Source organism: Mustela erminea, chromosome X, assembly GCF_009829155.1.
Source record: "Mustela erminea isolate mMusErm1 chromosome X, mMusErm1.Pri, whole genome shotgun sequence".
NCBI classification, from domain to species: domain Eukaryota; kingdom Metazoa; phylum Chordata; class Mammalia; order Carnivora; family Mustelidae; genus Mustela; species Mustela erminea.
In genome coordinates, this window is record NC_045635.1 from 55,316,296 (window position 1) to 55,460,474 (window position 144,179).

A 144,179-nucleotide genomic window follows, 5' to 3' on the forward strand; every position below is an offset into this window, starting at 1 on the left:
AATGGAGAAAGTGAGAAGACTAGAAGATATAGTTGAATAAATTCTGGATGAAAATTTCCCTAGTCTGGGGAATAGAACAAGTTTTTGTGTCCTAGAAACAGAAAGGGTGCTTCCCTAAGATCAATGAAAGACCTTATGACACATAATTATAAAATTCACAAATCAGGGGGGAGGAGTCAAGATGGCGGAGAAGTAGCAGGCTGAGACTGCTTCAGCTACCCGGAGATCAGCTACATAGCTTATCTAAAGATTGCAAACACCTGAAAATCCATCGGCAGATCAAAGAGAAGAAGAACAGCAATTCTGGAAACAGAAAAACAACCACTTTCTGAAAGGTAGGACTGGCGGAGAAGTGAATCCAAAGCGACGGGAAGATAGACCCCGGGGGGAGGGGCCGGCTCCCGGCAAGCGGCGGAGCAACGGCGCACAAAATCAGGACTTTTAAAAGTCTGTTCCGCTGAGGGACATCGCTCCAGAGGCTAAACCGGGGCGAAGCCCACGTCGGTTCAGCGTGGCCTCAGGTCCCGCAGGGTCACAGAATGATAAGGGGTGTCTGAGTGTCGCAGACCTTGCGGGTATTGAACGGGAAAGCCGGCTACAGAGACAGAGCCGACAGTAAGCTCACAGCTCGGTGTGACCTTGAACCAGTCGCAGGCTCGGTGAGCTCGGAGCGCGGCCAGAGGTCAGGCAGACAGGAGTAACTGGGCGCTGTTCTCTGAGGGCGCACTGAGGAGTGCGGCCCTGGGCTCTCGGCTCCTCCGGGCTGGAGACCAGGAGGCCGCCATTTGTATTCCCGTCCTCCAGAACTCTACGGAAAGCGCTCAGGGAACAAAAGCTCCTGAAAGCAAACCCGAGAGGATTACTCACCCCGGCCCCGGGTAAGGGCGGTGTAATTCCGCCTGGGGCAAAGACACTTGAGAATCACTACAACAGGCCCCTCCCCCAGAAGATCAACAAGAAATCCAGCCGAGACCAAGTTCACCTACCAAGGAGTGCGGTTTCAATACTAAGGAGAGCAGCAGAATTCCAGAGGAGGAGAAAGCAAAGCACGGAACTCATGGCTTTTTCCCTGTGATTTTTTTTTTGTCTTGCAGTTAATTTAATTTTTTTCTTTTTCATTTTTTGTTTTTTTTTTTTCTTTTTTTTTTTCTCGCCTTCGGGTAAATTTTTTTTTTTTAACTGTTACCTTTTTCTTTTTTAACGATTTTTTACTAGTTTATCTAATATATATATTTTTTCTTTTTTACATTTTTCTTAGGTGTTTTCCTTTTTTTTTTAATTCTTTTCTTTTCTTTTTTTTTTTTTTCTTTTTTCTTTTTTTATCTTTCTTCCTTTTTGAACCTCTTTTTATCCCCTTTCTCCCCCCTCACGATTTGGGATCTCTTCTAATTTGGTTAAAGCATTTTTTCCTGGGGTTGTTGCCACCCTTTTAGTATTTTACTTGCCCCTTCATATACTCTTATCTGGACAAAATGACAAGACGGAAAAATTCAACACAAAAAAAAGAACAAGAGGCAGTACCGAAGGCTAGGGACCTAATCAATACAGACATTGGTAATATGTCAGATCTAGAGTTCAGAATGACAATTCTCAAGGTTCTAGCTGGGCTCGAAAAAGGCATGGAAGATATTAGAGAAACCCTCTCGAGAGATATAAAAGCCCTTTCTGGAGAAATAAAAGAACTAAAATCTAACCAAGTTGAAATCAAAAAAGCTATTCATGAGGTGCAATCAAAAATGGAGGCTCTCACTGCTAGGATAAATGAGGCAGAAGAAAGAATTAGTGATATAGAAGTCCAAATGACAGAGAATAAAGAAGCTGAGCAAAAGAGGGACAAACAGCTACTGGACCACGAGGGGAGAATTCGAGAGATAAGTGACACCATAAGATGAAACAACATTAGAATAATTGGAATTCCAGAAGAAGAAGAAAGAGAGAGGGGAGCAGAAGGTATACTGGAGAGAATTATTGGGGAGAATTTCCCCAATATGGCAAAGGGAACGAGCATCAAAATTCAGGAGGTTCAGAGAACGCCCCTCAAAATCAATAAGAATAGGCCCACACCCCGTCACCTAACAGTAAAATTTACAAGTCTCAGTGACAAAGAGAAAATCCTGAAAGCAGCCCGGGAAAAGAAGTCTGTAACATACAATGGTAAAAATATTAGATTGGCAGCTGACTTATCCACAGAGACGTGGCAGGCCAGAAAGAGCTAGCATGATATTTTCAGAGCACTAAAGGAGAAAAACATGCAGCCAAGAATACTATATCCAGCTAGGCTATCATTGAAAATAGAAGGAGAGATTAAAAGCTTCCAGGACAAACAAAAACTGAAAGAATTTGCAAATACTAAACCAGCTCTACAGGAAATATTGAAAGGGGTCCTCTAAGCAAAGAGAGAGCCTACAAGTGGTAGATCAGAAAGGAACAGAGACCATATACAGTAACAGTCACCTTACAGGCAATACAATGGCACTAAATTCATATCTCTCAATAGTTACCCTGAATGTTAATGGGCTAAATGCCCCTGTCAAAAGACACAGGGTATCAGAATGGATAAAAAAACAAAACCCATCTATATGTTGCCTCCAAGAAACTCATTTTAAGCCCGAAGACACCTCCAGATTTAAAGTGAGGGGGTGGAAAAGAATTTACCATGCTAATGGACATCAGAAGAAAGCAGGAGTGGCAATCCTTATATCAGATCTATTAGATTTTAAGCCAAAGACTATAATAAGAGATGAGGAAGGACACTATATCATACTCAAAGGGTCTGTCCAACAAGAAGATTTAACAATTTTAAATATCTATGCCCCCAACGTGGGAGCAGCCAACTATATAAACCAATTAATAACAAAATCAAAGAAACACATCAACAATAATACAATAATAGTAGGGGACTTTAACACTCCCCTCACTGAAATGGACAGATCATCCAAGCAAAAGATCAGCAAGGAAATAAAGGCCTTAAACGACACACTGGACCAGATGGACATCACAGATATATTCAGAATATTTCATCCCAAAGCAACAGAATACACATTCTTCTCTAGTGCACATGGAACATTCTCCAGAATAGATCACATCCTCGGTCCTAAATCAGGACTCAACCGGTATCAAAAGATTGGGATCATTCCCTGCATATTTTCAGACCACAATGCTCTAAAGCTAGAACTCAACCACAAAAGGAAGTTTGGAAAGAACCCAAATACATGGAGACTAAACAGCATCCTTCTAAAGAATGAATGGGTCAACCGGGAAATTAAAGAAGAATTGAAAAAAATCATGGAAACAAATGATAATGAAAATACAACGGTTCAAAATCTGTGGGACACAACAAAGGCAGTCCTGAGAGGAAAATATATAGCGGTACAAGCCTTTCTCAAGAAACAAGAAAGGTCTCAGGTACACAACCTAACCCTACACCTAAAGGAGCTGGAGAAAGAACAAGAAAGAAACCCTAAGCCCAGCAGGAGGAGAGAAATCATAAAGATCAGAGCAGAAATCAATGAAATAGAAACCAAAAAAACAATAGAACAAATCAACGAAACTCGGAGCTGGTTCTTTGAAAGAATTAATAAAATTGATAAACCCCTGGCCCGACTTATCAAAAAGAAAAGAGAAAGGACCCAAATAAATAAAATCATGAATGAAAGAGGAGAGATCACAACTAACACCAAAGAAATACAAACTATTATAAGAACATACTATGAGCAACTCTACGCCAACAAATTTGACAATCTGGAAGAAATGGATGCATTCCTAGAAACATATAAACTACCACAACTGAACCAGGAAGAAATAGAAAGCCTGAACAGACCCATAACCAGTAAGGAGATTGAAACAGTCATTAAAAATCTCCAAACAAACAAAAGCCCAGGGCCAGACGGCTTCCCGGGAGAATTCTACCAAACATTTAAAGAAGAACTAATTCCTATTCTCCTGAAACTCTTCCAAAAAATAGAAATGGAAGGAAAACTTCCAAACTCATTTTATGAGGCCAGCATCACCTTGATCCCAAAACCAGACAAGGATCCCACCAAAAAAGAGAGCCATAGACCGATATCCTTGATGAACACAGATGCGAAAATACTCAACAAAATAGTAGCCAATAGGATTCAACAGTACATTAAAAAGATTATTCACCACGACCAAGTGGGATTTATTCCAGGGCTGCAAGGTTGGTTCAACATCCGCAAATCAGTCAATGTGATACAACACATCAATAAAAGAAAGAACAAGAACCATATGATACTCTCAATAGATGCTGAAAAAGCATTTGACAAAGTACAGCATCCCTTCCTGATCAAAACTCTTCAAAGTGTAGGGATAGAGTGCACATACCTCAATATCATCAAAGCCATCTATGAAAAACCCACCACAAATATCATTCTCAATGGAGAAAAACTGAAAGCTTTTCCGCTAAGGTCAGGAACACGGCAGGGATGTCCATTATCACTACTGCTATTCAACATAGTACTAGAGGTCCTAGCCTCAGCAATCAGACAACAAAAGGAAATTAAAGGCATCCAAATCGGCAAAGAAGAAGTCAAATTATCACTCTTCACAGATGATATGATACTATATGTGGAAAACCCAAAAGACTCCACTCCAAAACTGCTAGAACTTATACAGGAATTCAGTAAAGTGTCAGGATATAAAATCAATGCACAGAAATCAGTTGCATTTCTCTACACCAACAGCAAGACAGAAGAAAGAGAAATTAAGGAGTCCATCCCATTTACAATTGCACCCAAAACCATAAGATATCTAGGAATAAACCTAACCAAAGAGACACAGAATCTATACTCAGAAAACTATAAAGTACTCATGAAAGAAACTGAGGAAGACACAAAGAAATGGAAAAATGTTCCATGCTCCTGGATTGGAAGAATAAATATTGTGAAAATCTCTATGCCACCTAAAGCAATCTACACATTTAATGCAATTCCTATCAAAGTACCATCCATCTTTTTCAAAGAAATGGAACAAATAATGCTAAAATTTATATGGAACCAGAAAAGACCTCGAATAGCCAAAGGGATATTGAAAAAGAAAGCCAACGTTGGTGGCATCACAATTCAGGACTTCAAGCTCTATTACAAAGCTGTCGTCATCAAGACAGCATGGTACTGGCACAAAAACAGACACATAGATCAATGGAACAGAATAGAGAGCCCAGAAATAGACCCTCAACTCTATGGTCAACTAATCTTCGACAAAGCAGGAAAGAATGTCCAATGGAAAAAAGACAGCCTCTTCAATAAATGGTGCTGGGAAAATTGGACAGCCACATGCAGAAAAATGAAATTGGACCATTTCCTTACACCACACACAAAAATAGACTCAAAATGGATGAAGGACCTCAATGTGGGAAAGGAATCCATCAAAATCCTTGAGGAGAACACAGGCAGCAACCTCTTTGACCTCTGCCGCAGCAACATCTTCCTAGGAACAACGCCAAAGGCAAGGGAAGCAAGGGCAAAAATGAACTATTGGGATTTCATCAAGATCAAAAGCTTTTGCACAGCAAAGGAAACAGTTAACAAAATCAAAAGACAACTGACAGAATGGGAGAAGATATTTGCCAACGACATATCAGATAAAGGACTAGTGTCCAGAATCTATAAAGAACTTAGCAAACTCAACACCCAAAGAACAAATAATCCAATCAAGAAATGGGCAGAGGACATGAACAGACATTTCTGCAAAGAAGACATCCAGATGGCCAACAAACACATGAAAAAGTGCTCCATATCACTCGGCATCAGGGAAATACAAATCAAAACCACAATGAGATATCACCTCACACCAGTCAGAATGGCTAAAATAAACAAGTCAGGAAATGACAGATGCTGGCGATGATGCGGAGAAAGGGGAACCCTCCTACACTGTTGGTGGGAATGCAAGCTGGTGCAGCCACTCTGGAAAACAGCATGGAGGTTCCTCAAAATGTTGAAAATAGAACTGCCCTATGACCCAGCAATTGCACTATTGGGTATTTACCCTAAGGCTACAAACGTAGTGATCCAAAGGGGCACATGCACCCGAATGTTTATAGCAGCAATGTCCACAATAGCCAAACTATGGAAAGAACCTAGATGTCCATCAACAGATGAATGGATCAAGAAGATGTGGTATATATACACAATGGAATACTATGCAGCCATCAAAAGAAATGAAATCTTGCCATTTGCGACAACATGGATGGAACTAGAGCGTATCATGCTTAGCAAAATAAGTCAAGCAGAGAAAGACAACTTTCATATGATCTCCCTGATATGAGGAAGTGGTGATGCAACATGGGGGCTTAAGTGGGTAGGAGAAGAATCAATGAAACAAGATGGGATTGGGAGGGAGACAAACCATAAGTGACTTTTAATCTCACAAAACAAACTGAGGGTTGCTGGGGGGAGGGGGTTTGGGAGAAGGGGGTGTGATTATGGACATTGGGGAGGGTATGTGCTTTGGTGAGTGCTGTGAAGTGTGTAAACCTGGTGATTCACAGACCTGTACCCCTGGGGATAGAGTATTATGCCTCCATCAGAAAGGATGAATACCCAACTTTTGTAGCAACATGGATGGGACTGGAAGAGATTATGCTGAGTGAAATAAGTCAAGCAGAGAGAGTCAATTATCATATGGTTTCACTTATTTGTGGAGCATAACAAATAGCATGGAGGACATGGGGACTTAGAGTGGAGAAGGGAGTTGGGGGAAATTGGAAGGGGAGGTGAACCATGAGAGACTATGGACTCTGAAAAACAATCTGAGGGTTTTGAAGGGATGGGGGGTGGGAGGTTGGGGTACCAGGTGGTGGGTATTATAGAGGGCACGGATTGCATGGAGCACGGGGTGTGGTGCAAAAATAATGAATACTGTTATGCTGGAAATAAATAAATAAATAAATAAATAAATAAATAAATAAATTCACAAATCATAATTTTAGACAAGAGGTCCTAAGGACAGCTAGGGGGAAGAGATTCTTTTTTTTTTTTTATTTTAATTAATTTATTTTTTTCAGCATAACAGTATTCATTGTTTTTGCACCACACCCAGTGCTCCATGCAAACTGTGCCCTCTCTAATACCCACCACCTGGTTCCCCCAACCTCCCACTCCCCGCCCCTTCAAAACCCTCAGATTGTTTTTCAGAGTCCATAGTCTTTTGTGATTCACCTCCCCTTCCAATTTCCCTCAACTCCCTTCTCCTCTCCATCTCCCCTTGTCCTCCATGCTATTTGCTATGCTCCACAAATAAGTGAAACCATATGACAATTGACTCTCTCTGCTTGACTTACTTCATTCAGCATAATCTCTTCCAGTCCCATCCATGTTGCTACAAAAGTTGGGTATTCATCCTTTCTGATGGAAGATGTGGTACATACACACTATGGAGTATTATGCCTCCATCAGAAAGAAATTCTTACGTATAGAGGAACGTTCATCAGAAGAACGTCAGACCTGTCCACAGAAACCTGGCAAGGCAAAAAGGGCTGGCAAGACATATTCAGGACACTAAGAAGAACGTGCAGCCAAGAAGACATTATCCAGCAAGGCTGACATTTAAAATGGGTGGAGAGATAAAGAGCTTCCAAGACTGGCAAGGTTTAAAAAAGTATGTGACCAGCAAGATGGCATCACAAAAATTATTTTTTTTCTACTATAAGAAATATTAAATGGGGATCTATGAAGAAAAAAAAACAAGAGTGATATAGAACAGAAATTTAAAGAGACAATCTACAGAAACAAAGACTTCACAGGTTACACGATGTCAATAAAAAGTTACCTTTCAATAATCACTCTCAACGTGAACAGCTTAAATGCTCCCATAAAATGGCAGAGGGTTGTAGACTGGATAAAATGACAAGATGCATCCATATTCTATCTCAAGAGACACATTTGGAACCTAAAGATACACCCAGACTGAAAGTGAAGGGATGGAGAAGCATCTTTCATGCCAATGGGCCTCAAAAGAAAGCTGGGGTAGCAATTCCCATGTCAGATAAATTAGATTTTAAGCTAAAGACTGTAGTCAGAGATACAGATGGACACTACATCATTCTTAAAGGGTCTATCCACCAGGAAGAACTAAGAATTGTAAATATTTATGCCCCCAATATAGGAGAAGCCAACTACCTAAGTCAGCTGTTAATCAAAATGAAGTCATGTTGATATGAATACATTAATTGTAGGGGATCTTAACATGCCACCCTCAGTAACAGACATATCATGTGAGCAGAAAATCAAAAAGAAACAAGAGCTTTGAATGACACTTTGGACCAGATGGACCTCACAGATAAACCCAGGGATTCCATCAAGTCCTGGGCTCTTGTTTTTTTTGGGAGGTTTTTGATCACTTCTTCAATCTCATTACTAGATATTGGTCTATTCAGGTTGTCAATTTCTTTCTGTTTCAGTCTTGGAAGTTATAGGTTTCCAGGAATGCATCCATTTCTTCTAGGTTGCTTAACTTATTGGCATATAACTGTTGATAATAATTTCTGATGGTTGTTTCTATTTCCTTGGTGTTAGTCATGATCTTTCCTCTTTCATTCATAAAATTATTAATTTCTTCATTGAAGAAATGAAGCTATTCTCCTTAAGCTGCTTCAAAAAATAGAAACAGAAGGAAAACTTCCAGACTCTTTCTATGAAACCAGCATTATCCTGATCCCCAAACCAGGCAAAGATCCCATCCAAAAGGGGAATTTCAGACCAATATCCCTGATGAATATGGATGCTAAGATTCTCAACAAGATCCTAGTTAATAGGATCCAAAAGGACATTAAAAAGACTATCCACCATGACCAGATGGAATTTATCCCTGGGATGCAAGGGTGGTTCGACATTCTCAAATCAATCATTGAGATAGAACAAATCAATAAGAGAAGAGAGAAGAACCACATGGTACTCTCAATGGATGCAGAAAAAGCATTTGACAAAATACAGCATCCATTCCTGATTGGAACTCTTCAAAGTATAGGGATAGAGGGAACATTCCTCAGCTTCATATAATCTATTTATGAAAAACTCACAGCAGGGTGCCTGGGTGGCTCAGTGGATAAACCCTCTGCCCCTGCCTTTCTGCCTGTTTGTGATTTCTCTCTCTGTGTGTCTAATAGATAAAATCTTTAAAAAAAAGAAAAGAAAAGAAAAACTCACAGCGAATATCATTCTGAATAGGGAAAAGCTAACAGACTTTCCTTTAAGATCAAGAACATTACAAGGATGCCCACTCTTGCCACTGCTGTTCAACATAGTACTAGAAGTCCTAGCAACAGCAATCAGACAACAAAAAGAAATAGAAGTTATTCAAATTGGTAATAAAGAAGTCAAACTCTCTCTCTTCCCAGATGACATGATACTTTATAAGGAAAACCCAAAAGAATCCACCCCAAAACTACTAGAACTCATACAGCAACTCAGTAATGTGGCAGGATACAAAATCAATGCACAGAAATCAGTTGCTTTCTTGAGGTACCTGGATGGCTCAGTGGGTTAAGCCTCTGCCTTTGGTTTAGGTCACGGTCTCGGGGTCTTGGAGTCAAGCCCTGCATTAGGCTCTCTGCTCCACAGGGGCCCTGCTTCCCCTGTCTCTCTCTGCCTGCCTCTCTGACTACTTGTGGTCTCTCTGTCAAATAAATAAATAAAATCTTAAAAAAAAAAGAAATCAGTTGCTTTCTTATACACTAACGGTGAAAATATCGAAAGGAAAATTAAATAATCAGTTTGATTTACTATAGCACCAAGAATCATAAGATAACTTGGAATAAACCTAACCAAAAAGGTAAAGAATCTGTACTAGAGGAAATACAGAACACTCATGAAAGAAATTGAAAAAGATGCAAAAAGATGGAAAAACATTCCATGCTCATGGATCAGAAGGATAAATTTTGTTAAAATGTCTATACTGCCCAGAGCAATCTATACTTTCAATGTCATCCTGATCAAAATTCCATTGGCATTTTTCAAAGTGCTCGAACAAATAATCTTAAAATTTGTATGGAACCAGAAAAGATCTGGAATTGCTCAGGAAATGCTAAAAAAGAAAAAGCTGGAGACATCACATTGCCCGATTTTAAGCTTTATTACAAAACTGTGGTCACCAAGACAGCATGGTACCAGCACTAAAACAAACACATAGATCAGTAACAGAGTAAAGAGCTCAGATATGGACCCAGAACTCTATGGTCAAATGATCTTTGAGAAAGCAGGAAAAAATATTCAGTGGGAAAAAAGATAGTCTCTTCAATGAGTGGTGCTGGGAAAATTGGACAGCTATGTATAGAAGAATGAAACCTGACCATTATCTTACACCATACACAAAGATAAACTGAAAATGGATAAAAGACCTCAATGTGAGATAGAAATCTATCAAAATCATAGAGGAGAACATAGGCAATAACCTCTTTGACATCAGCCACAGCAACTTCTTTCAAGACGTGTCAGGGCACCTGGGTGGCTCAGTGGGTTAAAGCCTCTGCCTTCGGCTTAGGTCATGATTCCAGGGTCCTGGGATGGAGCCCCAGATCAGGCTCTCTGCTCAGCAGGGAGCCTGCTTCTTCCTCTCTCTCTTCCTCCCTCACTGCCTACTTGTGATCTCTGTCAAATAAATAAATAAAATCTTTAAAAAAATATATGTCTCCAAAGGCAAAGGAAACAAAAGCAAAAATGAACTTTTGGGACTTCACAAGATCAAAAGCTCAAGCACAGCAAAGGAAACAGTCAATAAAACAAAGAGTCAACCCACGGAATAGAAGATATTTGCAAATGACACTACAAAGGGCTGATATCCAAGATCTATATAGAACTCCTCAAGCTCAACACTCAAAAAACAGATAATCACATCAAAAAATGGGCAGAAGGGGCACCTGGTTGCCTCAATGGGTTAAAGCCTCTGCCTTTGGCTCAGGTCGTGATCCCATGGTCCTGGGATTGAGTCCCGCGTTGGGCTCTCTGCTCAGTGGAGGGCCTGCTTCTCCCTCTCTCTCTGCCTGCCTCTCTGCCTACTTGTGATCTCTGTCTGTCAACTGAATAAATACATCCTTTAAAAAATGGGAAGAAAACATGAACATATACACCTCCAAAGAAGACATACAAATAGCTAACAAACACAAGAAAAAATGTTCAACTTCATTAGCCATCAGGGAGATTCATATCAGAACCACGTTGAGATACCACCTTACACCAGGTAGAATGGCCAAAATTAACAAGACAGTAAACAACATGTGTTGTAGAGGATGTGGGGAAAGAGGAACCCTCTTATACTGTTGGTGGGAATGCAAGTTGGTATAGCCACTTTGAAAAACAGTGTGGAGATTCCTTAAGAAATTAAAAATAGAGTTTCCCTATGACCCTGCAATTGCACTACTGGGTATTTACCCCAAAGATACAGATGTAGTGAAAAGAAGGGCCATCTGTACCCCTATGTTCATAGCAGCAATGGCCACAGTCACCAAACTGTGGAAAGAACCAAGATGCCCTTCACAGACCAATGGATGAAGAAGATATGGTACATATATACAATGGGATATTATACCTCCATCAAAAAAAAATGAATACCCAACTTTTGTATCAACCTGGATGGGACTGCAGGAGATTGTGCTGAGAGAAATAAGTCAAGCAAAGAGAGTCAATTATCATATAGTTTCACTTACTTGTGGAGCATAAGGAATAACATGGAGGACATTAGGAGAAGGAAAGGAAAAGTAAATTGGGGGAAATAGGAGACGAGAAGGAAAGGGAAAGGAAATTGGGGGAAATAGGAGATGAGATGAACCATGAGAGACTGTGGTTTCTGAGAAACAAACTGAGCATTTTGGAGGGGAGGGGGTCAGGTGGTTAGGTGAGCCTGGTGGTGGGTAGTAAAGAGGGCATGTATTGCATGGATCACTGGGTGTGGTGCATTAACAACCAATCTTGGAACACTGAGGAAAATAAAATTAAATTAGAAAAAAAAATTAAATTAACATTTGGGACTTTCTGCACAGCAAAGGAAACAATCAACACTCAATGCTCATTACATCAAGTGCCCTATTAATACCTCTCACCAAGTTATCCTTTCTCCCCACTCACCTCCCCTGCAGCAACTCTCAGTTTCTTTCCTAGAGTTCAGCATGTCATGGTTTGTCTCCCTCTCAATTTTCATCTTATTTTATTTTTCCTTCCCTAACACTGTGTTCATCTGTTTCATTTCCTAAATTTCACATGAGTGAAATCATATGGTATTTGTCTTTCTGACTGATTTATTCACTTAGTATAATATCCTCTTGTTCCATCCACATTGCTGCAAATGGCAAGATTTTATTTTTTATAGTTGAGTAATATTCCATTGTATGTACGTACATATGTATGTATGTATTCATGTATCTTCTTTATGCATTCACCTTCTTTACCCATTCATCTATTGAAGCACACCTGGGCTCTTTCCATATTTGAATAATGTGGACATTGCTGCTAAAAACATTGGGATGCACAAACCCATTTGAACCATTGTGTTTTTATCCTTTGGATAAATACCTGATGGTGCAATTTATGGAACAAAAAGTAGCTCTATTTTTAACTTTTTGAGGAGCCTCCATACTGTTTTCCACAGTGTCTGCACCAGTTAGCATTGCCACCAGCAATGTAAGAGGGTTTCCATTTCTCTGCATTCTCACCAACATTTATTGTTTCCTGTCTTGTTAATTTTAGCTATTCTGACTGGTGTGAGGTGGTATCTCATTACGGTTTTGATTTGTATTTCCCTCATGATAAGTGATGTTGAGCATTTTTTATGTGTCTCTATGTCTTCTTTGGAGAAATGTCTATTCATGTTTTCTGCCCATTTCTTGACTATTTTTTGTTTGTTTGTTTGGTGTTGAGTTTGAGAAGTTTTTTTTATAGATTTTGGATACTAGCCCTTTAACTAATAAGACATTCACACTACCTTCTCCCATTCCATAGGTTGCCTTTTAGTTTTGCTAGCTGCTTCCTTTGCTTTACAAAACCTTTTTATATTGTTGATGTTCCAATAGTTCATGCTGTACAAAACCTTTTTATATTGTTGATATTCCAATAGTTCATTTTTTTGCTTCTAAAAAACCTAGCACAAACGTGTCTGTAAGTATTTTTATAAGATAGAGTATAACAAATATGTACATACATAGATAAATACATAAATAAGATAGTTAATGTTATCTTTATTATTACTCCTTAATAAAAGTAACAAACATTATATTTTGCTAGCACAGTGAGTCTCAAACTTCTTGGGGACATCTGAGCAGTTGAGGGTATTTGTCAAATAGGCAGATTCTTGGCCCATTTTGACCTGGACCATCAAGGCATGTCACCTCTAACATCAGATGAATCCCCAGCTCTCATTGCCCATCTGTATTCTCTTCAGAATAATATGAAGAAATAAGGACGATACAAAAGATTGACCTTGGTTCCATTTAGACAAGCTAAGGTGGAGGTGGGGAAGAATCATCTTGGAGATGGGCTCATCATGAAAACTGATATTTAAATTAACTACTACTTGGCAAGGAATTTCTCATACTTCCAGTCTGTCATCTATTATGAGGAATAGACAGACTGGAAGAATTGGTTCATCATCTACAGAGAATTGCAAGAGTTCAGAGAATGAAGAAGCCTCAGTAGTCATCTTTTCCCTTGTACAGGTGGGGAAATTGAGGCACCAAATAAACAAGGAATTGTCACATAGTAATGAAGTGGTAAGGCTGGTACTAAAGACCAGGATTATTAACCTCTATACTAACTATAATTTCTACTAGCAAGTGATGAGTCTAATTGTGAATTCTTATGTACTGTAACATATTAATAAGGGAAATCTTTTAAGATGATGAGTAGGATATACTTTCTGATACCTCTCAAATCACATCACACAGGAAGAAGTCTACTTTCACAGAAGTGGCCTACCATAGTGGAAATAGTCTAGGCATTGGAACAGAGAGATCCAAGTTCAAATATTGTGTCTACTACTTACTAGCTATGTAAATGTGGATGTGTTACTTAATATCTTCAAGCCTTGGTTTCTTAATTTATGAAATGGTTCTAATAATAACTTTCTCTTGGTATTAAAGTAAAGATTAAGTAAGAATATTTATAAAGCACCTAGCATACTTCCTCACACATTTTATGTACTCAACAAATGGTAGCTATTATTGTTATGTCCCGGAGATGGTTTATTCTGCTACATAAATCAAATAGGAGTTTTGGTATGGTGGAATCCTGGTTAGTGGGAAAAAATGACAACTTTTTTCTCCACCACTGTATTCTGCTTAGGAAGAGAAAAACAAGCCAAGTTACTCTTAGGCCAACCCACAGTTCATCTTTCTGCTACTAAAGAACATATCTCCTCCTCAGAGAACTGGAAAAACTGAAGAGTTGGTATTAAGTCTCTGGGATTAAAAATATTTTTAATCCCTTGATTTACACTGAGGAAGAGGTCAAGAGTGACATTGTAACAGCATATCAGTATATATATTGATATAGATATCAATATCTATATCTATATATATACTGATATATATCTAGGAGGCAGTGATATGCTCTTCACCAAGTCAGCTGGAATGGGAAAAGTCAGTAAGGACAGTGCAAAGAACAGAATAATAAACTGGTTCAGAAAACCTTGATTCAAGACTGGAAGCCATCAATTATAAGATGTGTAGTTTTTGGTAAGTTACTTTATATCCAAAATAACCTCAATTAGCTCATTATTTGAATGTGTGAAGCTGGACAACATAGCGATAATAATCAATGACATCTGTGTAGTACTTTACTGCAAAGCTTCCAATATAATACTAAGACCTCCTTCTAGTTCTAACTTTCTATGACCCTCAAAAGTAAATGACACTAAATGAGAGTAGGAGGAATTGAGACATAAGCAAGGAAGGTATCCAAAGTGTGGAGGTTTGCATTTCCCTGACAATGAGTGATGATAACCATCTTTTTATGTGTATATTGACCATCTGGATGTATTCTTTGGTGAAGTGTCTGTTCATTTCTCTTCAAATATTTAACTGGATTATTTATTTTTGAGGGTAAACTGTATAAATTCTTTAAATGTTTTGGACACTAATCCTTTATTGAATATATAATTTACAAGTATCTTTTCCCATTCCATAGTTTGCCTTTTAGTTTTGTTGATTGCTTCCTTCATTGTGCACAACCTTTTTATTTTTATGTAATCCCAAAAGTTCATTTTTGCTTTTATTTCCTTTGCCTCGGAGACATAGTTATAAAAATATTGCTACAGCCACAGCCAATTCTTATGTCCTTAATGCATTTTTAGTTTATTTTTGTGTATGGTGTAAGAATGTGGTCTAGTTTCATTCTTTTTTCATGTTGCTGTCCAGGTTTCCCAACACAATTTATTGAAGAGACTGTTTTTTCCCATTGGATATTCTTTCCTACTTTATCTAAGATTAATTGGCTGTATAGTTGTGGGTTCATTTTTGGGTTTTCTATTCTGTTCTATTGATCTATGTGTCTATTTTTGTGCCAGAACCATACTGTTCTGATCTCCTCAGCTTTGTAATATAACTTGAAGTCTAGAATTGTGATACCTTCAGTTTTGTTTTTCTTTTTCAAGATTGCTTTGGCTATTTGGGGTCTTTTGTAGCTCCATGCATATTTCATGATGGTTTGTTTTAGTTCTATGAAAAATGCTATTGATATTTTGATAGGGATTGCATTAAAAGTGTGGATTGCTTTGGGTAGTACAGACATTTTAACAATGTTTGCTTTTCCAATCCATAAGCATAGAATGTCTTTCTACTTCTTTGTGTCTTCAATTTTACAATCAGTATTTTATAGTTTTCAGAGTGCGGGTCTTTCATCTATTTTGTTAGGTTTATTCTTAGGTATCTTACTATCCTAAGTGGGATTGTTTTCTTAATTTATCTTTCTGCTGCTTCATTAACAGTGTATAGAAATGCAATAGATTTCTACATATTGATTTTGTATCCTGCACCTTCATTGAATTCATTTACCAGTTCTAGTAGATTTGAGTGTTGTTAGTAATTTCTATATAAAGAATCATATCATCTGAAATACTGAAAATTTTATTTCTTCCTTATCAAATTGGATGCTCTTCATTTCTTTTTGTTGTATAATTTTATTGAGTTAATCAGACATGCTTGTGGAATACCTTTCCCAAACATCTTTGCTATCAGATGAATGTAAGTCTAAAGAGTCAAGTGGAATCATGCTCTGAAATAAGGGGTAGAAAAATGAGTCTAGCATTTTTTTCTATATTTTTCTATATTTTTAACTCTGTGATTCCAAAATTCTCCTCAAAGTTTAAGGTACTAAGGCCCAGGGACTGAGAGACAAGTGATGGCCCAGAGTGAGAAGTCCTTTTGCCTTTGACTTAAGGCAAATAAGCAAGATGACTTGAGACATGTCATTTCCTAAATAATCTATTCCATCATCCACAGAGGCCTGGCCACCACCAGAGAAAATTGCAGCAAGACACTGACCCTCAGACCTTCCCCAAAAGGTAATAGGAGATGCTATCTCAACAGACATGAACTCAGTTCCCTTAAGATTCATGATATATTCTGAACAAGCTTCCCCTCATGCACCCTTTTGTCTTTCTCAACCTTTCATTCTCTGAATGATGCAGGGCTTGAGGAATGAGAAACAGCAGCCGAATTAGCCAGCAGACTTGAGCATCAGAACTAGGCCATGTCTCAGAGGACTGTTGCAGGAGACCCTTTTCATCCATCTATAACTGGACTTGGAGGGCACACTGGGCATTAGTGGGACTAGGAACCCAAAATATAATCCAAAATCTAGGCCACATTTTCTCTTTCCCTGATTAATTTGATTTCTTTCCACTCATTTGTTTGTGGTTCTATGGAGAAGCCCAGAGCAGCATGAAAAGATGTGTTCATGTTGGGTTCAGAATTCCTAGAAATGCTTTCAGCAAGGTATGCCAGAAAGGCATTACAGAGCAGCAACCCAAACCTAACATGAAAGTCTAGAGAGGAAAAAGGGAGCCAAATCAAACTTGGGTATGTGTCACTCCCCTACTTTCTCATTCTAAGTGTACTTACAAGTCCCAAAATTTCAGCATTTGTAGAAGGATTCAATAAAACAAATGCAAATGAAATTCTTACCCCGGTGCATGGTAAGGACTCAACAAATGCTTATTCTCTCTCCTAGCCATGGAACCTAGATAAACATTCTGCATACCTTCCATGAAAACAAAAGAAAGTGGTATATTTGCTAGAGCACCAGCGCTAGAGTCAGAAGATCTTGGAATCATGCCTATAATAATACCTGATACCTAATAGGTGTTCAGTAAGTATATGTGGGTTAAATGACTGACTTAAGTTCTGCTATTAACATATTTTGTGACCGTGAGCAAGTCACTTACCTTTTCTGAGCCTCAAATTTCCTATCCGTAAAATGATGACAATAATCCATGCCAAACCTACCCCACAAAACTGTTGAGGACTACATGATAAAATGATACAGAAATGTAGCTGTTAGAGGTAATTATTGTTGTATATAGAATCTAGGTCATAGAAATTCCCCAAAATTCCCTTAAAAAATAGTATAAACTTCAAAATCTACTAGCATAGCTAAGGTTATGTGAAGGGAGAGTAGGAGGAAGGAAAGGCCAGGAAAAGCTAGTCAATGACAATCTGAAGTTCTCAGTTTATCAGTTTTATTCAAAAGATGATGAAGGAGACCTAGACCCTATTAAGGACTAAAAGTACCCCAAAACAAAGGTGTGTCATCTTCCTGCCTCCTGAAGGGTTTTACTCAAATCTGAGAATCAGTGTAGCACAGTGGCAATGGCACATATTCTGGAATCAGACATCCTAATTTAAATCTAGGTTCTGTCACATAATGTATGTGTGACCCTGAACAAGTCACCTGAACTCTCTGTAGCTTAGTTTCTTTATCTGAGAGTGAAAGTGATAGAAAAAGTACTTACCCCATAGACTATTACAATGTTTAAAAGAGTGAAGGTATGGAAATATGTTAAGACTTGTGTCTGTCATAGAGTAAACACTATAGAAATTTAGTGCTGGCTATTATTGGTATTATATAAGCAGTGTCATCATTTCAAGGAGTGTGTTATAGGAATTCTGACACTTTTCTTGGCTTCTACTTTACTGACCCCTTGAAATCCAGCCCCTTCAATGAGTACTACTCCACAAAGTCCAAGTCTTCCAACTCTGCAATAGTTTTCTACACCATTGCTTCTTTGTAGCTATAAAACAACAACAAAAAAAACAAAATAAAAAACAACTAAACCATCAACTCTTTCCCTACTTTCCCCTTCTCTTCTTACATGAATTAATATTAAAGTTAGTATTCAATGCAACTACCAAGGCAAACTTGGCAGGCTCTGAAACACCAACCATTTTATTGATTGATTGATTGATTGATTGATTGATTGCAGTTTATTTATTTATTTATTTATTTTCAGTGTAACAGAATTCATGGTTTATGCACCACACCCAGTGCTCCATGCAATGCGTGCCCTCCATAATATCCACCACCTGGCTCCCCCAACCTCCCACCCCCCCCATCCCTTCAAAACCCTCAGATTGTTTTTCAGAGTCCATAGTCTCTCATGGATCATTTCCCCTTCCAATTACCCTCAACTCCCTTCTCCTCTCCATCTCCCCATGTCCTCCATGTTATTTGTTATGCTCCACAAATAAGTGAAACCATATGATAATTGACTCTCTGCTTGACTTATTTCACTCAGCATAATCTCTTCCAGTCCCGTCCATGTTGATACAAAAGTTGGGTATTCATCCTTTCCAATGGAGGCATAATACTCCATAGTATATATGGACCACATCTTCCTTATCCATTCGTCCATTGAAGGGCGTCTTGGTTCTTTCCACAGTTCGGCGACTGTGGCCATTGCTGCTATAAACGTTGAGGTACAGATGGCCCTTCTTTTCACGACATCTGTATCTGTGGGGTAAATGCCCAGTAGTGCAATTGCAGGGTCATAGGGAAGCTCTATTTTTAATTTCTTAAGGAATCTTCACATTGTTTTCAAAAGTGGCTGTACCAACTTGCATTGCCACCAACAGTGTAAGAGGGTTCCCCTTTCTCCACATCCTCTGCAATACACATTGTTTGTTTCCTGTCTTGCTAATTTTGGCCATTCTAACTGGTGTAAGGTGGTATCTCAATGTGGTTTTTTGTTTGTTTGTTTGTTTGTTTTATTAATTTATTTATTTTCAGCATAACAGTATTCATTATTTTTTCACCACACCCAGTGCTCCATGCAATCTGTGCCCTCTATAATACCCACCACCTGGTACCCCAACCTCCCACCCCCCACCCCTTCAAAACCCTCAGATTGTTTTTCAGAGTCCATAGTCTCTCATAATTCACCTCCCCTTCCAATTTAGCCCAACTCCCTTCTCCTCTCTAACACCTCTTACACCGTACACAAAGATAAACTCAAAATGGATAAAAGATCTCAACGTGAAACAGGAATCCATCAGAATTCTAGAGGAGAACATAGGCAGTAATCTCTTCGATATCAGCCACAGCAACTTCTTTCAAGATATGTCTCCAAAGGCAAAGGAAACAAAGCCAAAATAAACTTTTGGGACTTCATCACAATCAAAAGCTTCTGCACAGCCAAGGAAACAGTAAAAAAAAAAAAAACAAAACAAAGAGGCAACCCACGGAATGGGAGAAGATATTTGCAAATGACAGTACAGACAAAAGGTTGATATCCAGGATCTATAATGAACTCCTCAAACTCAACACACACAAAACAGGCAATCATATCAGAAAATGGGCAGAAGATATGAACAGACAGTTCTCCAATCAAGACATACAAATGGCTATCAGATATATGAACAAATGTTCATCATCACTAGCCTTCAGGGAGATTCAAATTAAAACCACATTGAGATACCACCTTACACCAGTTAGAATGGCCAAAATTAGCAAGACAGGAAACAACATGTGTTGGAGGGGATGTGGAGAAAGGAGAACCCTCTTTCATTGTTGGTGGGAATGCAAGTTGGTGCAGCCTCTTTGGAGAGCAGTGTGGAGATTCCTCAAGAAATTAAAAATAGAACTTCCCTATGACCCTGCAATTGTGCAATTGCACTACTGGGTATTTACCCCAAAGATACAGATGTTGTGAAAAGAAGGGCCATCTGTACCCCAATGTTTATAGCAGCAATGGCCACGGTCGCCAAACTATAGAGAGAACCAAGATGTCTTTCAACGGACGAATGGATAAGGAAGATGTGGTTCATATACACTATGGAGTATTATGCCTTCATCAGAAAGGACGAATACCCACTTTTGTAGCAACATGATGGGACTGGAAGAGATTATGCTGAGTGAAATAAGTCAAGCAGAGAGAGTCAATTATCATATGGTTTCAAACATTTTATTTTTAAAAATTACTAAAATTGCAATCAAGACCACATTAAAGAAAACATTCACCTTCTTGCCAATTTTATTGTTCTTTTTTCCTAACTGGAGAAGCTCTCTTTTTCGCTTCTTCTAAAAAAAGTCAAAGATGGAAAATTCAACAAGCATGTCAAATGTTTTAATGCATACTAAAGTGTGATATCCACTGCCTTAAGAATGTAGTTCCCGCTACCTTTCCCAAGGAGTGATTATGAAGATCAAGTGGAAGTTCAATAATTTATTGATGTATGTAATATTTACTAATGATATAATCTTTGTCAGATTAAGAAGACATAGTTTCACTCTCAGGGGGCTGTGGTCTAAGTGAGTGAGGGAAATAATGACTGTATAGTGTGATAAGTGGGACAGAGGTTTTCACAAAGACAAAAGTGATCTAACCCTACTTAGAAGGGGGATAGGTAATGATTCCCAGAGGAAGATGTCTCAGATTCTCCTGAAGAATGAGTAGAAGAGACACAAGACATATAGAAAAAAAGTGTTCTAGGCAGAGGGATTAGCTGTAAATTTCTAAAAATGTTATTAGGAGTGGTCAGATAATGCACTGTGCCTAGAACATACATCAGCAAATGGTAGCAATTATTACTATTGTTCCTACTATTGCCATATTGCCAGTGGCAGAAAGAGCAGTAGCCATCACTATCCAAATGGTAATTATTCTGTAAGATGTAGCTATTGGCAGCATGGAGGAGAACTAAATTACCGTGCCTCTCAACTATGTTAACTCATGCTGTCTGTATGCATTCTTGCTCTAATTTTGAGGTATTCTCTATCTCAAGACAATTTTGCCCTAATATCCTTTTAATAAGCATTTCAGGAACATTTCCTTAAATTCCACATGCTCTGACTATCTCCCACTTCAATTTCATCACCTACAATAAAGAATTACTGAGAGAACAGTACTGTTTGGAGAAAATAGAAATGGATTCCCAATATTTGACGAGAGATAAGGAATCATAATTCTAATTCTGGCACTTCTGGGAAAATCCCTTATCCTCCTAGGGCCCATTTCCCCATCCATAAATGGGGATTGGGGTCTACCACACAATGTCTTATATTCTTTACAGCACTACCATTTAGTGAGGGTCCCTCTTCTTCCCCTAGTATAATGAATGACCAAGAGTAATGACTGCAAGTACAGAAGGGTTAGATATATGTATCTGTGATGATTAAGAATTTTATCAGTCCCAGATAGGGCTGTGCTTAGAACTCTCCAGTGACTCCAAGGATGTTTGGCACTGATGATTCAGTGACCTTCATACCACACAGAGCTTCCTACAGCAAGCCTAGAGAAGGGAAGGAGATAGGATGCTTATCTCTGAGCAGATCCTCCAGCTTCTAGCCCACTAGAAGACAGGTGCTTGGGCCTAACAGAAAACCCCAAAGCGAATCCACAAGTCAGTACACCAGTCTTGACTGTGCACGCCAGAAATGCAAAAGCACAGAGAAATGAATACTACTAAATATTTGATTCTCACTCTTTGCTAAGTTATTTAAAGATACTCAAGTATTATTACCCTGACTCATAGATCAGACTTAGGAGAGATGAATTTGTTTGCTTATTCAACAGATATTTATGCAACATCTGCTATGATCCAGGCATGTTTTGAATACTAAAATATCACAGTGAACCTGAAAGAAATGTAACACTCTATGTAAACTATACTGGAATTAAAATATAAAAACTTAATGCAAAATAAATAATAAATAATAATTTAAAAAAAAAAAAAAACAAGGAATAACTCAGAAAAGTCCCTGTAGTCACAAACATATAGCAGAAACAGAAAATAAATAACTAAACATAAGCAAGTGGCAAAATGTCAAATAGCAATAAATGCTATGGAAAAAACAATGGAGTAAAGACTAAAATGTAATTGGATAGAGGCCACAGGTAGGTTGGATAGTTTTTTAGGAAAGGCTTCTCTATGGAGAGGATGTTGAAGCTGAGACCTGAAAATAGAAGACAAAACCAGTCACATTAAAGAATTCCAGAAAAGGGGAATTTTAAATGCAAAGACCCTAATATTAGAAAGAACTCATATTTAAAGAACAGAAAGAGCAACAGTGTCTAGAGTTATCACAAAGCAGAGGGTGTTACAAAATGAAGTCAGAGAGGCCTAGTCCACATAAGACTTTGTAGGCTAGTATAAAGACCATAGATTTTATTCTGAAAACAATGGGGGAAAGATGCTTTTAAACACAGAAGTGTTAGGTTCTGAATTCTACTTATGAGAATTCACACAGAAAGTAAGTAGAAGAGCCTAGAGTTCAAACTTTTATCTGTCTGTATTTAAACATTCCCAGGCCCTATCTCACAAAGCTATTGCACAACCCAAACCATGCCCCCACTGGAGGGCCTCATGCAGAATAATTTGTAGACAAAGATTGGAGCAACAAACAGACTCTTCAGCCACCTATACGTGGAAGACTTCTCGGACTGTGCATGTATGTGTTTGTGTATCAAGGGGGTGGGGGAGGAATGTAAAGAGGTTATTAACTTTCAAAAAGTTTAAAAAACTAAGATGGACATAAAGGCCAGTCTGAGAGGGCATAATCAGGCTTCAAATTCCAGCTCTATCAATCATTAACTATATGACCTTGAGCAGGTCCCTTGCCCTCTCTGAACTTCAACTCAGTTTTATCAGCAGTTAAATGGAAATAATAATGCCTATCTCTATGTCAAAGTGTTCTGAGGGAGATAAGAAAATATTTTATAAATAATCTCAGTCAGAATTTTGCACACAATAGTTATGTAGTGGTATTACTTTTATTAGATTGAAATGTTACAGAAAGAAGAAAAACAGGTGATTAAAAGAGAAGCAATAGATCAGTGAGTGTGCTTTCATTCTCAGAGCCAATCAGGTCAAGCCTCTCGCTTGTAAGCCATGGGACAAGATTTTTCAACATTAATCTTCCTATGATAGCTGATGCACTAGGATAGGGTATTGAGGTCTCTTGCATTGGGTAATATTTCCTCCCAGACCATTTTTCTGCACATTACAAGTCTTGCACAGCAGTATCTTTACTTAGCCTTTAAGGAAAAAGATACAGATACTGAGTTGGATCCAAATACTTGGATTACAATGCAGGTTATAGTGACCTCAGGAAATAAGAGTTACCATTTCCTGGACATTTACTCCAACCCAAGTGCTTTACATCCATTGTTACTAGCACATTTAATTCTTATAAATACCTTTAGAGGAGATAAGGCAATTGTTCCCATTCAACATATAAAAAAGCCGAACAGAAAAGTGACTTGTCTAAGGTCACTCATCTAGCAGGTAGCATGGCTAGAATTTGAACTCTGTTAGCCATTTGTATGTCTTCATTGGAGAAGTGTCTGTTAATATCTTCTGCCCATTTTTTATATTATTGTCTGTTTTGTCTGTGTTGAGTTTGAGGAGTTCTTTATAGATCCTGGATATCAACCTTTTGTCTGTACTGTCATTTTCAAATATCTTCTCCCATTCCGTGGGTTGTCTCTTTGTTTTGTTCACTGCTTCCTTTGCTGTGCAGATGCTTTTGATCTTGATGAAGTCCCAAAAGTTAATTTTCACTTTTTTTTCCTTTGCCTTTGGAGACATATCTTGAAAGAAGTTGCTGTGGCTGATATCAAAGAGGTTACTGCCTATGTTCTCCTCTAGGATTCTGATGGATTCCTGTCTCACATTGAGGTCTTTTATTCATTTTGAGTTTATCTTGTGTATGGTGTAAGAGAATGGTCAAGTTTCATTCTTCTACATATAGCTGCCCAGTTTTCCCAGCACCATTTATTGAAGAGACTGTCTTTTTTCCACTGTATATTTTTTCCCGTTTTGTCGAAGATTATTTGCCCATAGAGCTGAGGGTCTATATCTGGACTCTCATCATTACTAGCCATCAGGGAGATTCAAATTAAAATCACATTGAGATACCACCTTACACCAGTTAGAATGGCTAAAATTAGCAAGACAGGAAACAACATGTGTTGGAGAGGATGTGGACAAAGGGGAACCCTCTTCCACTGTTGGTGGGAATGCAAGTTGGTGCAGCCACTTTGGAGAACATTGTGGAAATTCCTCAAGAAATTAAAAATAGAACTTCCCTATGACCCTGCCATTGCACTACTGGGTATTTACCCCAAAGATACAGATGTCGTGAAAAGAAGGGCCATCTGTACCCCAATGTTTATAGCAGCAATGGCCACGGTCGCCAAACTATGGAAAGAACCAAAATGCCCTTCAATGGATGAATGGATAAGGAAGATGTGGTCCATATACACTATGGAGTATTATGTCTCCATCAGAAAGGACGAATACCCAACTTTTGTAGCAACATGGACAGGACTGGAAGAGATTATGCTGAGTGAAATAAGTCAAGCAGAGAGACTCAATTATCATATAGTTTCACTTATTTGTGGAGCATAACAAATAACATGGAGGACATGGGGAGATGGAGAGGAGAAGGGAGTTGAGGGAGATTGGAAGGGGAGGTGAACCATGAGAGACTATGGACTCTGAAAAACAATCCGAGTGTTTTGAAGGGGCAAGGGGTGGGAGGTTGGGGGAACCAGGTGGTGGGTATTAGGGAGGGAACATATTGCATGGAGCACTGGGTGTGGTGCAAAAACAATGAATACTGTTACGCTGAAAATAAATAAAAAATTAAAAAAAAAGAATTTGAATGCTGTGTAGTTCCAAAACCCATATTTTTGTTTTTATTTGGGCCATACTGCAATCTTTCCTCTCTTTGGGCTTCTAAGTGTGTGGCCTTAGACAAGTAACTCTACTTCTCTAAATATCGATTCCCTAACTTCAAAACTAGGCATAGTAATTTATAGCTCACAGTATTATGAAGACTGGCAAGAATATGCATGAAGTGTTTCAGTACAGTAAATACTTAGAAAATTTTTACCTAATATCATTAGCTTACTGCCAAATTTTAATGATATGGTTTGAACAGCCATGGTCATAGTTTCAGTTCTCCACTTACTACGCCAGATAGGAGACCTACCAGAATCTTCTAATCCCCACACTTCTTTCTGGATAAGAAATTTCTAGGTTATCTCAGCAGCAATTCCTGGAAAATCCAGAGTTGTAACAGAGAAAAAGCCAGTACCCCACCTAGCAAAGTAGGTCACAAGGCTGAGAAGGATAGGCCTGGGTGTGGCCTGCAACCTGGCTGCTGACTGCCTTGTCACATGACGATTACCCTTATGATTCAAGCTTCCTGGCAGCATACAGTTAACAGAAAGAAAAATGAGCTTTCTCCCAAATTCATCAAAGGATTTCTGGAAGGACAAGTGAGAGGCAGAGGGTGAGGATCCATTTAGTGATTGCCTATTATCAGCCAATGCATAAACAACCTAGACTACATGACCTTCCTCTGGGATGAACAGGCCTACTATCTGGAAGAAACTGTGGTTTGCTCTGATTCTACTTTACTGCACTACTAAAGAAATAATGTGAGAAGCAAGTGATAACTGAAGAGAAGGAAAACAGAGAACAGGGGGACTCTAAAAGAGATATTCAAAATCACCTAGGCTGGGGCACCTGGGTAACTCTGTCAGTTAAGTGTCTGCCTTTGGCTCAGGTCATGATTCCAGGGTCCTGGGAACTAGCACCGCCTTGGGCTCCCTGCTGAGCAGGAGTCTGCTTCTCCCTCTCTTCCCAGTTTGTTCTTGCTCATGCTCATTCATGCTCGCTTTCACTATTTTTTTCTCTTTCTCAAACAAAATATATATATATATATATTTTAAAAAATCACTTAGGTCGAGGTCCCCCAAACCTGACTGCACAAGAATAAGGGGGTCCACTCAAGACCACAGACATGGGAACTGGAGTTTCCTGAAAGCAAACCCATTGATTTGGATAATCAGTCAGGTTTGGGAGCCACTTAGGTAATGCTGAAGCTTTCACTAGCACCCCCCAAAATTAGAGATAAAACACTTTCTTCTAATGAACTTTCCTTTTAGTAACCTCATAAAATGAATTTTCCCTGATGTTTCTACATGCATTCAATTATTTTTCTCTATCTTTCAGTAAAATTTGTGGTTTTCTCCACTTGGATTTTTTTAAAGATTTTATTTTATTTATTTATTTGACAGAGAGAGACACAGCAAGAGAAGGAACTCAAGCAGGGGGAGTGGGAGAGGGAGAAGAAGGCTTCCCGCCAAGCAGAGAGCCTGATGTGAGGCTCAATCCCAGGACCCTGGGATCATGACCCAAGCCAAAGGCAGACACTTGACAACTGAGCCACCCAGGTGCCCCTCTTCACTTAGATTTAACACCAACCTTGTAAAGGTTATTCCTTGGTATCTTCTATTTTTCCCCAGTTTCACTGAGGTATATTTGACAAATAAAAGTTGTATATATTTAAGGTGTATATACAGTTTTGATATGCATATACAAAGTGAATTGATTAAAACAATCAAGGTAATTAAAATATCCATCACCTCACATAGTTATGATTTTTTGTGTGTATGCATGGTGAAAAGACTTGAGATCAACTCCCTAAGCAAGTATCAAATATGCATTACAGTGTTAACTATAATCACCACAAAGTACATTAGATCTTTAGAATTAGATAACTTTTTGTACCTTTTGATATCAACTTCTTCCCATTTCTTCCATTCCCCAGTCCCTGTCAACTACACCATTCTACTTTCTGTTTTTATGAGTTTGACTTTTTTTAGGTTCCATATATAAGTGAGATCATGCAGTATTTCTGTCTGTGTCTGGCTTATTGCACTTATCATAGTACCCCCCAGGTTCAACCTTATTGTCTCAAATGACAACCCAATAGCAAATCAATCAACCAATCAATAACCTAATTAAAGTGAAATGAGTGCATGAATACAAATTTCCCAAAAGAGGTCATACAGATGGCCAACAGGTATATGAAAGGTGCTCAACCTCACTCAGTAATCATCAGAGAAATGTAAACCCAAATCACAATTAAATGTTAACTGCTATCTTTTGGGATGACTATTATAAAATAAAGTTTTAAAAAGCAACAAGAAACAAACTGAAGGTTCCTGGAGTTGAAGTGGATGGGGGATGGGGTAACTGGGGAATGGGCATTAAGGAGGGCACTTGATGTAATGAACACTGGGTGCTACATGCAACTGATAAATCTCTAAATTCTACTTCTGAAACTAATAATACACTACATGTTAATTAAATTAAATTTTAAATAATTCTTTAAAAACAACAAGAGATAACAAATTTTGGCAAGGATGTGAAGAAAATGGAAACTTTAGGCACAGAGAATGTAAGTTGGTACAGCCACTATGGAAAACAGTGTGAAGGTTCCTAAAAAATTAAAAACAGAAATGCCATCTGATCCAGAAATACCATTTTTGGATATATATTCAAAGGAAATGAAATCAGTTTTTAAGGAGATATCACCTTTTCATGTTTGTTTTAACATTATTCATAAAAGCCAAGATATGAAAGCAATGTTATTAACAGAGAAAAGATTAACATCAATAACAAGCCTAGAAAGTCTAGGAATTACAAAAGAAAAAGTACAAATAGTGGAAAAAAGAAATTCACAGAAGAACAAATACAAATGGCCAATATACACTATGGAGTATTATGCCTCCATCAGAAAGGATGAATATCCAACTTTTGTAGCAACATGGATGGGACTGGAAGAGATTATGCTGAGTGAAATAAGTCAAGCAGAGAGAGTAAACTATCATATGGTTTCACTTATTTGTGGAGCATAACAAATATCATGGAGGACAAGGGGTCTTAGAGAGGAGAAGGGAGTTGGGGTAAATTGGAAGGAGTGGTGAATCATGAGAGACTATGGACTCTGAAAAACAACTGAAGGGTTTGAAGTGGCGGGGGGTGGGAGGTTGGGGTAACAGGTGGTGGGTATTATAGAGGGCACAGATTGCATGGAGCACTGGGTGTGGTGAAAAAATAATGAATACTGTTTTTCTGAAAATAAATAAATTTAATTTTAAAAAAACAAATGACCAATAAATATATGAGAAGAAGCCCGAATGCACTAGTAATCAAGAAAATGCAAATAAAATGAATTATGAGATATCATTTTTAATGCCCCTTACTGGGAAAGATTTTAAAGAATTATATTATCCAGCATTGGTGAAGATATAAGAAAACCCACTGATGAAAGGATGAAAGTATAAATTGATGCAGTTATTCTGGAGTGACTGTTTGGAAGAAAGACAAAATGCAAATGACGATGTCTTGTTATTTTTCCTCTTGAAATCTGTTTCATGGAAGTATTTGCATATGTGCACAAAGATATGTCCTAGGATTTTCCTTGTAATATTGTAATTGCAAAATCTTTCAAGCCACTTAAAAAGCAATCCACTGAGAACTTATTGGGTACATTATGGTACTATTAAATAACGAATATGATGTAGCTTTACATGAGAGTGAAGCTGCTCAATATGCACAAAGGCAACAATTTCTCTGATGAGTAAAGAAGAAAATTGCAGAACAATAGAAAGACTATAAGTCTACTGATATAAAAATACATAAAGCCAGCTTCCCCACTCCCATACCTGGGAGCTCTCCCCCACTCAGTCACCTCCAGTCTTCCTGTGATGCCCAGAATTCTGAGACCATGTTGTCCCAGCTAGGGTTCCACTCCCCAACCCCCTGAATAGCCACCTAAGCAATGTCTCTCACTGGAACAGACTTCCAAAATTCCAATTTTGTGCTCCTCTGCTCTATCATTTGCCAGTAGCCAGTTGGCAAAGGCTCCCTCTCCCCACAGTCTATCTTTCCATATATCACCTTGGATTCACTTATTCTCACCTCCTACCTTGCAGAAAATAGCCACTTCTCTATTTGTAGAGTTGCAGCTATTCTTTTCTTCAATCTCAGATTGAGATCACAGATGTTCAGAATGATTTCATAGCTATCTAGCTGAATTCCTAGGTTCAGACAAAATTAAGTCTCCTACTCTTCCATCATCTTGGACGCTTCTAGGATCCAACAGTATGTTCAAAGTAATATTCATCATGACCAGGTGGGTTTTATTCCCAAAATGCAATGGTGGTTCAACATTCACAAATCAATCAATTTGGTAGATCACATCAATAAAAAAAGAGGCAAGAACCATGTGATCCTTTCAATTGATGCAGAAAAAGCATTTGACAAAATGCAATATCCGTTCCTGATTAAAACTCTTCAAAATATACAGATAGAGGGAACATACCTCAATATCATAAAAGCCATCTATGAAAAGCCCACAGTAAATATAATTCTCAATGGGTAAAAACTGAGAGCTTTTCCCTTAAGGTCAGGAAGATGACTGGGATGACCACTCTCACCATTATATTCAACATGGTACTGGAATCCAAGCCTCAGCAATCAGACAACAACAACAAATAAAAATAAAATAAAATAAAAGGCATTTAAATTGGCAAAGAAGAAGTCAAACTCTCTCTTCCCAGATGACATGATACTCCTTTATGGAAAACCCAAAAGATTCCACCCCCAAATTTCTAGAACTCATACAGCAATTCAGCAACACGGCAGGGTACAAGATCGATGCACAGAAATCAGTTGCATTTCATACACTAACAATGTAACTGAAGAAAGAAAAATTAGGGAATCAATTCCATTTACAATAGCACCCCAAACCATAAGATATTTAAGAATAAACCTAACCAAAGATATAAGTGATTGATACCCTAGAAACTACAGAACATTTATGAAAAAAAAATGGAGGAAGACACAAAGAGATGGAAAAACAGTCCAAGCTCGTGGATTGGAAGAATAAACATTGTGAAAGTGTTCATGTTTCCCAGATCAGTCTACACTTTCAATGCAATTCCTATCAAAAAACCATCAAAATTTTTCACAGAGCTGGAACAAACAATCATAAAATTTGCATGGAACTGGAAAAGACCTAAATCACCAAAGGAATCTTGAAAAATAAAACAGAAGCTGAGGGCATCACAATGCCTGACTTCAAGCTATACTACAAAGCTGTGATCATCAAGAAAGCATGGTACTGGCATAAAAACAGACACATAGATCAGTGGAACAGAACAGAGACCCCAGAAATTGACCCTCAGCTCTATGGTCAATGCATCAAAATCCCAGAGGAAAACATAGGCAATAACCTCTTTGACATTGGCCACAGTGACTTCTTTCAAGGCACACAACTCTAAGGGCATGGGAAACAAAAGCAAAAATGAACTTTTGTGACTTCATCAAGATAAAAAGCTTTTTCACAGCAAAGGAAACAGTCAACAAAACTAAGAGGAAACCCATGGAATGGGAGAGGTTATTTGCAAATGACATTACAGGTAAAGGACTGGTATCCAATATCTTCTCAAACTCAACACCAAAAACCAAATAATCCAGTCAAGAAATTGTTGGAAGACATGAACAGATACTTCTCCAGATAAGACATACAAGTAGCTAATAGACACATGAAAAAAAAAATGTGCAACATCACTAGTCATCAGGGAAATACAAATCAAAACCACAATTAGATACCACCTTACACCAGTTAGAATGGCCAAAATTTACAAGGCAAGAAACAAGTGCTGATAAGACATGGAGAAAGGGGAACCCTTTCACAGTGTTGGTAGGAATGCAAGCTGGTACAGCCATTCTGGAAAATAGTATGTATGTTCCTTAAGACATTAAATATACCTACCTTATGATCCAGAAATTGCACTGCTGGGTATTTACCCCAAAGATACAAATGTAGTGAAAAGAAGGGGAAAATGCACCCCGAATTCCATAGCAGCAATGTCCACAATAGTCAAACTGTGGAAGGAACCAAGATGTCTTTCAACAGATGAATGGGTAAAGAAGATGCGGTTCATATATACAATGGAATATTACTCAGCCATCAGAAAGGATGAATATTCACAATTTGCATAGACCTGGATAGAACTGGAGAGGATTATGCTAAGTGAAATATATCAATGATAAAAAGGCAATTATCATATAGTTTCATTCATATGGAACAAAAGGAATGGCATGGAGGACCACAAGAGAAGGGAGGGAAAACTGAATGGGAAGAAATCAGAGATAGGTACAAACCATGAGTGACTCTGGACCCCAGGAACCAAACTGAGAGTTACAGAAGGAAGGGGTTGGGGGTGGGGTAACTGCGTGCTGGGTATTAAGGAGGACACATGTTGTGATGAGCACTGGGTGTTATACACAACTACTGAATCATTGAACACTACATCAAAAACTAATACAGTATATGTTGGCTAATTCAACATAATAAAAAAATTAAAGTATTAAAAATTAAAAAAAAATTATATACATACATATATCTACACACATATGTATGTATATTATATACACAGGCCTACAAATGAGAAACACATGATTTTTTAATGAATAGAAAAAAGCCTGGAAGGATACAAAACTAATGGAAATTAGTGGTTATCTCAGGGAAAAGGAATGAAATTGCTGCAGAGAAAGGTCAGTGAAGGAGTTTAACAGCTTTTTGCACTTTCTATGTCATATGTGTATGTTTTAAATGTAATATTTATAAAATACCTAAAACAATGTGTAACATTCAAATGAGCACCATATTCATGTATGCTATGATTACTTTTGTTGTTATTCTATATGGGTTGATATTTTTATAGTAACTATACACCACTTAATAATAGAAAACAAAAATCAAAACACAAATTAATAGGGGGAAAGACCAAAAGGGCTCTATTGTGGTTGAAGCCATATTTGAGAGAAGGGTAGGGACAGAGCTACTTGCATTACCTTTCCTTTATACCTTTCCTGTAGCAGTCTTTCTCTTGCAGTCTCTGCTGCAAGACACTCCAGAGAATAGTTTAGAAATCACTATTTTGATTAGACCAGTCCTATTCTTAGGCAGATCAAGGAATCAAAGCCCAGAGAAGGAAGACACTTTCCCCAACATTACATAGTAAATGAGTGGCAAAGCACAGATTCATCCCAATGCTATAATTTGCAAGCATAACATTTATATCCTTATTAGTACAAGCTACAACAACACAACTCCTTCATAGAATTGTAGGGTGAATGAGCTCCTTGTACCTCATTTAGCCTTTAATAGTCCTGTCTGCACAGAAACCCCTTTGCAAGTTCCCTGGCAAAAAATCATCATCATCATCATCATCATCATCATCATCATCATCTTGCCTTTATTATTGTAAGGGAGTTTTGTTATGGTTATTTTGCAACAGTTTTGGACTGAACAAGTTATTTCTTCAGTTTCACAGTTTCAGTTTTACATGAATACCTGTTATTTTGGAGACACTAGAGACACAGTCAATATAGAGTAGAGGAAGACACAAAAAAGTAATTCATTATATTGCAATGTGATTATTTCTATTAACAGTACAGAAGAAGAAGCAACAAATACTTTATGAAACTGAAAGGAGGACAGAAATATCAGCAAAAGTCATAAAGAAAGAGATGTACTTGAAGAGGATCTTGAAGAATGAATAGAAGCTCACCAGGTAGAATTAGAATGGGGAGACAACATTCCAGATGAAGGGGATAGCAACTGCAGAGGCATGCTTAGGGAAAAGCAAGTATTACTGAAAGCCTAGAACATGGGGATGAGGAGAATGGAGCACTGAGTACTGAAAAGGAAATGTCAGGGTGGTCCTGGAAAATTAGCCCAGGGTCAAATTCTACCAAACTTATCTGTTGAAGTAAGCAGTTTTGAGTATATTTTGTAGGCAGGAGCATAAGTTGGTTTTAATAGTATTATTCTCTTGGAAGTACCACCCATGGTCCCAGCTCTGTGGGACATGGTTTCTAGCTTCTTAGCCACCCTACAAGTGATTGGTCTGTATCGTCCTTAGTATGTAAAAGCAGACATCGAACAGTCCCTGGGGAGAGAGGTGATATCTGAGGAATTACCTAGTTTTCCACTTTACTCAAGACTAGCCAGACAGATGATGACCCCTATACTTTCAGATTACAGAAGGAAATTGGCATACTGAGAGATTAAGTTAATTGCCCAAGGTGAAGTGAACCACTTCATTTAACTGCCTTTAGTCAGTGTGTGATGGCATAATTCACAGTCCATTACAGTTGTTTCCATGACTCCTACAAGTTTAAGAGCTACTTGAGGGCAGGGACTATGTCAATTCACTTGTCTCCACACCCCTAACCCAGGATTTTCTCAGGAGATGTTTGGTGGGTAAACAAATTATGGAATGAGCTTTTCAAGTTCAAATCCAAGTTCCAGCCTCTTTCTCAGCCTCATTTTTTTCATGCCTACAGCCATTTCCTTTTGACAACAGAAACCCCTTTCCACTAGTGCTTCTTGTTTCCACTGATATCAATTGTCCTCTTAACTCCAAGTGAGCATTAACTCCTTTGGTGAATAGAACATGTGGATATTCCTCCTTTGCTAGCTTTCTGAGAGAATTTTATTTGGGGGTGAGGTTTAATATAAACTCTCAGTTGTTAAGATAGTAATATGCCCACTCCAAAAAAAAAAAAGCAAGGCTACCTTAAAAGCGGCAGGGTTCTGACATGCATTCCTTCTTGTTAATATCCTTTCCATCCTCCAACTAAGAAATGCTAACCATTACAAGAGGTCATCAAATTGAGTAATAAACGTGAATGGTTAAGATTCTGTGGCTGGGATAATGGAAGGCTGTCTCTGACCATCCCTCTGTCTCAAGTGTGTGTGTGTGTGTGTGTGTGTGTGTGTGTGTTTTAATGCTTCTGTGAATTTTACCAAATGAACTTCATGCTAGATAGGAAAGGACATCTGACAGTAGGGATTAGATTGAGCACTTGGCTATGGAAGGTGGCAGGAAAAGGTTAACACAATTCCATGTCTTAGTCCTAGAATAAAGCCAGAACATTTGATTGAGACAAGAGTCAGGCCCTGACTGAGAATAGGTCTCTGACTCCACTTTCCCCACACAGTTGGTATCTCTGACCCTTTTCCCATTGTAATTTCAGCCTTATCTGGACATTTAGCACCAATTCTGACTTAGAACATAAGGAACATAGCCCCTGTTCTACCCACAAGGACAAGCCATTAGCCACCACCAACCCATTTATTTTAGACTGACCTTGTCCTCTTATACTGTCCTGTTTACTAGCTCTGTCAGGTTCCCTGTGTGTGAATCCCCATTGTAAATGTTCTAGGATGCTAACATCTCTTACCAGTTTCTTTTTTTTTTAATAACATTTAATTTATATAATTTGAAGCTTTCTCAATGCATTTTTAGCCTCAAAGAAAATTTGTAAAAAATATGTACACATTAAATACCACATTTCTTTTTTTTAATTAAATTGATTTATTTATTTTCAGAAAAACAGTATTCATTATTTTTTCACCACACCCAGTGCTCCATGCAACTCGTGCCCTCTATAGTACCCACCACCTGGTACCCCAACCTCCCATTCCCCCGCCACTTCAAACCTCTCAGATTGTTTTTCAGAGTCCATAGTCTCTCATAATTCACCTCCCCTTCCAATTTACCCCAACTCCCTTCTCCTCTCTAACACCCCTTGTCCTCCATGATATTTGTTATGCTCCACAAATAAGTGAAACCATATGATAATTGACTCTCTCTGCTTGACTTATTTCACTCAGCATAATCTCTTCCAGTCCCGTCCATGTTGCTACAAAAGTTGGGTATTCATCCTTTCTGATGGAGGCATAATACTCCATAGTGTATATGGACCACATCTTCCTTATCCATTCGTCCGTTGAAGGACATCTTGGTTCTTTCCATAGTTTGGCGACCGTGGCCATTGCTGCTATAAACATTGGGGTACAGATGGCCCTTCTTTTCACGACATCTGTATCTTTGGGGTAAATACCCAGGAGTGCAATTGCAGGGTCATAGGAAAGTTCTATTTTTAATTTCTTGAGGAATCTCCACACTGTTCTCCAAAGAGGCTGCACCAACTTGCATTCCCACCAACAGTGGAAGAGGGTTCCCCTTTCTCCACATCCCCTCCAACACATGTTTTTTCCTGTCTTGTTAATTTTGGCCATTCTAACTGGTGTAAGGTGATATCTCAATGTGGTTTTAATTTGAATCTCCCTGAGGGCTAGTGATGATGAACATTTTTTCATGTGTCTGATAGCCATTTGTATGTCTTGATTGGAGAAGTGTCTGTTCATATCTTCTTCCCATTTTTTGATATGTTTTCCTGTTTTGTGTGTGTTGAGTTTGAAGAGTTCATTATAGATCCTGGATATCAACCTTACCACTTTCTTTTGAGTCTTACCCTCCCAGATCACTGGACCAAGGCTGGAATTCTGCCTCTTAATGCCAATTGTCAGCCCAAATTTTCAATTATCTTTTAATGTTGGTTGCTCCATAACTATGTTCCATCTACCAACTTTTCAGAACAACTACTGCTGTGTGCCTCTGTTTGAATCACACCTTTCTCAATGGCTTGGTAGACTGAGTACCAGGAAAGAAGTGAGCTTTGGATTTAAAGAAAGCAATTAAATACTGTCTTCTGTTGGGCTCCCCGCCGAGGGGAGGAGGCGCCCGGGCCAGCCGGAGGCCTCTCCTTGGGGCTGAGCGGGATGGCGAGTGTCGCGAACCCGGAACGCACCCACAGAAGACACCGGGCTCGGGAGGTCTGTCGAAGCAGGATCTTGCTTTATTGAGCAGGGCAGCGGCTTATATGGGGTGAGGGAAGGGAAGTGAGGTCAGCAAAGTGGGGGCCAATGGAGATGTGCCGTGTCGGCGGGAGTTGGGAGAGACATGCCCTGCAGGGGGTGGAGACTCGCGGGAAACGAAACTGATGGGAAACCAAAACCGCCACTTTGGCGCCTTTGTGGTCGGCCATGTGGGTTCCCGATCCGGAAGAGAAGGCCACCCGGCACCATCTTAGCCTCTTGGGGCCCAACAGTCTTCAGGAAATCTGTATGTGTCACTAAAATCAAAGCGTAAGAATCTTAAAGAATAAATTTGCCTTATGCCTTATGTTGAACAATTGGACAAGTGTGGGCAGATGGATTGGCTGTGAAAGAATATGAAAAGCTAGCTGCCTGGAATCTAGGAGTAGTGTCTATGCTTTTCCTTCCCTTTCCCTAGCCCATAATGGGATTGGGAAGGCCAAGATCACTGCCAGACCCACTTGTCAGGTTGTCCTGGTTACCTGCACTGATATGTTCTTCGGGAAGTTGAAGTTGAATGTTTACTATAGAAAATTAAAAGGGAAGAGTATTCCAGAAGTCCTCCCTCATTGAAAACTTGTAGATATGCATTCAGCAATGTGGGCATCCAGCCTCTGAAATCATGTCTGTCAGCCACACTGGCCTACATGAAGGTAGGAACTATATCTGTCCCAGTGCCAGGAACCTATTAGATGTAAAATAAACAGTTGTCAATTGAGTGAATGAATGGAGGGAATTATTTTGTTTCCTTGAAGTTAAAGACAGCTAATTTTGTGCACCAATTTGTGGAGGCCGAGTTATGACTGGGGTTCTAGATATTGCAAATGTTCCGAGGATTTTTATGCCATGGCAAAATATAAGGGAAAATCCCCTCAGGTCCTTGTTATACCTTAGTTATGGTTGAAGTTTCTATCATTTTGGCTCACTTGTTCCTTTACAGTTCAGTACTTCTGCAGCTTCAACACCAGCACCATGCTTGGGTAAAGAAAACTTTATGAGGTTGAGAATTCCAGAGCCTCCCTCTTAAACCACTCAAAATTGTTTATTATTCAGAAAAATACCAACCACCTTTCCGTTTCCAGTTGGGAGACTCCTCTCCCTCTTTCACTTACAATTTTCTATCCCTTAAAGTCACACACAATTTCCCTTTCATTAGAGCCGGGCTTGCCAACCTTTTATAAGATAAAACTCTTCATTTTGAAGTAACTATAAGGACATCTGGGTAGCACAGTCAATTAAGTGTCTGACTCTTGGTTTCAGCTCAGGCTGTGATCTTAAGTCATGGGATTCAGCCCATGTTGGTCTCCATTTTCAGTGTGAAGTCTGCTTAAAACTTTCTCCCTCTGCCCCTCTTCCTTGTGGTCTTTTTCTCCCTAAAGTAAATAAATAAATCTTTTTTTTTAAAGAAAGAATTATAAATTTGTAAGAAGCAACAATGACATACAGAGAAGCCCTGCACACTATTCTCCAACTTACCCTCCCTAACAATTTTAGTTTACAAAACAATGCTACAAGGTTAAAATCAGGAAATCAACCTCAGCACAATGTATGTGTATAGTTCTATATCCAGTTTTCACATGTGTGGATTTCTATGAACACTTCTGAATACAAGATTCATAATGTTCCCTTTACCACAAAAACCTTCCCTTTTACAAAAACCTTCTGCCTATACATCTCTGTTTGTCACTACTAATGTTTTCATCTCTGTAATTTTGTAATTTCAAGAAAACAATGCATAAGATTCATCCAAGATGTTACATGTATCAATAGTTTATCTTATTACTGAATAGTTCATCTTAAGGATATATCAGAATTTGATCACCAATCCATGTATTATATTTCAGGGTTTTTTAATGTTTCAAGTTTTTATTTAAATTCTAGGTAGTTAATATATTGTGTAATATTAGTTTCAGGAATCGAATTTAGTGATTGATCATTTACACTCAGTGCTCATCGCAAGTGCCTTCCTTAATACCCATCACATATTTAGCCCACCCCTCTGCTCCCCTCCCCTCCAGTAACACTCAGTTTGTTCTCCATAGTTAAGAGTTTCTTTTATGTTTTGCCTCCCCTTCCTTTTTTCTTTCCACTTTGCTCATCTGTTTTGTTTCCTAAATTTCACATATGAGTGAAATCATATAGTATTTTTCTTTTTCTAACTGACTTCTTTGCCTTAGCATAATATACTAGCTCCATCCATCTCACTGCAAATGGCAAAATTTCATTCTTTTTATGGCTAAGTAATATTTCATTTCACATATATCCTATATACCACATCTTGTTTATCCATTCATCAGTTGATGGACATATGAGCTCTTTCCATACTTTGGCTATTGTTGGTACTGCAGCTAAACAGAAAGACAAACAATTATAAGAGAATATATGAAAAATTATATGCCACAATTGGACAATCTGGAAATAATGGATAAATTCTGACAAACATAAACTACTAAAACTGAAACAGTAAGAAATAGAAAATTTGAAGAGGCCAACAACCCCCCAAAATTGAATCAGTAATCAAAAATCTACAAAGTCCAGAGTCAAATGACTTCCCAGGTGAATTCTCAAAGCATTTAAAGAAAAATTAATACCTATTCTTCTCAAACTCTTTCAAAAATATAAATGCAAGGAAAACTTCCAAACTCATTTCATGAGGTCAGCCTTAATTTGATTCCAAACCCAAAGACCCCACTAAAAAGGAGAAATACAGGTCAATATCCCTGATGAACATGGATTCAAAAATTCTCAACAAGACCAGTAAATTGAATACAATATAGTAAAAGGATTATTCACCACAATCAAGTGGAATTTATTTTGGAACTTCAAAGGTGTTTCAGTATTTGCAAATCAATCAACATGATACACCACATTAATAAAAAAAGGAAAAATATGATCCTCTCAATAGATGCAGACAAAACATTTGACAAAGTACAGCATCCATTCTTGATTAAAACCCTCAATGAAACAGGGAACTCTTAATACTTTTATATAGTACCCTAAATAATTTAGTACTAAAGATTTATTTCAGGCAAACTGATCATATCATGAAAACATTACTTCTTCACATGTTTTTTTTTCCTTTTTTATGTTCAATTTGCGAACATATAGTGCCTTTTCTTTTTTTATATGATTTTAAAATAGTTTTGCTCATAAAAAATAAAAATAGATAGTGTTGTACATATATACAGAAATATAAATTATAACTCTTGTGTTAAATATACATTTGAATTTTAAAGAATTGACGTCCTTACAATATTGAATCCAATCCATGAACATGGTATGCTAGTTCATTTATTTAGATGTTCATTGATTTCTTTCATAAGCATTTTGTATTTTTTGACATATAATGTCTGTACATATTTTATTAGATTTGTACATAAGTAATTCATTTTTGAGTGACTGTAAGTGTCCTTATTTTAGCTTTGTTTTTCACATGTTCATTCTTTTTTTTAAGATTTTAATTATTTATTTGACAGACAGAGAGATCACAAGTAGGCAGAGAGGCAGGCAGAGAGAGAGGGGGGAAGCAGGGAGCATGACATGGGACTCGATCCCAGGACCCTGAGATCATAACCCTAGCCGAAGGCAGAGGCTCAACCCACTGAGCCACCCAGGCACCCTCACATGTTCATTCTTAATATATAAAATATAATTGCTTTTTATATGTCAATATTGTATCCTACAAACTTGTTGAACTCTATTAGTTTTGGGAATTTTTAAATAGATTTCATGTTATTTTATATGCAGGCAACCATATAATCTGTAACTAAGTAGAGATTTCTTTCTCTTTCTTTCTTTTTTTCTTTCAGTCTATATGTCTTTAAAAAAAAATCTTGTCTTAGTGCACTCGCTAGAACTTCCAATAATATGTTCAATTGAAGTACCCAAAGCAGAATTCTTGCCTTGTTCTCAATCTTAGGGACAAAGCATGTAGTCTTTTATTATTAAATATGCTACCTGTGCATTTGCTTCTTCATGTTCATTGTCAAAGTTTCCCTCAATTTCTAGTTCCTAAGAGTTTTTACATGACTGGATGTTGAGTTTTGTCAAACACTTTTTTGGTACCAATTTATATATTCATGATATTTTCTTTTTTTCTTTCAAGACTTTGTTTAAATATTGTTTAAATTCAAGTTAGTTTACATTTAGGGTAGTATTAGTTTTAGGGATAGAATTTAGTGATTCATAAGTTGCATATTACACACACCGCTCACCACATAAAGTGTCTTCCTTAATGCCCATCACCCAATTACACCATCCCCCACCCACATCCCCTCCAGCATCCCTCAGTTTGTTCCATATACTTAAAAGTATCTTATGGTTTGCCTCTCTTTCTGTCTTTGCCTTACTTTACATTTCCTTCCCTATGTTCCTTCCCTATGTTTCCTTACTTATGTTCATCTGTTTTGTTTCTTAAATTCCACATGTGAGTGAAATCATATGGTATTTGTCTTTCTCTGATTGAATTACTTCACTTAGCAGTATACACTCTAGTTCTATCTATGTCATTGCAAATGGCAAGATTTCATTATTTTTGATGACTAAGAAATATTCCATTGTACATATATACCACCTGTTCTTTACCTATTCATTAGCTGATGAAAATTTGGCTCTTACTGTGTTTTAGCAATTGTGGATAGTGCTATAAACATTGAAGTGCATGTGCTCCTTCAAATTACTATTTTTGTATTCTTTGCATAACTATCTAGTAGTACAATTTCTTAGTCATAGGGTAGTTCTATTTTTAAATTTTTGAGGAACCTCCATACTGTTTTCTGGAGTGGTGGCACCAGCTTGCATTCCCAGCAACAGTGTAGAAGGGTTCCCCTCTCTCTGCATCCTCACCAACATCTGTCATTTCCTGACTTGTTAATTTTAGCCATTCTGACTGGTTAGAGGTGGTATCTCACTATGATTTTTATTTGTATTTCCCTGATGGTGAGTGATGTTTAGCATTTTTTTTTTCATTTGTGTGTTAGCCATCTGTATATCTTCTTTGGAGAAATGTCTGCTCATGTCTTCTGCCCATTTCTTTCTTTTTTTTTTTTAATTTTCAGAAAAACAGTATTTATTATTTTTTCACCACACCCAGTGCTCCATGCAATCCATGCCCTCTATAATACCCACCACCTGGTACCCCAACCTCCCACCCCCCCCGCCACTTCAAACCCCTCAGATTGTTTTTCAGAGTCCATAGTCTCATGATTCACCTCCCCTTCCAATTTACCCCAACTCCCTTCTCCTCTCTAAGACCCCTTGTCCTCCATGATATTTTCTTCTGCCCATTTCTTAACTGGATTTTTAAATTTTGGGGTGTTGAGTTTGAGAAGTTCTTTTCAAAACTTGCCCTTTATTCAATATGCCATTTGCAAATATCTTCTCTCATTACATAGATTGCTTTCTTTTCTTTTATTTAAATTCGAGTGTTAATTTTGGGATAGAATTTAGTGATTCATCAGTTGCACATAGTGCTTAGTGCTCATTATATCAAATGCCCTCCTTAATGCCCAGCACCCAGTTACCCTAACACACCCCTCCTCCCTTCCCAGTAACCCTGTTTGTTCTCTACAGTTAAGAGTGTCTTATGGTTTGTCTCCCTATCTGTTTTTATCCTATTGTATTTTTCCTTCCTTTCCTCATGTTCCTCAATTTTGTTTCTTAAATTTGACATATGAATGAAATCATATGGCATTTGTCTTTCTCTGACTTAGTTCCATTAGCATAATACAAATTTCATTCTTCATGATGGTTGAGTAATATTCCATTATATATATAACTTCTTTTTTAAATATTTAAATTCAATTTAAGTAACATATGCTCTATTATTAGTTTTAAAGGTGGAATTCAGTGACTCATCAGTTGCATAAAATACCCAGCGTTCATTTCTTTAAGTGCACTTCTTAATGCCCATCACTGAATTATCCATGTGCCTGTCCAGTTTTCCCAATACCATTTGTTTAAGAGACTGTATATTTTCCATTGCATATTCTTTCCTGCTTTGTTGAAGATTACTTGACGATATAACTCTGGATCCATTTCTGGGTTATCTATTGTGTTCCACTGATCTATGTGTCTGTTTTTGTGCCAGTACATACTGTCTTGATGACTACAGCTTTGTAATATAGTTTGAAGTCTGGAATTGTGATGCTTCCCCCTTTTCTTTTTTAATTTATTAATTTATTATTATTACGTTCAGTTAGCCAACACCAGAGTGGAGCTATGTGCCAGAGACAGAGATGCTTGGTCACAGTATGGGTGAGCTTGGAGCGCAGCTGGAGGCCAGGGAGACAGGAGTAACTGAGCGCTTTTCTCTGAGCAGAGCCAGAGGCTGTGTAAGCTGGAGTGATTGAGCACTTTTCTCTGAGGACCCACTGAGGAGTGGGGCCCCGAGCTCTTGGCTCCTCCAGGCCAGAGAATGTGAAGCTGCCATTTTCATTACCGTCCTCAGGAAGTCTACGGAAAGCATTTAGGAAAAAAGTTTCCAAAAGTGAATCCAAGAAGATTACTTAGCCCAGCCCCTGGTAAGGGTGGTGCAATTCTGCCTCAGGCAAAGACACTTCAGAATCACTACAACAGGCCCCTTTCCCAGAAGATCAACAAGAAATCCAGCCAAGGCCAAGTTCACTTACCAAGGAGAATAGCAGAATTCCAGAGGAGGAGAAAGCAAAGCATGGAATTCATGGCTTTCTCTCCATGATTCTTTAGTCTTGCAAAGTTATTTAATTTTTAAAATTTTATTATTTTTATTCTTCTGCTAATTTCTTAAAACTTTTACCCTTTCCTTTTTTAACATTTTTTTCTTAAAGTTTTTTAACTGGTTTATCTTAACAATATTTTTCATTTAAAAAATATCTTTTTGAACCTTCATTATTATAGTCATATTTTAACCTTCAATGTATCTAACATTTTGTATACACACAGGGTTTTTTCTTCTAAAAAATTTGGGGTACAACTACTTTTAATAAATCAAAATACACCCTAAATCTAGCACTGGGCCTGTTCTATTCTCCAGCCTGAGCAAATTCTCTCCACTTTCTTTTTCTTTATTCTCCCAAAGAACTTACCTTATCAACTCCTTTTTAAAAATTAAAATTTATTTTCATCTTTATAGTCATATTCCATCCCTTCATTGTGTTTACCCTTATATATGTTGGTCATTCTTTAAAATTTTGGGAGGTAGGTTCTTCTAAGTCACCAAAATACACCCCAAATTAAGTGGGTGACCCTGTTCTAGACACCAATCTAGTAAATATATATATTTTTTTCATTATTTGTTTTCCTTTTTAATTTATTTTTCCTTCTGAACTTCTTTTTACATCCTTTCTCCCTCCACCCACAATTTGGGTCTCTTCTGATTTGGTTAAAGCACACTTTTCTGGGGTCTTTGCCACCCTTTTAGAATTTTATTTGCTCCTTCATATATTCCTATCTGGACAAAATGACAAGGCACAAAATCTCACCACAAAAAAAAAGAAAAAGAAAAGAAACAGAGGTGGTACTGAAGGCTAGGGGCCTAATCAATATGGACATTGGTAATATGTCAGATCTAGAGATCAGAATGAAGATTCTCAAGGTGCTAGCTGTGCTTGAAAAAAGCATGTAAGATATTAGAGAAACCCTGCCCAGAGAAATAAAAGCCCTTTCTGGAGAAATAAAAGAACTAAAATCTAACAAAGTTGAAATAAAAAAAATCTATTAATAAAGTGCCATAAAAAATGGAGGCTCTTACTGCTAGGATAAATGAGGCAGAAGAAAGAATTAGTGATATAGAAGACCAAATGACAGAGAATAAAGAAGTTAGTAAAAGAGAGACAAACAACTACTGGACCATGAAGGGAGAATTCGAGAGATAAGTGACACCATAAGACAAAACAACATTAGAATAACTGGGATTCCAGAAGAAGAAGAAAGAGTGAGGGGAACAGAAGGTATATTGGAGAGAATTATTGTAGAGAATTTCTCTAATATGGCTAAGGGAACAAGCATCAAAATCCAGGAGGTGCAGAGAATGCCCCCCAAAATCAATCACAGTTCCACACCCCACCATCTAATAGTAAAATTTACAAGTCTTAGCGACAAATAGAAAATCCTGAAAGCAGCCCAGGAAAAGAAGTCTGTAACATACAAGGATAAAAATATTAGATTGGCAATGGACTATCCACAGAGACCTGGCAGGCCAGAAAGAACTGGCATGATATATTCAGAGCATTAATGAGAAAAACGTGCAACCAAGAATACTATATCCAGGTAGGCTATCATTGCAAATAGAAGGAGAGATAAAAACTTCCAGGACCAAAAAAAAAAAAAAAAAAAAAAAAAAAAACTGAAAGAATTTGTAAACACTAAACCAGCTCTACAGGAAATATTGAAAGGGGTCCTCTAAGCAAAGAGAGAGCCTAAAAGTAGTAGATCAGAAAAGAACAGAGAAAATATACAGTAACAGCCACCTTACAGGCAATACAATGACACTAAATTCATGTCTCTCAATAGTTACCCTGAATGTAAATGGGCTAAATGCCCCAATCAAAAGACACAAGGTATCAGAATGGATAAAAAAAATGAATCAATATGCTGCCTATAAGAAACTCATTTTAGCCCCAAACACACCTACAGATTTAAAGTGAGGGGGTGGAAAACCATTTACCCTGCTAATGGACATCAAAAGAAAGCTTGGGTAGCAATCCTTATATCAGATGAATTAGATTTTAAGCCAAAGATTATAATAAGAGATGGGGAAGGACAGTATATCATACTCAAAGTGTCTGTCCAACAAGAAGATCTAACAATTTTAAGTATCTATGCCCCTAACATGGGAGCAGCCAACTATATAAACCAATTAATAACAAAATCAAAGAAACACATTGACAATAATACAATAATGGTAGGGGACTTTAACACTCCCCTCACTGAAATGGACAGATCATCCAAGCAGAAGATCAACAAGGAAATAAATGGCCTTAAATGACACACTGGGCCAGATGGACATCACAGATATATTAAGAACATTCCATCCCAAATCAACAGAATGCACATTCTTCTCTAGAACATTCTCCAGGACAGATCACATCCAGGGTCATAAATCAGGTCTCAACTGGTATCAAAAGACTGGGATCATTCCCTGCATATTTTCAGACCACAGTGCTCTGAAGCTACAACTCAATCATAGGAGGAAATTTGGAAATAACCCAAATACATGGAGACTAAACAGCATCCTTCTAAAGAATCAATGGGTCAACCAGGAAATTAAAGAAGAATTGAAAAAATTCATGGAAACAAATGATAAGGAAAATACAATGGTTCAAAATCTGTGGGACACAGCAAAGCCAGTCCTGAGAGGAAAGTATATAGCAATACAAACCTTTCTCAAGAAACAAAAAAGGTCTCAAATACACAACCTAACCCTACACCTAAAGGAGCTGGAGAAAGAACAACAAAGAAAGCCTAAACCTAGCAAGAGAATAAAAATCGTAAAGACCAGAGCAGAAATCAATGAAATAGAAACCAAAAAAACACCAACAGAACAAATCAACAAAACTAGGAGCTGGTTCTTTGAAAGAATTAGTAAGATTGGCCAGACTTACGAAAAAGAAGAGAAAGGACCCAAATAAATAAAATCACAAATGAAAGAGGAGAGATCACAACCAACACCAAATAAATACAAACAATTATACAAATATATTATGAGCAAATCTACACCAACAAATTTGACAACCTGGAAGAAATGGACGCATTCCTAGAGACATATATACTACCACAACTGAACCAGGGAGAAATAGAAAACCTGAACAGACCCATAACCAGTAAGGAGATTGAAACAGTCATCAAAAATCTCCAAACAAACAAAAGCCCAGGGCCAGATGGCTTCTCAGGGGAAGTCTACCATGCATTAAAAGATGAATTAATTCCTATCCACCTGAAACTGTTCCAAAAAATAGAAATGGAATAAGACTTCCAAACTCATTTTATGAGGCCAGCATCACCTTGATCCCAAAACAGACAAGGATCCCATCAACAAAGAGAATTACAGACCTATATCCTTGATGAACACAGATGCGAAAATTCTCACCAGAATACTAGCCAACAGGCTTCAATGGTCCATTAAAAGGATTATTCACCATGACCAAGTGGTATTTATTCCAGGGCTGCAAGGTTGGTTCAACATCCACAAATCAATCAATGTGATACAATACATTAATAAAAGAAAGAACAAGAACCATATGATACTCTCCATAGATGCTGAAAAAGCATTTGACAAAGTACAGCATCCCTTCCTGATCAAAACTCTTCAAAGTGTAGGGACAGAGGGCACATACGTCAATATTATCAAAGCCATCTATGAAAAACCCACCGCAAATATCATTCTCAATGGAGAAAAACTGAGAGCTTTTCTGCTAAAGTCAGGAATATGGCAGGGATGTCCATTATCACCACTGCTATTCAACATAGTACTAGAAGTCCTAGCGTCAGCAATCAGACAACAAAAAGAAATTAAAGGCATCAAAATTGGCAAGGAAGAAGTCAAACTATCACTCTTTGCAGATGATATAATACTATATGTGGAAAACCCAAAAGGCTCCACTCCAATACTGCTAGAACTTGTACAGGTATTCAGTAAAGTGTTAGGAAATAAAATCAATGCACATAAATCAGTTGCATTTCTTACACCAACAACAAGACAGAAGAAAGAGAAATTAAGGAGTCAATCCCATTTACAATTGCACCCAAAACCATAAGATACCTAAGAATAAACCTAATCAAAGAGGCAAAGGACCCATACTCAGAAAACTATAAAGTACTCATGAAAGAAATAGAGGAATACACAAAGAAATGGAAAAATGTTCCATGCTCCTGGATTGGAAGAACAAATATTGTGAAAACGTCTACGCTAACTAATGCAATCTACACATTTAATGCAATCCCTATCAAAATCCCATCCTTTTTTTTTTTTCAAAGAAATGGGACAAATTATCCTAAAATTTATATGGAACCAGAAAAGACCTTGAATAGCCAAAGGAGTATTAAAAAAGAAAGCCAAAGTTGGTGTAATCACAATTCCGGACTTCAAGCTCTGTTACAAAGTTGTCATCATTAAGAGAGTATGGTACTGGCACAAAAACAGGCACATAGATCAATGGAACAGAATAGAGAGCCCAGAAATAGACCCTCAACTCTATGGTCAACGAATCTTAGACAAAGCAGGAAAGAATGTTCAATGGAAAAAAGACAGCCTCTTTAACAAATGGTATTGGGAAAAATGGACAGCCACATGCAGAAAAATGAAATTGGACCATTTCCTTACACCACACATGAAAACAGACTCAAAATCGATGAGGACCTCAATGTGAGAAAGGAATCCATCAGAACCCTTGATGGGAATACAGGCAGCAACCTCTTCATCTTCAGCCACAGCAACTTCTTCCTAGGAACATTAACAAAGGTAATGGAAGCAAGGGCAAAAATGAACTATTGAGACTTCATCAAGATCAAATGTTTTTGCACAGCAATGGAAACAGTTAACAAAACCAAAAGACAACTGACAGAATGGGAGAACATATTTGCAGATGACATATCAGATAAAGGGCTAGTATCCAAAAATGTATTAAGAGCTTAGCAAACTCAACACCTAAAGAACAAATAATCCAATCAAGAAATGGGCAGAGGGGGCCCCTGGGTGCTCAGTGGGTTAAAGCCTCTGCCTTCGGCTCAGGTCATGATCCCAGGGTCTTGGGATTGAGCCCCACATCGGGCTCTGTGCTCTGTAGGGAACCTGCTTCCTCCTCTCTCTCTGCCTACCTCTCTGCCTACTTGTGATCTCTGTCTGTCAAATAAATAAATAAAATATTTTAAAAAAAGAAATGGGCAGAGGACATGAACAGACATTTCTGCAAAGAAGACATACAGATGGCCAACAGACACATGAAAAAGTGCTCCACATCACTCGGCATCAGGGAAATAAAAATCAAAACCACAATGAGATACCACCTCACACCAGTCAGAATGGCTAAAATTAACACGTCAGGGAATGACAGATGCTGGTGAGGATATGGAGAAAGGGAAACCCTCCTACACTGTTGGTGGGAATGCAAGCTGGTGCAGGAACTCTGGAAAACAGCATGGAGGTTCATCAAAAAGTTGAAAATTTCTTACTTTTTACTATAACCTCGTGGTTCTCATCCTCATCTCACCTTCTCCCCACTTCACTTGCTGCATGCACTACACTCAAACCAAACTGGCCTTTATTGGTTCATCTCATGCACCATGATACTCATCATAGAAACATAACATGTTTGTTTTATTTGCCTGAAATGTATTTCCTTCCTCTGCTCACACAGATAATTCCTTACAACTTCAGTTTAGTCAGTCTTCTCTAATTCACTTAAAATCCTCCTATTACAGGCTCTCGTATCATTTATTCTTAGTAGTACTTGTATTCCAAGACTTACTTATATCTCTGGATGTTGTAAATGAAAATTATAGAACTAAAAATATAACAAGAAAAAAAAAAAAAACTCAATGGTGGTACGCAACAGAATGGTAATCCAGAGAAAAGAATAGATAAACATGAAGAAACACTGATAGAAATTAGCCTATTTGAACAACAGAGAGAAAATAAACTTAGAAAGGTCAACAGAAATTTAGGGACTTGTGGAGCTACATAAAATATCTAATATTTGTGTTATCAGAGTCTCAAAAGGGGAGGAGAAGTAGAAAGGGATGAAAAGAAGTACATGAAGAAACAATGGCTGAAAGATTCCCCAAAGTACCAAAGTTATATAAATATACAAATGTAAGAAGTTGAGTGAGTTCCAAACAAGTTCAACTCAAAGAAATCCATGACAAGGTATATAACCAAACTTCTTTTTTTTATTATTATTATTTTTTAAAGATTTTTTTTATTTATTTATTTGACAGACAGAGATCACAAGTAGGCAGAGAGGCAGGCAGAGAGAGAGAGAGAGAGAGAGAGAGGGAAGCAGGCTTCTTGCGGAGCAGGGAGCCCGATGCAGGGCTCGATCCCAGGACCCTGAGATCATGACCCGAGCCGAAGGCAGCAGCCCAAACCACTGAGCCACCCAGGCGCCCCTATAACCAAACTTCTAAAGACTAAAGACAAATAAAATAATCTTGAAAAATTTGAGAGAGAAATGACTTACTACTTATGGGGGTAAAACAACTTAAATGGGAAGACATATCATCCCCAAACATAGAGGCCAGGGGGAACCTGGAGGGCCAGTCAGTTGAGCTCTGCCTTCAGCTTAGGTCATTATTTTGGGGTACTGGGATCAAGCCCTGGTCAGGCTCCACTCTCAGCGGGGAGTCTGCTTCTCTCTCTCCTTTTGCCCCTCCTTTCATCTCAAATAAATAAATAAAATCTTAAAAACAAAAACAAAACCATGGAGGTCAGAAGGAAGACACACAACGTTTTTTTTTTTCCCCAAGTGTTGAAGAAAAGAACTATTAACCCAGAATTTTGTATGCAGTGAAATATCTTTAAATATGAAAGGGAAAACTCCTATAAAGGGAAACTAAGAATATTTGTAACCAGTAACCTTGATCTAAAGTCACAGAATAGGAGAAGATAAATGGCACTACGGACAAAGGGCTGATATCCAAGATCTATAAATAACTTCTCATACTCAACACACAAAAAGCAGATAATGAAGTAAAAAAAAGAAGAAGAAGAAGAAGAAGAAGAAGAAGAAGAAGAAGAAGAAGAAGAAGAAGAAGAAGAAGGGCAGAAGACCTGAACAGATACTTCCCCAGTGAAGGCATACAAATGGCTAGCAGATACATGAAAAAATGTTCATCATCATTAGCCATCAGGGAAATTCAAATCAAAACCACATTGAGATACCATCTTACACCTGTTAGAACTGCAAAGATTATCAAGGCAGGAAACAACAAATTTTGGAGAGGATCTGGAGAAAAAGCAATCCTCTTACACTGTTGGTGGGAATGCAAGTAGGTGCAGCCACTTTGGAAAACAGTGTGGAAATTCCTGAAAATATTAAAAATAGAGCTATCCCATGTCCCAGCAATTGCACTATTGGATATTACACCAGAGATACAGATGTGAAAATAAGGGCCATATGTACCCCAATAATCAAAGCAGAAATGTCAACAATCATCAAACTGTGGAAAGAGCCAAGATTCCTTTCATCATATGAATGGATAGAGAAGATGTGGTCCATATATACAATGGAATATACTCAGCCATCAGAAAGTATGAATACCCAACTTCTGCATCAACATGGATGAAACTGGAGGAGATTATGCTGAGTCAAATAAGTCAATCAGAGAAAGTCAATATGGTTTCACTTACTTGTGGAACATAAGTAATAATATGGAGGACACTAGGAGAAGGAAAGGAAAAGTGAATTGGGGGAAATTGGAGGGGGAGGTGAACCATGAGAGACAGTGGACTCTGAGAAATAAACTGAGGGGTTTGGGGGTGTTGGAGGGATGGGTGAGTCTGGTGGTGGCTATTAAGGAGAACTTGTGTTTCATGGATATTGTATGTAAACAATAGGTGCTGGATGTAAACAATGAATCTTGGAACACTGCATCAAAAACTAAAGATGTATTTTATCATGAGTAACATAACTAACTAACTAACTAAATGAATGAATAAATAAATAAAGTACTGGGTTAAGGAAGTTCTCTAAAAAACAAGAAAATAAATGAAGGAATCTTGCAGCATCATGTAGGAAAAAAACTACAAAGGAAAGTGCAAAAATAAGGGTAAATACAATAGACTTTCCTATTCTCAAATGTCTAAATTGTGCTCAAGAATGGAAAGAAAAGCTTTTATACTGTCTGATGTGGTTCTCAGTGTATGTAGAGGAAATACTGGCTGTCTCAGTCAGAAAAGTATGTGACTCTTTGTTTCAGGGTCATGAGTTTGAGCTCCACCCTGGGTATAAAGATCACATAAATAAATAAATAAATAGATAGATAAATAAATAAATAAATAAAGTGGTGGTGTAGAGGGATATACAACAGGGTAAAATTTCTTATTTCACACAAACTGACAAAATGTTGATATCAGTAGACTCCGATATGTTATTTGTATTTTTTTAATTTTTAATTTTTTTATAAACATATAATGTATTATTAGCCCCAGGGGTACAGGTCTGTGAATCGCCCCATTTACATACTTCACAGCACTCACCCTCCGCAATGTCCATAACCCCACCACCCTCTCCCTACCCCACTCCTCCCGGCCACCGTCAGTTTGTTTTGTGACATTAAGAGTCTCTTATGGTTTGTCTCCCTCCCAATCCCATATTGTTTCATTTATTTTTTTCCTACCCCCCAAACACCCCACATTGATTGCATCTCCACTTCCTCATATCAGGGAGATCATATGATAGTTGTCTTTCAACGACTGACTTATTTCGCTAAGCATAATACCTTCTAGTTCCATCCATGTTATCGTAAATAGCAAGATTTCATTTCTTTTGATGGCTGTATAATATATATATACACATATATATATGTATATATATATAATCACTTCTTCTTTATCCATTCATCTGTTGATGGACATCTAGGTACTTTCCATAGTTTGGCTATTGTGAACATTGCTGCTATAAACATTTGGGTGCACATGCCCCTTTGGATCACTATGTTTGTATCTTTAGGGTAAATACCCAGTACTGCAATTGCTAGGTCGTAAGGTAGCTTTGTTTTCAACTTTTTGAGGAACCTCCATGCTGTTTTCCAGAGTTCCTGCACCAGCTTGCATTCCCACCAACAGTGTAGGAGGGTTCCCCTTTCTCCATATCCTCACCAGCATCTGTCATTCCCTGATGTGTTAATTTTAGCCATTCTGACTGGTGTGAGGTGGTATCTCATTGTGGTTTTGATTTTTATTTCCCTGATGCCAAGTGATGTGGAGCACTTTTTCATGTGTCTGTTGGCCATCTGTATGTCTTCTTTGCAGAAATGTCTGTTCATGTCCTCTGCCCATTTCTTGATTGGATTATTTGTTTTTTAGGTGTTGAGTTTGCTAAGCTCTTAATACATTTTTGGATACTAGCCCTTTATCTGATATGTTGTTTGCAAATATCTTCTCCCATTCTGTCAGTTGTCTTTTGGTTTTGTTAACTGTTTCCATTGCTGTGCAAAAGCATTTGATCTTGATGAAGTCTCAATAGTTCATTTCTGCCCTTGCTTCCCTTACCTTTGGTTATGTTTATAGGAAGAAATTGATGCAGCTTAGGTCAAAGAGGTATTTACCCTAAAGATATAAATATAGTGATCTGCAGGGGCATGTGCACCTGAATGTTTATAGCAACAATGTCTACAATAGCCAAACTATGGAAAGAACCTAGATGTCCATCAACAGATGAATGGATAAAGAAGGTGTGATATATATATATATATATATATAGATAGATAGATAGATAGATAGATAGATATTTACACACACAATGAAATACTATGCAGTCATCAAAAGAAATGAAATCTTGCAATTTGCAGTGACATGGATGGAACTAGAGGGTATTCTGCTGAGTGAAATAAGTCTATCAGAGAAAGACAATTATCATATGATCTCCCTGATATGAGGAAGCTGAGAGACAAAGTGGCGGGCTGGAGGGGTAGGGAAGGAAAAAATGACACAAGATGGGATCAGGATGGAGACAAAGTATAAGAGACTCTTAATCTCACAAAACAAACTGAGAGTTGCCGGGGGAGGGGTGTAGGGAGAGGGTGGTTGGGTTATGGACATTGGGGAGGGTATATGCTATGGTGAGTGCTGTGAAGTGTGTAAACCTGGTGATTCACAGACCTATACCCCTGGGGCTAATAGTACATTATATATTAATAAAAATAAAAAATAAATTAAAAGTAAGGAATTGTTTTTTGGGTTTTTTTTTGTTTTTTTTTTTAATCCAGGAAGCTTAAAGGTCTATAAATAATACATGAGAATTTACTCCCAGCAAACCTAAGAAGCATTAAGTATTCCCCAAAGGTTTTCCCTAAACCAAATAATTATTCAAATATGTTGTTCTTCAGAGGGAGTATTTTTTTGAATTCCATTTCTAAAGATCCCTGGCTTACATATCTATTCCAAGGCATGTACATGGTGGATCTCATATTAGGGCCAAGTGTTTTTGCATAGTCTATTCGTTTGTGGGACTTATTGATAATACCTTGTGCAGCTTCCACTACAGAGAAAGGATAAATGAGTTCCTCATCTTAGTCAGAGTTCAGGAATATGTAACAAATGTCTTCAAAATGGTTATTCTCTTTCACCCTATATTTCTACCTTAAAAAATCATTTTAAGAATAGAACAATATACAAAAAATATATACAGTCTTATTTTTTTTGAAAATTTTTTAATTAAATTTATTTATTTTCAGCATAACAGTATTCATTATTTTTTCACCACACCCAGTGCTGCATGCAATCCGTACCCTCTATAATAACCACCACCTGGTACCCCAACCTCTCACCTCCCCGCCACTGCAAACCCCTCAGACTGTTTTTCAGAGTCCATAGTCTCTCATGATTCACCTACCCTTCCAATTTACCCCAAGTCCCTTCTCCTCTCTAACTCCCCATGTCCTCCATGCTATTTGCTATACTCTGCAAATAAGTGAAACCATATGATAATTGACTCTCTCTGCTTGACTTATTTCACTCAGCATAATCTCTTCCAGTCCCGTCCATGTTGCTACAAAAGTTGGGTATTCATCCTTTCTGATGGAGGCATAATACTCCATAGTGTATATGGACCACATTTTCCTTATCCATTCATCCAAAGAGGTAAAGGATCTGTACTTGAGGAACTACAGAACACTCATGAAGGAAATTGAAGAAGACACAAAAAGATGGAAGACCATTCCATGCTCTTGGATCAGAAGAATAAACATTGTTAAAATGTCTATATACAAATCTTATTACACACCATATTATTTATAATACTCAGCATAATTATAATAAAAAATATTTCTTCAACCTGATTAAGAGGATCAGTAGAAAACCTACAACTATCATTATACTTAATGGTGAAAGACTAAAAGCTTCCTTCCACCCCCACCTATCATCAGGAAAAATACAAGGATGTCCACTCTAGGACACTTCTATTCAATTTTATACCAGGAAATCTAGGAATTGGGCAAGGAAAAAAATTTAAAGCCATCAAGATTGAAAAAGAAAATGTAAAATTTCTGTTCACAGACTACTTAATTTTGTATGTTGAAATTCTTTAAAAAGCTAAAAAAATCTATTAGAAGTGTTAAATGATTTCAGCAGAGTTTCAGGATATAAGATCAATATACAATAATCAGGTTTTTTAATGATTTTATTTATTTATTTGAGAAAGACAGAGATAGTGACAGAGAGCATGAGTCAGAAGGAGAGGGAGAAGCAGGCTCCACACTGAGCAGGGAGCCCAATTCAGGACTCAATCACAGGATCATGACCTGAGCCAAAGGCAGACACCCAACTGACTGAACTACCCAGGCACCCAATCAGTTGTATTACTGTCCATAACAATGAACAACCTGCAAATAAAATTAAGAAAATAATTTACAGTAATAAAAATAAAATGCTCTTTGTCTCAGTCCTTGGGGGTAACACTTTGATCTGTTTTTCCCCCAAAATATTAATAGCATCTTTATAGGCCTTTCCCATGTCTTTCTCAATGGCTTTTTCTGAGTCTTTCAAGGGAGACCCAAAAGTCTTTATGCAGGTAGGATTCCTGGTGTCCTTTTTTTAGATGTTTCTGAATTACTCACTTTTACTCCACCATCCCTCATTCTCCTAACCACTACACATACACACCCAGGAAAACCTTTATAGACCTGCAAAGCTTTTAATGGCTGAGATAAAATTAGCTTATATGCCTTATATTTCCACAGGGGACATTGCACTATTAGAAATTTTTTACAGGAATGAATCACTGATGTTGGAAATTTAAGAATTATATTAAGCAAGGCACCTAGGTAGCTCAGTCAGCTAAAAGTCTACCTCTTGGGATCAAGCCTTGAGTCAAACTCCCTGCTCACAGGGAATATGCTTTTCCCTCTTCCCCCTGCTCATGTTCTTTTGTTATCTCTTGTATTTTCTTTTTCTCTCTCTCAAATAAATAAATAAGTTGTTTTAAAAGATTAAAAAGAAAAGAACTATGTTAAGCTAGGGGAGGGCAGGGGCAAAGAAGCAATATGATAATTTAAAAATGCTCATAGATAGCTATCTATTTCATTTTGATATCAAGTTTATCCTTCTCATGGATGTCCATACACTACAAAACCCAGAAGGCAAGTAACCTAATGCAGTGCAGTGAAGATAACTTTGATATGGAAATCAGGTGACATGGACTATACCACCAATGTCCCTGAAATTAGCCTCAGTATAATTTTTAAAAATCCTTGTAGTATCAAAAAAACCTGCATTCAAGTTTCAGCAATCCCACCAGTCACTTTTATTTATCTTGAGAAAGTCATTTTTCTCTGGGCCTCATTTTCCCGTTCTGTAATAGGAAAAGTTGAACTCAATGTATTTCATGTCTATGACAGTGTAAGTATATTAGGTGGTTCTGTTGTGGTCTTACTAAGAAGTTATAGCAATAGCCACAGATGGGGCTCAGTAAGGCATTGTGTAAATGACAATTTTAGTGTCTGCTTAAGGAGGCAGATGAATATATGCATGATCACTGTCTTTAGTCTCCATTTTGGAAAGAAAAAAAAATGATCCATATCCTGTCACTTCCTCTCTAGGTGAAAATCTTCAGAATGAGAGACCCTTAGACACCTGGTCAATATGGTATCTAAAATTATGAAGTGTTTTTGGACACTGGGTGAGCCGTGGTGCCAAATAGATATGGGTTCAAATACTGATTCTCTCACTTACTGACTATATGACTTTGGGAAGCTTATTTCGTGTCTTTTAGCCTCATCTGTAAAATGATGATCAAAATCATGTAGTCCTTGTATTTGGGGGGGGGCTTAATAAATAATGATGTTATATTCCCAGGCATAAACTAGGTAAATAAGGTGTTTATCTTCACCCCTTTTAAAGTTTGCTCTGAGGTATCTTGTTGGTAGCAGAAAACAGATGATCACACTGGAAAGGAGAACCAAATTTAGCCCCATCCACACATGCAGAGTAGCAGTCAATTCTTCCTAAAGGAGTAAAACAGAACTTTTAGTGAAAACTTCTGGTGAAAATTCAGAGGCTTTCCTATGGGACCAGGAGTTCAGATTTTTCTCATGTTTCTCTTCTCCAGGGACCAGTTAGTAACAAATGAAATGAGATATTCTGACTGAGACCTTGGATATGGCCTCTAAAAGAAACCCATGAGGGTTAGTGAATAATGTTTCTCTTGAATAATAGTTCCCTCATCCCACTATACCTTAAGGACTGAAACTCTGGTTCCCAATGCCCAGCAGGCCACTACTTGCTGAAACATGTTTTTACTCTGGAAAACTTCTTTAAGTGTTGAGAAGGAGATCCTTAATGTCCAGGAAATAAACAAGTAGCCCAACAAGGATATAATTCAGGAGCCAGTAATGCGGGATTATGAGACTACAAGACAAGTAATATCAACTACCATGGGATTCCTGGAAACTACAATGAAAGCTCAAGTAGACCACCAAGCCATCAGGCCCCACATAGGTCAAAACCCCTCTATGGCAGCATTATATCCTGAACATAATGAAACCCAATTGTCCTACCTTTATTTCCCATTCACTATAAACCATCATGGAATAAGGAAAGTAGGAAATGGGACCAGCTCATCTTTTTATCAAGCTACAAAGCATGGTGATTCAGTTGCTGAGAGCCCCTTGACTGCAAGGTTCACACTTGTCTTGTATGTCTTTCATAAAGTGAACACTAAATATTCACTGAATGATAGATGAATGAATTAGATGAATGAATGCTGTGCTAGGAAGAACATGGAAGAATCTTTTCCTAAAAGATTAGGAAACCTAGGTTTTAGTTGCCAGTGACCAGCATAGAATGTTGAAAAAGTTGTCTTTCTCTGCTGCTCATTGCCTGTGTGTAACACGAGATTATCTCAATAGGTCTTGTGAATTTAATTCCTCGTTGATTTTTTTGATGCCTTTGGGTATGTTCACCATCCCTGGTTCAGGAGCTTATCACTAGATGCTCCTCTGCCATCTTCCAAGCCTGTTGAGTCATTCGAATGATGTGGGTGGAGAATTTCTTGTGGAGAAAGGCAGAAAGCAAAGTGTGAATAACATGAACTAGCCAGTTCTGCTATTCTAGCTATTCAGCCTTGGATGAGTAAATTCCTCAATTTGTATCAACCTGGTTAATGAAGGGCCAAATTGGAGAGTTCAGCCCAACCATAGGGCATAAGCAACTCTCAATTTTCAATGACAGAAACTTTCATATATGGACAAAGCAGAACAGTCTTTACTAGGAATAGTATAAGGCTTGGGGTTCTGCTATCTAGATAAAGAGGCTGGGGGGCTTTCTTGTCAAAAGATGAGGTTTATGTCTCTAAATGTTGGTTTCTTTCCACTATTCAAAGACAGAAACTCTAATCCATCTAAACTAGAAATACATAAAAAAAGGAAAGATAGGGGCACCTGGGTGGCTCAGTGAGTTAAGCCACTGCCTTCGGCTCAGGTCATGATCTCAGGGTCCTGGGATTGAGTCCCACATCGGGCTCTCTGCTCAGAAGGGGGCCTGCTTTCCTTCTTCTCTCTCTGCCTGCCTCTCTGCCTACTTGTGATCTCTATCAAATAAATAAATAAAATCTTAAAAAAAAGAAAAAGGAAAGATAATACTAATGTTTCTTAAGCAATTACTATGTAATAAATATGGTAAAGCATATCAACATATGCTTTAATTTGAAAAAAATAATGAAAACACAAAAATTAATTATCAAATATAACCCTTAAAATTAAAAATTAAATAAATAGTAAAATAAGTCCTCCTTCATATTGCATTCCACTATCAAAGAATAACCAGTGTTAACAACTTGGTATATGTCATATATCACTTCTTAAATGAAGCTTTCCCTCATCACTCTATTTAAATTTGTTATCCCTTCCACCAGCATTTTTTTTTAATTTTTTATTTGTTATAAACATATATTTTTATCCCCAGGGGTACAGGTATGTGAATCACCAGGTTTAAACACTTCACAGCACTCACCAAAGCACATACCCGCCCCAATGTCCATAATCCCACCCCCTTCTCCCAAACCCCCTCCCCCCAGCAACCCTCAGTTTGTTTTGTGAGATTAAGAGTCACTTATGGTTTGTCTCCCTCCCAATCCCATCTTGTTTCATTGATTCTTCTCCTACCCACTTAAGCCCCCATGTTGCATCACCACTTCCTCATATCAGGGAGATCATATGATAGTTGTCTTTCTCTGCTTGACTTATTTCGCTAAGCATGATACGCTCTAGTTCCATCCATGTTGTCGCAAATGACAAGATTTCATTTCTTTTGATGGCTGCATAGTATTCCATTGTGTATATATACCACATCTTCTTGATCCATTCATCTGTTGACGGACATCTAGGTTCTTTCCATACTTTGGCTATTGTGGACATTGCTGCTATAAACATTCGGATGCATGTGCCCCTTTGGATCACTACGTTTGAATCTTTAGGGTAAATACCCAATAGTGCAATTGCTGGGTCATAGGGCAGTTCTATTTTCAACATTTTGAGGAACCTCCATGCTGTTTTCCAGAGTGGCTGCACCAGCTTGCATTCCCACCAACAGTGTAGGAGGGTTCCCCATTCTCCACATCCTCGCCAGCATCTGTCATTTCCTGACTTGTTTATTGTAGCCATTCTGACTGGTGTGAGGTGATATCTCATTGTGGTTTTGATTTGTATTTCCCTGATGCCGAGTGATATGGAGCACTTTTTCATGTGTCTGTTGGCGATCTGGATGTCTTCTTTGCAGGAATGTCTGTTTATGTCCTCTGCCCATTTCTTGATTGGATTATTTGTTCTTTGGGTGTTGAGTTTGCTAAGTTCTTTATAGATTCTGGACACTAGTCCTTTATCTGATATGTCGTTGGCAAATATCTTCTCCCATTCTGTCAGTTGTCTTTTGATTTTGTTAACTGTTTCCTTTGCTGTGCAAAAGCTTTTGATCTTGATGAAATCCCAATAGTTCATTTTTGCCCTTGCTTCCCTTGCCTTTGGCGTTGTTCCTAGGAAGATGTTGCTGCGGCTGAGGTCGAAGAGGTTGCTGCCTGTGTTCTCCTCAAGGATTTTGATGGATTCCTTTCTCACATTGAGGTCCTTCATCCATTTTGAGTCTATTTTTGTGTGTGGTGTAAGGAAATGGTCCAATTTCATTTTTCTGCATGTGGCTGTCCAATTTTCCCAGCACCATTTATTGAAGAGGCTGTCTTTTTTCCATTGGACATTCTTTCCTGCTTTGTCGAAGATTAGTTGACTGTAGAGTTGAGGGTCTATTTCTGGGCTCTCTATTCTGTTCATTGATCTATGTGTCTGTTTTTGTGCCAGTACCATGCTGTCTTGATGATGACAGCTTTGTAATAGAGCTTGAAGTCTGGAATTGTGATGCCATCAATGTTGGCTTTCTTTTTCAATATCCATTTGGCTATTCGAGGTCTTTTCTGGTTCCATACAAATTTCAGAATTATTTGTTCCATTTCTTTGAAAAAGATGGATGGTACTTTGTAGATCTTTTTTTTTTAAAGACTTTATTTATTTATTTGACAGAGATCACAAGTAGGCAGAGAGGCAGGCAGAGAGAGAGGAGGAAGCAGGCTCCCCGCTGAGCAGAGAGCCCGATGCGGGGCTCAATCCCCGGACCCTGGGATCATGACCTGAGCTGAAGGCAGAGGCTTAACCCACTGAGCCACCCAGGCGCCCCAAGATGGATGGTACTTTGATAGGAATTGCATTAAATGTGTAGATTGCTTTAGGTAGCATAGACATTTTCACAATATTTATTCTTCCAGTCCAGGAGCATGGAACATTTTTCCATTTCTTTGTGTCTTCCTCAATTTCTTTCATGAGTACTTTATAGTTTTCTGAGTATAAATTCTGTGCCTCTTTGGTTAGGTTTATTTCTAGGTATCTTATGGTTTTGGGTGCAATTGTAAATGGGATTGACTCCTTAATTTCTCTTTCTTCTGTCTTGCTGTTGGTTTAGAGAAATGCAACTGACTTCTGTGCATTGATTTTATATCCTGACACTTTACTGAATTCCTGTATAAGTTCTAGCAGTTTTGGAGTGGAGTCTTTTGGGTTTTCCACATATAGTATCATCATCTGCGAAGAGTGATAATTTGACTTCTTCTTTGCCGATTTGGATGCCTTTAATTTCCTTTTGTTGTCTGATTGCTGAGGCTAGGACCTCTAGTACTATGTTGAATAGCAGTGGTGATAATGGACATCCCTGCCGTGTTCCTGACCTTAGCGGAAAAGCTTTCAGTTTTTCTCCATTGAGAATGATATTTGCGGTGGGTTTTTCATAGATGGCTTTGATGATATTGAGGTATGTGCCCTCTATCCCTACACTTTGAAGAGTTTTGATCAGGAAGGGATGCTGTACTTTGTCAAATGCTTTTTCAGCATCTATGGAGAGTATCATATGGTTCTTGTTCTTTCTTTTATTGATGTGTTGTATCACATTGACTGATTTGCGGATGTTGAACCAACCTTGCAGCCCTGGAATAAATCCCACTTGGTCGTGGTGAATAATCCTTTTAATATACTGTTGAATCCTATTGGCTTGTATTTTGTTGAGTATTTTCGCATCTGTGTTCATCAAGGATATAGGTCTATAGCTCTCTTTTTTGATGGGATCCTTGTCTGGTTTTGGGATCAAGGTGATGCTGGTCTCATAAAATGAGTTTGGAAGTTTTCCTTCCATTTATATTTTTTGGAACAGTTTCAGGAGAATAGGAATTAGTTCTTCTTTAAATGTTTGGTAGAATTCCCCCGGGAAGCCGTCTGGCCCTGGGCTTTTGTTTGTTTGGAGATTTTTAATGACTGTTTCAATCTCCTTACTGGTTATGGGTCTGTTCAGGCTTTCTATTTCTTCCTGGTTCAGTTGTGGTAGTTTATATGTTTCTAGGAATGCATCCATTCTACCAGATTGTCCAATTTGTTGGCGTAGAGTTGCTCATAGTATGCTATTATAATAGTTTGTATTTCTTTGGTGTTAGTTGTGATCTCTCCTCTTTCATTCATGATTTTATTTATTTGGGTCCTTTCTCTTTTCTTTTTGATAAGTCTGGCCAGGGGTTTATCAATTTTATTAATTCTTTCAAAGAACCAGCTCCTAGTTTCGTTGTTTGCTCTATTGTCTTTTTGGTTTCTATTTCATTGATTTCTGCTCTGATCTTTATGATTTCTCTTCTCCTGCTGGGCTTAGGGTTTCTTTCTTGTTCTTTCTCCAGCTCCTTTAGGTGTAGGGTTAGGTTGTGTACCTGAGACCTTTCTTGTTTCTTGAGAAAGGCTTGTACCGCTATATATTTTCCTCTCAGGACTGCCTTTGTTGTGTCCCACAGATTTTGAACCGTTGTATTTTCATTATCATTTGTTTCCATGATTTTTTTCAATTCTTCTTTAATTTCCCGGTTGACCCATTCATTCTTTAGAAGGATGCTGTTTAGTCTCCATGTATTTGGGTTCTTTTCAAACTTCATTTTGTGGTTGAGTTCTAGCTTTAGAGCATTGTGGTCTGAAAATATGCAGGGAATGATCCCAATCTTTTGATACCAGTTGAGTCCTGATTTAGGACTGAGGATGTGATCTATTCTGGAGAATGTTCCATGTGCACTAGAGAAGAATGTGTATTCTGTTGCTTTGGGATGAAATGTTCTGAATATATCTGTGATGTCCATCTGGTCCAGTGTGTCATTTAAGGCCTTTATTTCCTTGCTGATCTTTTGCTTGGATGATCTGTCCATTTCAGTGAGGGGAGTGTTAAAGTCCCCTACTGTTATTGTATTATTGTTGATGTGTTTCTTTGATTTTGTTATTAATTGGTTTATATAGTTGGCTGCTCCCACGTTGGGGGCATAGATATTTAAAATTGTTAGATCTTCTTGTTGGACAGACCCTTTGAGTATGATATAGTGTCCTTCCTCATCTCTTATTATAGTCTTTGGCTTAAAATCTAATGGATCTGATATAAGGATTGCCACTCCTGCTTTCTTCTGATGTCCATTAGCATGGTAAATTCTTTTCCACCCCCTCACTTTAAATCTGGAGGTGTCTTCGGGCTTAAAATGAGTTTCTTGGAGGCAACATATAGATGGGTTTTGTTTTTTTATCCATTCTGATACCCTGTGTCTTTTGACAGGGGCATTTAGCCCATTAACATTCAGGGTAACTATTGAGAGATATGAATTTAGTGCCATTGTATTGCCTGTAAGGTGACTGTTACTGTATATGGTCTCTGTTCCTTTCTGATCTACCACTTGTAGGCTCTCTCTTTGCTTAGAGGACCCCTTTCAATATTTCCTGTAGAGCTGGTTTGGTGTTTGCAAATTCTTTCAGTTTTTGTTTCATTTTCTTAAGATATTAGGAGGACAGACAATAAATAAATAAATAAATAAATAAAAATAAATAGTGCAGATGGTGAGGATAAGTGCTATGGAGGAAAAATAAAGAGGAAAGAGGACACCAAAATGCTGGTGGAGGGCAGAGTCAAGATGACGGAGAAGTAGCAGGCTGAGACTACTTCAGCTAGCCGGAGATCAGCTAGATAGCTTATCTAAAGATTGCAAACACCTGAAAATCCATCGGCAGATCGAAGAGAAGAAGAACAGCAATTCTGGAAACAGAAAAACAACCACTTTCTGAAAGGTAGGACCGGCGGAGAAGTGAATCCAAAGCGACGGGAAGATAGACCCCGGGGGGGAGGGGCCGGATCCCGGCAAGCGGTGGAGCAACGGCGCACAAAATCGGGACTTTTAAAAGTCTGTTCCGCTGAGGGACATCGCTCCAGAGGCTAAACCAGGGCGAAGCCCACGCGGGGTCAGCGTGGCCTCAGGTCCCGCAGGGTCACAGAAGGATCGGGGGTGTCTGAGTGTCGCAGAGCTTGCGGGTATTGTAACGGGAAAGCCGGCTACAGAGACAGAGCCGACAGTAAGCTCCACAGCTCGGTGTTACCTTGAACCGGTCGCAGGCTCGGTGAGCTCGGAGCGCGGCCGGAGGTCAGGCAGACGGGAGTAACTGGGCGCTGTTCTCTGAGGGCGCACTGAGGGGGCCCTGGGCTCTCGGCTCCTCTGGGCCGGAGACCAGGAGGCCGCCATTTGTATTCCCATCCTCCGGAAATCTACAGAAAGCGCTCAGGGAACAAAAGCTCCTGAAAGCAACCTGAGCGGATTACTCACCCCGGCCCCTGTTAAGGGCAGTGCAATTCCGCCTGGGGCAAAGACACTTGAGAATCACTACAACAGGCCCCTCCCCCAGAAGATCAACAAGAAATCCAGCCGAGACCAAGTTCACCTACCAAGGAGTGCGGTTTCAATACTAAGGAGAGCAGCAGAATTCCAGAGGAGGAGAAAGCAAAGCACGGAACTCATGGCTTTTTCCCTGTGATTTTTTTTCGTCTTGCAGTAAATTTGATTTTTTTCTTTTTCATTTTTTGTGTTTTTTTTCGCCTTCTGGTAATTTAATTCTTTTCGGCTCACTGCTAAAACCTCTGTGCCTGGGTCTTTGATTAGTATGTATCAGACACTCAATAAATGAACAAATTAGTCCTTCATATTTTTTGTAATTCTATGTAAGTATATCTGTATATCTCAAATTATATGCCCATATATACATATATATGTTTTAAGAAAAAATAACTCATTTATATTCTTTTGAAATTTGTTCTTTCACTTATCTATTTGGTCATTACATTTTATCCTTTTGAAGAATTATGTAGCATTCTCCTTTGTGAATAATTTATTCAACAATTCATCTATTGGTGGATATTTAACCATATAAATATTTTTACTATTATAAACTTACGTGATGACCCTCTTTGTGCAATTATCTGTAAGTATACGTGTTTTAATTTATACAGAATCAAGTTCCAAAAGTAAGATTTTTTGAAGATTTTATTTTTTTATTTGAAAAAGAGAACACAAGGAGGGGAGAGGTTGAGGGAGATGTCTTCTGCTGAGCAGAGAGTCTGATGTGGGACTGGCTAGATCCCAGAACCCTGAGATCATGACCAGAGCCAAAGGCAGAGGCTTAACAGACTGAGTCACCCAGGCGCTTGCAAAGGTAAGATTGATGTGTTAAATAAAAGGGTATGTACATTTTCCAGTGTTTTTTACTTAATGAAATTTGCTCATCTACCCTGAGAGATAGATGTAAATATCATTTTAAGGGTAAAAAAGCTGAGTCTTTGATGATGTAGTGATTTGTTTAAGAATACACACTGGGGGGGGGCGGCACCTGGGTGGCTCAGAGGGTTAAGCCTCTGCCTTCAGCTCAGGTCATGGTCCCAGGGTCCTGGGATCGAGTCCCACATCGGGCTTTCTGCTCAACGGGAGCCTGCTTCTTTCTCTCCCTATGCCTCTCATTTCCTCTGTTTGTGCTCTCTCTCTCTGGCAAATAAATAAATAAAATCTTTAAAAGAAAAAAAAAAGTACACACTGGGTGCGATGCATAAATAATGAATCCTGGAACACTGAAAAAATAAAAGAAAATTTAAATATCCAAAGAAAAAGAAAATAAAAGAATAAGAAGATGTGGTCCATATATATCATGGAATGTTACTCAACCATCAGAAAGGATGAAATTTTGCATCAACATGGATAGGACTGGAGATTATGCTGAGTGAAATATGTCAAGCAGAGAAATTCAAGTATCATATGGTTTCCCTTACTTGTGGAACACAAGGAATAACATGGAGAACATTAGGAGAAGGAAAGGAAAAGAGAAATGGGGCAAATCAGAGGGGGATGTGAACCATGAGAGACTGTGGACTTTGAGAAACAAAGTGAGGGTTTTAAGGGGAAGGGAGTGGAGGATGGGTGAGTATGGTGGTGAGTATTAAGAAGGGGCACATATTGCATGGAACACTGGGTGTTATACATAAACAATGAATCTTGGAACACTACATCAAAAATTAATTATGTATTGTATAGTGACTAACATAACACAACTTAAAAAAAAAAAAAACTTGTCAGTAGTATAGCCAAAGTCTAAAATGTAAGGCCTATCTGGATTCCAGATTTCCCCAGTCTTTCCACTATACCATGTGGCTTTATGAGTGAAGAACAAATGAGACTACAACTGTGACATAGTGGCAGGGGAAATGTCAAAATGTTAAACTCCCTAAAGTTGATTTAGATCCAGAATCTAAATTCAAGTCCTACTTACTCCTTTAATCTAATATTACTAAACAATTGAGGTATGATTAGCGCCACTTCCCAGCTGTGTGAGTATATGCAAATTATTTTACTTCCCTGAACCTCAGATTTTTCATCTATAATGTAAGTATGAGTGATGTCCTGTATTACAAGGTGGCTAATAAGATTCAAGTAAGTTCCTACATGGGAAAGTCCTTTTTAAACTGTAATATGCTTTACAGTTCTTTTTTTTTTTCTTGAAACCTATTTAGAATTGGAAATTCTTCAGCCAGTCTGAGCAATACTGCCTTTGCCAATGCTTGAAATCTTCATAAACCCATGAAATAAGCAGAAATCAATGTTCCCATGTACAAATAAGAACACTAAGTTGCAAAAAGGTAACACAACTTAGAATCATGATTCCAAAGATTGTAATTCCCCAGGAATGATATAGTCCTGTGTTGGGCCCCAAGAGGCTAAGATGGCGCCAGGTGGCCTTCTCTTCCGGATCAGGAACCCACATGGCCGACCACAAAGGCGCCAAAGTGGCGGTTTCGGTTTCCCATCAGTTTCGTTTCCCGCGAGTCTCCACCCCCTGCAGGGCGTGTCTCTCCCAACTCCTGCCAACACGGCACATCCCCATTGGCCCCCACTTTGCTGACCTCACTTCCCTTCCCTCACCCCATATAAGCCGCTGCCCTGCTCAATAAAGCGAGATCCTGCTTCGACAGACCTCCCGAGCCCGGTGTCTTCTGTGGGTGCGTTCTGGGTTCGCGACACTCGCCATCCCGCTCAGTCCCAAGGAGAGGCCTCCGGCTGGCCCGGGCGCCTCCTCCCCTCGGCGGGGAGCCCAACAGTCCTGCAGTTTTTAAACTTGGCTCCTGTGTGCCCAGGGCTCTTTGATTGAAATTTCAAAATTACATTTCAAATACTTTATAAAAAATATGCAAATCCAAATGCGTTCTAGACAAAGTTTTAATATATTTGAAATGCTGACACATAAACCTGGGTCTATGTTTAACTTCATTTTCATGCATACCCCATAATAAACCAACAGTCACTACATATATGAAACTCCTTGCAACTATAGCATTGACTGGGAATGTTGGGAGCCCAGCATTCAGCTCTTTTTGAATTCAGGCCAGTGCTTGTCTGCCCATATCAGATTCTAACAACATATCCTGTATTTATCAGGACATATAAAGATTTTCATAAAATTGTGCAACGAAAGTTGGATGTTATCACTAAGCCTATTTAAAACTGTGCTAGTTAAAATGGTTTGGTTGTTTTATTTGACTTTATAAGTAAATTATATTCATTGAAATATGATCATTTTCAAATATGAATTATATCACATCAGTTCTCTATTCAAAACCCTCCAAAGACTTCCCATCCTACTCAGAACAATGGAAATATTTACTATGACCTACAAATATGTCACCTCTCATTACTTCTCTGACCTCTTCTCCTAGCAATTTCCTCCAAATATAGTGACCTTCTCAATGTTTCTAGAAGGCAAAAGACACATGTCTTTCAAGGTTTAGCTAAAATAAAGTATTTTTTTGCAATTAGACTTTTCCTGATGATTCTATTTAAAATTGAACCATTCTCCCAGAATTTGCCTTTCTCCTTCTCTTCTTATTTTTTTCCCATATCATTTATCACCATTTGAAATAGTATGCATTTTATTTTCAATATCACCCTACCTTAATGTTATTTCCATAAAGGGTGGAATTTTTGTCTTTCTTATTTATCTCTGTATTCCAAACACCCAGAACATTGTCAGGCACACAGTAAGTGTTCAATACATATTTGTTGAATAAATGAAACTATATTTAAAACTAATAAAATACCACTTATATATAAATATACTCAGATTACATGTAAGATTTTATTTCAACAAAGAATAGGCTTGCTAAAAATCACTTAAAGACTATTGATCAAGTCCCAAGTTTTCATACTACATATAAAAAGTAGACCCAGAAGGGAGGAATCTCACAAAGACCCCACAGTGAATTGGGACATGCTTTGTCTCCTGCCTTTTACAAACTTGACTTGTTTCATTTTTACCAGGTTACTCCAAAAACCTCTGTTAAAAAGAAACAAGAAGTCCAGGGCCTGCAGAAGAGGATGGGTTGATCCAGATCAGGGGTAAGAAAGCCAAGAAAGATGCCTCAGGCAACTGGGGCAAAGTCAATAGCAGGGTCTTCAAGAAAGTACTGGGCTTAAGGTTACAGTTGAAGTTGAATATTTAGGGGAAAAGTGAAGTGACAAGTTGGTAGCCAAGGAAATCCCAGAGATACTCAGTAGATGTTCTCATTTGGCAAGGCAGCAGCTATACATGGCCAGCTTCAGGGCAGCTGCAACTGGAACCTGCCTCCAAATCCCTTCTGATAATATGCTGCCTTCTGCAGTTTCTAGAACACTTCTAAAATGTCTTAATGTAATCAAGGACTCACAAGACTAAAGCTCTTGAATGTACCTTCTAAGATCATCTAGTCTCATAATCTCATCTTCTGAAGGATATACTGAGGCCCAATAAATAATACAGCCAGAAAAAGGTAGTGTTGTAGTTGAGTCATGGTTTCTTTTTTCACACCCAAATGTCCCTTCTATAGTATAAGGAAATCTGGACAGGACAATAGTGGGTAATCAAGTCCCTCTCCACCATGACCATATGAAATTTGAATCACAATAAAGGGAGTATCCAACCTCTCTGTGGACCTTTCCAAAAATGTAATTTTGGAGCACCTTCCTGGCTCAGTTGGTGAAGTGTGTAATTCTTGATCTTGGGGTTGCAGGTTTGGGCCCTGCATTGGTGGGCAGAGATCACTTAAAAAAAGTAAAAATATTTAAAAATGGGATTTTATTCCAAAGCAAGGAAGCACATTTTTATACATATAGTTGTGAGAATTAAAAGCTTATTATTTGCCATTATAATGAATTAAAATGCCTGTGGATTCTACCCAGAGTTATCCATTATATCCCTGAGGGCCACAGAGATTCCACCTACTCCTTCTGGTCTAAGACAGCTCTTTAGAGGTCTGAAAACAGGATCAATACTCCATTCTATGCTTCAGTCTAAGAACCTCTACATTTTTAAGTACTTTTACAGGACCTGGGTTTTAGGTCCTTTTCCTATCTTCTCTCTTCTCTCTGGACATTCTTCTATTTCTCTGATGTTACCCTTAAAGTGGAGGAAGAACTTCAGGCTGGGCACAGTCCTTCAAGGGAGTTTGACCAGGACAGGATTTTCTCTGTCTAGGTTCTACATGTTTACTAGCACAGCTCAAGAGCACCTTGGCTTTGGAGGCAGCCAAAACTCACTGTCTGTACCAGATCAATAAGAACCCCTAAATTCCTTCACAAGGATTTGCCTGCATTCTTATTTTCTGTCAAACAGATTAAGAGCTTGGAAATCATCATTTCTATCACACAAGAATAAAAAAGCTGGAAAAATTTGATCAATTAGGGAATTATGTGCCCTGGGAAAGCCTTAAAAATTAGAAATATAGGCTGAAGGATACAGGTAATTATAGCTTACCATAGCAGAGACTCATAAAGAGAAACATCCATAATAACCAATCCCTGGGTAGGAAAACTTAATCTGTAATTGATAAATTAGTGGAAGCTCAGGGAGGAAAACCTTGAGACTTAAAAATTGCAGGGAAGCCAAGTCTTAGGAGGACTTACACTTTCTTAAGTTTTACTTCCAGGAAGCCTACCAGGTTCTCACATCGAAGATCAGAGTGAAAAAAACCTTGGTTCTTCCAACAGTTGAGAGGAAAAGTAGCCATTTTGAAAGAGAGAACTAGAGCATTCTGTTCTTCTTAGCAGGGCCTGTTGTCAAGGGAATTTATTTTACTTGAGCCTACCTGAACTAGAAAAAGGTAATGTCTAAATTCAGCTTACTCTAGCTTTCCATTTCAGGGAAGGGAAATAATGCAACTCAAGCCCCCTCTAGCTTTCCAAGTGAGTCAAAGGAAATATCCCAATCCAACTCCATCTTGCTTTCCTACTTCACCTAAGGGAAAGAATTAGAAGCATTTCTGAAAGTCATGTCTCAGGAGTACAGTTAAAAACAAAACAAAACACTGAAACCTAACGGTAGGACCAAATAATTATTGTTTTCTTTCCCACATTTTTCTACTACATTGATAATAATAATTATCCTATATAATAATGGGTTTAAATCTAAAAGAACTATATTTCTTACATCTTATTTAAGAAGTCTCTAGGGAAACACAAAGATAACAGGGGAGAGAAAAAAACAAGGATATCAGAGGAAATTTTACCCTTTGACACCTACAATTATAGCAAATGGTAAACTAACTTTAGCCAAATAATATAAAGCCTCATACTTAAAGTCCTATTTACTTCAGTTCTTTTTATTAAGTATATCATGCCAAGCTTTCATCAAAAAATCACAAAACATATTAAAAGACTAAAAAAGCACATTTGAAGAGACAAAGCAAAAATTGGAAACAGATTCAAATAGGGCAGGGATATTGGAATTATCAAACTTGTAAATTAAAATAATGATGTTTAATATCCTAAGGGACTTAATAGAAAAATTGGGCAATATGCAAGAACAGAGGGGTAATGTAAACAAAGAGATAGAATCTCTAAGGAAGGGTCAGAAGAAAATGCTGGAAATTTTAAAAACTCTGTTTTGGCTATAACTCTGTTATGGATATAAAGAATGTCTCTGTTATAGATATAAAGAATGTCTCTGATAAAAAGAATGTTATATAAATAAATATATCTAAGAGAAATATCAGAGAGATATTTGTTAGATAATAATTTCTGTTAGATAATAACAGATAATAATTCTGTTAATATTAACAGAATGTTAATTCTGTTTGAGAGATTATGTTGAAAGACTCTGTCTCATTAACAAACTAGACATGGTTGAGGACACGGTCTTATCAATAGCCTAGACATGACTGAGACTACAGTAATAACTATTAATGAGATTAGACATAGTGAACTTGAAGAGATATCATAAAAAAATTCCCAAAAAGTAAAATACAAATAAAAAAATAAATATATCTAATAAAATGTCTAAGCACTGAGTGACAATTATAAAAGGTAACATATATGTAGTAGAAACACAAGGAAATAGATAGGAGAAAAAAAAACAGAGGAAATGTTTGGAATAATAAAGGCTGAGAATCTTCTGAAAAAATTATAGGTACAAAGCCACAGATCCAGGAAACTCAGAGAACACCAAGAAGGATAAGTAACAACAAAAATAAATATACATATCATATTACAACTTCAAAAATTAATAATTTGGGAAACACCAAATAAAATAAAAACAACTATCAGAAATTATTATCAACAGTTTCATGCCATGAGACCTCTGCTCTGTATGGAACAATGTGGTCTGGAGCCCCTCTGTGCAGACTGAGGGTGCCTGGAAGCAGGTCAAGAAAGTCTGCGCCTCGGTTCCCAACTCCTTTTAATTCAATATGGGAATTGAATTCCTCGATTCAATTAGATATGACTGGACATTAATTTTCATTTTCATCAAGACATTTGTCTGCTTCAAGGGACTAGAAGATGCAACTTGATCAGATCATGGTTTAGATATTCAGCTATATATCCCTTCAACCACCTCTCACTAAAATGACTAGGAAGAGGAACACACAACAGAGGAAAAATTCAGAGACTGTGCCCTCTGCCACAGAACTATTGGATATGGACATAAATAGTATGTCAGAAAGGGAATTCAGGGTAACAATTATCCAGGCAATGGCTAGGTTGGAGAAGACCATTAGTGGCAACATAGAAACTCTAAGAGCAGAAGCGAGGGCTGATCGGGCAGTACTAAAGAATGCTATCAGTGAGATCCAATCTAATTCAAATCTATAGAACAAACTTCAGGGCAACTATTCAAAAAGGCAAAAATAAGCATATGCTAAGTGTGAAAATGGAATCAGAGAAAATAATTAAAACCAGAGAAGATAGAAAAAGGGTGAAAGACAAAGATGAATATGATGATGAAAAATAAGATGAGATTTTTAAAAAGGATGAGAGGAAAAATTGTAAAAAGAGCAATACAGTATATATTAATCCAATGATATCATTAATCACTTCAATTGTTAATGGTTTAAATATGCCAATTTTAAACCATATATAGACTGGATAAAAAAACAAAACACACAAAACCAAACAACATGTTGCTGCAAGAAACCCACTTTAAATATAAAGACACAATAGATTTAAAAGTAATTTAGAAAAATATCTAGACATATCTATGAAGAAGTTGCAACTGATGTCAAAAATGTTATTGCCTGTGTTCTTCTCTAGGATTTTATGGTTTCCTATCTCACATTTAGGTCTTTAATATATTTTTAATTTATTTCTGTGTATGGTTGAGAATGTGATACAGTTTCATTCTTTTAAACTATAAACAACTTGATTAGATTAATTAGATTAGATTAGATTTACAACTAATACAAGTTCATTTTCAAATAACACTATATTGACTCATGGATAGTGTAAATACAAAGAATTTCCAGTTTTTCCCTCCTGTCCCTTATCATACCTTCCACTTCTTCTTAAAATAAAATCATTGAATACATTATTACTATTTTTTAATTTACATTTTATTTATTTTCCGCATAACAGTATTCATGATTTTTTCACCACACCCAGAGCTCCATGCAACCCGTGCCCTCTATAATACCCACCACCTGGTACCCCAACCTCCCACCCCCCCCCGCCACCTCAAAACCCTCAGATTGTTTTTCAGAGTCCATAGTCTCTCATGGTTCACCTCCCCTTCCAAATTCCACCAACTCCCTTCTCCTATCTCCCCATGTCCTCCATGCTATTTGCTATACTCCACAAATAAGTGAAACCATATGATAATTGATTCTCTCTGCTCAACTTATTTCACTCAGCATAATCTCTTCCAGTCCCGTCCAAGTTGCTATAAAAGTTGGGTATTCATCCTTTCTGATGGAGGCACAATACTCCATAGTGTATGTGGACCACATCTTCCTTATGCATTCGTCCATTGAAGGGCATCTTGGCTCTTTTCACAGTTTGGAGACCGTGGCCATTGCTGCTATAAACATTGGGGTACAGATGGCCCTTCTTTTCACTACATCTGTATCTTTGGGGTAAACACACAGGAGTGCAAATGCAGGGTCACAGGGAAGTTCCATTTTTAATTTCTTGAGGAATCTCCACACTGTTCTCCAAAGAGGCTGCACCAACATGCATTCCCACCAACAGTGGAAGAGGGTTCCCCTTTCTCCAAATCCTCTCCAACACATGTTGTTTCCTGTCTTGCTAATTTTGGCCATTCTAACTGGTATAAGGTGATATCTCAATGTAGTTTTAATTTGAATCTCCCTGAGGGCTAGTGATGATGAGCATTTTTCAAGTGTCTGATAGCCATTTGTATGTCTTGATTGGATAAGTGTCTGTACATTTCATCTGACCATTTTTTGATTTGATTGTCTGTTTTGTGTGTGTTGAGTTTGAGGAGTTCTTTATAGATCCTGGATATCAACCTTTAGTCTGTACAGTCATTTGCAAATATCTTCTCCCATTCCGTGGGTTGCCTCTTTTTTTGACTGTTTCCTTTGCTGTGCAGAAGCTTTTGATTTTGATGAAGTCCCAAAAGTTCATCTTTGCTTTTGTTTCCTTTGCCTTTGGAGACATATCTTGAAAGAAGTTGCTGTGGCTGATATCGAAGAGATTACTGCCTATGCTCTCCTCTAGGATTCTGATGGATTCCTGTTTCACGTGGAGGTCTTTTATCCATTTGGGGTTTATAACGGTGTAAGAGAATGGTCGAGTTTCATTCTTCTACATATAGCTGCCCAGTTTTCCCAGCACCATTTATTGAAGAGACTGTCTTTTTTCCACTGTATATTTTTTCCTGTTTTGTCGAAGACTATTTGCCCATAGAGTTGAGGGTCCATATATGGGCTCTCTACTCTATTCCACTGGTCTGTGTGTCTGTTTTTATGCCAGTACCATGCTGTCTTCGTGATCACATCTTTGTAGTAAAGCTTGAAATCAGGTAGCATGATGCCCCCCGTTTTATTTTTGTTTTTCAACATTTCCTTAGCGATTCGGGGTCTCTTCTGGTTCCATACAAATTTTTGGATTGTTTGCTCCAGCTCTTTGATGAGTAGCAGTGGAATTTTGATCGGAATGGCATTAAAAGTATAGATTTCTCTAGGCAGAATCGACATTTTAATAATGTTTATTCTTCCGATCCAAGAACATGGAATGGACTTCCATCTTTTTATGTCTTCTTCAATTTCTTTCATGAGTGTTCTGTAGTTCCTCGAGTACAGATCCTTTACATGTTTGGTTAGGTTTATTCCCAGGTATCTTATGGTTCTTGGTGCTATAGTAAATGGAATCGATTCTCTAATTTCCCTTTCTATATTTTCATTGTTAGTGTATAAGAAGGCCACTGATTTCTGTACATTGACTTTGTATCCTGCAACATTGCTGAATTGCTGTATGAGTTCTAGTAGTTTGGGGGTGGAGTCTTTGGGTTTTCCATATAAAGCATCATGTCATCTGGGAAGAGAGAGAGTTTGACTTCTTCATTGCCAATTTGGATACCTTTTATTTCTCTTTGTTGTCTGATTGTTGTGGCTAGGGCTTCTAATACTATGTTGAACAAGAGTGGTGAGAGTGGGCATCCTTGTCGTGTTCCTGATCTCAATGGGAAGGCTGCAAGCTTTTTCCTATTGAGGATTATATTTGCTGTGGGTCTTTCATAGATAGATTTGATGAAGTTCAGTAATGTTCCCTCTATCCCTATACTTTGAAGCATTTTAATTAGGAACGGATGCTGGATTTTGTCAAATGCTTTTTCTGCATCAATTGAGAGGACCATGTGGTTCTTCTCTCTTCTTATATTAATTTGTTGTATCACATTGATTGATTTGTGAATGTTGAACCGCCCTTGTAGCCCAGGGATGAATCCCACCTGGTCATGGTGGATAATCTTTTTAATGTGCTGTTGGATCCTGTGGCTAGGATCTTGTTGAGACTCTTAGCATCCATATTTATCAGTGATATTGGTCTGAAATTCTCCTTTTTGGTAGGGTCTTTGCCTGGTTTGGGGATCAGGGTAATTCTGGCTTCAAAGAAAGAGTCAGGAAGTTTTCCTTCTGCTTCAATTTTTTGAAACAGCTTCAGGAGAATAGGTGTTATTTCTTCTTTGAAAGTTTGGTAGAATTCCCCAGGGAATCCGTCAGGCCCTGGTCTCTTGTTTCTTGGGAGGTTTTTGATCACTGCATCAATCTCGTTACTAGATATCGGTCTATTCAAGTTTTCAATTTCTGCCTGGGTCAGTTTGGGAGTTTATAGTTTTCCAGGAATGCATCCATTCCATCTAGGTTGCTTAACTTATTGGCATATAACTGTTGATAATAACTTCTGATGATTGTTTCTACTTCCTTGTTAGTTGTGATCTCTCCCTTTTCATTCATAATTTTATGCATTTGGTCTTTCTATCTTTTCTTTTGGATTAGTATGGCCAATGGTTTATCTATCTTATTCTTTCAAAAAACCAGCTTCTAGTTTCATTGATACATTCTACTGTATCTCTGGTTTCTACCTCATTGATCTCAGCTCTAATCTTGATTATTTCCCTTCTTATGTGTGTAGTTGGTTTGATTTCTTCTTGATTCTCCAGTTCCTTAAGGTGTAGAGACAGATGCTGGGTTCTGGATTTTTCCATTTCTTTGAGGACGGCTTGGATGGCTATGTATTTCCCCCTTAGGACCGCCTTTGCTGTATCCCATTGGTTTTAGACCGAAGCGTCTTCATTCTCATTGGTTTCCATGAATGGTTTCAGTTCTTCTTTGATCTCCTGGTTGATCCAAGCATTCTTAAGCAAGGTGGTCTTTAGCTTCCAGGTGTTTGAGTTCCTTCTGAACTTTTCATTGTGATTGAGCTCCAGTTTCAAAGCATTGTGATCTGAGAATACACAGGGGTTAATCTCAGTCTTTTGGTATCAGTTGAGTCCTGATTTGTGACCCAGTATGTGGTGTATTCTGGAGAAGGTTCCATGTGCACTTGAGAAGAATGAGTATGCTGTTATTTTAGGGTGGAATGTTCTGTATATATCTATGAGGTCCATCTGGTCCAGTGTGTCATTCAATGCTCTTGTTTCTTTATTGATTTTCTGCTTTGATGATCTGTCTATTTCTGAGAGAGGTGTGCTAAGATCTCCTATTATTAATGTATTCATATCAATATGATTTTTTATCTTGATTAACAATTTTCTTACGTAGTTGGCTGCTCCCATATTGGGGGCATAGATATTTACAATTGTTAGATCATCTTGGTGGATAGTCCCTTTAAGAATGATGTAGTGTCAGGATATAAAATCAATGCACAGAAATCAGTTGCATTTCTCTACACCAACAACAAGACGAAGAAATTAAGGAGTCAATCCCATTTACAATTGCACCCCAAACCATAAGATACCTAGGAATAAACCTAACCAAAGAGGCACAGAATGTATACTCAGAAAACTATAAAGTACTCATGAAAGAAATTGAGGAAGACACAAAGAAATGGAAAAATGTTCCATGCTCCTGGACTGGAAGAATAAATATTGTGAAAATGTCTATGCCACCTAAAGCAATCTACACATTTAATGCAATTCTTATCAAAGTACCATCCATCTTTCTCAAAGAAATTGAACAAATAATTCTAAAATTTATATGGAACCAGAAAAGACCTCGAATAGCCAAAGGGATATTGAAAATGAAAACCAAAGTTGGTGGCATCACAATTCCGGACTTCAAGCTCTATTACAAAGCTGTCATCATCAAGACAGCATGGTACTGGCACAATAACAGACACATAGATCAATAGAACAGAATAGAGAGCCCAGAAATAGACCCTCAACTCTATGGTCAACTAATCTTCGACAAAGCAGGAAAGAATGTCCAATGGAAAAAGACAGCCTCTTCAATAAATGGTGCTGGGAAAATTGGACAGCCACATGCAGAAAAATGAAATTGGACCATTTCCTTACACCACACACAAAAATAGACTCAAAATGGATGAAGGACCTCAATGTGCAAAAGGAATCCATCAAAATCCTTGAGGAGAACACAGGCAGCAACCTCTTCGACCTCAGCCGCAGCGCCATCGTCCTAGGAACATCGCCAAAGGCAAGGGAAGCAAGGGCAAAAATGAACTATTGGGATTTCATCAAGATCAAAAGCTTTTGCACAGCAAAGGAAACAGTTAACAAAATCAAAAGACAACTGACAGAATGGGAGAAGATATTTGCAAACGACATATCAGATAAAGGACTAGTGTCCAGAATCTATAAAGAACTTAGCAAACTCAACACCCAAAGAACAAATAATCCAATCAAGAAATGGGCAGAGGACATGAACAGACATTTCTGCAAAGAAGACATCCAGATGGCCAACAGACACATGAAAAAGTGCTCCATATCACTCGGCATCAGGGAAATACGAATCAAAACCACAATGAGATATCACCACACACCACTCAGAATGGCTAAAATCAACAAGTCAGGAAATGACAGATGCTGGCGAGGATGCAGAGAAAGGGGAACCCTCCTAGACTGTTGGTGGGAATGCAAGCTGGTGCAGCCACTCTGGAAAACAGCATGGAGGTTCCTCAAAATGTTGAAAATAGAACTGCCCTATGACCCAGCAATTGCACTACTGGGTATTTACCCTAAAGATTCAAACGTAGTGATCCAAAGGGGCACATGCACCCGAATGTTTATAGCAGCAATGTCCACAATAGCGAAACTATGGAAAGAACCTAGATGTCCATCAACAGATGAATGGATAAAGAAGAGGTGGTATATATACACAATGGAATACTATGTAGCCATCAAAAGAAATGAAATCTTGTCATTTGCGACAACATGGATGGAACTAGAGCATATCATGCTTAGCGAAATAAGTGAATCAGAAAAAGACAACTATCATATGATCTCCCTGATATGAGGAAGTGGTGATGCAACATGGGGGCTTAAGTGGGTAGGAGAAGAATCAATGAAACAAGATGGGATTGGGAGGGAGACAAACCATAAGTGACTCTTAATCTCATAAAACAAACTGAGGGTTGCTTGGGGGAGGGGGTTTGGGAGAAGGGGGGTGGGGTTATGGACATTGGGGAGGGTATGTGCTTTGGTGAGTGCTGTAAAGTGTGTAAAGCTGCGATTCACAGACCTGTACCCCTGGGGATAAAAATATATGTTTATAAAAAATAAAAAATTTAAAAAAAAAGAATGATGTAGTGTCCTTCTGTATCCCTGACTACAGTCCTTAGTTTAAAGTCTAATTTATCTGATATGAGAATCGCTGCCCCACCCTTCTTTTGAGGCCCATTGGCATGAAAGATGCTTCTCCATCCCTTCACTTTCAGTCTGGGTGTATCTTTAGGTTCAAAATGGGTCTCTTGTAGACAACATATGAATGGTTCCTGTCATTTTATCCAGTCTGCAACCCTATGCCATTTTATGGGCGCATTTAGGCCATTCACATTGAGAGTCATTATTGATACATTTTTATTGACATCATGTTACCTTTGAAGTCTTTCTTTCTGTAGATCATCTCTATATTTCTGTTCAATGCTATTCTTAGGATTTTTTTCTCTTTTATAGAACCCCCCTTAATATTTCCTGCAGTGTCGGCTTGGCAGTTGCATAGTCTTTTAAGCCTTGCCGGTCTTGGAAACTCTTTATCTCTCCATCCATTTTGAATGTCAGTCTTGCCGGATAAAGTATTCTTTGGCTGCATGTTCTTCTCATTTAGTGCCCTGAATATGTCTTGCCAGCCCTTTTTGGCCTTCCAGGTCTCTGTGGACAGCTCTGACGTTATTCTGATGGGCTTTCCTCTGTAAGTAAGGAGCCTCTTTTTCCTAGCGGCTTTCAAGAGATTATACCTACAGTTATGATTCCTCAATTTGACTATCAGGTGCCTTGGTGTTTTTTGGAATATATAATCTTGGGTGGAGACCGTTCAGCCTCTAGTACATGAATGCTGGTTCCATTCGCAAGATTGGGAAAATTTTCATGAAGAACTTGTTCCACTATATCTTCTAGACTTCTTTCTTTCTCCTCCTCTTCAGGGATTCCAATAATTATGACGTTGGAACGTTTCATGGCAACATTTATTTCCCTGATTCTATATTTGTGGTTTCTAAGCTGTTTGTTCCAGGCTTCCTCCTGATCCTTTATCTCTATCTGTTTGTCCTCCAGATCACTAATTCTATCTCTGTCTCAGTTACCCTAGCTTTGAGAGAATTTAGATTAGATTGGAACTCATTGAGAGCATTGTGAAGTTCATCCCTGGTAGCTTTCAGGTCCGCCCTAACATTGTGAACATCCTGTCTTGTCGCTTTCAGTTCAGCCCTAATCAATTCCATTTGGTCATCCTTGGCTGTCTCCAACCTAGCTATTGCTTGGATAATTGTTAGCCTGAATTCTCTTTCCGACATATTGTCTACATTGATAGCTGTTAGCTCTGTTCCAGATGGTCCATCCTCTGTGTTTTTCTTCTGTTGTGCATTCCTCCTCCTAGTCATTTTGGTGAGAGATGACTGAATGGATGTAGCTGGATATATCGACCGTGGTGCAGTCAAGGTTCACCCTGGAACACTTCTGAGCAACCAGGATTCCCCACCCAAATGAGAGACAAAAGAAAAGAAAAAGAAAAAGGGAGAGAGAGAGACAGAGAGAGAGAGGAAAGAAAGGGAAGATGAAAGAGAAGGTTCAGCCCAAATGGGCCCCAATGTAAGATTTATGAAATATAAACAAAAACAGACAAACACAAAGACTGATAAAAGTATATGACACGAGAAAAAATATACAAATATGCAAATGAAGGAAGAACCTCATCAAAAAGAATCCCAAGTATAATATTTATATACTATCAGGACAAACACAAAAACAGAGAAACAGTGGTGGAAGAAAAAGATGGGATAGTGGTTATAAATTCTCAGTGTGGGTGAGGAAGTTTGTTTTGATTCTTCCTGGATGTATCTTGATATCTTTGTTAAAGGACTCAACTCTCCTAAGATAAAGGGGGATTACAAATTGGTTTACCTATAGGGGTAGTATTGATTGGGGAAAGGGGATTACTTTGAAGTTTAACTCTATATGAATATTAGAAGATAAAAATAAAAAGGAATAAACTAGACTAAAACTAAACTAAAATTAAAAAAAAGAAATTCAAAAAATAGAAATGTAAAAGAAAAACAGGTGTATGTATCAAAAAGTTCAGGTTAGAAGGTTATTATGGAATTTGATGTATTGTGATAGTAAATAGGTTAAAAATTATCTATGTAAAAAAAAAATGAACCAGAATAGTGGGAACGAGTTGAAAATAAAAGTTGTCCTATGAAGTAGTGGTGGTTATTCTCTTGCAGTCTTTTTTTTTTCCTTTCTTGGTTTGTTTTCTGAGGGAGGGGCCTGCCATGTGGGTTTTCAGTCAATGATGTTCCTGAATTAAGTCCTCCTGCCCCCCTCAAGGGGGTGGGCTCTGAGGAAACTGGTTTTTTTTTTTTTTTTGGCTTTGTTCTCTGTCGGTTTTTATGTTTGTTCACTTTTTTTTCCTCTCACCTTGACCGCTTTTGATGGTTTTTGTAGTTTTAGAGGAAAACAGACTTCACCCTGACCTTCCTCTCAGAGAGAAGCCTCAGTCTGGCTGCAGAGCCCAGATGAGTTCCACCCTTTGCTGCTGGCAGAGCAGGTTCAGAGTCGTGGTCCCTGGGGACGCAGGATCTTTTGCTTGTACCCAAAACAACAGCAGCGGCAGCAGACTGGGAGCTCCAGACTGCCATAGAGATTCCAAGCAGCGATTGCACACAAATTTTTCCGCTGGCCTGAGCTGGGAGTGCCCGTCTTTCTGGGTCTAAGAGTGCCTGGCTTGCACGCCCATCTTTCAGGGGCGGCTATGGTTCACGAGCGCATCTCAGGCACCGAGAATGGGGCGCAGGTCCGAAAGCACCAGGCTGGGCTTTAGCACACCTCTGTCAGGGGAGAGATTGGGATGCGCTTCTTAGGGTCTGAACAATGGCGCGGGTCAAAGAGCACCGGCTGGGCCTTTGTAACTCTCTCAGGGGAGTATGAGGGTAGTGCGGCGTATCTCAGGCTTTGTAGCAGGGCTCCTGCGTTCTGCCGTCCCCTCACAGGAGGCAGAACCCACGCATTCTCGGGCACGCTGGTGGCTTAGGGACCAAGACCTGGTTTTCTGCTGCACTCTCTCTGGCTCATCGCCAGGGGAGGCTATCCTGGGACCGGGGACTTAAGGCCCTGTCCCTAGCCACCCCGTTCCTACAGTTTCCCCCCCGCGATCCTTTGCTCTTTTTTAGTGCACTCAACCAGTCTCCAAGTTAATGCTGGTCCCCAGACGCAGGGCACTCTCGGATTGGGGTATCACTTTCCAACCGGTCACCTCTGGTGACCCCCTCCCCCCTTTTGTTTATCTTCCAATATTAGTCCACCGTTCCCACTCTGCTTTACCTGTCCACTGGTGTCTTCTGCCCCTGTAGAGATCCAGACATGTATAATTCTGATCTCAGGCTGATTTCATGGGTGATCGGAGTTCTTTGGTAGGTAATCAGCTTACTTTAGGGTATAGGTTGAAAGGGTGCCTCCTCCTACTTCCCTGCCATCTTGTCCCCCCCCCACTATTATTATTTTAAACAAAATGATATCTACTGGATCAGTTAAGAATAGAAAAACAGTACATCATTAGTTTTTGATGTAGTGTTCAATGACTCATTAGTTAAATATAATACCCAGTGCTCATCACAACACATGCCCTCCTTAATACCCATCATCCTGTTACCCCCTTTCCCACCTCCTCTCTTCTGAAACCCTCAGTTTGTTTCCCAGCATCCACAGTCTCTCATCGTTCATCTCCCTTTCTGATTTCTCCCCTTTTGGATTTCCCTCCCCTTCCCTATGGTCCTCCAATGCCATTGCTTACATTCCACATATGAATGAAACCACATGATAATTTTCTTTCTCTGCTTGACTTATTTTACTTAGCATGATCTCCCCCAGTTCCATCCATATTGATGCAAATGGTGGGTATTCATTACCTAAAAAATGAATAGAAAAGTAAAATATTTGATTCTATCTTCATTTATTCCTTTTCAAATGTTATTCCTCTGTGTAGATTCAAGTTTCTGATACATCACTTTACTTCTCCCTTAAAAACTTTTTCTAACATATCTTGCATGGCAGATGTATTGGCAGAAAATTCTCTTGGGTTGTTTTCATCTTAGAAAGTCTTTATTTTTCCTTACTTTTGAGGGATAATTCTATTGGATACAAAATTCTAGAGTTTGGTGGGTTTTGTCTTTCAATACTTCAAATATTTCAATATTTCAGATATTTCACTCCACTCTTCTTTCTTGTATGGTTTCTGAGAAGTCTGATGGAGTTTCTATTCTTGCTTGTAGATAACATATTTTTCCCTCTCTCTTCTTTAAGGACTATTTATCATTGATTTTTGAAGTATTCTTTTAAAATTTATTTTATTTTTTCAGTGTTCCAAGATACATTGTTTATGCACCATATGCAGTGCTCCATGTAATACATGCGCTTCTTAATACCCAACACCAGGCTCACCCATCCCCTGACCCACTCCCTTCCAAAACCCTCAGTTTGTTTCTCAGAGTCCACAGTCTCCCATGGTTTGTCTCCTTCTCCTATTTCCTCCAATTCACTTTTCCTTTCCTTCTGCTAATGTCCTCCATGTCATTCCTTATGCTACCCAAGTAAGTGAAACCATAGGATAATTGACTTTCTCTGTTTGAGGTATTTCACTCAACATAATCCAGTTAAGTCTCCTGCTCGTGGAAGTAATAATAAATATTTTATTTATTTACTTAAGAGAGAGCAAGAGTAAGAGAGCATAAGCTGGGTGAGCAGCAGAAGGAGAGGGATAAACAGGGTCCCCACTGAGGAGAGAGCATGATGTGAGGTTTGATGCTAGGACCCTGGGATCATGACCCAAGCTGAAAGCAGAAGCTTAACCCACTGAGTCACCCAGGAGCCCTACCACATATTTAAAGAAGAGTTATTATCTATTCTTCCAAAAAAGCAAGGAATAAGTACAACTTCCACTATTTGCAGAAGACATGATAGTCTACATAGAAAACTCAAAAGTCTCCACCAAAAACTGCTGGACCTTTGAGGCCACGTTTATTGCTACCAATACCCCTGCATCAGATACAAACCTTTTCCCTGGGGAGAGGGTAATCATACCTTATTCCATAACTCTCATAAGAATCCACTTCTGACTGGCTATGCAGATGAATAAAAAGAACCTGGACCCCTACCCAAGGGGGACTACAGCACTGGATTGGCCCATAACTCTGAACAGGGACCAGAAAAAAATATATGGGAATTTAAACTCACCTTCCTTCTTGGATCAAGTGATGACCAGTATACCGATCTTCCATCTCTTTGCTTATGGCAGGAGATAGTTTAAATAAATAATTTAGGTTGCTCCATGAAATAATGTTATAACTGATAAATTCAGTAGAGTCCCAGGATACAAAATCAATGTACAGAAATATTATGCATTTCCATATACCAGTAATGAAACAGAAGAAATAGAAATAAAGGAATCAGTCCCACATACAATTGCACCAAAAACAATAAGATGCCTAGGAATAAACTTAATCAAAGAGATGAAAGACCTTTACTCTGAAAAATATAAAACACTGATGAAAGACATTGAAGATCAAAACCATATGGTGCTGGCATAAAAATAGACACATAGAACAATAAAGCAGTATATAAAACCTAGAAATAAACCCACAATTATATGACCAATTAATCTTCAACATTGTAGGAAAGAATATCCAATAAAAAGACAGTGTCTTCATGAAAAGTGAACAGCAATACGCAAAAGAATAAACCTGGACCACTTTTTTACACCATATGCAAAAATAAATTCAAAATAGATGACCGACCTAAATGTGAGACAGATAAACATCAAAATCCTAGAGAACACAGACAGTAATCTTTTTTTAAGATTTTTACTTATTTATTTGACAGACAGAGATCACAAGTAGGCAGAGACGCAGGCAGAGAGAGAGGGAGGAGGAAGCAGGCTCCCTGCTGAGCACAGAGCCTGATGCAGGGCTTGATCCCACAACATCAGGATCATGACCTGAGCAGAAGGCAGAGGCTTTACCCCACTGAGCCACCCAGGCGCCCAAGCAGTAATCTTTTGACATCAGCCATAACAACTTCTCACTGGCTATTTCTCCTGAGACAAGGGAAACAAAAGCAAAAATAGACTATTTGGACTTCATCAAAATAAAAGGCTTTGGCACAAATGAAGGAAACAATCAACAAGACTAGACAACAACCTATGGAATGGAAGAAGATATTTCAAAATACATATCTGATAAAGGGTTATTTTCTGAAAAACATAAAGAACTTATAGGACTCAACACCCATGAAATGAATAATCCAATTAAAAATGGGCAGAATATATAAAAATATAGTTCTCTAAAGGAGATATACAGATGGACAACAGATGTGAAATGACTTGAAAGACATCACTTACCATTAAGAAAGTGCAAATCAAGACTACAAAGAGATATCACATTCTTTTAGTAGTGGTCTGATTAAATTATTTTCTAAGTCCAAAATTTCCCAGCACCATTTATATGAGAGACCGGGCTCTTTCCATTGTATATTCTTGGCTCTTTTGCCATAAATTAATTATCCATATATGTGTGGGTTTATTTAGGGGCTTTTAGTTCTGTTCCATTGATCCATGTGTCTGCATTCATGACAATATTATGCTGTTTTGATTACTGTAAGTTTGTAGTATAGTTCAAAGTCAGATAGACTGGTACTTTCAGCTTTGTTCTTCCTTAAGATTGTTTTGGTTAGGGGCTCCTGGGTGGCTAAGTGGGAAAAGCCTCTGCCTTCAGCTCAGGTCATGATCTCAGGGTCCTGGTATTGAGCCCCATATCGGGCTCTCTGCTCAGCAGGGAGCCTGCTTCCCCCAATCTCATTGCCTGCCTCTCTGCCTACTTGTGATCTCTCTCTGTCAAATAAATAAAATCTTTAAAAAAAAAAAAGATCATTTTGGCTATTTGGGATCTTCTGGGGTTCTATACAAATTTTAGCATTATTTGTTCTGGTTTTCTGAAAAATGCCATTGGAATTTTGATAGGGATTGCATTGAATCTATAGATTGCTTTAGATAGCATAGACATTTTAACAGTGTTAATTCTTCCAATTCATTGATATGAAATATATTTCCATTTGCTTGTGCCTTCTTCAATTTCACTTAATAATGTCTTACAGTTTTTAGTGTACAGGTCTTTCATCTCTTTGGTTAAATTTATTTCTAGTTATTTAATTCCTTGTGATATAATGATAAATGTATTTATTTCTTAATTTCTCTTTCTGATAGTTTATTAGTTTATAGAGATACTGCAGATTTCTGCATATTGGTTTTGTCACCTGCAACTTTATTGAGTTTGTGCATTAGTTCAAACATCTTTTGGTGGAGACTAGGATTTTCTTTACATAGTATCATGTCATTTGCAAATAGTGCCAATTTTACTTTTACTTTCTAATTTGGTTGTCATTTATTTATTTTTCTTGCCTTACTGCTGTTGCTAGGATTTCCAATAACGTATTGGGGAAAAGTGGTAATATTGGGCTTTCTTGTCTTGTTTTTGACCTTACAGGAAAAGCCTTCAGTTTTTACCATTGAATATGATGTTAGCTGTGGATTTGTAATGTTTGGACTTTATTATGTTGATGTATATTCCTTCTATACCCAGGTTGTAGAGATTTTTTTATCATAAATTGAGGTCAAATTTTGTCAAATGCTGTCTACACATCTACTATCATGATTATATGGTTTTTATGTTACATTTTGTTAATTTGGTGTTAATTAATTTGCAGATGTTGAGCCATCTTAGCCTCACTGAATACATTCCAATTGATTATGGTATGTGTTTCTTTTAATGCATTGTTGAATTCAGTTTATTAATATTTGATTGAGGTTTTTTAATTTATATTCATCAGAGATATTGCCCTATAATTTTCCTTTTTGTGTGTGTTGTGCTTGTCCAGTTTTGGTAATAGCCTTGTAAAATTATTTTGGAAGCCATCCCTCCACTTTATTTTTTTTAAGAATTTGAGAGGGATAGCTATTAAATCTGTTTTTGAATGCTTGGTAGAATTCACCAATAAAACCACCTGGTTTGGGATTCCATTTGTTAAGAGTTTTTGATTACAGATTTAATCTCCTTACTAGAAACTGATCTATTCAGATATTCTTCTTCTTCTTGATTCAGTATTACAAGATATGTTTCTAGAAACTTAACTACTTCTAAATTGTCCAATTTGTTAGTGTATAATTGTTCATAAGAGTTTCTTATTATCCTTTCTACATCTGTAACATCTCTTTCATCAAATTTTACTTACTTGAGCCTTCTCTCTATTCTTGGTGAATTTAGCTAAAGGGTGGTCAATTTTGCTAATATTTTCTAAAAACCAGCTCTTGTTTTTTTTTATCTTTTCCATTGTCTTTTTGGTCTTTATTTCATTACATCTGCTCTGATCTGGATCATTTTTTTTTCCCTTCTACTAACTTTGTGTTTTGTTCATTCTTTTTCTTTTTTTTCTTTTTTTAATTTATTTTTTATTTTCAGCATAACAGTATTCATTATTTTTGCACCACACCCAGTGCTCCATGCAATCTGTGCCCTCTATAATATCCACCACCTGGTACCCCAACCTCCCACCCCCTGCCCCTTCAAAACCTCAGATTGTTTTTCAGAGTCCATAGTCTCTCATGGTTCACCTCCCCTTCCAATTTCCCCCAACTCTCTTCTCTCTATCTCCCCATGTCCTCCATGCTATTTGTTATGCTCCACAAATAAGTGAAACCTTATGATAATTGACTCTCTCTGCTTGACGGATTTCACTCAGCATAATCTCTTCCAGTCCCGTCCATGTTGCTACAAAAGTTGGGAATTCGTCCTTTCTGATGGAGGCATAATACTCCATCGTGTATATGGACCAGATCTTCCTTATCCATTCGTCCATTGAAGGGCATCTTGGTTCTTTCCACAGTTTGGCGACCATGGCCATTGCTGCTAAAAACATTGGGGTACAGATGGCCCTTCTTTTCACTACATCTGTATCTTTGGGGTAAATACCCAGTAGCACAATGGCAGGGTCATAGAGAAGTTCTATTTTTAATTTCTTGAGGAATCTCCACACTGTTCTCCAAAGAGGCTGCACCAAATTGCATTCCCACCAACAGTGAAAGAGGGTTCCCCTTTCTCCACATCCCCTCCAACACATGTTGTTTCCTGTCTTGTTAATTTTGGCCATTCTAACTGGTGTAAGGTGATATCTCAATGTAGTTTTAATTTGAATCTCCCTGATGGCTAGTGATGATGAACATTTTTTCATGTGTCTGATAGCCATTTGTATGTCTTCATTGGAGAAGGGTCTGTTCATATCTTCTGCCCATGTTTTGATATGATTGTCTGTTTTGTGTGTGTTGAGTTTGAGGAGTTCTTTATAGATCCTGGATATCAACCTTTTGTCTGTACTGTCATTTGCAAATATCTTCTCCCATTCCGTGGGTTGCCTCTTTGTTTTCTTGACTGTTTCCTTTGCTGTGCAGAAGCTTTTGACTCAATATTAACCACAGCACCTTCTTTCAAGATATGTCTCCAAAGGCAAAGGAAATGAAAGTGAAAATGAACTTTTGGGACTTCATCAAAATCATTCTTTTTCTAGTTACCTTAGGTGTGAAGTTATGTTCTTCATTTGAGTTTTTTGTTTTTGTTTTTGTTTTTGAGGCCAGACTTTATTGCTATAAACTTCTAACAAAGGATGATTTTGCTACAACCCATAGGTTTTGATGTCATACTTCTGTTCTCATTTATAGGTGTTTTTAAAAATGTGTTCTTTTATTTTTTTCAATGAAGAAACTTGCAACTTGTTTAGTTGCATGTTGTTTAATCTCCAGATTTTTGTGTTTTTTTTCTACTTGTAATAGCTTTCTAATTTCATACTACTATGGTCAGAAAAGATAGGTGATATGATTTCAGTCTCTTAAATGTGTTGATATTTATTTTATGGCTAACCCATGATCTATCCTATTGTTCCATGTGCACTTGAAAAGAATGTATACTCTGCTATTTTGAATGTAATGTTTTGTATATGTTTTTAAGACTATTTGGTCTAATGTGTTGTTTAAGGATGATGCTTCCTTATCGATTTTCTATCTGGATGCTCTACTCATTGATTTAATAAGGTTCTAAAGTTCCCTACTATTATTGTATCACTGTCAATTTTTCCCATTAGGTTTATTAATATTTGCTTTATACATATTGGTGTTCCTATATTGAGTGCACATATATATTACTGTTTTATTTTCTTGCTGGATTGACCCTTTTATCATTATGTAATACTATTCTTTGTCTTTTATTATAGTCTACGTTTTAAAATCTATTCTGAACAGAGAAGTCAATCAGAGAAAGACAAATATCATATGGTTTTACTTATATGAGGAATATAAGAAACAGCACAGAGGATCATAGGGGAAGGGAGGGAAAATGGAATGGGAAGAAGTCATGGAGAGAGAAAAACCATGAGAAATGCTTAACTATGGGAGAGAAGCTGACTGTTACTAAAGGGGAGGGCAGGGGATGGGGTAACTGGGTGATAGGTATTAAGGAGGACACATGCGATGATGAGGACTGGGTATTATATGCAGCTGATGAATTATTGAACTCTATATCTGACACATGATGTACCACTATATTGTGGCTAATTGAATTTAAATTAAAAAAAAAAGAAAAAAAAAGGTCTACTTTTTTCTGGTATGAAGATGGCCTCACCAAATTCCTTTTTATTTCTATTTCTATGGAATATTTTCTCCATTTCTTTACTTTCAGGTTGTGTGTGTCCTTCCTCTGGTAGGAAGCATATAGATAGATCTTATTTTTTAATACATTTAGCTACTTGATGTCTTTTAATTGGAGAACTTAACCCATTTTCACTTAAAGTAATTATTCATAGCTATGTACTTACTGACTTTTGTTCATTGTTTTTTTATTTTTTCTGTAGTTCCAATCTGCTTGGTTTTTTTGTTTGTTTGTTTTCCCTATTCCCTTGTAGTTTGATAGTCTCCTTTAGTATTATGTTTACATTCCTTTCTCATTTTCTATTGTGTATTTACTGTAAGTTTTTCCTCTGTAGTTACCATGAGGTTTGCATACACTCTATTATGTAATGGTCAGTTTTAAGTTCATAGGAACTTAAATTTGAACACATTCCAAAATAGTACATTTTTACTAGCTCTTTCACATTTTATATTATTGTCATATTTTACATGTTTTTTGACTTATAGATGTAGTATGTAATGGCATCTGTCCTAATTTTATGTATTTTTGAATTTTCTTTTTTTATTATTATATTATGTTAGTCGCCATACAGTACATCATTAGTTTTTGATGTTTTTAATTTGTGTATCTCTTAATTAATAATAATTTAGTTAATTTCACTACTTTTGCCTTTTAACATTTATACTTGGTTTAGTTTATTATTTTTAATAGTTCTCTTTTTTAAAGATTTTATTTATTTATTTGAGAGAGAGAGAGCAGAAAGAGAGGGAAGGGTCAGAGGGAGAAGCAGACTCCCCTCGAAATAGGGAGCCTGATGCTGGGCTTGATCCTGGGACCCCAGGATCATGACCTGAGCTGAAGGCAGCTGTTTAACCAAATGAGTCGCCCAGGCACCCTATACTTGTTTTATTTAAGTGATTCATCCACTATCTTGACTATATATTTATCTCTTCCAGTGAGATTTTTACTCTTGTACTTTTTTGTTATTAATTGATGCCATTATTTTCAGCTTCACAAAGTTCCTTTCACATTTCTTGTAATGCTGCTTTAGTGCTGATGAACTCCTTTAGTGTTTTCTTATCTGAAAAACTCAATCTCTTCTTCAACTTTGCCAGGCAGGGAATACTTGGTTGGATTTTTTTTTCTTTTCAGCATTTTGAATAATAGGTCATGCACTCTCTTCTGGACTGCAAAGTTTGTGGTGAAAAATCTGCTGAGAGCCCTATGGTTTTCCCTTGTATTAACAAGTTGTTGGTGATGGTGGTGGAAGTAGTGGTGTTTTGTTTTGTTTTGTTTTGTTTTGTTTTGTTGCTTTTAAGATGGTCTCTTAATCTTTGACTTTTACCATTCCAATTATAATGTGTGTAGGTGTGGATCTCTTAAGATTTATCATATTTGTAAATCTGTGGGCTTCCTGGACCTGGATGCCTATTTCTTCCCCCAGAGGAAGTAACTTTACAGCCACTATTTCTTTTAAAAAGTTTTCTGGCTCATTTTCTCTTCTCCTTCTGGGACCCTTGTAACATGAATGTTATTTCAGTTGATGTTGTCCCAAAGGTCCTTTAAGGTATCGTCAACTTATTATGTTTTGTTTTGTTTTGTTTTGTTTTTCTTGTTGCAGTTCTGCCTTGGGGAGTTTCATTGTTTTGTTGCCCAGCTCATTGATCTATTCTTCTGCTTCATCCAATATGCTGTTAAGGACTCTGGAGTGTTTTTTTTTTTCTCTTTAGTTATTATATTCTTCAGCTGTATGACTTCTTTTTAGTATTTTCTTTTCTTCTATTTTATATCTCTTTTTGAAGTTCTTACTGTGTTTGTCCATTCTTCCCCCAAGTTTAGTAAGCATCTTTAGGACCATTACCTTGAACTCTTTATCAGGTAGATTGCTTATCTGTGTTTCACTAAGGACTTTTTTGAGATTTTTATCTCATTCTTTCATCTGAAACCTATTCCTCTGTCTCCTCAATTTGCTTGGCTCTTGGTGTTTGTGTGCATTAGAAAATTCAACTATCTCTCCCAGTCTTGAAAGGGCCTTATATATATGACCCATGGGGCTCAGAAAGACTTATCTCCTCCAGTCATTAGAGTCAGGTGCTCAAAAGTCATCATCAATGTGAGCTGCATGTGCCCATCTCCTTTGGTGGAACCATGGTTGTGGTAGAAGGTTGGGTAAGGCTCTTGCCCACCACAACTGTGGTATGTGACATTGGCATGGTGTGGGTGGGGCTTTCACCTTGCCCAGCTGTGGGATATGTTCGCAGTTTGGGCATGAGTGGGTTCTTCCGTGGGGCACACCCTCCATTGCTAACAGGTTAGAGGGAGGGTTACAAAATAGCACCCACTATTGCCAGTATTAGAAAGTAAGAATGAGATCACAAGAATGACACCCACTAATGTCTCTCTCTCTCCAGAGTGAGTCCCAAAATATTTCTGCCTCTCCAACAGGTACTTTTAATATTAATAAACTGGTCTCCTTCACATATGATTCAGGCTGTTTTCAAAGTGGTGATTTGGTCTCAGGGTTTCAGGGTGGGCAAGTCTGTGAGTGAACCCTTTAAAAAAAGATTCTCTATTCCCTACAGTTCAATGGAGTTCCGGGTTATAATCTCCATTAGTTTTCAAAGGCAGATAATCTGGAACAGATGGTTTCTGTAGGATTTATTGATTTGGTGCCTGATGTGAAGCACAGACTTCTTGTTTCTTAGGGAAAAGTTCCATATTTATAAGATTCCTCCCTATCATGGATTGCTATACCTGTGGTGATTTTTTTGTTTGTTGGTTTCTTTGTTTTTGGTGAGAGTATATCTCTACCTCTCCTACCCATTTTGATGCTGTCCTTTTATCCTTTGTTGTTGAGGGCATGTGCATCCATCTTTTCAGGTCTTTTCCAGAAGAAATTATTTCTATGTATTTGTATATTTGTGTTCATGGGAGGAGGTGAGTTCTGTGTCTTCCTTTATTTTATTTTATTTTTTCAGTGTTCCAAGATTCATTGTTAATGTACTACATGCCTTCCTTATGTACTACATGCAATGCATGCCCTCCTTAATACCCACCACCAGGTTCACCCATCTCCCCACCACCTCCCCTCTAAAACCCTCAGTTTGTTTCTCAAAGTCCACAGTCTCTCATGGTTTATCTCCCCCTCCAGTTTCCCCTAATTCACTTCCTTTACTTCTCTTATATCTTTCTATGCTGCCATCTTGAACCACTTCCCACTAGATTCCTAAAGTTTTTAAAATTCTTCAGTTTTGAAAGAAATTTTCATTTTTCCTATGGTAAAATACACATAACACAGAATTTACCATCTTAACCATTTTTAAGTGTATTTTTCAATGTTATTAAGTACATTTACATTGCACAACAAACAATCACCAACATTCAGTTGTAGAATTTTTTTCATCTTGAAGAACTGAAACTCTGCAGTAGTTTCTACTTATTAATAGTTACTACTTATTCCCTCCTCCCCCTGTCCCTGGTAACCTCTACTCTGTTTGTTGCTCCTATGAATATGACTAATCTAGGGACTTTATATAAGTAGAATCATATGGTATTTGTCTTTTTTGGTAACTGACTTATTTATTTAGCATAATGTCATGAATGTTTATCCATGCTGTAGCATTTGTCAATTTTTTCTTCCTTTTTAAAGATTAAATAATGTTCCATTGTATATATATACAACAGTTGTTTTATCCATTTATTCATTCATCCATCAATGGACACTTGTGTTGTTTCCACCTCTTGGCTATTGTGAATAATGCTGTTATTGAAAAGTGTGTGCAAATATCTCCTTAAGACCCTGTTTTTGATTCTTTGGGATATATGTCCAGAATTGGAATTTGTGAATTATATTGTAATTTATTTATTTTTTTGAGAACTGTTTTTGGTAGTAACTGCAACATTCTACAATATCACCAACAGTTGCAAAAGGATTCCAATTTTTCCACATCCTTGCCAACACTTTTTATTTTCTGATTTTTAGAGTACCTATTCTAATGGGTGTGAGATGGTATTTCACTGTGGTTTTGATTTCATTTTCTTAATTATTAATAATGTGCATCTTTTGATGTGCTTATTATTATTAGCCATTTGTATATCTTTGCAGAAATATTTATTCAAATCCTTTGCTCATTTTTAATCAGTTCATTAGTTGCTGATTTATACAAGTTTTTCATATATTCTGGATATTTTTCACATAATATATCCAAATTACTTTGGAATACTCTACATTTGATTCTTTAATGTAAATATTAGGAGGAAGTTAGGGCATGGTTTATAATTGTTCTCAAGGTTATAGGTGACAAAACTAAGTTCAGAGATGAGTAGTGTTGTCCCAACACCACATACAGCCAAGACTAGGAGCAAGGTCTGTTGTCTTAATGTTCCTAGAATTCAGGTCTTGAAGGGCCCTTAAAGATGAATGAATCTGAGTACCTATTCATTGTTAGAGACAAAATATTGAAGCCTAGAGGGCAGGAGTGATTTATACACATTTACACAGTGAGTCAGATGCAGAACATGATATGTAATCTAGCTTCCCTGACTCCCAGTTTGGTAACTTCTCCCAAAAAAAAAAAAAAAAAAAAAAAGAATCTCTAGTAGAGAACATCTTGGCACATTGCATAAAGTTTTATCCACTGCCTGCCTCTTAAGAAACTGCTAATTTTCTTCAATGACCCAGTCTTCTAAGGATGAAGATTGGGTGGTAAGAACTGTGAGGTCCATCTGCATTTCTTTGGATCTAAGAACAAAAGCAGTTTGATTATTAGAAACATTGATTTAAAGGATTTTTAGGTAGTGTCAATAAGGGTAAATAAACACCTGCAGAGTCCAGATTGGCTTCTGCATAGCCACTTGCAGACCTGCCTGACTACCACATTTTGCAACAAACATCCAGGCATCCAAGGATCTTGAAATACCAAGGGGAATTGATCCAGAAGAATTTTAATGTTTTTCAACTGGTACAACCTTCCAGGCTTCAAAAAGCTGTTGTATGTTTTGGTTTATGTGAGTTTCCCAACAAACAGTTCTATGAAGTTGCTTCATTACCACCATTTTAGAGATGAAGAAACTGAGGCATATAGAGGACACATGACTTCCTTGAAATTACATAGCTATGAGGATATACCAAATCAGTCTGACTCTGAGTTCTATGCCCTCATCACTCTCTTCTATGGCCAATGGAGGCAGTAAAGGTAATGTGTGACATCAGCTAACAGAGACTTAAAAGGCCTCAAATATCCAAGTTTCATTAACTGTTTCATCTTAGTGGCCTGAAAGTTTGATATCATAAACCAATCATTAAACAAATGATTTGCCTATAACAGGGGTTCTTAAATTGTGGCTTCATGAACCAGCCGCATTACCTAAGAACTTGTTTAAAATACAAATTTTCTACCCCCACCCAAACCTACTGATCAAAATCTTTGGGAGTATGACCCAGCAATCCGTGTTTAACAAGAAAGTCATATGGCCTCTATTTTCTTCATTTCAAAAATAGAAGTTATAAAGCAGCTTTGCAGGGCTGTTATAAAGCACATGTGAGCCAACCCAGGTAAGAGCTTTTTGAAAACTAGGTTTGCATAAGTAAAAAAATATTTTCAAAGAGTAGCAAAGTTCTTCTGGATCACCTCTCCTTTTTGGTATGCACCTTAGTGAAAGCAGGAATTTCACCTGAATTATCCTGAAAAATTACTCAATTGTCTGCCTCAGTTTGTCAGTATAGACCTAGTCCAGGTGACTTATTACATCCCAGTGTCTCCATCTGTAAAATTAAGTGGCATACTTTATTATATCTTCTTGAATTTATAGTGAAGACGATCAAAGCTTATGTACAATGGTGACAGTATAGAATAAAGAAGCAAACAGATCAGGTGTGACTCCCACCTCTTAACTGTCAGATGCTTGTTTTCTTATCTTAGTTTCTTCACCTGTAAAGAGAACTAGTCATCTTTCACATAGTGCTGTTTTGAAACTCAAAGAAGACAATGAAATTAATATATTGTCTTAAACATTGTGGGTAATTATGTAGTACAGGCAGGAAATAAGTTTCCATTATGTAGACATTCTCCTTATCATCATTGCCACTGGTTGAGATCCAAAGTTCAGAGAATGTATGGCTAAAGGTTATCCAGCAAATAATTAAACCTACTATAGGTTACCTACACAACTGTCCAAAGCAGAGATAACATGGCATTACCTGCACAATCAGTACACATCCACTGCAAAAATTCCTGCTCATATTTGTTCAGTTCTTCAACCCCAGAGCAAAATGTTATGCCAATCCTGTGTTATGCTGCCTGTCTAAACCATATCTCCTTCTAAAATAAACTGTTCCTAAAGCCTAGGTCACCATGCTGTATTCTAGAAGACCCCACCCTGATTGATTCTGACTTGAGACCAATCAATCTTAGGCTGGCCTGGAATTCATGACCTGTTAGGCTTGTCACAAAAAATTAGCTGAGCCAATCAGATTCATTTTGTTGCTCTCTTATTTGAACTAAAAGATATAAGAAAGAAATAACTAGTAGCAGGAGATAGGACCAAAAGTCACCAGGTTAAGTTGGAGCAGGAAAGTTACACAGCACTGTGTTAAAGCTGAAGTTATGAGAGAGCCAATTGATAAGGGAACTAAAACAAAGTAGAGTAGCCGAATTACACTAATGAAGTCTCATTTATGGATTCATTTATGTTTATTTATGTCTTTTAGGTTCATCCCTTCTGTGTTAGGACTTTTATACCCTCTCAATAAACTTCCCTTTAAAGATCTCTAAAACAATCACAAAGCAGTTATTAAGTAGCTCCTTTTTCTCACAGTTCTCCATCCTCTCAACCTGCAGTCCTGGAGGGCATGCAGAATGAACCAAACAGATAGGAGTTTACAACAAAACAGGCCAAAGAGGAAAAAAGAACAACCTTGAATGCCTACTACAAGTAACTAAGTGTGCATACTACATTACCTGCATCATTTCCTTTAATTCCCACAGTAACCTGAAGAGGTAGATATCTCTATTTTACAGATGAGAAAATGAAGGCTCTGAGGAGGAAAGTGATTTGCTCCAGGTCAATATCTGAAATCAGTCTCTCTGGATTTAGAGTTTGGACTTTTTCTACTCTACCTCACTACTTTGTTATACTATATCAGTAGTTTTCAAATTTGGTTGATTATGAGAATGTTCTGGGGATTCTTTCTTAAAATTACAGATGCCCTGCCTAACTCATACTTTCTTTTCCTTTCAATTCTTAACCTCAAGTTCAAGATGGAGTCCAAGCATATGGATTTTTTACAACACTTCCCTGATGATTCTGATCAGACAATATGAAGACCAGTGTGTTTGAAAACCACTGTTTCAGGAAACTATAGTTGGATTTAAAGGAAACATACAACCATTCTTTAACCATCCCATGCTTTCCTTTCTTACATTTATCTGAATAAAATTAGTGATATCTTCTACTAGAGCTACTTGATACAAGGAATTAAAAAATACAAGTCTGGTCACAAAAAGATTTTTCATAATACTGTCAATTTCAAACAACTTTGATGGTTTCATTAAAATAGTTGAACCTGATCTAATTATCCCTGTTTTACAGATGAGAAAACTGAGGTCAGAGAGGTTAAAGGACTTGACAAAGGATGGCCAACAGAGACAAAGTCAAGATCAGAAATAAAGGTCTTATAAGCCCAGTACTCTTATTTGCTCTAAGGCTCTTTTCTCATCTGTAATTACACTATTTATTCCCCCACAGCCTGGTTTCCTTTCAATCTGGCTTTACTTCTTCCCAGTCCAGGACCTGGGAGCCCTATTTATTCTGTATAACATCATCAACATGTAGTTGGCCTGTGGCCCCTGTTCCAACAAAATATGTGGGAAAGGTTGCTGTGCAAACATGCCCTAGCACACCTGGCTCAGCTGAGTAGGGGAAGTGACAGAACCTGAGGGTTCTGGCCCTTCCATAGGAGCACACCATTAGCACATCCTGGGCCAGAATTAACCTAAAATTTGCAGTCAACACAGTTCTCAAAAGTGACAGAGGTTTGTTTTTTCGTTTGTTTGTTTTTGTTTTTTTCTCTCCCATACACATGGTGTTTCCAATCCAGGGAACTGCATTATATAAATTTGTAGTGGTGGCAATAGGAGTCTTAGAATTTACCAACACTGGAAAAATAAGAAAATCATGTAATATCATGTGAAGAACCCTAGCCTGGAGGTCAGCACATCAAGTTTCCAATGTCACCACTTTTTAGGTCTCAGTGTCTGTACCTATAAAAGGAAGAGGTTAGGCTCTGTTTCCAAGTTACTCTTCAGCTTCGACATTTTATCATTCTATGCAATCAACCCTTTACAAAATCCTTTAGATGCCTGCAAGACTTGGCTGAAGAGTCAATCAGACTCCAAGTTTGTGTTGTTAAACTTTGGGCAAAAAAACCTGGGGAATGCGGGCTCTATAGGCAAAGTTTCAAGATTGGTATTTTCCTCCTATTTAAGGTTTTAGGGAAGAGAAAAGTATAAACTGAATTACAAATTATAGTTTTGTTTTGCTTTTTACTAGCAGTAAATTTGGACTCTTCAAATGATCTAATTAACTATCTGAATTATTCTGAGTTGGACTCCATTACGGCCCACCCATGTCTTTCTCTATCCTTATCCATGAGTCCTCTCTTCTTTGTGACAAATGGAAAGACTGGCATATGAAAGATTGAGGTAGAAGTAGGAAGTTACTCTAAGAAAAGATAAATCTTTTGTCCTTGGCAGGGCCAGCTCTGAGAAATATTTATTTAAACATCTATTTAAACAATAAACATTTTCTGAGCATCTACTATATGCCAAAGACTGTTCTAGGCACTTGGAATGTAGAAATGGATGAGGCACACAATAATTCAGAGCAATCATATGAGCTTTCTATTTTCCTTTCCTGAGTTGCACAACTCATGTCTGCCATGGCCAAAATACAGGCCAAGATTCTGACCTTCAAGAGGGGCAGAGAGAAGTAGTGAAAATAAAAATGTTACCCCTTGTATGCCACCAATTGGCTGACAAAGCCTAGATCCCAAAAAGACTAGCAGAACACATCAGCTGTACATCAGCAATACATGTAATACACAAATTCCATATAAAGTAATTCTACCATCTCCTGGATCTTAAGTGACATGGTCTAAAAAATCCAGAGAGTGTATCAATAGCTCTTGATGTGTCCATTCTTCTCTCTTGATGGGTTTACCTACTACCTACCACTACTCCTTTTCCTTGATAAAAGAAAACTTTCTGAAGGACAAAAACCTGGACACTTCCAAGGCTTAAGCTGAGGAATACTCAGGATAAATAACTAAAGTGAAAGACAACTTTCCAGAAGACGTGTTGGAGATGCTTGAACCACTGTCCCTTCCCACCTAATAATCCTCCCTCTGCAAAATTATTTTCTGGTCACTACTGGGAGCAAGTCATGGTGTTTTTATTTAATGAGGCTTGGGACTGAAGGCATTGGAGGAATGTGGACATTTAAGCCTTTTTGTACTTACTTTGCCTAAGGTGAACCATGTGTTTTCTGATCTGGGATCAGGGGTTCAACACTTCTCCATGTGCCATCACTTTAAGCCTGGATGATACTCGGGCTTAAGGTCAGAATCATGATGGATGAGAACTCATCTCACATTATTCAATGGAAGCCAATAAGGCAGATATCCTTCTAAGGAATTTTGGCCAAGCTAATTTATCCACAAATGTCATTCCCATCTTCCAAAACAACAGGGAACTTGGGGGCTTTTAAATAAGTGAAGCCTTCCTAATTGGCCTCAGTGGGATGATCCCTCACTCCATTGATGTACCATTACAGAGAGGATGTCAGAATGATTGGCTTTTCTTGATTGACTAAACTTTTAGTAGGCTTATAAATGAAAGTCTAGACTGAGTAGAAGGATGTCCAAAATATAAGGAAAACTTGAATGCTATAGTTAAAAGACTAGCTTGGGTCTATTCTTTTGTATTATACAACAGTAATTCTTATGGATCCAACCTCTGTGAGGTTAACTTTGCTCTGCACAACCATTCCAAGACACTGAGAATTTTCTGAATTCTGTGCCCAGCTTCAGGCAAAATTCAGCACACAGCTCATTCCTTCCCGCTCCTGGAGCTATAGAGGCGTGTCCAAAGGCAAAGTAGATTGCCAAGTGAGGATTACCCGGCCCACTCAGAAGCCTCCTCCTAAGAAGCAGAATCTGGTTTGCTTGACTCAGATTGCACCAGAGTAAACATTCCCCAATGTGCCATTTTTTAAAACTAACCTGTTAAAGACAGGACATGATTGACAGAGGACATCAAGCAAAGGGTAGGAGGAAAATGTAACTTCTTCCTGCTTTGGGGTTGATCTAAAAGATGTGTGGAGGATTTCTCTTAATCTTTAATTTGCCAAGGTATTATGGTTGTGTGGAAACACCAGTCTAGCCCCTTTAATCTTTCAGTCCAGAACACTTGATCCTTCAGTACCAACCAATTCAACCTCGGGAAAATGACATAGAGCTGGATAAAATATGAGGTTGCTGGATATACAGCTGACAAAGCAGAGGGTAAAAGAGGGCTGAGGTTTTCACTGACTCACCAAAGATTCCCAATACCTATACTTAGACTTATCCAAAGGTAGGGGATCTGTTGTTGCTGCTTTAAGATTTGGCTTATTTGTCATAGACTGTATCTTCTGGTCTATAGAGCCACGTTCCACATGACACACAGTTCTTTTCACCCAAACTCCTCTCCTTTTTAGAAATAAAAGGAGGTAATTTTTACCCCTACTTTGATTCTGGTCTAGATAGCAAAGTTCAAACCTTCCTTACTCCCAAGTCTAGACCAGGTTTCCTATTTCTCTTTCTACCAAACCCCACTTCCCTATACACTCACATATTATCTGGTCCACTTGACATGCTAAGGGCCAAAATTAAGCATTCATTTAAATATGGGGGATTTGGGGGCACCTGGGTGGCTCAGTGGGTTAAGTCTCTACCTTCAGCTCAGGTTATGATCCCAGGGTCCTGGGATTGAGCCCCACATCGGGCTCTCTGTTCAGCAGGGAGCCTGCTTCCCCCTCTTTCTCTGCCTGCCTCTCTGCATACTTGTGATCTCTCTTTGTCCAATAGATAAATAAAATCTTGGAGATGGAAGTTGAGGAAAATTGGAAGGGGAGGTGAACCATGAGAGACAATGGACTCTGAAAAACAATCTGAGGTTTCTGAAGGGGTGGGAGGTGGGAGGTTGGGGGAGTCAGGTGGAGGGTATTAAGGAGGGCACATATTGCATGGAGCACTGGGTGTGGTGCAAAAACAATGGATTCTGTTATGCTGAAAAGAAATAAAAAAATAAATAAAAATAAAATGAAACAATCAGGATTTTTCTAGCATTAAAAAAATAGTCTAAAAATGGGGGATTTAATCAGGATCCCATTGAGAAAGAGCACTGAACTGGACTAAGATCTGAGTTTAGGAGTTGCCTGTTAATAATATGCTGCGATTTTGACAAATCACTTTACTTCTCTGAGGTTCAATTTCTGACTTGTAAACTAAAGACACTTATCTTTGACCATCTCACAGCCTGTTTTGTTTTGTTTTGTTTTGTTTAGATTTTATTTATTCATTTATTTGTCTGTGAAAGAGAGAGTACACACAAGCAGGCAGAGTGGCAGGCAGAGGCAAGGAGAGAAGCAGGTTCCTCACCAAGCAAGGAGCCCAATGCGGGACTTGATCCCAGGACCCTGGGATCATGACCTGAGCCAAAGGCAGTGGCTTAACCAACTGAGCCACCCAGGTCCCCCCCACAGCCTGTTTTTTTTTTTTTTTAAACCTGGATGAGATAATGGAGATGAACAGACTTTGTAAATGGCATAACACTTTGGAAATGAATTATTGTAGGATAAGGTCTAAAAGGTAGATTGGGAACCTCACTTCCTGGATCCTCTAAGAGCTGGATCATCACAGTAATTACCTAACTGAATGCTAAGAGGAGCTGTCTCCACCTTCAGTTAGCTGGAGAATGAGTTGCCAGGAAGGAAATGTGGATATGTGTCCTGGGGTATTTCTTTGGATAAATATCTTAGTGCCAGAATTTAAAAGGCATGCACTTCAGCATCAGCTTTCTACCCAACTCACTACTACAGCCAAGAGAATAATATCAGTTAAAAATAATAGTAGCTACCATTTACCAAGCACTTTTGATAGGGATGTCATGAGCTAAGTGTTGTATTATATGCATTCAATTATTTAATCCTCACACACCTTATGAGAGAGACTATTTTTATCCCTCTCTTATAAATAAGGTAATCCAGACACAGAGGTAATAGAATATAGAATAGCTGGAACATAAACCTTGGACATTTTAACAAAAAGCACATTGTCTTAAGCCTATGTAATATCACCTATCTGCTCTTTGAACCAAAAAGGGCCTGGAAGGGTTCTTAAGGGCTCCTCCAGCTTCAACATTTTGATGTTCTATGCTTCTGTATTTAGAAGAGGGAGAACTAAACACAGTTATAGGAAAGAAATGAGGTAGAACTTCTCTGTGGTTTCCCTACAAAATCGTCCCTTGAGTGGCAGCAATAGTAGATAAGGAAAAGCAACTTTAAAAATGTATTTATTATCAGATACTTACATAGTAATAATTATGTCAGGCACTTTGCTAAGCACCTTACAGATAGCAAATAATTTAATAATTTAATTCTCATAGTAATCATCAAAACTGAGGTACAAGAACCCATAATTACACAAATAGAAAGTGGCAGAGCCAGGATTCAAATACAAATAGTTTAGCTTTATGATATGTGTTCTTAACCACTATGATACACTGTCAGTCTGCTTAGTAGCAATCATATGCCAAGTACTCGGCTAGATGATTTCCATAAGTAGTCTTTAACCATATTATGCTTTTGCAAATTTTTATTCATAGAACCTCCAAACCTGAAAGTGAATTCAGAAAGATTAGGTTCCAATGTTGGCCCTGCTTCAGAGTTGCTGTTACCTTCAGCAATTCCTTTTCCTTTTCCTTCTCTGACCCTGCTTTCTCACCTGCTAAATGGAGATACTTGACCAGGTGGTCTCTGCCTTTCCAGGCTTCTTAGCATGATTGTAGAGCATATATATGCTCTACTATATATATATATATATATGCTGTACATATGTACAGCATATATATATATATATAGACCACCTGGTCAAGTATATATAAAGTTCTTTATATATGTACATATAAAGAACTCTGGAGTTCTTTATATATATAAAGATATACATATATCTTTATATATGTATAAGATATATGTGTGTGTGTATATATATATATGTATATATAAGAGAGAGAGAGAGAGAACTCTGGAGTTCTTTATATATATAAAGATATACATATATCTTTATATATATAAGAGAGGCCTCATGGCCTCTCTTAGAATCTTACCTTTTGGCAGAGGGTGCTCCTTGATTTAAGGGGGCAATTACAACTTAGACAGCCTTCTGTAAACAACCATTTTCCCTACTCATCAGTCCACTTGTGCAGTCACTTCCATCTGTAGTGAATTAGGTCCACTCTCACCTAAGAAACTCTGCTCCCACCATTCCATGCAGTTATTTTCCTAAATCCTTAAACATCTCATTCTTCAAGACCGAGATCAAAAACCACTTACTACAGGAAACCATCATCCCAGACTTGTCAGAATTTGACTCTCAGTCATGTCTTCCCTGATGTGAATTCTCTAAGGTATATCTCTTTTCCTTTAGTTTTATTTAAATTTCAGTTATCTAACATACAGTGTGATATTAGTTTCGATGTATAATATAGTGATTCAGCACTTCCACATAACACCTGGTGCACATCACAGTGAGTGTATTCCTTAATCCCCATCACCCGCTTAACCCATCCTCCCCCCCACCTCCCCTCTGGTAACCATCAGTTTGTTCTCTATAATTAAGGGTCACTTCTTGGTTTGTCTCTCTCTCTTTTTCCCCCCTTTGCTCATTTGCTTTGTTTCTTAAATTCCACATTTTTTATTGAGGTATATTTGGCATACAGGTTATATCAGTTTCAGGTGTACAACACAGTGAATTGGCAATTTTATACATTACACAATGCTCACCACCATAAGTGTATTTACCATTTGTAACCACACAACGTGGCCACAATATTACTGACTGTATTCCCTATGCTGTATTTTTCATACCCCTGACTTATTTATTTTATAACTGGAAATTGGTATTTCTTAATCTTCATTTATTTTGTGCATCTATTCACTCCTCTCTCCTTTAACAACTACCAGTTTGTTCTGTTTTATAAATATGTTTCTGTGTTCTTTTAGTAAATTTTTTTATCCCTACTTTCCCATCAGTGACTATCACAATTCTTGGCAGATGACCAGGTTATTCAGTGAGGATTTATTAAAAAGAACCTCATAGGAGAGACTCTTAACTCTGGGAAAGAAATTGAGGGTTGCTGGAGGGAAGGTAGATGAGGGGATGTGGTAACTAGGTGATAGGCATTAAAGAGGACACATGATGTAATGAGTGCTGGATGTTACATCAACTGGTGAATTACTGAACTTTACATCTGAAACTAATGATGTATTATATGTTGGCTAATTGAATTTAAATTTGAAAATAACAAATAAATAAAAGGAACTTCATAAGAGCCTTCTTAACATTATCTGGCCCCCTCCTCATGGCATGATGGGGTTTCAGGCAAGCAGCATATCCCCTGCCCTCCAATTAATGAGCTCCTCAAGAATCCATTCTTGTTTTATATGGCCTTCTGAGGTGGAAAAACAGATATCTTATGACTTCCCCTACTGAGAATATTTGCATGGCCTAGACTCAAGCAATCAAGCTCATTACATAAATTTGTTTCCCTTCTGCCAGAAAAAGCAATTACATCTGCATTTGGAGCAAGGTTTGTGCCTACAGTGTCTTCAAGGTACTTGGGGCTGGTTTGGAAGCTTCATTCTATCTGGCTAGATTTTCTGTGGCACAGGACTCTGCATTAAGAGTGGTAAAGCTGGATATCAGCCATTTGTCTGTAGTGTCATTTGCAAATATCTTCTCCCATTCCATGGGTTGCCTCTTTGTTTGTTGATTGTTTCCTTTGCTGATAGCCAAGATCTATAAAGAACTTCTCAAACTCAATACCCAAAAAAACAAGTAGTCAAATCAAAAAATGGGCAGAAGACATGAACAGACACTTCTCAAAAGAAGACATATGAATGGTTAATAGACACATAAAAAAAGGTTCATCATTATGAGCCATTAGAGAAATTCAAATCAAAACCACATTGAAACCTTACACCAATTAGAATGGCAAAAAATTGACAAGGCAAGAAACAGCAAATTTTGGAAAGGTTGTGGAGAAAAGGGAATCCTCTTATGCTGTTGGTGGGAATGCAAGTTGCTACAGTAACTTTAGAAAACAGTGTGGAGGTTCCTCAAAAAATTAAAAATAAAGTTACCCTATGACTCATCAATTACACTACTATGTATTTACCCCAAAGATACAAATGTAGTGATGTGAAGTGGCATGTGCACCCCAAAGTTTATATAAGCGATGTCCACAATAGCCAAACTAGGGAAAAGGCTAGATGTCCATCAACAGATGAATGGATAAAGAAGATGTTATGTATATATACAATGGAATACTATGCAGCCATCAAAAAACATGAAATCTTGCCATTTGCAATGACATGGATGGAACTAGAGTGTATTATGCTAAGCAAAATAAGTCAATCAGAGAAAGACAATTATCATATGATCTCACTGATATGAAGAGTTTGAGAAACAAGGCAGAGGACCATAGGGGAAGGAAGGTAAAAATGAAAAAAAGATGAAACCAGAGAAGGAGATAAACCATAAGAGACTCTTAATCTCAGGAAACAAACTGAAGGTTGCTGGATATGAGGGAGGAAGAAGGGATGGAGTGGCTGCGTGATGGACATTGAGGAGAGTATGTGCTATGGTGAGTGCTGTGAATTGTTTAAGACTGATGAATCACAGACTTGTACTCCTGAGACAAATAATAAATTATATGTTAATTTAAAAAAGAAAGAAACCCAGTTGCAATTTTCAAAACAAAACAAAACTGCTGGGACTGCATTAAAATAAAAGGAAGTGAGGGAAATAATCAGTAGGCTAAAAGACAAATTACTGAATGGGGGGGAGATACTTGCAAAAGGCATATCTAATAAACAGTTAGTATCTAAAATATATACTTAAAAACTCAACACCCAAGGCACCTGGGTGGCTCAGTCAGCTAAGAGTCTGCCTTTGTCTCAGGTAATAATCCCAGATTCCTGGGAAGGAGCCCTGCATCAGGCTCCTTGCTCAGCAGGGAGTTTGCTTTTCTCTCTGCCCCTCCTCCAGCTCATGAGCTCTCTCTCTTTCTTTCAAATAAATAAATAAATAAATCCTTTAAAATATAAGAAGATATTAATTAAAAGCAGCATATGTGAAACTGGAGGGAAGACAAACTTGGAGAGGAGAAAGATTCACTCATCGACATTTTAAGAGATATTAGAGAACCAACTGGAGTTTCTTGTAATTTTTTTTTTATTTTAGCCATCCTGCCAGGTGTGAGGTGATATCTCATTATAGTTCTGATTTGCATTTCCTTGATGATAATATGGTGAGCATATTTTCATGTGTCTGTTGGCCATCTGTATATATGTCTTCTATGGAAAAATGTTTGTTCATATCTTCTACCCACTTTTAATTGGATTATTTGTTTTGGGGGGTGTTGAGTTTTTTTGAAAAGAAAGATCTGGGGTCCATCTTACATGGGCCTTCAATAAATTTTATTTTGTTAGAGTTAGCCATTGCTTCAAACCCCTGAGAACTTTGTGGTACATCCTGGTTTTATTACTCAACATGACTGCTGGACCCTCCCAGATATGTGGTATTTACCTAATTTACTGCCCAATGTTACATTTTACCAATTATCAATATTGTGTTTTATTTAGTCACAGAAAAAAAAAGACACAGTTAAAATTAGTGGAGCAAACATTAACTAGATTTTACCGTATTGAGTTTGAATCCTTTTTTAATCCCTTTAGGAATGGTCAAGTGAAAATTTAAAGGCAAGTTTAGTAAAACTCACCATACTGTCCTAGAATATTACATTGAGGATATGAAAGTGGGAGGTACACTTGAATAATCCATCACTGTAAGAGAAGATACTTGTTTCAGCAGAGAAAGGAAGTATAAGGTATATGATAATTATGCCAGGTCCCAATGTGTAACATGTAGTAGGGTTTCAATAAATGCTTGGAAAGATGGGTATATCGATGCTTCCAGTTTGTAAGAATATCATCAAATGACATTCATTTTCTGATTGTACATGGTGTTTGGGCGGTCTTGTGCAAACAAACAAGTAAACAAAGAAGAAACTGCATTCTCTGCATCTACTGAGATAATCATATGATTTTTATTCTCTGTTTTGTTAATGTGGCATATCATGTTAATTGAATGTGAATATTAAGCCATTTGCATCCCTAGAATAAATCCCACTTGATCATGGTCTATAGACCTTTTAATATATTCTCTTTTTTTTTTTAAGATTTTTTTTATTTGACAGAGAGAGAGAGAGATCACAAACAGGCGGAGAGGCAGAAGCAAGCTCCCTGCCAAGCAGAGAGCCTGATGTGGGGCTTGATCCCAGGACCTGAGATCATGACCTGAGCCAAAGGCATGAGGCTTTAACCCCCAGAAACACTCTGGTATCCTCCTTTTAATGTATTCTTAAATTTGATTTTCTCATTTTTTTGAGGATTTCTGTATTTATGTTCATCAGGGATATTGGCCTGTCATTTTTTTTTTTTTTCGTGGTGTTCTGTCTGGTTTTGGTATCAGGGAAATGCTGTCCTTATAAAATGAGTGTGTAAGTGTTTCTTCCTCTTGAATTTTTTTGAATAAATTGAGAAAGACAGGTACTAACTCTTCTTCTTTAAATATTTGATACAATTAACCTGTGAAGCCATCTGGTCCTGAAATTTTGGCAGAAAGCTTTTAAACTACTGATTCAATTTTATTACTTGTAGCTGGTCTATCTATATTATCTACTTCTCCATGATTCAGTCTTGGTAGGTTGTTTGTTTCTAGAAATGTATCCATTTCTTCTATGTTTTTCAATTTGTTGGTGTATAATTTTTCTAGTACCCTTATGATCCTTTGTGTTTCTGTGATACCAGTTTTAACTTTTGTTTCATTTCTGATTTTATTTATTTGGGCCCTCTCTCTATTTTTCTTGATGAGTCTGCCTAGAGGTTTATCAATTTTATTTATTATTTTCAAAGACCCACCTTTCAGATTTATTGATCTTTTCTATTATTTCAGTCTCTATTTCTATTCTGATCTTTATTTCCTCCCTTTTTCTAATTTTGGCTTTGTTTGTTCTTCTTTTTCTAATTCCTTCAGCTGTAAAGTTGTATTCTTTATTTGGGATTTTTCTAGTTCCTTGAGGTAAGCTTGTATTTCTATGAACTTCCTTCTTAGTACTGTTTTTGCTGAGTCCACAGAGTTTGGAAAGTTGTGTTTAAATTTTTATCTGTCTTAAGGTATGTTTTGATTTTCTCTTTTTTTTTTTTTTTTTTTTCAAATGGCCCAAGACAAAGCCAGTTTTATTATCCATAAACATATGAGAGTAGTTGTTTTGTTTTGTTTTGTTGTTTTTAAAGGATAACAGTAGTTACACATGCTAAATCTTATGGCTGGAAAAACAATGATGAATGATAGCAGGCACTGTGTTCCTCCCACTTTGAATAAGTCAGTTACTATTCCTAGGGCTGTTTTCTGATCACTGGACCCCCGGACAATGTTCTCCAGAAACGTGTTCTGCGGGGCCACCAGTCCTCTCCTGCCCCTGGCCATGGTCATCCTCCCGGCAGTTTGGAGTCCTGGGGGCGTCCCGGCGCGGCTTCTCACGGCAGCAGGAAGCTGGGCGCCGGGCCCTCACGCGATCCCAGCTCCAAGCGCCCCATGCGCCCCGCAGGGACCCGGGCGGCCAGGGGCCTGATTTTCTCTTTGATTATTTCATTGACTCACAGATTGTTTAGTAACATGTTATTTAGTCTCCACATGTTAGTGTTTTTTCCAGTTTTCTTCTTGGAATTATTTTTAGTTTCATACACTTGTAGTTGAAAAAACATGTTTCATGTGATTTCAATCCTATCATATTTATTGAAATTTGTCTTATGGTCTAACATATGATCTATCTTGGAAAATGTTCCATGTTCACTTGAAAATAAACTCAACATCCATTTATGATTAAAAAATGTCACAAAGTGTGTATAGAACTTAACCTCAACATGATAAACGCCATATATGACAAGTCTACAGATAACATCATACTCAATGGTGAAAACCTGAAACTTTTTCTTTTAAGATCAAGAACAAGACAAGGAAGCCCACTCTTTTTTTAAATTTTTTATTTTTTATAAGCATATATTTTTATCCCCAGGGGTACAGGTCTGTGAATCGCCAGGTTTACACACTTCACAGCACCCACAAAAGCACATACCCTCCCCAATGTCCATAACCCCACCCCCCTTCTCCCAAACCCCCTCCCCCCAGCAACCCTCAGTTTGTTTGTGAGGTTAAGAGTCACTTATGGTTTGTCTCCCTCCAAATCCCATTTTGTTTCATTGATTCTTCTCCTACCCACTTAAGCCCCCATGTTGCATCACCACTTCTTCGTATCAGGGAGATCATATGATAGTTGTCTTTCTCCGCTTGACTTATTTCGCTAAGCATGATATGCTCTAGTTCCGAAGCCCACTCTTGCTACTTTTACTAAACATGATATTGGAAGTTCCAGCCACAGCAATTAAGCATGAAAAGAAATAGAAGTCATGCATATTAGAAGGGAAGAAATAAAACTCTATTTCCAGATGACATGATACTTCATATAGAAAACACTAAAACTCCACCAAAAAACTATGAGAACTTATAAATGAATTCAGTAAAGTTGTAGGATAAAAATTTAACATAGGGAAATCATTCATGTTCTTATGTACTAAAAACAATCAGAAAGAGAATTTCAGGTTTATTTTTTCTACTGTGAAAAATGCCTTTGGCATTTTGATAAAGATTGCATTAAATCTGTAGATTGCTTTAAGCAATACGGACATTCTAACATTATGTATTCTTCCAATCTGTGACCACAGGCTATCTTTTCAATTTTTTCTGTCTTCAATGTGTTCACTTTATGATTAAATTTACTTGTAAGTATTTTATTTTTATTCTATTTTAAAAGGGATTTCTTTCTTAATTTATTTTTTCAGATAGTTTGCCATTAATATATAGAAATGCAACTGATTTTTCTATGTTGATTTTGCATCCTAAAACTACTGAATTTGTTTGTGAGTCTTAACAATTTTTTTGGTGAAATCTTTAGGATATTCCATGTCAAAAAACACATCATCTGGGGGTTGCCTGTGTGGTTCAGTTGGTTAAGTGTTTGACTCTTGATTTCAGCTCATATCATGACTTCAGGGGCCTGAGATCAAGCCCCTCAATGGCTCTGATCTCAGCATAGAGTCATCTTGTCTCTCTTCCTCTGCTCTTCCCTCCTTCTCTCTCTCTCTCAAAATAAAATCATAAAGAAATATTATCTGCAGAAAGAGAAGTTTACTTCCTCATTTCTGATTTGGATGCCTTTCATACGTTTTTTTTTTTTTTTTTTTTTAATTGCTCTGGCTAGAACTTCCAGTCTGATAGTGAATAGAAGTTAAAAAAAAAAAGACATGAAAAAATATTCATCCTCATTATCCATCAGGGAGATTAAAACCAAAACCACCTTGAGATACCAACTTAAACCAGTTATAATGGCCAAAATTAACAAGACAGTGAACAACATGTGCTGGAGGGGATGTGGAGAAAGGGGAACCCTCTTACACCATTGGTGGGAATGCAAGTTGGTGTAGCTACTTTGGAAAACAGTGTGGAGATTCCTTAAGAAATTAAAAATAGAGCTTCCCTATGACCCTGCAATTGCACTACAGGGTATTTACCCTGAAGATTCTAATGTAGTGAAAAGAAGGGCCATCTGTACCCCAATGTTCATAACAGCAATGGCCACAGTTGCCAAACTCTAGAAAGAACAAACATGCCTTTCAATGGATCAATGGATAAAGAAGATATGGTCCATATATACAATGGAGTGTCATGCCTCCATCAGAAAGGATGATACTCCACTTTTATATCAGCATGGACGGGACTGGAGGAAATCATGCTGAGTGAAATAAGTCAAGCAGAGAAAGTCAATTATCATATGGTTTCACTTACTTGTGGAGCATAAGGAATAACATGGAGGACGTTGGGAGATGGAGAGGAGAAGTGAGTTGGGGAAAATTGGAGGGAGAGACAAACCATGAGAGACTGTGGACTCTGAAAAACAAACTGAGGATTTCAAAGGGGAAGGGGGGGGCTGGGTGAGCCTGGTGGTGAGTATTAAGGAGGGCACATATTGTATGGAGCACTGGGTGGTGGAGCATAAACAATGAATGCTGGAACACTGAAAAGAAATAAAATAAAATGGGAGAACATGGAAGAAAAATTTTAAAAAACTGTCTATCACATTCATTTATTTACAAAGGTTGAACAATCCTTGCATATCTGAGTAAATCCCACTTGATCACGAAAAAAAAAGAACTAAAAAAAAAAGTAAGCATCCTTGTCTTGTTTCTGCTCTTAGAGGAAAAGCTTTCAACTTTTCAGCATTGAGTATAATGTTAAACTGAGGGCTTGTCATATATAGCTTTTACTGTGCTATAGTACATTCTTTTGTAACAATACCATTATTTTATTGCTGTCTATTTATTCTTCATTTCTGTTAATATTTATTTAATATATTTAGGTGCTCTAATATTAGGTACACATTTATAATGGTTATATCTTACTGATGAATAACTATCATTCTATAATGACCATTTTTGTCTCTTGTGAAAATATCTGTTTTAGTCTTTTTTTTTTCTCTAATATAATAGCTACTTCTACTCTTTTTGGTTAACTGTTTCCATATAGTATCTTTTTTTCCTCTCTTCTTTCCTTATTTGTTTTTCCTTCTTTTCACTTTCAACCTATATGTGTCCTTAACTATGAAGTGAGTCTCCTATAAGTAGCATATAGCTGGATTTTATTGGTTTTTAAATTCATTCAGCCACTTTATATATTTTGATTGGGGAATATAATACATTTATATTTAAAGTAATCATTGATAAATAAAGGCTCACAATTGCTATTTTGTTTAAAATTAGAGGTTTATTTTGTATTTACTTTATTCCTTTCTCTTCTGTCATCTTCGTTTTATCTTCTTTTGTGGCTTGATTTTTTTTTCTGTAATGGTATGCACAGATTTAGATTTCTTTATCACTTGTGTACTTACCATAAGTTTTTGCTTTGTGGTTATCATGAAGCTTATGTAAAATATCTTATACTTGGGGTGCCTAGGTGGCTCTGTTGGTTAAGCATTTGCTTTTGGCTCAGGTCATGATCTCAAGGTCCTGGGATCCAGCCCCATGTGTTGTGGTCCCTATTCAGTGGGGAACCTACTTCTCCTTCTTCTTCTGCCACACCCCAGCTCATGTTCTCTCTCTCTCAAATGAATAAATAAAATATTTTAAAAATATATCTTATAAAAGTCTATATTAAGCTGATAACAAATTAACTTATTGCACACAGAAACTACCATTTTACTTCCTCCCAGCCACATTTTTCCCATTAATTGCCAGCATATTATTTTATTTTATTTTTAATTTTTTAAATTTTTTTATTAACATATAATGTATTATTAGTCCCAGGGATACAGGTCTGTGAATTGTCAGGTTTACCCACTTCACAGCACTCACCATAGCACATACCTTCCTCAATGTCCATAACCCAACCACCCTATCCTTAACCCCCTCCCCCTGGCAACTGTCAGTTTGCTTTGTGAGATTAAGATTAAGAATCTCTTATGGTTTGTCTCCCTCCTGACCCCATCTTGTTTCATTTATTCCTTTCCTACCCCCAAAATCCCCACGTTGCCTCTAAACTTCCTCATATCAGGTAGATCATATGATAATTGTCTTTCTCTGATTGACTTATTTCGCTAAGCATAATACCCTCTAGTTCCATCCACATTGTTGCAAATGGCAAGATTTCATTTCTTTTGATGGCTGCATAGTATTCCTTTGTGTATATATACCACTTCTTCTTTATCCATTCATCTGTTTATGAACATCTAGGTTCTTTCCATAGTTTGGCTATTGTGGACATTGCTGCTATAAACATTCAGGTGCATGTGTCCCTTTGGATCACTACATTTGTATCTTCAGGGTAAATACACAGTAGTGCAATTGCTGGGTCATAGGGTAGCTCCATTTTCCACTTTTTGAGGAATCTCCATGCTGTTTTCCAGAGTGGTTGCACCAGCTCGCATTCCTACCAAAACTGTAGGAGGGTTCCCCTTTCTCCACATCCTTGCCAGATATGTCTCTTCCTGACTTGTTAATTTTAGCCATTCTGACTGGTGTGAGGTGGTATCTCATTGTGGTTTTGATTTGTATTTCCCTGATGCCAAGTGATGTGGAGCACTTTTTCATGTGTCTGTTGGCCATCTGGATGTCTTATTTGCAGAAATGTCTGTTCATGTCCTCTGCCCATTTCTTGATTGGATTATTTGTTCTTTGGGTGTTGAGTTTGCTAAGTTCTTTATAGATTTTGGACACTAGTCCTTTATCTGATATGTCGTTTCCAAATATCTTCTCCCATTCTGTCAGTTATCTTTTGGTTTTGTTAACTGTTTCCTTTGCTGTGCAAAAGCTTTTGATCTTGATGAAGTCCCAATAGTTCATTTTTGCCCTTGCTTCTCTTGTCTTTGGCGATGTTCCTAGGAAGAAGTTGCTGTGGCTGAGGTCAAAGAGGTTGCTGCCTGTGTTCTCAAGGATTCTGATGGATTCCTTTCTCACATTGAGGTCCTTCATCCATTTTGAGTCTATTTTCGTGTGTGGTGTAAGGAAATGGTCCAGTTTCATTTTTCTGCATGTGTCCCAGCCACATTTTTGGTGTCACAATTTATATCTTTTTCTATTGTATATTCATTAACAGATTACTATAGCTTAGTTATTTTAATACTTTTGCATTTTCACCTTTACACTATAATTAAAAGTGACTTATATGCCACCATTTCCATAATAGAGTATTCTGAATCTGACTATATACTTATCTTTGTGAATGCGTTTAATACTTCGACATATTTTCATTTTACTAATTAGCATCCTCTCAATTCAACTTGAAGAATACCCGTTAGAATTAATTTCAAGTAAAACAGGTCTAGTTGTGTTGAACTCTTTCAGTTTTTATTTTTCTGGGAGGTTTTTCTTTTTCTTTTTTTTTTCTTGTCTGAAGAAAATAATTTACAGTTTAACTAATATTGTTTTGCTTTTTTTTTCTTTCAGCATTTGAATATATCACCCACTCTCTCCTGACCTTCAGAGTTTCTACTGAGAAATCCCTTATGGGGGTTTCCTTATATATGATATCTCTTTTCTCTTGGTGATTTCAAAATTTTCCTTTCCTTTGATTTTTGGCAATTTGATTATAATATGCCTCAGTGAAGTTCTTTAGATAATTCTGTTTGGTTTTCTTTGAGTTTTATGTAACTATGTGTCCATACCTCTCTAAAGATTTGGTAAGTTTTCAGTCATTATTTCTTTAAATAACCTTTCTGCTTCTTCTCTCTGTGTCTTCTCCCTTCTTGGAGTACCACCATGTGTGTATTAGCTTTTTTGATGGTGTCCAATAAATCCCACACACTTTCTTCATTCCTTTCCATTGTTTTTTATTTTTTTTCTTCTCTGACTAAATAATTAAAATGAACTCTGCTAGTGTTCACAGATTCTTATTTCTGCTTGATCAAGTCTACTGTTAATGTTCTTTGTTATATTTTTATTTTATTCATTCAGTTCCCAAATTTATGTCTGTTTCTCATGATGTCTTTATGCTGAACTTAAAATTTGTCCATGTTTTGTTTTCCTGATTTAATTGAGTTGTCTAACCATGTTCTGTTGTAACTCTCTGAGCTTCTTCAAAACAATTTAAAACAATTACTTTGAATTCTTTGGCAATTTGTAAATCTCCATTTCTCTGGGGGTTAGTTACTGGAAAATTATTGTTTCTTTGGCAAATTCATGTTTCCTTGATTTTTTCCCTATGTTCTTTGAAGTCCTGTGTTACTGTCTTTACATTTGTAGAAGGATTTTTTCCTAGTTATTACAAATTAGCTTTAGGAAAGTAATAGTTTCACTATTCATCATGCGTAGGGATTCTGAGACTCTCTCAGCCATTTTCTGTGCATGTGCCTGCTATACACCTATTTTTTTCCTCTTAGGGAGTAATTTTTGACATTATGTGCTTTCTCTTGATCCTGGAAAGCCAAGCTCTGCCCTGTTACATGTCTGTTTTCCCTAGGGTTGTTTCCTGAAATGCTCAAATGTAAGCTCTGTCCTTTTATGTGTCTGTTTTCCCTAGGGTTGTTCCCTGTAATGTTCAAATGTTCTCCCCATCCAAGAGAGTCAGGATGGTTTCTGTACATGCTGGCAAACTTTTTGCAGAGACTAGTATTTGATGTCTGTGGAGGTGCACACAGAGAACAAAGCCAAGATGGATGGATAAGATGCATGGACCATTGGGGCACACATGGGTTAGTTGGGGGTTTCACAAGTGAGATATCCTAAACATCTAGTGGATGGGTTTCATGATGGGTCAATGAAGCAGTTAGAAGTGATCTGCCACCCTTTGATAAGTTCTGAACCCTGGTTACTATGATCCCATTATCTTTCAACCTCTTTGTCATGCCTATTACCTCACTATTCTCTGTGAGATGAGAAAAAAGTGGATCCTTAGGCAACATTCCATATGGCTGGGGAAGACAATCCCTAACCATGCTATACTTTCTCCCATAGGGAAAATTATAGGTCAAAGGAATTTATCTTATCACTGAGCAATGCCACCTTGAGTGGATGAGAGTAAATTAAAACTGTTATTCTTACCCTCTTCAATACATCTATTCTTGGAATTTTTGCTCCAACATTGTGCTGGAACTTATCCAGTGAAATAATGGACCTCCACAAAGGTACTTTCACAAAGGTGTTGTAAAAATTGATGTTCTATCACAAAATAATGGTTGAAAACTATTCTGCCATCTTGCTAATGTCACTTTGATGCATACCTCAAATTTTAATTGTAATGTAAGATGGAATTTATGAAAATAGAAAATGGAAGCAGAGTAGGAGGATCCTAGGCTCATCTTGTCCTATGAATACAACTAGAAAAGTATAAAATCATCTTAAATATCCCAGAGATCAACCTGAAGACTGACAGAGCAAACATCACAATTAAATGGGGAAAAAATTCCACATCGAAGAAGGTCAGGAAGAGAAGACACATGGTTTAGGGGAGAAATGGATTTTGACTTCTCTAGTAGGGAAGAAACCGTTGTCTCAGAGAAGGGCAAGAGAGAAGAGCACACATGCAGGGGCTCACACAAGGAAAAAATTTCTGGGGCTGAATTTTTCTTGCAACCAACAGGGATTAAGGATGAAGTTTTAAAGGTCATCAGGGTTGGATGGGATAATTCCAGGAGGGCACTGCCTTGTTCTTGGGGAGAAATCAGGCAAACAACCTGGGGCAGACACCATGGAAACAGTGACCTGAAAACTGGTTGAGGCACCCTGGGAGGGGAGATTATTCACTCTTCTTAGAACAAGTCCCTGACAGACAGCATTCCAGGAGACACCCCTCTAGGAACAAAGAAGCTAGCTGCTGCCATTTTTTTCCCCCAATGCTCAGCATTAACACAAAGCCACCTGAGGGAAACAGTTCAACACTACAATGGCTGTCTAACTTGCTCTCACCAAACTCCATGCCTCTGTGACATGGTGGAACTGCCATTCTAAGTCAAGCTTACCTCAATCCCAGTGTGGTAGGCTGATCCCCCAGAAGACCAGCACAAACCCCTGCCCACATCATGTCTCCTAACCACAGAGTTCTGCAGGGCCTCAGTTCTGGCAGAATTGGTCTCAAGTCTCATTTCACAAGCAGACCAGAGCACACCTAATTAAAACTCACCATATTCAGGCCAGGAACAAAACACTGCACAGAGTGGTCAAGGAGAGCCTCTGCAGACAACAGGCATGAAGAATAAATCTGCCACAACATGACAGCAGAGCACACACAGCACAAATCAAAGACATTCCCTGAAGTGCCAGGCCTGGGCATTAAATGACCTCTTCTTCATGAGACCTTTACATTCAGTAGAAGGAGATATAACTGGCTTCTCCAACAGAGAGAAGAAGGCACAGACTTAGGTCAAATGCCTACTTGGAGAAATTTATCCCAAATTAAAAAACAAGATAAGGCCACAGCCAGAGATCTAAGCAAAGTAGATATAAGTAACATACCTGATGAAAAATTTGAAGTAACAATCATAAGGATACTCACTGGCCTTGAGAAAATAATAGAGAAAATCAGGAAGACCCTTACTACAGAGATAAAAGAGCTAAAAAAGAAGAAATCAGAAATGGAGAATGCAATAAATGAGATTGGAAACAGGCTTGATGAAATGAACAGCAGGCTGAAAGAGGTGGTAACATAGGTAGTGACATAGAAGACAAGATAATGGAAACCACTGAAGTTGAACAAGAACATCAAAAAGAATTATAGACCACAAGAATAGACTTAGAGAACACAGTGACTGCATCAAACATAATAACATTTGTATTACAGAAGTCCCAGGAGCACAAGTTTCAGCTCAGGTCATGATCTCAGGGTCATGAGATCTGTGACAGGCTTCATGCTTGGTGTGGAATCTGTTTAAAATTGTGTTTTCTCCCCCCCCCCCCACTCTTACATTCATGCTCTAAATAAATAAATAAATAAATAAATAAATAAAGGGAGTCCCAGAAGAAGAGAAAGGGGGCAGAAAATTTATTTGAAAAACTAATAGCTGAAATTTTCCCTAATTAGGGGAAGGAAACAGACACTGAGATCCAGGAAGTAGAGAGAACTCCCATGAAAATCAGCAAAAGCAGGCAAATGCCAAGATATATTAGTAATTAACTTTGCAAAATATAGTGATAAGAAAAACTCTTGAAGAAAAAAAGTCCATAAATTACAATCTAACTGGAGATTTCTCAACAGAAACTTGGCAAGCCAGAAGAGAGTGGCATGATATATGAAAAGTGCTGGATGGGGAAAAAAAAATTGTGCATGCAAGACTCTATGGTGACTCTATCCAACAGGGCTATAATTCAGAATAATAAAAGAGATAAAGAGTGTACCAGACAAACAAAAACTAAATGAGTTTCTGATCACTATATCAGCCATGCAAAAAATACTAAAGGGGGCCCTTTTACTGCAAAGGGGAGACCAAAAGTAAAAAAGACAAGAAAGGATCAGAGAAAATTTCCAGAAATAATGCAGAACAAGTAGTAAAATGACACTAAATGCATATGTATCAAAATTACTTTGAATATAAATGAGCTAAAGGCAAAAGATATAGGATGTCAGACTGGATATATAAACAAGACCCATCTATATGCTACCTACAGGAGACTCCTTTTAGACATAAAGACACCTGCAAATTAAAAGTAAGTGTGAGGGGAAATATTTATTGTGCAAATGGTTGTCAAAAGAAAGCCAGAATACCAATACTTATATTGGAAAAATTAGACTTTAGAATAAGGACTGTAAAAAGAGCAAAGAAGGGCATTATATAACTGTAAAGGGGAAAGTCCAACAAGAAGGTCAAACAATTGTAAATATTTATGTAACCAACATGGGAGAACCCAAATATATAAAACAATCAATAGCCACCATAAGTGAACTAACTTATAATAACACAATTGTAATAGGGGACTTTAAAACATTATCTCAATGGACAGATCATCTAAGCAGACAATAAACAATGAAACAATGGTTTTGAATGACACACTAGACCAGATAGATCTAATAGATACATTCAGAACATTCCACCCTAAAACAACAGAGTGCACATTCATTTCAAGTGCACAGGGAACATTCTCAAAAATAGATCACATATTAGGTCATGAAACAGGTCTCAACCAACACAGAAAGACTGAACACATACCATGCACCTTTTCTTTGCTATGAAGCTAGGAGTCAACCACAGAAAAAATTGAAAACACCACAAATACATGGAGGTTAAACACCGTGTTACTAAACAATGAATATGTTAACCAGGAAATTAAAGAATAAATTTAAAATATACATGGAAACAAATTTAAAGAAAAACACAACAGGGCAAAACCTTTGGGAATCAACAAAAGTAGTTCTAAGAGAGCAGTATACAGAAATTCAGGCTTACTTCAAGAACCAAGGAAAATCTCAAATAAACTACCTAAGGGAGATAAACAAAAGAAAAACAAACTAAGACTCACTCTAGCAGAAGGAAGGAAATTATAAAGATTAGATAAAAATAAGGGATATAAAAACTAAAAATAATTTTTTTTTTAAAAATGAGGCAGGTACATGTTGTGGTGAGTGCTGTGTATTGTGTAAGACTGATGAATCACAGACCTGTACTCCTGAGACAAATAATACATTATATATTAATTAAGAAAAAACAATAGAATGGATCAATGAAACCAGGAGCTGGTTCTTTGAAAAAATAATTAAATAAAAGTGATAAACCTGTAGCCAGACTTATCAAAAATAAAAGAGAAGGGAACCAAATAACAAAATCACAAATGAGAGAAGAGAAATAACAACCAATACTACACAAATACAAATAATTATAAGAGAATATTATGAAAAACTACATGCCAACAAATAGGACAACCTGCAAGAATATATAAATACGTAAGAACATATAAACTACCAAAACTGAAAAGGGAATAAATAGAAAACATGAAGAGAACAATAAACAACAAAAAAAATGAGTAAGTAATTTAAAAACTCCCAACAAACAAAAGTACAGACCAGATGGCTTCACAGGTAAATTCTACAAAACATTTAATGAAGAGTTAATACCTATTCTTCTCAAACTACTCCAAAAAATAGAAAAGGAAGGAAGCCTTCCAAATTCACCCTATGAGGCCATGATTTCCCTGATACCAAAACCTGATAAAGACTCCACAAAAAGAGAGAGAGAGAGAGAGAACTATATATCTCAAGATCCCTGATGAACACGGATAAATAAAATACTGCCAATAAATAAAATAGTACCAAAACAAATCCAACTATTCATCAAAACAATCATTCACCATGACTAAATGGAATTTATTCCTTGGTTGCAAGGGTGGTTTGATATTTACAAATCAATCAGTATGATATACCACATTAATAAAAGAAATTACAAAAACCATATGATCTTTCAATAGATGCAGAAAAAACATATGACAAGGTACAACATCTATTCATAATAAAAACTCTCAAAAAAGTAGGTTTATAGGGAACATACTTCAACATTATAAAGGCCATTATGAAAAACCCACGCTAATATCATCCTCAATGTGGAAAAAACTCAAAGCTTTTCCACTATGGTGACAAACAAGATAGGGATGTCTACTCAAACAACTGCTTTTTTAAAATGGTTCTGGGGTCTTAGCCACAACAATCAAACAACAAAAAGAAATAAAGGCATCCACATTGGCAAAGAAGAAGTATAACTTCCACTATATGCAGATGACATGATACTCTATATAGAAAACTTAAATGACTCCAGCAAAATACTGCTGGAACTGATACATGAATTTAGTAAATTTGTAGGATACAAAATCAGTGTACAGAAATCTGGCATTTCTCTGCACAAATAATGAAGCAGCAGAAATAGAAATTAAGGAACCAACCCCATTTACAATTGCACCAAAACCAGTAAGATACCTTGGAATAAACCTCTCCACAGAAGAAAAAGATATGTACTCTGAAAACTAAAAAAACACACTGATGAAAGAAGTTGAGGGTAAAAAAAAAAGAAGAAGAAGAAGAAGTTGAAGGTGACACAATGAAATTGCAAAATATTCCATGCTTATTGATTAGAAGAACAAATATTGTTAAAAGGACTATACTACCCAAAGCAACCTATGTATTTAATCCAATCACTACCAAAATACCACCAGCATTTTTCATACAGTTGGAACAAATAATACTAAAATGTGTATGGGGCCACAAAAGACCCTGAATAGCCAAAGCAACCTTGAAAACAAAAAGCAAAGCTGGAGGTATCACAAATCCAGACCTCAAGTTATATTACAAAGCTGTGGTGATCAAAGCAGTATAGTACTGGCACAAAAATAGACATATAGATCAATGGAATAGAATAGAAAACCCAGAGATGTACCCATAACTATATGGTCAATTAGTTTTCAACAAAGCAGGAGATAATATTCAATGAGAAAAAGTCTTCAACAAATGGTGGGAAAACTGGACAGCAACATGCAGAAGAATGAGACTGGAGCACTTTCTTACACCACACACAAAAATAAATTCGAAATGGATTAAAGACATAAATATGAGACCATAAGCCACAAAAATTATTGAAGAGATCACAGGCAGTAACTTCTTTGACATCATCTGTAGCAACTTCTTTCTAGATATGTCTCCTGAGGCAAGGGAACAAAGGCAAAAATAAACTACTGGGGCTATATTAAATTAAAAAACTCCTGCTCAGTGAAGGAAACAAACTGTAAAACTAAAAGGCAACCTACAAAATTTCCAAAGATATTTAAAAATGGCATAGCTGTTAAAGTATCAGTAACCAAAATATATAAAGAACTTATAAAATTCAACACCCAAAGATGGAAAAACCCAATTAAAAATAAGTAGAAGACATGAGTAGACATCTTTCCAAGAAAGACATACAGATGACTATCAGACATATGAAAAGATATTCAATATCAACGATCATCAGGGAAATATAAATCAAAACTGCATTTATATATTACCCCCACACCTATCAAGATGACTAAAACTAACAATAAAAGAAACATGAGTCATGGCGAGGATGTGGAGAAAGTGGAACACTCTTGCACTGTTCCTGGGAATGCAAAGTGGCACAGGCTCTCTGTAAAACAACATGGAGGTTCCTCAAAAACTTAAAAATAGAAGTACCCTATGATCCAGCAATTGCATTACTTCTTATTTGCCCAAAGAATACAATAATTCTGATTAAAAGAGATACATTTACCTCAATGTTTAAAGCAGCATTATCCACAATAGCCAAAATATGGAAACTGCCCAAGCATCCTTTGACTGATGAATGGATACAGAAGATGTGGTATAAATATAGAATTGGGTATTACTCAACCATATAAATGAAATCTTGCCATTTGCAAGGACGTGGATAGAGCTAGAGAGTATAATGTTAAGCAAAATAAGTCAGACAAAGAAAGACAAAATGCCATATGATTTCACTCATATTGAAATTCAATAAACAAAAATAAATGAACAAGGGGAAATAAAAGAGAGGGAGGCAAACCAAAAAAAGGGACTCTTAAGTATTGAGGACAAGCTTATGGTTACCATAGGGGAGGTAGGTTGGTAAATAGGTAAAATAGCTGTTGTGTATTAAGGAGCACAGTGACTGTGATGAGCACTGGGTGCTGTATGGAAGTGTTGAATCACTATATTGTACACCTAAAATTAATATCACACTGTATGATTACTAACTGGAATTTAAATAAAACTTAATTTAAAAATATAAAAATAAGTTATGAAATTATACTAGAATGATTCTGTGAAATTTGAGATCTGAAAAGTTTCTAAAGTGACAATGTCACTTAGAATAAATAGTCTTGGGATAAGTAGAGTTTCCAGATTTCCAACCCAGGGTCCAAGATCCAGAAAAGAAAGAAAATTTCCAGCAACAATTACCTATTCCTTTTTTCTGAACATCTCTGTATGTTCCTGAAAGTGCTACAATCATTTTGCCACCATGAGAAAATTCAGATTGAAAAAAGTGTTAACATATGGAGAATGTACAACTAAGGAACATATGGAGAAAAAAGAGCCAGAGAAGAGTCCCACAAGACTCCAAAGTTTTCAGCTTCAGTGACTGGGTCAATGGTACTGCCATTTACTGGAAGAGGAAAAGATGAGAGTGGTAGATTTTGAAAATGGTAGATTTTGATAAAACTTGCTTAATAGAATTTGGGGTATGTTGAATTTTAAAAAGGAATATTTATCAAACATAATTTATTTGTTTAAGTAAAGTACCCAAGACTGGATGAAGCCAACCTTGGAATCAAACCTAATACCTTTCAACTTAAAGTAATACATTTTGCCTCTTTGAGTCTGTTTTTTAATTCTCTCAGTGAAAACAACTGTTACATTGTCCCACAAGCCACTTCCTTTCTTTGGGTTCTTAAATAGTCTCCAGGCTTTTAGGTGTCCAATATCATGCTGCTATTCTACTTGACACAAACTCCAGAACCAAAAAAGTCACTTAATATGGCAAGATATTGTTTTCTGTGAACACCCCATACTCTTCCTTTTCACCCTAACAGCTCCAGCATTAAAAATGAACAGGAGAAATGCCTTTCCTACTAGGTTAACATTTGATATCAACCCACAAAGTCAGAGAGAGGAAGGAAAATGGAAGCTGAGTAGGAAGACCCTAGTCGTGCATCATGTCATGAATACAACTAGATAACTATCAAATCATTCTAAATACCCCAAAAATCAACCTGAAGACTTGCAGAACAAACTCCACAACTAAAGGGAGAGAAGAGGCCATATTGAAGAAATTAAGAAGTGCAGAAAAGTGGTTTGGAAGAGAAACAGATCATAGTTGCTCCAGTGGGGAGGTAGCCATGGTCACAAAGAAGGACACAAGACAGATTAACACAGAGAGGAGCACAGGAGGAAAATTAGTTCCCATAGCAGTTGGCTTGGAAAGTGAGAGTAGCTGAATTTTGTGAGTTCTTTCAAACAGCAGGGCTTACAGCCTAATGTTCTAAAGATCAGTGACCTTAGTTCAGGGACAGCCTAGAGGTATTAGGGCTGCACTTGGAGAAAAGAGAGGGCAAACAGTCTATAGACATACAGACTGGAAATAGCAATCTGAAGAGCAACTGGAACACACACTGGAAAGGTTATTTGCTCATCTTGGAGTGTGTTCCAGAGACCCCTCCAGGAACCAAGGAACTAGCAGGCAAAATTTACCTCCCTTACCCCTTCAGCATAAACATGGAGCCACTTTGGGAACAAGTTCAATGCCCACACTCAGTACCTAACTTGTTTACACCAAGCTCAATCTCCACTGTCAGATAGAACTGGCCTTCCCAGTCATGCCTGCTTTAGTCCCAGAACCATGGGTCCCTTCCCCCAGAAAACTAGTCCAAACCCTAACCCACAGCACGTTTCTCAATCCAGGAGATTTTGCATTGCCTCAGTTCCAGTAGCAGTAGCAACAGGTCTCATTTCACAAACAGACCAGAGGACAACTAGTTAAAAGGCACAACATTCAGGTCAGGGACCAAACACTGTCCAAAATAGGCAAAGAGAACCTCTGCAGACAACTGGTCTGAAGGATGAAGCAGCCAGCACACAATAGCAGAGCACATGTAGCAGCTAGTGGAGACACTCCCCAAAATGACAGACCTCGGGGAACAGGGAACACTACATGGCAGGGCACTATAGGAGCTTCATAAGGTAATTACCCTCAAGAAAAGGAGACATAGCTGACTTCCCTAACACACAGTAAAAGACGCAGAGACTTAGACAAAATGAGAAGATAGAGAAATTTTTCCCTAATGAGAGAACAGGACAAGACCATGGCCAGAGATCTAAGTGAAGCATATGTAACTAACATGCCTGCTAGATAATCTAAAATAATGACCATAAAGATACTCAGTGGACTTGAGAAAAGAGTGGAAGACATGAGTGAGACACTTAACACAGAGATAAGAAATAACATAGCAGACATAAAGTATTCAATAAATGTAATGAGAAACAACTGGATGGAATGAAAAACAAGCTGGAAGAAGAAGAGGAACTAATTAATGACCTAGAAGTCAGAGTAATGGAAACTAATCAAGCTGAACAAAAGATAGAAAAAAATAATTATGCAAAGCAAGAATAGACCTAGGGAGCTCAGGAACTCCTTAAAATGTAATAACATTTACATTATAGGAGTCACAGAAGAAGAAGAGAGGAAAGGAGGCAAAAAAAATTACTTTAAGAAGTAATAGCTGAAAACTTAACTGATATGGGGAAATAGATTCAGGAGGCATAGAATACCCAAATGAAATCAACAAAAACACATCCACATCAAGAAATATTATAATTAAAGTGGCAAAATATTTTAAAATCAACAATATAAAAGAAGGCAGTTACATCAAGAAAAGCCCATAACCATAGCAGGAGATTTTTCAGCAGAAATTTTCAAAACCAAAAGGGTCATGAAAAAGCATGAAATAGTCAGAGGCAAGTGGGGGGGGGCAGGGAATAGAGGAAGAATACTCTAATCAGTAATGCTATAATTCAGGATATAGAGCTTCCAAAACAATCAAAAACTAAAGGAATTTGAGACCACTATACCAGCCCTGCAAGAAATATTAAAGTGGAATCTCTGAGTGGGAAGGAAAGACCAAAAGTGACAGTATCAATGTAGCACTAAAAATGAATATTTCTATAAAATAAAAAAACTCTCAAAATAAAAGGTTGTAAAATATGACACCACACACCTAAAATGTATGGAGGAGAGGAATAAAGAATGGGTTCAAATTTAATGATCATCAACTTAATATAGACTGCTATATGCAGAAAATATTATATATAAACCTAATGGTAACCACAAATTAAAACTACTAAATAAGTATGAAAAGACTAAAAAGAAAGAAATCTAAATAGATCACCAAAGAAAACCAACAATCTATGAAAGAGAGAAAGAGGAAAAGATCAGCGAAAATCTTCTGAAACAGCTATAGAACAGGTAATAAAATGGTAATAAATACATATCTATGAATAATTACTTTAAATTTAAATGGGCTAAATTATTGAATCAAAAGACACAGAATGACAGAATGAATACGAAAAAAAAATACCCAACTATATGCTGCTTACAAAAGACACATAACAGACCTAAAAACCTGCAGACTGAAAGTGACGGGATGGAGAAATATCTATCATGCAAAAGTTGTGGAAAGAAATCTGGAGTAGCAATACTTACACTGGACAAAATAACCTTAAAACAAAGACTGTAACAAGAGACAAAGGAGGACTTCTATAATAATAAAGGCAACAATCCAACAAGAAGATACAGCAATTTTAAATATTTATACAACCAATATGGGAACACCCAAATATATAAAATAATTAATAACAGTCATAAAAGAACTAACTGATGGTAATACAAAGCAGGAAAGAATATCCAGTGGGAGAAAAATAGTCTCTTCAACAAATGGTGTTGGAAAAACTGGTCAGCTACATACAAAAAAAAAAAAAAAAGTAGAACATTTTCTTACACCATACACAAAAATAAAATCAAAATAGATTATTAAATACCTGATTGTGTGACCTGACACCATAAAAATCATAGAAAAGAATACAGGCAGTAACCTCTTTGACATTGGCTGTAGCACCTCCTTTCTAGATATGTCTCCTAAAGCAAGGGAAATAAAGCAAAAGTAAACTATTGGTACTATAACAAAATAAAAAGTTTCTGCATAGAGAAGGAAACAATCAACAAAACAAAAAGATAACTCATAGCATGAGAAATTATATTGGCAAATGACATATTAAATAAGCTGTTAGTTTCTAAAATGTATAAGGAACTTATAAAACTCAACTACCAAACAATAAATAATCCAATTGAAAATGGGCAGAAAATGTAAACAGACATTTCTCCAAAGAAGACATAAAGAAGGCCAACAGACACATGAAAAAAGTCCAACATTAATTACTATTAGAGAAATGCAAATCAAAACTACAATGAGGACTTCTAATACTATGTTGAACAAGATTGGTGAGAGTGGGCATCCTTGTCGTGTTCCTGATCTCAACGGGAAGGCTGCAAGCTTTTTCCCATTGAGGATGATATTTGCTGTGGGTCTTTCATAGATATATTTGATGAGGTTCAGGAATGTTCCCTCCATCCCTATACTTTGAAGCGTTTTAATCAGGAACGGATGCTGGATTTTGTCAAATGCTTTTTCTGCATCAATTGAGAGGACCATGTGGTTCTTCTCTCTTCTCTTATTAATTTGTTCTCTCACATTGATTTGCGAATGTTGAACCATCCTTGTAGTTCAGGGATGAATCCCACCTGGTCATGGTGGATAATCTTTTTAATGTGCTGTTGGATCCTGTTGGCTAAGATCTTGTTGAGTATCTTAGCATCCATATTCATCAGTGATATTGGTCTGAAATTCTCCTTTTTGGTAGGGTCTTTGCCTGGTTTAGGGATCAGGGTAATGCTGGCTTCATAGAAAGAGTCTGGAAGTTTTCCTTCTGCTTCAATTTTTTATCTTTTGCATTTCTGTGCACTAATAATGAAACAGCAGGAGGAGAAATAAAAGAATCAATATTATTTACTTGCACCAAAAATACTAAAATACCTAGGAATAAATCCAACCAAAGAGGTGAAAAACCTGTACTTGAAAACTATAAAATTCTGATGAAAGAAATTGAAGATGACACAAAGAAATAGAAATACATTCCATGCTCATGGATTGGAAGAACAAACATTGTTAAACTATCTACAGCCCAAAACAATCTATACATTTAATACAATCTCTATCAAAATACTAACAACATTTTTTCACACATAGAACAAAAAGTCCTAAAATCTGTATGGAACCACAAAAGACCCCAAATAGCCAAAGAAACCTTGGGAAAGAAAAACAAAGCTGGAGGCTTCACAATTCCGAACTTCAAGTTATATTTCAAAGCTGTGGTGATCAAAAGAGTACGGTATTGGCACAAAAATAGACACATAGATCATTGAAACACAGGAGAAAACCCAGAAATGAATCAACAACTCTATGATTAATTAATCTTCAAGGAAGCAGAAAATAAATCCAATGAGAAAAAGAACATCTTTCCAGCAAATGGTGAATGAAGCAATCAAAGCAGAAATCAGAAAGTACATGGACACAAATAAATGGGAAAATACGTTGGTTCAGAAAAAAATTGGATACAACTAAAAGCAGTTCTAAGAAGAAAATATGATGATTGATGCAGACTCACCACATAAAAATAAGAAAAAAAAAACTCAAATTTTAAAAATCGAACTTTATACCCAAAGGAATTACAAAAAGAACAAACAAATCCCAAGGTGAGTAAAAGAAAATAAATAATAGAGATCAGAACTGAAATAAATGGCTTTTAGTCATAAAAATTAATAAAAAACCAATGAAACCAAGGTCTGATATTGTAAAAAGATAAATGCAATTGATAAAGCTTTAGCCAGACCCATCAGAAAAACAAAGCAAAAGGTCCCAAACAAAATCAGAAATGAGAGAGGAGAAGTAATAACTGGCACTACAGAAATGCAAAGGATTGTAATAGAATACTACAAAAAAATCATATGCCAACAAGTTGGACAACCTAGAAGAAATGGATAAAATACTAGAAATATAAAATCTTCCAAAACTGAATCAAGAAGAAAGAAAATTTGAACAGACCAATTTTTAATAATGAAGTTGAATCAGTAATGAAGAAACTACAAAAATATAAAAGTCCAGGGACAGATTAAATCACAGGGAAATACTACAAAGATTTTAAAAAGGATTAATCCCTAATCTTCTCAAATTATTCCAAAAAATGAAAAGGGAAGGAAAGCTTGGGTATGCATTCTACAAGGCCAGCATTACCCTGATACCAAAACCAAAGACACTACCAAAAATAAAACTACAGGTTAATATCCTTGATGAATATGTGTGCAAAATTCCTCAACACAATATTAACAAACATCATTCAACAATAAACTAAAAAAAAATATTTACCACAATCAACTAGGATTTATTCCAGGGATGCAAGAATGGTTTAATATCCACAAATCAATCAATTCACAAGTCACATAAACAAAATGAAGGATTGAAAGTATACAATCATCTCAATAGATGCAGTAAAGGCATTTGACAAAATTCAGCATCTGTTCATGGTAAAAACTCTCAACAAAGTGGGTTTAAGAGGAGCATATATCAACATAATAAAGGTCATATACGAAAAAGACCTATAGCTAATACCATGAACAATGAAGAAAAACAGAGACCTTTTCCTCTACAGTTAGGAACAAGACAGGGATTCCACTCTAACTATTTTATTCAACACAGAACTGGAAGTCCTAGACACAGCTTCAACCAAAAAGAAAGAAGGAACATCCATATTGGTAAAGAAGTTAAACTGTTACCACTTACAGATGATGTAATACACACATAGAAAATCCTAAAAATTCTGCCAAAACACTATTACAAGTAATAAATTCATTGAAGTCACAGGATAAAAACTACACCCAGAAATCAGTAGCATTTCTATACACTAATAACAAAGTATCAGAAAGAGAAATTAAGGAAAAATTCCATTTACAATTGCACCGAAAAAGAATAAAATAGCTAGGAATAAACTTAAGCAAGGGGATGGAAGACCTGTACTCTGAAAACTATGAAATACTGATAAAAAAAAAATTGAACATGACATGAATGGAAAGATATTCCATTCTCTTGGATTAGAAGAATGAATATGTTAAAATTTCCATACTGAGAAGAGGAGTCAAGATGGAGAACTAGCAGGCTGAGATGACACAAGGTAGCAGGAGATCACCTAGATAGCTTATCAAACTATTGCAAACACCAACAAATCCAACAGAAGATCAAAGAGAAGAAGAGCAACAATTCTAGAAACAGAAAATTGACCACTTTCTGAAAGGTAGGACCAGCAGAGAAGAGAATCCAAAGCAACGGGAAGATAGACCATGGGGAAAGGTGTTGGATCCTGGCAAGTGGCGAAACAATGGAGCACAAAATCAGGACTTTTAAAAGTCTGCTCCACTAAGGGACATCGCTCCAGAGGCTAAACCGGGGTGAGGCCCACATGGCCCCAGGGTCCTGTGGGGTCAAAGAAGGATCAGGAGTGTCTGAGTGTCCCAGAGCTTGCAGGTATTAGAGCAGGAAAACCAACTACAGAGACAGAGCCAAGGAGTGAGCTTTCAACTTGGGATTACCTTGAACGTAATCCGTGGTGCAAACCACTGCTCTGTTAATGGGGTCCCAACAAGATCTGGGGAGACACCCCCTGGAAGAGCTCAGGGATCTGTGGGGTTTGGAGACTCCAGGCAGAGCTCTGTGCCAGAGACAGAGATGCTTGGTCACAGGCTGGGTGAGCTCAGAGTGCAGCTGGAGGCAAGGGAGATGGAAGTGATTGAGCTCTTTTCTCCAAGCACAGCCAGAGGTCAGGGAGACAGGAATGGTTGAGCGCTTTTCTCTGAGGGTGCACTGAGGAATGGGGGCCCGAGCTCTCAGCTCCTCTGGGCTGGAGATTGGGAGGCCGCCATTTTCATTCCGGTCCTCTGGAACTCTACAGAAAGCGTTTAGGGAACAAAAGCTCCCCAAAGCACACCTGAGCAGATTACTTAGCCTGGACACTGGTAAGGGCAGGGCAATTCCACCTTGGGCAAAGAAACTTGAGAATCACTACAACGGGGCCCTCCCCCAGAATATCAACAAGAAATCCAGCCAAGACCAAGTTCACCTACCAAGGAGAACAGCAGAATTCCAGAGGAGGAGAAAGCAAATCATGGAATTCATGCCGTTCTCCCCATGATTTTTTAGTTTTGCAGTTAATTAAATATTTTTCATTTCATATTTTTTCTTCAGCTAAATTTTTTTAACTTTTACCCTTTCCTCTTTTAACGTTTTTTAACTAGTTTATCTTAACAATACCTTTCATTAAAAAAAATCATTTCTAAACCTTCATTCTTATAGTCATATTTTATCCTTCATTATATCTAATTTTATTTTTTGCATACACATAGGGTTTTTTCCTTCTAAAAAATTTGGAGTACAACTTCTAATAGATCAACATATACCCTAAATCTAGCTCCGGGCTTGGTCTACTCTCCAGCCTGAGCAAATTCTCTCCACTTTCTTTTTCTTTATGCTCCCAACCAACTTATTTTATCAACTCCTTCTTTATAAATTAAAAAAAAATTTTTTTTCATCTTTATAGTCATATTCCATCCCTTCATTGTTTACCCTTATATATGTTTTTCATTCTTTAAAATTTTAAGAGGTAGTTTATTCTAAGAGACTTAAATACTCCCAAAATTAACTGGGTGACCCTGTTCTAGTCACCAGTCTAATATATATATTTTTTTTTCTTATTTTTATATTTTTTCTTTATTTTTTTTCTTTTTTTAATATTTTTAATAAACATTTTTTATCCCCTTTCTACCGCCCCATGATATGGGGTCACTTCTGATTTGGTTAAAGCACATGTTCCTGGTGTCTTTGCCACCCTTTTAGTATTTCATTTGCTCCTTCATATATTCGTATCTGGACAAAATGACAAGGCCGAAAAATTCACCACCAAAAAAAAAAAAAAAAAAAAAAAAAAGAACAAGAAGCAGTACTGAAGGCTAGGGAACCTAATCAATATGGACATTGGTAATATGTCAGATCTAGAGCTTAGAATGATGATTCTCAAGGCTCTATCCTGGATCGAAAAAGGCATGGAAGATATTAGAGAAACTCTCTCTGAAGAGATAAAAGACCTTCCTGGAGAAATAAAAGAATGAACATCTAACCAAGTTGAAATAAAAAAAAATCTATTAATAATGTGCAATCAAAAATGGAGGCTATCACTGCTAGGATAAATGAGGCAGAAGAAAGAATTAGCAATATAGAAGACCAAATGACAGAGAATAAAGAAACTGAGCAAAAGAGAGACAAACAACTACTGTACCACAAGGGGAGAATTCGAGAGATAAGTGACACCATAAAATGAAACAACATTAGAATAATTGGGATTCCAGAAGAAGAAGAAAGAGAGAGGGGAGCAGAAGGTATATTGGAGAGAATTGTTGTAGAGAATTTCCCTAATATGGCAAAGGGAACAAGCATCAAAATCCAGGAGGTGCCAAAAGCCCCTCTCAAAATCAGTAAGAATAGGTCCACACCCCATCACCTAATAGTAAAATTTACATGTCTTAGTGACAAAGAGAAAATCCTGAAAGCAACCCAGGAAAAGAAGTCTGTAAGATACAAGGGTAAAAATATTAAATAAGCAACAGACTTATCCACAGAGACCTGGCAGGCCAGAAAGAACTGGCATGATATATTCAGAGCACTAAACGAGAAAAACATGCAGCCATGAATGCTATATCCAGCGAGTCTATCATTGCAAATAGAAGGAGAGATAAGAAGCTTCCAGGAAAAACAAAAACTGAAAGAATTTGCAAACACCAAACCAGCTCTACAGGAAATATTGAAAGTGGTCCTCTAAACAAAGAAAGCACCTAAAAGTAGTAGATCAAAAAGGAACAGAGGCAATATACAGTAACAGTCACCTTACAGGCAATGCGATTGCACTAAATTCATATGTCTCAATAGTTACCCTGAATGTAAATGGGCTCAATGCCCCAATCAAAAGATACAGGGTATCAGAATGGTTAAAAAAAAAATCAATATGCTACCTACAAAAACTCATTTTAGACCCAAGGAAAACTCCAGATTTAAAGTGAGGGGGTGGAAAACCATTACCCCATGCTAATGGACATCAAAACCATGCTAATGGACATCAAAAGAAAGCTCGGGAGGCAATCCTTATATCAGATCAATTAGATTTTAAGCCAAAGAATATAATAAGAGATGAGGAAAGACACTATCATACACAAAGGGTATGTCCAACAAGAAAATCTAACAATTTTAAATATCTATGCCCTAACATGGGAGCAGCCAACTATATAAAGCAATTAATAACAAAATCAAAGAAACACATCAACAATAATACAATAATAGTAGGGGACTTTAACACTCCCCTCACTGAAATGGACAGATCATCCAAGCAAAAGAACAAGAAAATAAAGGCCTTAAATGAAACACTGGATCAGGTGGACATCTCAGATATATTCAGAACATTCCATCCCAAATCAACAGAATACACATTCTTCTCTAGAACATTCTCCCAAATCAGCAGAATGCACATTCTTCTCTAGAACATTCTCCAGGATAGATCACATCCAGGGTCATAAATCAGGTCTCAACTGGTTTCAAAAGACTGGGATCATTCCCTGCATATTTTCAGATCACAGTGCTCTGAAGCTAGAACTCAATCATAGGAGGAAATTTGGAAAGAACCCAAATACATGGAGACCAAATGGCATCCTTCGAAAGAATAAATGTGTCAACCAGGAAATTAAAGAAGAATTGAAAAAATTCATGGAAACAAATGACAAGGAAAATACTATGGCACAAAATCTGTGGGATACAGCAAATGCAGTCCTGAGAGGAAAATACATAGTGATACAAGCCTTTCTCAAGAATTAAGAAAGTTTTCAAATACACAACCTAACCCTACACCTAAAGGAGCTGGAGAAAGAACAACAAAGAAAGCCTAAACCCAGCAGGAGAAGAGAAATTATAAAGATCAGAGCAGAAATCAATGAAATATAAACAACTCCCCCAAAAAATAGAACAAATCAATGAAACTAGGAATTGGTTCTTTGAAAGAATTAATAAGATTGACAAACCCCTAGCCAAACTTAGCAAAAAGGAAAGAGAAAGGACCCAAATAAATGAAATCATGAATGAAAGAGGAGAGATCACAACCAACACCAAAGAAATACAAACAAGTATAAGAACATAGTATGAGCAACTCTACGCCAATAAATTTGACAACCTGGAAGAAATGGATGCATTCCTAGAGACATATAAACTACCACAACTGAACCAGGAAGAAACAGAAAACTTGAACAGACCCATAACCAGTAAGTAGATTGAAACAGTCATCAAAATCTCCAAACAAAAGCCCAGGGCTTGTCGGCTACCCAGGGGAATTCTGCCAAACATTTAAAGAAGAATTAATTCCTATTCTCCTGAAACTGTTCCAAAAAATAGAAATGGAAGGAGAACTTCCAAACTCATTTTATGAGGCCAGCATCACCTTGATCCCAAAACCAGACAAGGATCCCATCAAAAAAGAGAATTACAGACCAATATCCTTGATGATCACAGATTTGAAAATTCTCACCAAAATACTAGCCAATACGCTCCAAGAGTACATTAAAAGGATTATTCACTAAGACCAAGGGGGATTTATTCCAGAGCTGCAAGGTTGGTTCAACATCCACATATCAATCAATGTGATACAATACATTAATAAAGGAATGAACAAGTACCATACAATACTCTCCATAGATGCTGAAAAAACATTTGAGAAAGTACAGCATCCCTTTCTGGTCAAAACTCTTCAAAGTGTAGGGATAGAGGCACATACCTCAATATTATCAATATCAACATTAACATCAATATCAATATCAATATTATCAAAGCCGTCTATGAAAAACCACAAATATTCTCAATAGAGAAAAGCTGAGAGCTTTTCTGTTAAGGTCAGGAACAAAGCAGGGATGTCCATTATCACCACTGCTATTCAACATAGTACCAGAAGTCCTAGCTCAGGAATCAGAAAACAAAAATAAATTAAAGGCATCCAAATTGGCAAAGAAGAAGTCAAACTATCACTCTTTGCAGATGATATGATATGACATGTGGAAAACCCAAAAGGCTCCACTCCAAATCTCTAGAACTTGTACAGGAATTCAGTAAAGTGTCAGGATGTACAGGAATTCAGTAAAGTGTCGGGATATAAAATCAATTCAATAAAGTGTTAGGATATAAAATCAATGCACGGAAATCATTTGCATTTCTTTACACCAACAACAAGACAGAAGAAAGAGAAATTAAGGCATTAGTCCCATTCACAATTGCACCCAAAACCATAAGATACTTAGGAATAAACCTAACTAAAGAGGCAAATAATCCATATTCAGAAAACTATAACATACTCATGAAGGAAATTGAGGAAGACACAAAGAAATGGAAAAATCTTCCATGCTCCTGGATTGGAAGAACAAATATTGTGAAAATGTCTGCTACCTAAGGCAATCTACACATTTAATGCAATCCCTATCAAAATCCCATCTATTTTTTTTCAAAGAAATGGAACAAATAATTCTAAAATTTATATGGAACCAGAAAAGACCTCGAATAGCCAAAGGAATACTGAAAAAGAAAGTCAAAGCTGGTAGCATCACAATTCCGGACTTCAAGCTCTATTACAAAGCTGTCATCATCAACACAGTATGGTCCTGGCACAAAAACAGACACATAGATCAATGGAACAGAATAGAGAGCCCAGAAATAGACCCTCAACTCTATGGTCAACTAATCTTTGACAAAGCAGGAAAGAATGTCCAATGGAAATAAGACAGCCTCTTCAACAAATGGTGTTGGGAAAATTGGACAGGCCCATGCAGAAAAATGAAATTGGACCATTTCCTTACACCACACATGAAAATAGACTCAAAATGGATGAAGGACCTCAATGTAAGAAAGGAATCCATCAATATCCTTGAGGAGAACACAGATAGCAACCTCTTCGACCTCAGCCACAGCAACTTCTTCCTAGGAACATTGCCAAGGCAAGGGAAGCAAGGGCAAAAATGAACTATTGGGATTTCATCAAGATCAAAAGCTTTTGCACAGCAAAGGAAACAGTTAACAAAACCAAAAGACAACTGACAGAATGGGAGAAGATATTTGCAAACGACATATCAGATAAAGGGCTAGTATCCAAAATTCATATAGAGCTTAGCAAACTCAACACCCAAAGAACAAATAATCCAAGCATAAATGGGCAGAGGACAGGAACAGACATTTTTGCAAAGACATCCATATGGCCAACAAACACATGAAAAAGTGCTCCACATCACTCGGCGTCAGGGAAATACTAATCAAAACCACAATGAGATATCACCTCACACCAGTCAGAATGGCTAAAATTAACAAGTCAGGAAATGACAGATGTTGGCGAGGATGTGGAGAAAGGAGAACCCTCCTACACTGTTGGTGGGAATGCAAGCTGGTGCAACCACTCTGGAAAACAGCATGGAGATTCCTCAAAAAGTGGAAAATAGAGCTACCCTATGACCCCGCAATTGCCCTACTGGGTATTTACCTTAAGGATACAAACGTAGTGATCCGAAGGAGCACGTGCACCTAAATGTTTATAGCAGCAATGTCCACAATAGGAAACTATGGAAAGAACCTAGATGGCCATCAACAGATGAATGAGTGAGGAAGATGTGGTATATATATACAGTGGAATGCAGCCATCAAAAGAAATGAAATACTGCCATTTGCAATGATATGGATGGGACTAGTGGGTATTATGCTTAGTAAACACAGAAAGACAACTATCATATGATCTTCCTGTTATGAGGAAGTGGAGATGCAACATGGAGGGTTTGGGGAGGTAGGAAAATAATAAATGAGACAAGATGGGATCAGGAGGGAGACAAACCATAAGAGACTCTTAATCTCACAAAACAAACTGAGGGTGGTTGGGGGGAGGGCGGTCGGGAGAGGGTGGTGGGGTTATGGACATTGGGGATGGTATGTGCTATTGTGAGTGCTGTGAAGTGTGTAAACCTGGTGATTCACAGACCTGTATCCATGGGGCTAATAATATATGTTTATAAAGAAATATTTTTTTTAATTTCCATACTAACCAAAGCAATCTACAGATTTAATTCAATCCCTATCAAAATTCCAACAGAATTTTTCAGTGAATGAGAATAATAGTCTATTTCCTATGGAATCACAAATGAAACCAAATTGAAACATGCACACACACACACACACACACACAAAACCTTGAGCAGGAAGAATCAATCTGAAGTGATCACAAGTCCAGATTTCAAGATATATCATAAAGTTGTAGTGATCAAAACAGTAGAGAACTGCCACAAAAAATATGCATAGATCAATGGAATAGAATAGAATCCCTTGAAATAAGCCTACATATATATGATCAATTTATCTGTGACAAAGGAGGCAAGAATATACAATGATGAAAATACAGTGTCTTCAACAAATGATTGTGACAAACTGGAAAACCAGGGAAATTGAAGAGCTACATGTAAAAGAATGAAACTAGACCACTTTCTTACACAATACACAAACATAAACACAAAATGGGTAAAATATTTAAATGTGAGACCTGAAAACATAAAACTTCTTTAGAAATCTAGGCAATAATCTCTTGAACATCAGCTTTTGCAACGTATTTCTAGATATATCTCTTAAGGTAAAGAAGACAAAAGCACATATAACCTATTGGCACCACAACAAAATAAAAAGCTTTTGCACAGCAAAGGACACCATCAACTAAATGAAAAGGCAAACAAATGAGTAGAAAACATGCAAATGATAAACCAATAAGGGTTTAACATCCAAAATATATAAAGAACTCAACACCAAAAATAAATCTGATTAAAAATGGGCAGAGAATCTGAATAGACATCTTTCCAAAGAAGACATTCAGATGGCCAACAGATATGAAATGATGCTTAACATCACTGATCATCAAGACAATGCAAATCAAAACCACAATGATATTTCATCTTAAAACTCTCAGAATGACTAGTATCAAAAAGATAAGAAAGAACAAGCATTAGTGAGGATGTGGAGAAAAATGGAACACTTGTGCAATGTTGGTAAATCGGTGCAGTCACTGTGGAAAACAGTATGGAAATTCTTCAAAAATTAAAAATAGTAATACATATGATCCAGTAATTCAGCTACTGGGTATTTACCCAAAGAAAACAAAAACACCAACTGGCAAATATATATGCATCTCTATGTTTATTGCAATATTATTTACAGTTATGTATGAAAGCAACCTAAGTGTCCATTGATACATGAATGGATAAGGATGATGATGATGGTGTGTGTGTTTGTACATGTGTGAATATTACACATACCCTACAGAATATTACACCATAAAAAGAATATGATGTAAAAATAATGTGTGAATATTACACATACATTACAGAATATTACACCTTAAAAAGCCATAAAAAAGGTGAGATCTTGCCATTTCCTACAATATGGATGAATCTAGAAGGTATTATGTTAAGTGAAATAAGTCAGACTGAAGAAAACAAATACTATATGATTTCACTCACTGGTGGAATCTAAAACAAAGAAACAAACAAAAAGTTAAAAACTTATGAATAAGCAAACTAACAAAAAAGTCGGACTTATAAATACAGAGGATAAATAGATGGCTGTGTGACGGGAAGGGAGTGGGGGGACAGGTGAAATAGGTAAGGGGGAGTGAGAGATAGAGTCTTTCAGTCATGGAATGACTATATCATGAGAATAAAAGGGATAACACAAGGAATGATGTCAGTGTTATTTTAACAGTGTTGTATGGTGACAGATGGTAGCTATACCTGTGGTGAACATAGCACAACATAGATTTGTGAATCACTATGGGGTACACCTGAAAATGATGTAATGTGTGTGTCAATAATAATGAAAAAAAATTTTCTCTTCTGTGACTTCAAATAACTTGACTTTCTTGGTTTGAGTAGAGGCTTATCAAATTTATTTATATCTCAAAGAACAAACTATTTTCAAGTTCATTGACTTTTACTCTGATCTTTATGATCTTTTTTACTTTCCTCCTCCTTGTTGTTTTTAATAAGTAGATTGCTTAGGGTTCAGTTTGCACTCTTTCTATTCTCTTGAAATTGAAGCTTAAATTATGGATTTAAATTTTTCCCATTTACCACTATAAATTTCCACTTTAGTCTGTTTTAAATGTATCCAGCAAATTTTGGTAATTTTTCACATTCACTTTCATTCAGATCAATGTACTTATTTTCCCTTGGAACTTTCTTTTTGACCTACATATCATTTAGAAATGTGTTTCTCAATTTGTAAGTGTTTGGAGATATTCTAGTTGTCTTTCTATTATTCTCTCTAGCTTAATCCCATTGTGTTCAGATAACATACCCTTGTATGATTTCAATTTTTTTTAAATTTGTTTAGGTTTGTTAGACTCTGTATGTTGCTGGTTGTGAGTGGATTTTTAAAAATAAATGTCAATTAGATTCTGTTGGTTGATGGTGACATTGAGTTCTGTATCCTTTCTAATTTTCTGCTTTTTAGTTCTATCAATTTTCTAAACAGTCATGTTGCAATTTCCTACCAGTTTTGCTTCATTTAATTTTTCAGTTCTTTTGTTTGTTGCATATGCAGTTAGGATTGCTATGTTTTCTTAGAGGACTGGCACTCTTGTCATTATGGAATATCCTTCTCTGTCCTTATAATTTTCTTCCCTCTGACTTATACTTTACCTAAAGTTAATATAGCCATTCTTGCCTTTTTTTAATTAATGTGTGCATGCATTTTAATATTTTTACTTTCAACCTACATATGCTTTTACATTTTAGTTTTAAATTCTTTTATTGTGTTATATTAGTCATCATACAGTACATCATTAGTTTTTGATATAGTGTTCAGTGATTCTTTATTGCATGTAACACCCAGTGTTCATTACAACACGTACCGTCCTTAATACCCAACACCCTGTTACCCCCTCCCTCTACCCACCTCCCCTCTGAAACCCTCAGATTGTTTTCCAGAATCCATAGTCTATCATAGTTCATCTCCCACTCTGATTCCGCCCCCTTCAATTTTCCCTTCCTTCCCCTAATATTCTCTGTGCTATTCCTTAAGTTCTACATATGACTGAAACCATATGAAAACTATATTTCTCTTTCTGACTTACTTCACTCAGCATAATCCCCTCCAGTTCCATCCAGGCCAGTGCAAATGGTGGATATTCATACTTTTGATGCCTAGAGTAACATTTCCCTGTATATATGAACCACATCTTCTTTATCCATTAGTCTGTTGAAGGACATCTCAGCTCCTACTACAGTTTGGCTATTGTGGACATTGCTGCTATGAACATTGGGGTGCATGTGCCCCTCCTTTTCACTATATCTGCATATTCAGGGTAAATACCCAGTAGTGCAATTGTTGGGTCATAGGTAACTCTATAAACATTTTTAATTTTTTTTTATTTTTTTTATTTCTTTTCAGTGTTCCAGTATTCAATATTTATGCAACACACCCAGTGCTCCATGCAATATGTGCCTTCCATAAAACCCAGCACCAGGCTCACCCAACCTCCCACCCCCCTCCCCTCCAAAACCCTCAGTTCTCAGAGTTCACAGTCTTTCATGGTTCATCTCCCCCTCCAGTTTCCCCCAACTCCCTTCTCTTTTCCATCTCCCCATGTCCTCCATGTTATTCCTTATGCTCCACAAATAAGCAAAACCATATGATAACTGACTTTCTCTGTTTGACTTATTTCACTCACTTTTTGATGAATCTCCATACTGTTTTCCGAAGTGGCTGTACCAGCTTGCATTCCCACCAACAGGAATCCATCAAAATCCTAGAGGATAACATAGGCAGTAACCTCTTTGAAATTGGCCACAGCAACTTCTTTCATGAAATGTCTCCAAAGATAAGGAAAACAAGACCAAAAGTGAACTTTTGGGACTTCTTCAAGATAAAAACATCTGCACGGCAAAGGAAACAATCAACAAAACTAAGAGGCAACCCATGGAATGAGAGAAATTTACAAATGACATTTCAGATTAAAGGCTGGTATCCAAGTTCTATAAAGAACTTATCTCCTCCATATTGGTCCACTTGCCCTCCACCCTCATAGTAATAATTGTCTCGGGCATTGCCTTCATGCATTTTTTAAATGATATGACAATTTTATAATTTTTTCTTCAATCTTCAAACATACTTTACAAATCTCAGGAGGAGAGTCTATTTAACACATGTTTATTCTTCCTGCTGTTCCAAGATTCCATTTTTCATCAGTACATTTATGTTTCAAGAATTCCCTTAGCCATTATTTAACATAGGTCTGCTAGTGGAAAAAAAGTCTCTTAATTTAGCTTCTTCTGAGAATATCTTGATTTTCTATTCATTTCCAAAATATATTTTCACTGGACGCAGTAGTTGTCTTGCTTGACAACTACTTGTATTCAGCATGTAAAACTCGTGTACCACTTCATTCTGGACTCCACAAGCTTGAAGTAAAATCTGAAGCAATCTGAATTTTTTTTAATGTTTCAAGTTTTATTTAAATAGCAGTTAATATATAATGTAATATTAGTTTCAGGAGTAGAGTTCAGTGATTTATCACTTATATATAAAACTCAGTGCTCATCACAAGTGTCCTCTTTGATATGCATCACCCATCTCCTGCCCACCTCTTCTCCAGCAACCATCAGTTTGTTCTCAATAGTCTCTTTTATGGTTTGCCTCCCTTCTTTTTTTCTTTTCCTTATGTTCATATGTTTTGTTTTCTTAAATTTTACATATGAGTGAAATCATATGGTATTTGTGTTTCTCTGATGGACTTATTTTGCTTTGCATAATGCACTCTAGCTCCATCCATGTTACTGAAAATGGCAAGCTTTCATTCATTTTGATGGGTGAGTTATATTCTATGGCGTGTGTGTGTGTGTGCATATACTTGTGTGACACACACACACCACTTTTTCTTTACCATTCATCAGTTGAGGGGCATTTGGGCTCTTTCCATAATTTTGGTATCATTGATAATGTTGCTGTGAACATCAGGGTGCACATGCCACTTCGAGTCAATATTTTTGCATCCTTTTGGGTAAATATCTAGTAGTACAATTACTGGGTCATAAAGTAGTTCTATTATAAACTTTTTGAGGAACTTTCATACTGCTTTCCACAGTTACCACATCAATTTGCATTCCCAACAACAATGTAAGAGAATTCTCCTTTCTCTGAATCCTTACAAACATCTGTTGTTTCCTCTGTTGTTCATTTTAGCCATTCTGACAGTTGTGAGATGATATTTCCTCGTGGTTTTGATTTGAATTTCCTTGATGATGAGTGATGTTGAGGATTTCTTCATGTGTCTGTTGGCCATCCAGATGTCTTCTTTGGGAAAATGTCTCTTCGTCTCTTCTGCCCATTTGTTAACTGGATTATTTGTTCTTTGGGTGTTCAGTTTGATAAGATCTTTATAAATTTTGGATGCTAACCTTTTATCTTATATGTCATTTGCAAATATCTTCTCTCATTCCATAGGCTGCCTTTTAGTGTTGTTGAATGTTTCCCTCACTGTGAAGAAATTTTTATATTGATGAAGTCCCAATAATTCATTTTTGCTTCTATTTCCCTTGCCTTCACAAGTGTGTCTAGTAAGAAGTTGTTCTCAGAGTTGTCTCTTCCCAACTGTATAATGGTTTTAGTAAATACGAGCATCTCACAACATTAGCCAAAGTAAAGAAGACATGAAATCCCTTCTTTATGTAAGAAGAGTGGAATTTTTCCAGAATCTGTCTATCTGTCTATCTCCATGCACACACTGGTAGATTTTATCTCACATCTCATTGGATGGCCAACAGACACATGAAAAGATGCTCAAAATCATTCATCATCAAGGAAATACAAATCAAAACCATGAGGAAATATCACCTCACACCTGTCAAAATGGCCCAAATGAGCAACAGAGGAAACAATAGATGTTGGTGAGGATTCAGAGAAAGAGGAACCCTCTTACATTGTTGCTGGAAATGGAAATTGGTGTGGTCACTGTGGAAAAGAGTATGAAAGTTCCTTAAAGAATTTATAATAGAACTGCTTTATAACCAGTAGTCCAAATATCCAAATATCCACTGACTGATGAATGGATAAGGAAGACGTTGTCTGTATATACAATAGAATATTGCTCAGCCATCAGAAATAACAAAAACTTGCTATTTCAATAACATGGTTGAAGCTAGAGTATATCATGCTAAGTGAAATAAGTCAGTCAGAGAAAAACAAATACCACATGATTTCACTCATAAGTGGAATTTAAGAAACCAGACAAATGAATATAGGGGAAGGGGAAAAAAAGAGAGGAAAGCAAACCATAGAAGAGATTCTTTTTAACTATAGAGAACAAACTGAGGGCTGATGGAGAAAAGGTGGATGGGATAAATGGGTGATGGGTATTAGGGAGGATACTTGTGTTGACCACTGAGTGTTATATGTAAGTAATGTGTTATGAAGTTCTACCACAAAAATCAATATTATATTATATGTTAACTCACTAGAATTTAAATAAAAATTTGAATAAAAAATAAAAATAATACAATAATAAAAATAAATAAAGCAAAGATTTAATTTGCCATGGCATTGAAAGCCTGCCATGGCATGTGCATGTATACACACACACACACGCACACACACACACACACACACCCCTACACACACAAACAAAACCCTTCTTCAAAGAATTAACAACTTATTGGCTCAAGACATGTAAGAAATTCTGTTATATCATTACCTGACAACAAAGCTAGTTGGGCAAAGACTTCAATGGGCATAAATAAAGTAATAATAAATGTTTAGAATTTATCCAAGAGGATTACTAGAAAAACAGCAATAACAAACAGCAATTATGAAAATACATACTGGGTAAGAATGAAAACATTATTTCCAAAGTTACCATATTATATTTTTTAAAATGTCTAGTTTTCAAAAAATATATATATCCAAAGGTACTTCAAAATATCATACAAACATAAGGAGTGGGAGAGGAAGTCAATAGAAACTGGGAGAAAACCTATATGTTGAATGTACTACACAAGGGCTAGATATATCAAGTATTACTGTAATGTATAAGAACTAAATTTTTCAAGGCTTAAAACAAATATCTTAATTTAAAAAAAAATTATGACCATGATATCCCACAAAATATATAATACTAAGAAAGATAAATATATTATTAAATAATGAATAAAATAAATTAAAAGACAAATAGATTATTAAAATAATAGAATAAAATTCTGTACTTAAATATAAAACAACCTAACCAAAAAATTTAAAGATGGCCTGAATAGCAGTTTTGAGATGAAAAAAAATCAGAGAATTTTAAAGTATATCAGTAAAGATTATCTAACCTGAGAAACACAAGGAAAATAGGATTAAAAAAAATGATCAACACTTAAAATACCTGTGGGACACCATAAAGCTTATTAATACAAGCCTAACTGGAGGCCCAGAAAATGAGAAGAGGAGGAAAAAGGAAAAGCAAAAAATTACCTGAAGGAATAGAAGCCATACACATTCCAAATTTCAACTGAAAACATTAATCTGTACATCTAAGATGCTCAATAAACTTCAATTAAGTTGAAAAAGACCATATCTAGAAACATATGAGTAATTAAATGTTAGGACAGTATATGTCAACAAATACAAATAAATATATAAGAAAAGATGAGGAACATTAGTAAAGGTAAATACATAGGCAACTATAAAATTCAATATCAACTCATTTTGCTGGTATTTCTTATTTTTCCTGATCTCATTTAAAAGTTGTAAAAAGCAATAATTGCAATGCTGTATTAAAATATTTGTAATGTATCAAGCCCAACACCTTTGTGCTCTGGTGCAACTGCCCTTCTCTGTCACAGTTGCTTCAGTCCCAGCATGGTAGGACCTTTCTGCAAGAGAACAACACAAACCATTACCCACAACACATATGCCAGAAGGTTCTGCAGGGTCTCAGTTATGGCTGAGGTGCTGTCAAGACTCATTTCACAAGCATACTAAAGCACACCTAGTGAAAACTTGCCACATTTTGGTCAAGTACCAAACACTGCCCATAACAGACAAGGAGAGCCTCTGAAGATGACTGACCTGAAGGATAGAGCAGCCAAAACACAACACAGCACATGCAACACACACCAGAGACACTCAGGGAAGTGGCAGGCCGTGGGAAGTATGTCCTCTTCATAAGGCCATTGTTTTCAGTAGTAAGTGACATAATTGACTTTTCTAACACAAAAAAAAATAAGGTAGAGACTTAGACAAAATGCAAGATGGGGGAATTTATCCCAAATGAAAAAACAAGATAAGACCATGAACATATATCAAAACAAAACGTATATAAGTAATGTGTCTGATGGAGAACTTAAAACAACTATAATAAGGATGCTTACTGGGCTTGAAAAAAAGAAGATAAGATATCAGTGAGATAAATACCACAGAGATAAACAATTTAAAAATAATAAGAGATAAAGAATGCAATAAACAAGATTAGAAAAATGATGCAAGGAACAGCCGGCTATAAGAAGCAGTGTAATGAATTAGTGACCTAAAAGACAAAGTACTGGAAAGTAATGAAGACAAAAACAGTGAGAATGATTATGCAGCAAGAGAATAGGTTAAGGAACTCAGTGACTCCATCAAACATAATAACTTTCATATTATAGGGATTCAAAAAGGAGAAGGGAGAGAAAAGTGGGCAGAAAATTTATTTGAATAAATAATAGCTGAAAATGTCCCTAATCTGGGTAAGGAAACAAATATCCACATTCATGAGGCACAGAGAACTCCCATCAAAATTTTAAAAAGAAGGCCAACACCACGACATATTAGTAATTAACTTTGAAAAGTATAGTGATCATGGAAAAAAAAAAAAACTTTTGAAAGCAGAAAGACAAAAGTAGTCCTTAACTTACAAGGGAAGACCCATAAGGCTAGCTGGAGATTTCTCAACAGAAACTTTGCAAGTGAGAAGAGAGTGGCATGATATATTCAATATGCTGAATGGGAAACATCTGCAGCCAAGAATACCCTGTCTATTAAAGTTATCATCCAAAATAGATGTAAAGATGAAGCTAAAGGAGTTTATGATCACTAAACCAGTGAGTAACATAACATAATAAAACATAAATTAATTAAAAAGAAAATAAATATTGAAGGGGACTCTTTAAGTACAAAAAAGAGACCAAAAATGACAAAGACAAGAAGGGATCAGAGGAAATTTCCAGAAACTGTGCCAGAAGAAATCAGAAAATGGCACTAAATACAT